Genomic DNA, 136,927 nt, shown 5'->3' with positions numbered 1-136,927 from the left:
CCTTATCAGGCCTGCAAAGAAACTGCGTTTCACAGGCCTTTGTAAGAGATGTTCTCGGTAGGCTGTAAGAGCCCTGTGCAGAGCGAGTTGTTTCTTAGCTTCCCAAAGAGCTGGAAGCAAGATGCTCTGGGGCCCAACTCGCGCTTTGTTAAGAAGCCTGAACGTTGTGCCTTTCAGCTATAGGGCAATGTGGCACACCCAGGGCAGAAGTTCTACTTCAGCCAGATCAGGACTGCAAAGAAACTGCATTTCACAGGCATTTGTAAGAGATGTTCCCCTTAGGCTGTAAGAGCACTGTGCAGGGCGAGTTGTTTCTTAGCTTCCCAAAGAGCTGGAAGCAAGCTGCTCTGGGGCCCAACTCGCCCTTTGTGAAGAAGCCTGCACGTTGTGCCTTTCAGCTCTAGGGCAATGTGGCACACCCAGGGCAGAAGTTCTACTTCAGCCAGATCAGGCCTGCAAGGTAACCGTGTTTCACAGGCCTTTGTAAGAGATGTTCCCGGTAGGCTGTAAGAGCACTGTGCAGAGCGAGTTGTTTCTTAGCTTCCCAAAGAGCTGGAAGCAAGATGCTCTGGGGCCCAACTCGCCCTTTGTCAAGAAGCCCGCACGTTGTGCCTTTCAGCTCTAGGGCAATGTGGCACACCCAGGTCAGAAGTTCTACTTCAGCCAGATCAGGCCTGCAAAGAAACTGCGTTTCACAGGCCTTTGTAAGAGATGTTCCCGGTAGGCTGTAAGAGCACTGTGCAGAGCGAGTTGTTTCTTAGCTTACCAAAGAGCTGGAAGCAAGATGCTCTGGGGCCCAACTCGCACTTTGGAAAGCAGATTGCACGTTGTAGCTTTCAGTTCTAGGCCAATGTGGCGCAACCAGGGCAGAAGTTATACTTCAGCCAGATCAGGCCTGCAAAGAAACTGCGTCTCACAGGCCTTTGTAAGAGATGTTCCCGGTAGGCTGTAAGAGCACTGTGCAGAGCGAGTTGTTTCTTAGCTTCCCAAAGAGCTGGAAGCAAGATGCTGTGGGGCCCAACTCGCCCTTTGTTAAGAAGCCTGCACGTTGTGCCTTTCAGCTCTAGGGCAATGTGGCACACCCAGGGCAGAAGTTCTACCTCAGCCTGATCAGGCCTGCACAGAAACTGCGTTTCACAGGCCTTTGTAAGAGATGTTCCCGGTAGGCTGTAAGAGCACTGTGCAGAGCGAGTTGTTTCTCAGCTTCCCAAAGAGCTGGAAGCAAGATGCTCTGGGGCCCAACCTGCCCTTTGTTAAGAAGCCTGCACGTTGTGCCTTTCAGCTCTAGGGCAATGTGCCACACCCAGGGCAGAAGTTCTACTTCAGCCTGATTAGGCCTGCACAGGAACTGCGTTTCACAGGCCTTTGTAAGAGATGTTCCCGGTAGGTTGCAAGAGCACTGTGCAGAGCGAGTTGTTTCTTAGCTTCCCAAAGAGCTGGAAGCAAGCTGCTCTGGGGCCCACCTCGCCCTTTGTGAGGAAGCCTGCACGTTGTGCCTTTCAGCTCTAGGGCAATGTGGCACACCCAGGGCAGAAGTTCTACTTCAGCCAGATCACGCCTGCAAGGAAACTGTGTTTCACAGGCCTTTGTAAGAGATGTTCCCGGTAGGCTGTAAGAGCACTGCGCAGAGCGAGTTGTTTCTTAGCTTCCCACAGAGCTGGAAGCAAGAAGCTCGGGCGCCCAACTCGCCCTTTCGAATGCAGACTGCACGTTGTGCCTTTCAGCTCTAGGGCTAGGTGCCAAACCCAGGGCAGAAGTTCTATTTCATCCAGATCAGACCTGCAAAGAAACTGCGTTTCACAGGCCTTTGTAAGAGATGTTCCCAGTAGGCTGCAAGAGCACTGTGCAGAGTGAGTTGTTTCTTAGCTTCCCAAAGAGCTGGAAGCAAGATGCTGTGTGGCCCAACTCGCCCTTTGGAAAGAAGCCTGCACGTTGTGCCTTTCAGCTCTAGGACAATGTGGCACACCCAGGGCAGAAGTTCTACTTCAGCCAGATCAGGCCTGCAAAGAAACTGCGTTTCACAGGCCTTTGTAAGAGATGTTCCCGGTAGGCTGTAAGAGCACTGTGCAGAGCGAGTTGTTTCTTAGCTTCCCAAAGAGCTGGAAGCAAGATGCTCTGGGGCCAACTCGCCCTTTGTTAAGAAGCCTGCACGTTGTGCCTTTCAGCTCTGGGCAATGTGGCACACCCAGGGCAGAAGTTCTACTTCTGCCAGATCAGGCCTGCAAAGAAACTGCGTTTCACAGGCCTTTGTAAGAGATGTTCCCGGTAGGCTGTAAGAGCACTGTGCAGAGCGAGTTGTTTCTTAGCTTCCCAAAGAGCTGGAAGGAAGATGCTCTGGGGCCCAACTCGCCCTTTGTTAAGAAGCCTGCACGTTGTGCCTTTCAGCTCTAGGGCAATGTGGCACACCCAGGGCAGAAGTTCTACTTCAGCCTTATCAGGCCTGCAAAGAAACTGCGTTTCACAGGCCTTTTTAAGAGATGTTCCCGGTAGGCTGTAAGAGCACTGTGCAGAGCGAGTTGTTTCTTAGGTTCCCAAAGAGCTGGAAGCAAGATGCTCTGGCGTCCAACTCGCCCTTTCGAATGCAGACTGCACGTTGTGCCTTTCCGCTCTAGGGCTAGGTGCCACACCCAGGGCAGAAGTTCTACTTCATCCAGATCAGGCCTGCAAAGAAACTGCGTTTCACAGGCCTTTGTAAGAGATGTTCCCGGTAGGCTGTAAGAGCACTGTGCAGAGCGAGTAGTTTCTTAGCTTCCCAAAGAGCTGGAAGCAAGATGCTCTGGGGCAAAACTTGCCCTTTGTTAAGAAGCCTGCACGTTGTGCCTTTCAGCTCTAGGGCAATGTGCCACACCCATGGCAGAAGTTCTACTTCAGCCTGATCAGGCCTGCAAAGAAACTGCGTTTCACAGGCCTTTGTAAGAGATGTTCTCGGTAGGCTGTAAGAGCCCTGTGCAGAGCGAGTTGTTTCTTAGCTTCCCAAAGAGCTGGAAGCAAGATGCTCTGGGGCCCAACTCGCGCTTTGTGAAGAAGCCTGCACGTTGTGCCTTTCAGCTCTAGGGCAATGTGGCACACCCAGGGCAGAAGTTCTACTTCAGCCAGATCAGGCCTGCAAGGTAACCGTGTTTCACAGGCCTTTGTAAGAGATGTTCCCGGTAGGCTGTAAGAGCACTGTGCAGAGCGAGTTGTTTCTTAGCTTCCCAAAGAGCTGGAGGCAAGATGCTCTGGGGCCCAACTCGCCCTTTGTTAAGAAGCCTCCACGTTGTGCCGTTCAGCTCTAGGGCAATGTGGCACACCCAGGGCAGAAGTTCTACTTCAGCCAGATCAGGCCTGCCAAGAAACTGCGTTTCACAGGCCTTTGTAAGAGATGTTCCCGGTAGGCTGTAAGAGCACTGTGCAGAGCGAGTTGTTTCTTAGGTTCCCAAAGAGCTGGAAGCAAGATGCTCTGGGGACAACTCGCCCTTTGCTAAAAGCCTGCACGTTGTGCCTTTCAGCTCTAGGGCAATGTGGCACACCCAGGGCAGAAGTTCTACTTCAGCCAGATCAGGCCTGCAAAGAAACTGCGTTTCACAGGCCTTTGTAAGAGATGTTCCCGGTAGGCTGTAAGAGCACTGTGCAGAGCGAGTTGTTTCTTAGCTTCCCAAAGAGCTGGAAGGAATATGCTCTGGGGCCCAACTCGCCCTTTGTTAAGAAGCCTGCACGTTGTGCCTTTCAGCTCTAGGGCAATGTGGCACACCCATGGCAGAAGTTCTACTTCAGCCTTATCAGGCCTGCAAAGAAACTGCGTTTCACAGGCCTTTGTAAGAGATGTTCCCGGTAGGCTGTAAGAGCACTGTGCAGAGCGAGTTGTTTCTTAGGTTCCCAAAGAGCTGGAAGCAAGATGCTCTGGCGCCCAACTCGCCCTTTCGAATGCAGACTGCACGTTGTGCCTTTCCGCTCTAGGGCTAGGTGCCACACCCAGGGCAGAAGTTCTACTTCATCCAGATCAGGCCTGCAAAGAAACTGCGTTTCACAGGCCTTTGTAAGAGATGTTCCCAGTAGGCTGTAAGAGCACTGTGCAGAGCGAGTTGTTTCTTAGCTTCCCAAAGAGCTGGAAGCAAGATGCTCTGGGGCCCAACTCGCCCTTTGTTAAGAAGCCTGCACGTTGTGCCTTTCAGCTCTAGGGCAATGTGGCACACCCAGGGCAGAAGTTCTACTTCAGCCAGATCAGGCCTGCAAAGAAACTGCGTTTCACAGGCCTTTGTAAGAGATGTTCCTGGTAGGCTGTAAGAGCACTGAGCAGAGCGAGTTGTTTCTTAGCTTCCCAAAGAGCTGGAAGCAAGATGCTGTGGGGCCCAACTCGCCCTTTGGAAAGAAGCCTGCACGTTGTGCCTTTCAGCTCTAGGGCAAAGTAGCACACCCAGAGCAGAAGTCCTACTTCAGCCAGATCAGGCCTGCAAAGAAACTGCGTTTCACAGGTCTTTGGAAGAGATGTTCCCACTAGGCTGTAAGAGCACTGTGCAGAGCGAGTTGTTTCTTAGCTTCCCAAAGAGCTGGAAGCAAGATGCTGTGGGGCCCAACTCGCCCTTTTGAAAGAAGCCTGCACGTTGTGCCTTTCAGCTCTAGGGCAAAGTAGCACACCCAGAGCAGAAGTCCTACTTCAGCCAGATCAGGCCTGCAAAGAAACTGCGTTTCACAGGCCTTTGGAAGAGATGTTCCCGGTAGGCTGTAAGAGCACTGTGCAGAGCGAGTTGTTTCTTAACATCCCAAAGAGCTGGAAGCAAGATGCTGTGGGGCCCAACTCGCCCTTTGGAAAGAAGCCTGCACGTTGTGCCTTTCAGCTCTAGGGCAAAGTAGCACACCCAGGGCAGAAGTCCTACTTCAGCCAGATAAGGCCTGCAAAGAAACTGCATTTCACAGCCCTTTCGAAGACATGTTCCCGGTAGTCTGTAAGAGCACTGTGCAGAGCGAGTTGTTTCTTAGCTTCCCAAAGAGCTGGAAGCAAGATGCTGTGTGGCCCAACTCGCCCTTTGGAAAGAAGCCTGCACGTTGTGCCTTTCAGCTCTAGGACAATGTGGCACACCCAGGGCAGAAGTTCTACTTCAGCCAGATCAGGCCTGCAAAGAAACTGCGTTTCACAGGCCTTTGTAAGAGATGTTCCCGGTAGGCTGTAAGAGCACTGTGCAGAGCGAGTTGTTTCTTAGCTTCCCAAAGAGCTGGAAGCAAGATGCTCTGGGGCCAACTCGCCCTTTGTTAAGAAGCCTGCACGTTGTGCCTTTCAGCTCTGGGCAATGTGGCACACCCAGGGCAGAAGTTCTACTTCTGCCAGATCAGGCCTGCAAAGAAACTGCGTTTCACAGGCCTTTGTAAGAGATGTTCCCGGTAGGCTGTAAGAGCACTGTGCAGAGCGAGTTGTTTCTTAGCTTCCCAAAGAGCTGGAAGGAAGATGCTCTGGGGCCCAACTCGCCCTTTGTTAAGAAGCCTGCACGTTGTGCCTTTCAGCTCTAGGGCAATGTGGCACACCCAGGGCAGAAGTTCTACTTCAGCCTTATCAGGCCTGCAAAGAAACTGCGTTTCACAGGCCTTTTTAAGAGATGTTCCCGGTAGGCTGTAAGAGCACTGTGCAGAGCGAGTTGTTTCTTAGGTTCCCAAAGAGCTGGAAGCAAGATGCTCTGGCGTCCAACTCGCCCTTTCGAATGCAGACTGCACGTTGTGCCTTTCCGCTCTAGGGCTAGGTGCCACACCCAGGGCAGAAGTTCTACTTCATCCAGATCAGGCCTGCAAAGAAACTGCGTTTCACAGGCCTTTGTAAGAGATGTTCCCGGTAGGCTGTAAGAGCACTGTGCAGAGCGAGTAGTTTCTTAGCTTCCCAAAGAGCTGGAAGCAAGATGCTCTGGGGCAAAACTTGCCCTTTGTTAAGAAGCCTGCACGTTGTGCCTTTCAGCTCTAGGGCAATGTGCCACACCCATGGCAGAAGTTCTACTTCAGCCTGATCAGGCCTGCAAAGAAACTGCGTTTCACAGGCCTTTGTAAGAGATGTTCTCGGTAGGCTGTAAGAGCCCTGTGCAGAGCGAGTTGTTTCTTAGCTTCCCAAAGAGCTGGAAGCAAGATGCTCTGGGGCCCAACTCGCGCTTTGTGAAGAAGCCTGCACGTTGTGCCTTTCAGCTCTAGGGCAATGTGGCACACCCAGGGCAGAAGTTCTACTTCAGCCAGATCAGGCCTGCAAGGTAACCGTGTTTCACAGGCCTTTGTAAGAGATGTTCCCGGTAGGCTGTAAGAGCACTGTGCAGAGCGAGTTGTTTCTTAGCTTCCCAAAGAGCTGGAAGCAAGATGCTCTGGGGCCCAACTCGCCCTTTGTCAAGAAGCCCGCACGTTGTGCGTTTCAGCTCTAGGGCAATGTGGCACACCCAGGGCAGAAGTTCTACTTCAGCCAGATCAGGCCTGCAAAGAAACTGCGTTTCACAGGCCTTTGTAAGAGATGTTCCGAGTAGGCTGTAAGAGCACTGTGAAGAGCGAGTTGTTTCTTAGCTTCCCAAAGAGCTGGAAGCAAGATGCTGTGGGGCCCAACTCGCCCTTTGGAAAGAAGCCTGCACGTTGTGCCTTTCAGCTCTAGGGCAAAGTAGCACACCCAGGGCAGAAGTCCTACTTCAGCCAGATAAGGCCTGCAAAGAAACTGCATTTCACAGGCCTTTGGAAGACATGTTCCCGGTAGTCTGTAAGAGCACTGTGCAGAGCGAGTTGTTTCTTAGCTTCCCAAAGAGCTGGAAGCAAGATGCTGTGTGGCCCAACTCGCCCTTTGGAAAGAAGCCTGCACGTTGTGCCTTTCAGCTCTAGGACAATGTGGCACACCCAGGGCAGAAGTTCTACTTCAGCCAGATCAGGCCTGCAAAGAAACTGCGTTTCACAGGCCTTTGTAAGAGATGTTCCCGGTAGGCTGTAAGAGCACTGTGCAGAGCGAGTTGTTTCTTAGCTTCCCAAAGAGCTGGAAGCAAGATGCTCTGGGGCCAACTCGCCCTTTGTTAAGAAGCCTGCACGTTGTGCCTTTCAGCTCTGGGCAATGTGGCACACCCAGGGCAGAAGTTCTACTTCTGCCAGATCAGGCCTGCAAAGAAACTGCGTTTCACAGGCCTTTGTAAGAGATGTTCCCGGTAGGCTGTAAGAGCACTGTGCAGAGCGAGTTGTTTCTTAGCTTCCCAAAGAGCTGGAAGGAAGATGCTCTGGGGCCCAACTCGCCCTTTGTTAAGAAGCCTGCACGTTGTGCCTTTCAGCTCTAGGGCAATGTGGCACACCCAGGGCAGAAGTTCTACTTCAGCCTTATCAGGCCTGCAAAGAAACTGCGTTTCACAGGCCTTTGTAAGAGATGTTCCCGGTAGGCTGTAAGAGCACTGTGCAGAGCGAGTTGTTTCTTAGGTTCCCAAAGAGCTGGAAGCAAGATGCTCTGGCGTCCAACTCGCCCTTTCGAATGCAGACTGCACGTTGTGCCTTTCCGCTCTAGGGCTAGGTGCCACACCCAGGGCAGAAGTTCTACTTCATCCAGATCAGGCCTGCAAAGAAACTGCGTTTCACAGGCCTTTGTAAGAGATGTTCCCGGTAGGCTGTAAGAGCACTGTGCAGAGCGAGTAGTTTCTTAGCTTCCCAAAGAGCTGGAAGCAAGATGCTCTGGGGCAAAACTTGCCCTTTGTTAAGAAGCCTGCACGTTGTGCCTTTCAGCTCTAGGGCAATGTGCCACACCCATGGCAGAAGTTCTACTTCAGCCTTATCAGGCCTGCAAAGAAACTGCGTTTCACAGGCCTTTGTAAGAGATGTTCTCGGTAGGCTGTAAGAGCCCTGTGCAGAGCGAGTTGTTTCTTAGCTTCCCAAAGAGCTGGAAGCAAGATGCTCTGGGGCCCAACTCGCGCTTTGTTAAGAAGCCTGAACGTTGTGCCTTTCAGCTATAGGGCAATGTGGCACACCCAGGGCAGAAGTTCTACTTCAGCCAGATCAGGACTGCAAAGAAACTGCATTTCACAGGCATTTGTAAGAGATGTTCCCCTTAGGCTGTAAGAGCACTGTGCAGGGCGAGTTGTTTCTTAGCTTCCCAAAGAGCTGGAAGCAAGCTGCTCTGGGGCCCAACTCGCCCTTTGTTAAGAAGCCTGCACGTTGTGCCTTTCAGCTCTAGGGCAATGTGGCACACCCAGGGCAGAAGTTCTACTTCAGCCAGATCAGGCCTGCAAGGTAACCGTGTTTCACAGGCCTTTGTAAGAGATGTTCCCGGTAGGCTGTAAGAGCACTGTGCAGAGCGAGTTGTTTCTTAGCTTCCCAAAGAGCTGGAAGCAAGATGCTCTGGGGCCCAACTCGCCCTTTGTCAAGAAGCCCGCACGTTGTGCCTTTCAGCTCTAGGGCAATGTGGCACACCCAGGTCAGAAGTTCTACTTCAGCCAGATCAGGCCTGCAAAGAAACTGCGTTTCACAGGCCTTTGTAAGAGATGTTCCCGGTAGGCTGTAAGAGCACTGTGCAGAGCGAGTTGTTTCTTAGCTTACCAAAGAGCTGGAAGCAAGATGCTCTGGGGCCCAACTCGCACTTTGGTAAGCAGATTGCACGTTGTAGCTTTCAGTTCTAGGCCAATGTGGCGCAACCAGGGCAGAAGTTATACTTCAGCCAGATCAGGCCTGCAAAGAAACTGCGTCTCACAGGCCTTTGTAAGAGATGTTCCCGGTAGGCTGTAAGAGCACTGTGCAGAGCGAGTTGTTTCTTAGCTTCCCAAAGAGCTGGAAGCAAGATGCTGTGGGGCCCAACTCGCCCTTTGTTAAGAAGCCTGCACGTTGTGCCTTTCAGCTCTAGGGCAATGTGGCACACCCAGGGCAGAAGTTCTACCTCAGCCTGATCAGGCCTGCACAGAAACTGCGTTTCACAGGCCTTTGTAAGAGATGTTCCCGGTAGGCTGTAAGAGCACTGTGCAGAGCGAGTTGTTTCTCAGCTTCCCAAAGAGCTGGAAGCAAGATGCTCTGGGGCCCAACCTGCCCTTTGTTAAGAAGCCTGCACGTTGTGCCTTTCAGCTCTAGGGCAATGTGCCACACCCAGGGCAGAAGTTCTACTTCAGCCTGATTAGGCCTGCACAGGAACTGCGTTTCACAGGCCTTTGTAAGAGATGTTCCCGGTAGGTTGCAAGAGCACTGTGCAGAGCGAGTTGTTTCTTAGCTTCCCAAAGAGCTGGAAGCAAGCTGCTCTGGGGCCCACCTCGCCCTTTGTGAGGAAGCCTGCACGTTGTGCCTTTCAGCTCTAGGGCAATGTGGCACACCCAGGGCAGAAGTTCTACTTCAGCCAGATCACGCCTGCAAGGAAACTGTGTTTCACAGGCCTTTGTAAGAGATGTTCCCGGTAGGCTGTAAGAGCACTGCGCAGAGCGAGTTGTTTCTTAGCTTCCCACAGAGCTGGAAGCAAGAAGCTCGGGCGCCCAACTCGCCCTTTCGAATGCAGACTGCACGTTGTGCCTTTCAGCTCTAGGGCTAGGTGCCAAACCCAGGGCAGAAGTTCTATTTCATCCAGATCAGACCTGCAAAGAAACTGCGTTTCACAGGCCTTTGTAAGAGATGTTCCCAGTAGGCTGCAAGAGCACTGTGCAGAGTGAGTTGTTTCTTAGCTTCCCAAAGAGCTGGAAGCAAGATGCTCTGGGGCCCAACCCGCCCTTTGTTAAGAAGCCTGCACGTTGTGCCTTTCAGCTCTAGGGCAATGTGGCACACCCAGGGCAGAAGTTCTACTTCAGCCAGATGAGGCCTGCAAAGAAACTGCGTTTCACAGGCCTTTGGAAGAGACGTTCCCGGTAGGCTGTAAGAGCACTGAGCAGAGCGAGTTGTTTCTTAGCTTCCCAAAGAGCTGGAAGCAAGATGCTGTGGGGCCCAACTCGCCCTTTGGAAAGAAGCCTGCACGTTGTGCCTTTCAGCTCTAGGGCAAAGTAGCACACCCAGAGCAGAAGTCCTACTTCAGCCAGATCAGGCCTGCAAAGAAACTGCGTTTCACAGGCCTTTGGAAGAGATGTTCCCACTAGGCTGTAAGAGCACTGTGCAGAGCGAGTTGTTTCTTAGCTTCCCAAAGAGAAGGAAGCAAGATGCTGTGGGGCCCAACTCGCCCTTTGGAAAGAAGCCTGCACGTTGTGCCTTTCAGCTCTAGGGCAAAGTAGCACACCTAGAGCAGAAGTCCTACTTCAGCTACATCAGGCCTGCAAAGAAACTGCGTTTCACAGGCCTTTGGAAGAGATGTTCCCACTAGGCTGTAAGAGCACTGTGCAGAGCGAGTTGTTTCTTAGCTTCCCAAAGAGCTGGAAGCAAGATGCTGTGAGGCCCAACTCGCCCTTTGGAAAGAAGCCTGCACGTTGTGCCTTTCAGCTCTAGGGCAAAGTAGCACACCCAGAGCAGAAGTCCTACTTCAGCCAGATCAGGCCTGCAAAGAAACTGCGTTTCACAGGCCTTTGGAAGAGATGTTCCCGGTAGGCTGTAAGAGCACTGTGCAGAGCGAGTTGTTTCTTAGCTTCCCAAAGAGCTGGAAGCAAGATGCTGTGGGGCCCAACTCGCCCTTTGGAAAGAAGCCTGCACGTTGTGCCTTTCAGCTCTAGGGCAAAGTAGCACACCCAGAGCAGAAGTCCTACTTCAGCCAGATCAGGCCTGCAAAGAAACTGCGTTTCACAGGCCTTTGGAAGAGATGTTCCCGGTAGGCTGTAAGAGCACTGTGCAGAGCGAGTTGTTTCTTAGCTTCCCAAAGAGCTGGAAGCAAGATGCTGTGGGGCCCAACTCGCCCTTTGGAAAGAAGTCTGCACGTTGTGCCTTTCAGCTCTAGGGCAAAGTAGCACACCCAGAGCAGAAGTCCTACTTCAGCCAGATCAGGCCTGCAAAGAAACTGTGTTTCACAGGCCTTTGGAAGACATGTTCCCGGTAGGCTGTAAGAGCACTGTGCAGAGCGAGTTGTTTCTTAGCTTCCCAAAGAGCTGGAAGCAAGATGCTCTGGGGCCCAACTCGCCCTTTGGAAAGAAGCCTGCACGTTGTGCCTTTCGGCTCTAGGGCAAAGTAGCACACCCAGGGCAGAAGTTCTACTGCAGCCAGATGAGGCCTGCAAAGAAAGTGCATCACACAGGCCTTTGTAAGAGATGTTCCCGGTAGGCTGTAAGAGCACTGTGCAGAGCGAGTTGTTTCTTAGCTTCCCAAAGAGCTGGAAGCAAGATGCTCTGGGGCCCAACTCGCCCTTTGTTAAGAAGACTGCACGTTGTGCCTTTCAGCTCTAGGGCAATGTGGCACACCCAGGGCAGAAGTTCTACTTCAGCCAGATCAGGCCTGCAAAGAAACTGCGTTTCACAGGCCTTTGTAAGAGATGTTCCCGGTAGGCTGTAAGAGCACTGTGCAGAGCGAGTTGTTTCTTAGCTTCCCAAAGAGCTGGAAGCAAGATGCTCTGGGGCCAACTCGCCCTTTGTTAAGAAGCCTGCACGTTGTTCCTTTCAGCTCTGGGCAATGTGGCACACCCAGGGCAGAAGTTCTACTTCAGCCAGATCAGGCCTGCAAAGAAACTGCGTTTCACAGGCCTTTGTAAGAGATGTTCCCGGTAGGCTGTAAGAGCACTGTGCAGAGCGAGTTGTTTCTTAGCTTCCCAAAGAGCTGGAAGCAAGAAGCTCTGGGGCCCAACTCGCCCTTTGTTAAGAAGCCTGCACGTTGTGCCTTTCAGCTCTAGGGCAATGTGGCACACCCAGGGCAGAAGTTCTACTTCAGCCAGATCAGGCCTGCAAAGAAACTGCGTTTCGCAGGCCTATGTAATAGATGTTCCCCGTAGACTGTAAGAGCACTGTGCAGACCGAGTTGTTTCTTAGCTTCCCAAACAGCTGGAAGCAAGATGCTCTGGGGCCCAACTCGCCCTTTTCTAAGAAGCCTGCACGTTGTGCCTTTCAGCTCTAGGGCAATGTGGCACACCCAGGGCAGAAGTTCTACTTCAGGCTGATCAGGCCTGCAAAGAAACTGCGTTTCACAAGCCTTTGTAAGAGATATTCCCGGTAGGCTGTAAGAGCACTGTGCAGAGCGAGTTGTTTCTTAGCTTCCCAAAGAGCTGAAAGCAAGCTGCTCTGGGGCCCAACTCGCCCTTTGTTAGGAAGCCTGCACGTTGTGCCTTTCAGCTCTAGGGCAATGTGGCACACCCAGGGCCGAAGTTCTACTTCAGCCAGATCAGGCCTGCAAGGAAACTGTGTTTCACAGGCCTTTTTAAGAGATGTTCCCGGTAGGCTGTAAGAGCACTGTGCAGAGCGAGTTGTTTCTTAGCTTCCCAAAGAGCTGGAAGCAAGATGCTCTGGCGCCCAACTCGCCCTTTGGAATGCAGACTGCCCGTTGTGCCTTTCAGCTCTAGGGCTAGGTGCCACACCCAGGGCAGAAGTTCTACTTCAGCCAGATCACGCCTGCAAGGAAACTGTGTTTCACAGGCCTTTGTAAGAGATGTTCCTGGTAGGCTGTAAGAGCACTGTGCAGAGCGAGTTGTTTCTTAGCTTCCCAAAGAGCTGGAAGCAAGAAGCTCTGGCGCCCAACTCGCCCTTTCGAAAGCAGACTACACGTTGTGCCTTTCTGCTCTAGGGCTAGGTGCCACACCCAGGGCAGAAGTTCTACTTCATCCAGATCAGGCCTGCAAAGAAACTGCGTTTCACAGGCCTTTGTAAGAGATGTTCCCAGTAGGCTGTAAGAGCACTGTGAAGAGTGAGTTGTTTCTTAGCTTCCCAAAGAGCTGGAAGCAAGATGCTCTGGGGCCCAACTCGCCCTTTGTTAAGAAGCCTGCACGTTGTGCCTTTCAGCTCTAGGGCAATGTGGCACACCCAGGGCAGAAGTTCTACTTCAGCCAGATCAGGCCTGCAAAGAAACTGCGTTTCACAGGCCTTTGTAAGAGATGTTCCCGGTAGGCTGTAAGAGCACTGTGCAGAGCGAGTTGTTTCTTAGCTTCCCAAAGAGCTGGAAGCAAGATGCTCTGGGGCCCAACTCGCCCTTTGTTAAGAAGCCTGCCGTTGTGCCTTTCAGCTCTAGGGCAATGTGGCACACCCACGGCAGAAGTTCTACTTCAGCCAGATCAGGCCTGCGAAGAACCTGCGTTTCACAGGCCTTTGTAAGAGATGTTCCCGGTAGGCTGTAAGAGCACTGTGCAGAGCGAGTTGTTTCTTAGCTTCCCAAAGAGCTGGAAGCAAGATGCTCTGGGGCCCAACTCGCACATTGGAAAGGAGACTGCACGTTGTAGCTTTCAGGTCTAGGGCAGTGTGGCACACCCAGAGCAGAAGTTCTACTTCATCCACATCAGGCCTGCAAAGAAACTGCGTTTCACAGGCCTTTGTAAGAGATGTTCCCGGTAGGCTGTAAGAGCACTGTGCAGAGCGAGTTGTTTCTTAGCTTCCCAAAGAGCTGGAGGCAAGATGCTCTGGGGCCCAACTCGCCCTTTGTTAAGAAGCCTCCACGTTGTGCCGTTCAGCTCTAGGGCAATGTGGCACACCCAGGGCAGAAGTTCTACTTCAGCCAGATCAGGCCTGCCAAGAAACTGCGTTTCACAGGCCTTTGTAAGAGATGTTCCCGGTAGGCTGTAAGAGCACTGTGCAGAGCGAGTTGTTTCTTAGGTTCCCAAAGAGCTGGAAGCAAGATGCTCTGGGGCCAACTCGCCCTTTGTTAAGAAGCCTGCACGTTGTGCCTTTCAGCTCTAGGGCAATGTGGCACACCCAGGGCAGAAGTTCTACTTCAGCCAGATCAGGCCTGCAAAGAAACTGCGTTTCACAGGCCTTTGTAAGAGATGTTCCCGGTAGGCTGTAAGAGCACTGTGCAGAGCGAGATGTTTCTTAGCTTCCCAAAGAGCTGGAAGGAATATGCTCTGGGGCCCAACTCGCCCTTTGTTAAGAAGCCTGCACCTTGTGCCTTTCAGCTCTAGGGCAATGTGGCACACCCATGGCAGAAGTTCTACTTCAGCCTTATCAGGCCTGCAAAGAAACTGCGTTTCACAGGCCTTTTTAAGAGATGTTCACAGTAGGCTGTAAGAGCACTGTGCAGAGCGAGTTGTTTCTTAGGTTCCCAAAGAGCTGGAAGCAAGAAGCTCTGGCGCCCAACTCGCCCTTTCGAATGCAGACTGCACGTTGTGCCTTTCCGCCCTAGGGCTAGGTGCCACACCCAGGGCAGAAGTTCTACTTCAGCCAGATCAGGCCTGCAAAGAAACTGCGTTTCACAGGCCTTTGTAAGAGATGTTCCTGGTAGGCTGTAAGAGCACTGTGCAGAGCGAGTTGTTTCTTAGCTTCCCAAAGAGCTGGAAGCAAGATGCTGTGGGGCCCAACTCGCCCTTTGGAAAGAAGCCTGCACGTTGTGCCTTTCAGCTCTAGGGCAAAGTAGCACACCCAGAGCAGAAGTCCTACTTCAGCCAGATCAGGCCTGCAAAGAAACTGCGTTTCACAGGTCTTTGGAAGAGATGTTCCCACTAGGCTGTAAGAGCACTGTGCAGAGCGAGTTGTTTCTTAGCTTCCCAAAGAGCTGGAAGCAAGATGCTGTGGGGCCCAACTCGCCCTTTTGAAAGAAGCCTGCACGTTGTGCCTTTCAGCTCTAGGGCAAAGTAGCACACCCAGAGCAGAAGTCCTACTTCAGCCAGATCAGGCCTGCAAAGAAACTGCGTTTCACAGGCCTTTGGAAGAGATGTTCCCGGTAGGCTGTAAGAGCACTGTGCAGAGCGAGTTGTTTCTTAGCTTCCCAAAGAGCTGGAAGCAAGATGCTGTGGGGCCCAACTCGCCCTTTGGAAAGAAGCCTGCACGTTGTGCCTTTCAGCTCTAGGGCAAAGTAGCACACCCAGGGCAGAAGTCCTACTTCAGCCAGATAAGGCCTGCAAAGAAACTGCGTTTCACAGCCCTTTGGAAGACATGTTCCCGGTAGTCTGTAAGAGCACTGTGCAGAGCGAGTTGTTTCTTAGCTTCCCAAAGAGCTGGAAGCAAGATGCTGTGTGGCCCAACTCGCCCTTTGGAAAGAAGCCTGCACGTTGTGCCTTTCAGCTCTAGGACAATGTGGCACACCCAGGGCAGAAGTTCTACTTCAGCCAGATCAGGCCTGCAAAGAAACTGCGTTTCACAGGCCTTTGTAAGAGATGTTCCCGGTAGGCTGTAAGAGCACTGTGCAGAGCGAGTTGTTTCTTAGCTTCCCAAAGAGCTGGAAGCAAGATGCTCTGGGGCCAACTCGCCCTTTGTTAAGAAGCCTGCACGTTGTGCCTTTCAGCTCTGGGCAATGTGGCACACCCAGGGCAGAAGTTCTACTTCTGCCAGATCAGGCCTGCAAAGAAACTGCGTTTCACAGGCCTTTGTAAGAGATGTTCCCGGTAGGCTGTAAGAGCACTGTGCAGAGCGAGTTGTTTCTTAGCTTCCCAAAGAGCTGGAAGCAAGAAGCTCTGGCGCCCAACTCGCCCTTTCGAATGCAGACTGCACGTTGTGCCTTTCAGCTCTAGGGCTAGGTGCCACACCCAGGGCAGAAGTTCTACTTCATCCAGATCAGGCCTGCAAAGAAACTGCGTTTCACAGGCCTTTGTAAGAGATGTTCCCAGTAGGCTGTAAGAGCACTGTGAAGAGTGAGTTGTTTCTTAGCTTCCCAAAGAGCTGGAAGCAAGATGCTCTGGGGCCCCACTCGCCCTTTGTTAAGAAGCCTGCACGTTGTGCCTTTCAGCTCTAGGGCAATGTGGCACACCCAGGGCAGAAGTTCTACTTCAGCCAGATCAGGCCTGCAAAGAAACTGCGTTTCACAGGCCTTTGTAAGAGATGTTCCCGGTAGGCTGTAAGAGCACTGTGCAGAGCGAGTTGTTTCTTAGCTTCCCAAAGATCTGGAAGCAAGATGCTCTGGGGCCCAACTCGCCCTTTGTTAAGAAGCCTGCCGTTGTGCCTTTCAGCTCTAGGGCAATGTGGCACACCCACGGCAGAAGTTCTACTTCAGCCAGATCAGGCCTGCAAAGAACCTGCGTTTCACAGGCCTTTGTAAGAGATGTTCCCGGTAGTCTGTAAGAGCACTGTGCAGAGCGAGTTGTTTCTTAGCTTCCCAAAGAGCTGGAAGCAAGATGCTCTGGGTCCCAACTCGCACATTGGAAAGGAGACTGCACGTTGTAGCTTTCAGGTCTAGGGCAGTGTGGCACACCCAGAGCAGAAGTTCTACTTCATCCACATCAGGCCTGCAAAGAAACTGCGTTTCACAGGCCTTTGTAAGAGATGTTCCCGGTAGGCTGTAAGAGCACTGTGCAGAGCGAGTTGTTTCTTAGCTTCCCAAAGAGCTGGAAGTAAGATGCTCTGGGGCCCAACTCGCCCTTTATTAAGAAGCCTCCACGTTGTGCCGTTCAGCTCTAGGGCAATGTGGCACACCCAGGGCAGAAGTTCTACTTCAGCCAGATCAGGCCTGCCAAGAAACTGCGTTTCACAGGCCTTTGTAAGAGATGTTCCCGGTAGGCTGTAAGAGCACTGTGCAGAGCAAGTTGTTTCTTAGGTTCCCAAAGAGCTGGAAGCAAGATGCTCTGGGGCCAACTCGCCCTTTGTTAAGAAGCCTGCACGTTGTGCCTTTCAGCTCTAGGGCAATGTGGCACACCCAGGGCAGAAGTTCTACTTCAGCCAGATCAGGCCTGCAAAGAAACTGCGTTTCACAGGCCTTTGTAAGAGATGTTCCCGGTAGGCTGTAAGAGCACTGTGCAGAGCGAGTTGTTTCTTAGCTTCCCAAAGAGCTGGAAGGAATATGCTCTGGGGCCCAACTCGCCCTTTGTTAAGAAGCCTGCACCTTGTGCCTTTCAGCTCTAGGGCAATGTGGCACACCCATGGCAGAAGTTCTACTTCAGCCTTATCAGGCCTGCAAAGAAACTGCGTTTCACAGGCCTTTGTAAGAGATGTTCCCAGTAGGCTGTAAGAGCACTGTGCAGAGCGAGTTGTTTCTTAGGTTCCCAAAGAGCTGGAAGCAAGAAGCTCTGGCGCCCAACTCGCCCTTTCGAATGCAGACTGCACGTTGTGCCTTTCCGCTCTAGGGCTAGGTGCCACACCCAGGGCAGAAGTTCTACTTCAGCCAGATCAGGCCTGCAAAGAAACTGCGTTTCACAGGCCTTTGTAAGAGATGTTCCTGGTAGGCTGTAAGAGCACTGTGCAGAGCGAGTTGTTTCTTAGCTTCCCAAAGAGCTGGAAGCAAGATGCTGTGGGGCCCAACTCGCCCTTTGGAAAGAAGCCTGCACGTTGTGCCTTTCAGCTCTAGGGCAAAGTAGCACACCCAGAGCAGAAGTCCTACTTCAGCCAGATCAGGCCTGCAAAGAAACTGCGTTTCACAGGTCTTTGGAAGAGATGTTCCCACTAGGCTGTAAGAGCACTGTGCAGAGCGAGTTGTTTCTTAGCTTCCCAAAGAGCTGGAAGCAAGATGCTGTGGGGCCCAACTCGCCCTTTTGAAAGAAGCCTGCACGTTGTGCCTTTCAGCTCTAGGGCAAAGTAGCACACCCAGAGCAGAAGTCCTACTTCAGCCAGATCAGGCCTGCAAAGAAACTGCGTTTCACAGGCCTTTGGAAGAGATGTTCCCGGTAGGCTGTAAGAGCACTGTGCAGAGCGAGTTGTTTCTTAGCTTCCCAAAGAGCTGGAAGCAAGATGCTGTGGGGCCCAACTCGCCCTTTGGAAAGAAGCCTGCACGTTGTGCCTTTCAGCTCTAGGGCAAAGTAGCACACCCAGGGCAGAAGTCCTACTTCAGCCAGATAAGGCCTGCAAAGAAACTGCGTTTCACAGCCCTTTGGAAGACATGTTCCCGGTAGGCTGTAAGAGCACTGTGCAGAGCGAGTTGTTTCTTAGCTTCCCAAAGAGCTGGAAGCAAGATGCTCTGGGGCCAACTCGCCCTTTGTTAAGAAGCCTGCACGTTGTGCCTTTCAGCTCTGGGCAATGTGGCACACCCAGGGCAGAAGTTCTACTTCTGCCAGATCAGGCCTGCAAAGAAACTGCGTTTCACAGGCCTTTGTAAGAGATGTTCCCGGTAGGCTGTAAGAGCACTGTGCAGAGCGAGTTGTTTCTTAGCTTCCCAAAGAGCTGGAAGCAAGAAGCTCTGGGGCCCAACTCGCCCTTTGTTAAGAAGCTTGCACGTTGTGCCTTTCAGCTCTAGGGCAATGTGGCACACCCAGGGCAGAAATTCTACTTCAGCCAGATCAGGCCTGCAAAGAAACTGCGTTTCACAGGCCTATGTAAGAGATGTTCCCAGTAGGCTGTAAGAGCACTGTGCAGACCGAGTTGTTTCTTAGCTTCCCAAACAGCTGGAAGCAAGATGCTCTGGGGCCCAACTCGCCCTTTTCTAAGAAGCCTGCACGTTGTGCCTTTCAGCTCTAGGGCAATGTGGCACACCCAGGGCAGAAGTTCTACTTCACCCAGATCAGGCCTGCAAGGAAACTGTGTTTCACAGGCCTTTTTAAGAGATGTTCCCGGTAGGCTGTAAGAGCACTGTGCAGAGCGAGTTGTTTCTTAGCTTCCCAAAGAGCTGGAAGCAAGATGCTCTGGGGCCCAACTCGCCCTTTGGAATGCAGACTGCCCGTTGTGCCTTTCAGCTCTAGGGCTAGGTGCCACACCCAGGGCAGAAGTTCTACTTCAGCCAGATCACGCCTGCAAGGAAACTGTGTTTCACAGGCCTTTGTAAGAGATGTTCCCGGTAGGCTGTAAGAGCACTGTGCAGAGCGAGTTGTTTCTTAGCTTCCCAAAGAGCTGGAAGGAAGAAGCTCTGGCGCCCAACTCGCCCTTTCGAATGCAGACTGCACGTTGTGCCTTTCAGCTCTAGGGCTAGGTGCCACACCCAGGGCAGAAGTTCTACTTCATCCAGATCAGGCCTGCAAAGAAACTGCGTTTCACAGGCCTTTGTAAGAGATGTTCCCAGTAGGCTGTAAGAGCACTGTGAAGAGTGAGTTGTTTCTTAGCTTCCCAAAGAGCTGGAAGCAAGATGCTCTGGGGCCCCACTCGCCCTTTGTTAAGAAGCCTGCACGTTGTGCCTTTCAGCTCTAGGGCAATGTGGCACACCCAGGGCAGAAGTTCTACTTCAGCCAGATCAGGCCTGCAAAGAAACTGCGTTTCACAGGCCTTTGTAAGAGATGTTCCCGGTAGGCTGTAAGAGCACTGTGCAGAGCGAGTTGTTTCTTAGCTTCCCAAAGAGCTGGAAGCAAGATGCTCTGGGGCCCAACTCGCCCTTTGTTAAGAAGCCTGCCGTTGTGCCTTTCAGCTCTAGGGCAATGTGGCACACCCACGGCAGAAGTTCTACTTCAGCCAGATCAGGCCTGCAAAGAACCTGCGTTTCACAGGCCTTTGTAAGAGATGTTCCCGGTAGTCTGTAAGAGCACTGTGCAGAGCGAGTTGTTTCTTAGCTTCCCAAAGAGCTGGAAGCAAGATGCTCTGGGTCCCAACTCGCACATTGGAAAGGAGACTGCACGTTGTAGCTTTCAGGTCTAGGGCAGTGTGGCACACCCAGAGCAGAAGTTCTACTTCATCCACATCAGGCCTGCAAAGAAACTGCGTTTCACAGGCCTTTGTAAGAGATGTTCCCGGTAGGCTGTAAGAGCACTGTGCAGAGCGAGTTGTTTCTTAGCTTCCCAAAGAGCTGGAAGCAAGAAGCTCTGGCGCCCAACTCGCCCTTTCGAATGCAGACTGCACGTTGTGCCTTTCAGCTCTAGGGCTAGGTGCCACACCCAGGGCAGAAGTTCTACTTCATCCAGATCAGGCCTGCAAAGAAACTGCGTTTCACAGGCCTTTGTAAGAGATGTTCCCAGTAGGCTGTAAGAGCACTGTGAAGAGTGAGTTGTTTCTTAGCTTCCCAAAGAGCTGGAAGCAAGATGCTCTGGGGCCCCACTCGCCCTTTGTTAAGAAGCCTGCACGTTGTGCCTTTCAGCTCTAGGGCAATGTGGCACACCCAGGGCAGAAGTTCTACTTCAGCCAGATCAGGCCTGCAAAGAAACTGCGTTTCACAGGCCTTTGTAAGAGATGTTCCCGGTAGGCTGTAAGAGCACTGTGCAGAGCGAGTTGTTTCTTAGCTTCCCAAAGAGCTGGAAGCAAGATGCTCTGGGGCCCAACTCGCCCTTTGTTAAGAAGCCTGCCGTTGTGCCTTTCAGCTCTAGGGCAATGTGGCACACCCACGGCAGAAGTTCTACTTCAGCCAGATCAGGCCTGCAAAGAACCTGCGTTTCACAGGCCTTTGTAAGAGATGTTCCCGGTAGTCTGTAAGAGCACTGTGCAGAGCGAGTTGTTTCTTAGCTTCCCAAAGAGCTGGAAGCAAGATGCTCTGGGTCCCAACTCGCACATTGGAAAGGAGACTGCACGTTGTAGCTTTCAGGTCTAGGGCAGTGTGGCACACCCAGAGCAGAAGTTCTACTTCATCCACATCAGGCCTGCAAAGAAACTGCGTTTCACAGGCCTTTGTAAGAGATGTTCCCGGTAGGCTGTAAGAGCACTGTGCAGAGCGAGTTGTTTCTTAGCTTCCCAAAGAGCTGGAAGTAAGATGCTCTGGGGCCCAACTCGCCCTTTATTAAGAAGCCTCCACGTTGTGCCTTTCAGCTCTAGGGCAATGTGGCACACCCAGGGCAGAAGTTCTACTTCAGCCTTATCAGGCCTGCAAAGAAACTGCGTTTCACAGGCCTTTTTAAGAGATGTTCCCGGTAGGCTGTAAGAGCACTGTGCAGAGCGAGTTGTTTCTTAGGTTCCCAAAGAGCTGGAAGCAAGATGCTCTGGCGCCAAACTCGCCCTTTCGAATGCAGACTGCACGTTGTGCCTTTCCGCTCTAGGGCTAGGTGCCACACCCAGGGCAGAAGTTCTACTTCATCCAGATCAGGCCTGCAAAGAAACTGCGTTTCACAGGCCTTTGTAAGAGATGTTCCCAGTAGGCTGTAAGAGCACTGTGCAGAGCGAGTTGTTTCTTAGCTTCCCAAAGAGCTGGAAGCAAGATGCTCTGGGGCCCAACTCGCCCTTTGTTAAGAAGCCTGCACGTTGTGCCTTTCAGCTCTAGGGCAATGTGGCACACCCAGGGCAGAAGTTCTACTTCAGCCAGATCAGGCCTGCAAAGAAACTGCGTTTCACAGGCCTTTGTAAGAGATGTTCCCGGTAGGCTGTAAGAGCACTGTGCAGAGCGAGTTGTTTCTTAGCTTCCCAAAGAGCTGGAAGCAAGATGCTGTGGGGCCCAACTCGCCCTTTGTTAAGAAGCCTGCACGTTGTGCCTTTCAGCTCTAGGGCAATGTGGCACACCCAGGGCAGAAGTTCTACTTCAGCCAGATCAGGCCTGCAAGGTAACCGTGTTTCACAGGCCTTTGTAAGAGATGTTCCCGGTAGGCTGTAAGAGCACTGTGCAGAGCGAGTTGTTTCTTAGCTTCCCAAAGAGCTGGAAGCAAGATGCTCAGGGGCCCAACTCGCACACTGGAAAGGAGACTGCACGTTGTAGCTTTCAGGTCTAGGGCAGTGTGGCACACCCAGAGCATAAGTTCTACTTCAGCCAGATCAGGCCTGCAAAGAAACTGCGTTTCACAGGCCTTTGTAAGAGATGTTCCCGGTAGGCTGTAAGAGCACTGTGCAGAGCGAGTTGTTTCTTAGCTTCCCAAAGAGCTGGAAGCAAGATGCTCTGGGGCCCAACTCGCCCTTTGTTAAGAAGCCTGCACGTTGTGCCTTTCAGCTCTGGGCAATGTGGCACACCCAGGGCAGAAGTTCTACTTCAGCCAGATCAGGCCTGCAAAGAAACTGCGTTTCACAGGCCTTTGTAAGAGATGTTCCCGGTAGGCTGTAAGAGCACTGTGCAGAGCGAGTTGTTTCTTGGCTTCCCAAAGAGTTGGAAGCAAGAAGCTCTGGGGCCCAACTCGCCCTTTGTTAAGAAGCCTGCACGTTGTGCCTTTCAGCTCTAGGGCTAGGTGCCACACCCAGGGCAGAAGTTCTACTTCAGCCAGATCAGGCCTGCAAAGAAACTGCGTTTCACAGGCCTATGTAAGAGATGTTCCCAGTAGGCTGTAAGAGCACTGTGCAGACCGAGTTGTTTCTTAGCTTCCCAAACAGCTGGAAGCAAGATGCTGTGGGGCCCAACTCGCCCTTTTCTAAGAAGCCTGCACGTTGTGCCTTTCAGCTCTAGGGCAATGTGGCACACCCAGGGCAGAAGTTCTACTTCAGCCTGATCAGGCCTGCAAAGAAACTGCGTTTCACAAGCCTTTGTAAGAGATGTTCCCGGTAGGCTGTAAGAGCACTGTGCAGAGCGAGTTGTTTCTTAGCTTCCCAAAGAGCTGGAAGCAAGCTACTCTGGGGCCCAACTCGCCCTTTGTTAGGAAGCCTGCACGTTGTGCCTTTCAGCTCTAGGGCAATGTGGCACACCCAGGGCAGAAGTTCTACTTCAGCCAGATCAGGCCTGCAAGGAAACTGTGTTTCACAGGCCTTTTTAAGAGATGTTCCTGGTAGGCTGTAAGAGCACTGTGCAGAGCGAGTTGTTTCTTAGCTTCCCAAAGAGCTGGAAGCAAGATGCTCTGGCGCCCAACTCGCCCTTTGGAATGCAGACTGCCCGTTGTGCCTTTCAGCTCTAGGGCTAGGTGCCACACCCAGGGCAGAAGTTCTACTTCAGCCAGATCACGCCTGCAAGGAAACTGTGTTTCACAGGCCTTTGTAAGAGATGTTCCCGGTAGGCTGTAAGAGCACTGTGCAGAGCGAGTTGTTTCTTAGCTTCCCAAAGAGCTGGAAGCAAGAAGCTCTGGCGCCCAACTCGCCCTTTCGAATGCAGACTGCACGTTGTGCCTTTCAGCTCTAGGGCTAGGTGCCACACCCAGGGCAGAAGTTCTACTTCATCCAGATCAGGCCTGCAAAGAAACTGCGTTTCACAGGCCTTTGTAAGAGATGTTCCCAGTAGGCTGTAAGAGCACTGTGAAGAGTGAGTTGTTTCTTAGCTTCCCAAAGAGCTGGAAGCAAGATGCTCTGGGGCCCAACTCGCCCTTTGTTAAGAAGCCTGCACGTTGTGCCTTTCAGCTCTAGGGCAATGTGGCACACCCAGGGCAGAAGTTCTACTTCAGCCAGATCAGGCCTGCAAAGAAACTGCGTTTCACAGGCCTTTGTAAGAGATGTTCCCGGTAGGCTGTAAGAGCACTGTGCAGAGCGAGTTGTTTCTTAGCTTCCCAAAGAGCTGGAAGCAAGATGCTCTGGGGCCAACTCGCCCTTTGTTAAGAAGCCTGCCGTTGTGCCTTTCAGGTCTAGGGCAATGTGGCACACCCACGGCAGAAGTTCTACTTCAGCCAGATCAGGCCTGCAAAGAACCTGCGTTTCACAGGCCTTTGTAAGAGATGTTCCCGGTAGGCTGTAAGAGCACTGTGCAGAGCGAGTTGTTTCTTAGCTTCCCAAAGAGCTGGAAGCAAGATGCTCTGGGGCCCAACTCGCACATTGGAAAGGAGACTGCACGTTGTAGCTTTCAGGTCTAGGGCAGTGTGGCACACCCAGAGCAGAAGTTCTACTTCATCCACATCAGGCCTGCAAAGAAACTGCGTTTCACAGGCCTTTGTAAGAGATGTTCCCGGTAGGCTGTAAGAGCACTGTGCAGAGCGAGTTGTTTCTTAGCTTCCCAAAGAGCTGGAAGCAAGATGCTCTGGGGCCCAACTCGCCCTTTGTTAAGAAGCCTCCACGTTGTGCCTTTCAGCTCTAGGGCAATGTGGCACACCCAGGGCAGAAGTTCTACTTCAGCCAGATCAGGCCTGCAAAGAAACTGCGTTTCACAGGCCTTTGTAAGAGATGTTCCTGGTAGGCTGTAAGAGCACTGTGCAGAGCGAGTTGTTTCTTAGCTTCCCAAAGAGCTGGAAGCAAGATGCTGTGGGGCCCAACTCGCCCTTTGTTAAGAAGCCTGCACGTTGTGCCTTTCAGCTCTAGGGCTAGGTGCCACACCCAGGGCAGAAGTTCTACTTCAGCCTGATCAGGCCTGCAAAGAAAGTGCGTTTCACAGGCCTTTGTAAGAGATGTTCCCTGTAGGCTGTAAGAGCACTGTGCAGAGCGAGTTGTTTCTTAGCTTCCCAAAGAGCTGGAGGCAAGATGCTCTGGGGCCCAACTCGCCCTTTGGAAAGCAGACAGCACGTTGTAGCTTTCAGCTCTAGGGCAATGTGGCACACCCAGAGCAGAAGTTCTACTGCAGCCAGATGAGGCCTGCAAAGAAAGTGCATCACACAGGCCTTTGTAAGAGATGTTCCCGGTAGGCTGCAAGAGCACTGTGCAGAGCGAGTTGTTTCTTAGCTTCCCAAAGAGCTGGAAGCAAGATGCTCTGGGGCAAAACTTGCCCTTTGTTAAGAAGCCTGCACGTTGTGCCTTTCAGCTCTAGGGCAATTGCCACACCCATGGCAGAAGTTCTACTTCAGCCTGATCAGGCCTGCAAAGAAACTGCGTTTCACAGGCCTTTGTAAGAGATGTTCCCGGTAGGCTGTTAGAGCCATGTGCAGAGCGAGTTGTTTCTTAGCTTCCCAAAGAGCTGGAAGCAAGATGCTCTGGGGCCCAACTCGCGCTTTGTTAAGAAGCCTGAACGTTGTGCCTTTCAGCTATAGGGCAATGTGGCACACCCAGGGCAGAAGTTCTACTTCAGCCAGATCAGGCCTGCAAAGAAACTGCGTTTCACAGGCCTATGGAAGAGATGTTCCCACTAGGCTGTAAGAGCACTGTGCAGAGCGAGTTGTTTCTTAGCTTCCCAAAGAGCTGGAAGCAAGATGCTGTGGGGCCCAACTCGCCCTTTGGAAAGAAGCCTGCACGTTGTGCCTTTCAGCTCTAGGGCAAAGTAGCACACCCAGAGCAGAAGTCCTACTTCAGCCAGATCAGGCCTGCAAAGAAACTGCGTTTCACAGGCCTTTGGAAGAGATGTTCCCACTAGGCTGTAAGAGCACTGTGCAGAGCGAGTTGTTTCTTAGCTTCCCAAAGAGCTGGAAGCAAGATGCTGTGGGGCCCAACTCGCCCTTTGGAAAAAAGCCTGCACGTTGTGCCTTTCAGCTCTAGGGCAAAGTAGCACACCCAGAGCAGAAGTCCTACTTCAGCCAGATCAGGCCTGCAAAGAAACTGCGTTTCACAGGCCTTTGGAAGAGATGTTCCCGGTAGGCTGTAAGAGCACTGTGCAGAGCGAGTTGTTTCTTAGCTTCCCAAAGAGCTGGAAGCAAGATGCTGTGGGGCCCAACTCGCCCTTTGGAAAGAAGCCTGCACGTTGTGCCTTTCAGCTCTAGGGCAAAGTAGCACACCCAGAGCAGAAGTCCTACTTCAGCCAGATCAGGCCTGCAAAGAAACTGCGTTTCACAGGCCTATGGAAGAGATGTTCCCACTAGGCTGTAAGAGCACTGTGCAGAGCGAGTTGTTTCTTAGCTTCCCAAAGAGCTGGAAGCAAGATGCTGTGGGGCCCAACTCGCCCTTTGGAAAGAAGCCTGCACATTGTGCCTTTCAGCTCTAGGGCAAAGTAGCACACCCAGAGCAGAAGTCCTACTTCAGCCAGATCAGGCCTGCAAAGAAACTGCGTTTCACAGGACTTTGGAAGAGATTTCCCCACTAGGCTATAAGAGCACTGTGCAGAGCGAGTTGTTTCTTAGCTTCCCAAAGAGCTGGAAGCAAGATGCTGTGGGGCCCAACTCGCCCTTTGGAAAGAAGCCTGCACGTTGTGCCTTTCAGCTCTAGGGCAAAGTAGCACACCCAGAGCAGAAGTCCTACTTCAGCCAGATCAGGCCTGCAAAGAAACTGCGTTTCACAGGCCTTTGGAAGAGATATTCCCGGTAGGGTGTAAGAGCACTGTGCAGAGCGAGTTGTTTCTTAGCTTCCCAAAGAGCTGGAAGCAAGATGCTGTGGGGCCCAACTCGCCCTTTGGAAAGAAGCCTGCACGTTGTGCCTTTCAGCTCTAGGGCAAAGTATCACACCCAGAGCAGAAGTCCTACTTCAGCCAGATCAGGCCTGCAAAGAAACTGCGTTTCACAGGCCTTTGGAAGAGATGTTCCCGGTAGGCTGTAAGAGCACTGTGCAGAGCGAGTTGTTTCTTAGCTTCCCAAAGAGCTGGAAGCAAGATGCTGTGGTGCCCAACTCGCCCTTTGGAAAGAAGCCTGCACGTTGTGCGTTTCAGCTCTAGGGCAAAGTAGCACACCCAGAGCAGAAGTCCTACTTCAGCCAGATCAGGCCTGCAAAGAAACTGCGTTTCACAGGCCTTTCGAAGAGATGTTCCCACTAGGCTGTAAGAGCACTGTGCAGAGCGAGTTGTTTCTTAGCTTCCCAAAGAGCTGGAAGCAAGATGCTGTGGGGCCCAACTCGCCCTTTGGAAAGAAGCCTGCACGTTGTGCCTTTCAGCTCTAGGGCAAAGTAGCACACCCAGAGCAGAAGTCCTACTTCAGCCAGATCAGGCCTGCAAAGAAACTGCGTTTCACAGGCCTTTGGAAGAGATGCTCCCGGTAGGCTGTAAGAGCGCTGTGCAGAGCGAGTTGTTTCTTAGCTTCCCAAAGAGCTGGAAGCAAGATACTGTGGGGCCCAACTCGCCCTTTGGAAAGAAGCCTGCACGTTGTGCCTTTCAGCTCTAGGGCAAAGTAGCACACCCAGAGCAGAAGTCCTACTTCGGGCAGATCAGGCCTGCAAAGAAACTGCGTTTCACAGGCCTTTGGAAGACATGTTCCCGGTAGGCTGTAAGAGCACTGTGCAGAGCGAGTTGTTTCTTAGCTTCCCAAAGAGCTGGAAGCAAGATGCTGTGGGGCCCAACTCGCCCTTTGGAAAGAAGCCTGCACGTTGTGCCTTTCAGCTCGAGGGCAAAGTAGCACACCCAGGGCAGAAGTTCTACTGCAGCCAGATGAGGCCTGCAAAGAAAGTGCATCACACAGCCCTTTGTAAGAGATGTTCCCGGTAGGCTGTAAGAGCACTGTGCAGAGCGAGTTGCTTCTTAGCTTCCCAAAGAGCTGGAAGCAAGATGCTCTGGGGCAAAACTTGCCCTTTGTTAAGAAGCCTGCACGTTGTGCCTTTCAGCTCTAGGGCAATGTGCCACACCCATGGCAGAAGTTCTACTTCAGCCTGATCAGGCCTGCAAAGAAACTGCGTTTCACAGGCCTTTGTAAGAGATGTTCCCGGTAGGCTGTAAGAGCCCGGTGCAGAGCGAGTTTTTTCTTAGCTTCCCAAAGAGCTGGAAGCAAGATGCTCTGGGGCCCAACTCGCGCTTTGTTAAGAAGCCTGAACGTTGTGCCTTTCAGCTATAGGGCAATGTGGCACACCCAGGGCAGAAGTTCTACTTCAGCCAGATCAGGACTGCAAAGAAACTGCATTTAACAGGCATTTGTAAGAGATGTTCCCCTTAGGCTGTAAGAGCACTGTGCAGGGCGAGTTGTTTCTTAGCTTACCAAAGAGCTGGAAGCAAGCTGCTCTGGGGCCCAACTCGCCCTTTGTGAAGAAGCCTGCACGTTGTGCCTTTCAGCTCTAGGGCAATGTGGCACACCCAGGGCAGAAGTTCTACTTCAGCCAGATCAGGCCTGCAAGGTAACCGTGTTTCACAGGCCTTTGTAAGAGATGTTCCCGGTAGGCTGTAAGAGCACTGTGCAGAGCGAGTTGTTTCTTAGCTTCCCAAAGAGCTGGAAGCAAGATGCTCTGGGCCCAACTCGCACACTGGAAAGGAGACTGCACGTTGTAGCTTTCAGGTCTAGGGCAGTGTGGCACACGCAGAGCATAAGTTCTACTTCAGCCAGATCAGGCCTGCAAAGAAACTGCGTTTCACAGGCCTTTGTAAGAGATGTTCCCGGTAGGCTGTAAGAGCACTGTGCAGAGCAAGTTGTTTCTTAGCTTCCCAAAGGGCTGGAAGCAAGATGCTCTGGGGCCCAACTCGCCCTTTGTTAGGAAGCCTGCACGTTCTGCCTTTCAGCTCTAGGGCAATGTGGCACACCCAGGGCAGAAGTTCTACTTCAGCCAGATCAGGCCTGCAAAGAAACTGCGTTTCACAGGCCTTTGTAAGAGATGTTCCCGGTAGGCTGTAAGAGCACTGTGCAGAGCGAGTTGTTTCTTAGGTTCCCAAAGGGCTGGAAGCAAGATGCTCTGGTGCCCAACTCGCCCTTTCGAATGCAGACTGCACGTTGTGCCTTTCAGCTCTAGGGCTAGGTGCCTAACCCAGGGCAGAAGTTCTATTTCATCCAGATCAGGCCTGCAAAGAAACTGCGTTTCACAGGCCTTTGTAAGAGATGTTCCCAGTAGGCTGTAAGAGCACTGTGCAGAGTGAGTTGTTTCTTAGCTTCCCAAAGAGCTGGAAGCAAGATGCTCTGGGGCCCAACCCGCCCTTTGTTAAGAAGCCTGCACGTTGTGCCTTTCAGCTCTAGGGCAATGTGGCACACCCAGGGCAGAAGTTCTACTTCAGCCAGATCAGGCCTGCAAAGAAACTGCGTTTCACAGGCCTTTGTAAGAGATGTTCCCGGTAGGCTGTAAGAGCACTGTGCAGAGCGAGTTGTTTCTTAGCTTCCCAAAGAGCTGGAAGCAAGATGCTCTGGGGCCCAACTCGCCCTTTGTTAAGAAGCCTCCACGTTGTGCCTTTCAGCTCTAGGGCAATGTGGCACACCCAGGGCAGAAGTTCTACTTCACCCAGATCAGGCCTGCAAAGAAACTGCGTTTCACAGGCATTTGTAAGAGATGTTCCCGGTAGGCTGTAAGAGCACTGTGCAGAGCGAGTTGTTTCTTAGCTTCCCAAAGAGCTGGAAGCAAGATGCTCTGGGGCCCAACTCGCCCTTTGGAAAGCAGACGGCACGTTGTAGCTTTCAGCTCTAGGGCAATGTGGCACACCCAGAGCAGAAGTTCTACTGCAGCCAGATGAGGCCTGCAAAGAAAGTGCATCACACAGGCCTTTGTAAGAGATGTTCCCGGTAGGCTTTAAGAGCACTGTGCAGAGCGAGTTGTTTCTTAGCTTCCCAAAGAGCTGGAAGCAAGATGCTCTGGGGCAAAACTTACCCTTTGTTAAGAAGCCTGCACGTTGTGCCTTTCAGCTCTAGGGCAATGTGCCACACCCATGGCAGAAGTTCTACTTCAGCCTGATCAGGCCTGCAAAGAAACTGCGTTTCACAGGCCTTTGTAAGAGATGTTCCCGGTAGGCTGTAAGAGCACTGTGCAGAGCGAGTTGTTTCTTAGCTTCCCAAAGAGCTGGAAGCAAGATGCTCTGGGGCCAACTCGCCCTTTGTTAAGAAGCCTGCACGTTGTGCCTTTCAGCTCTGGGCAATGTGGCACACCCAGGGCAGAAGTTCTACTTCAGCCAGATCAGGCCTGCAAAGAAACTGCGTTTCACAGGCCTTTGTAAGAGATGTTCCCGGTAGGCTGTAAGAGCACTGTGCAGAGCGAGTTGTTTCTTAGCTTCCCAAAGAGCTGGAAGCAAGAAGCTCTGGGGCCCAACTCGCCCTTTGTTAAGAAGCCTGCACGTTGTGCCTTTCAGCTCTAGGGCAATGTGGCACACCCAGGGCAGAAGTTCTACTTCAGCCAGATCATGCCTGCAAAGAAACTGCGTTTCACAGGCCTTTGTAAGAGATGTTCCCGGTAGGCTGTATGAGCACTGTGCAGAGCGAGTTGTTTCTTAGCTTCCCAAAGAGCTGGAAGCAAGATGCTCTGGGGCCCAACTTGCCCTTTGTTAAGAAGCCTGCACGTTGTGCTTTTCAGCTCTTGGGCAATGTGGCACACACACTGCAGAAGTTCTACTTCAGCCTGATCAGGCCTGCAAAGAAACTGCGTTTCACAGGCCTTTGTAAGAGATGTTCCCGGTAGACTGTAAGAGCCCTGTGCAGAGCGAGTTGTTTCTTAGCTTCCCAAAGAGCTGGAAGCAACATGCTCTGGGGCCCAACTCGCGCTTTGTTAAGAAGCCTGAACGTTGTGCCTTTCAGCTATAGGGCAATGTGGCACACCCAGGGCAGAAGTTCTACTTCAGCCAGATCAGGACTGCAAAGAAACTGCATTTCACAGGCATTTGTAAGAGATGTTCCCGGTAGGCTGTAAGAGCACTGTGCAGGGCGAGTTGTTTCTTAGCTTACCAAAGAGCTGGAAGCCAGCTGCTCTGGGGCCCAACTCGCCCTTTGTGAAGAAGCCGGCACGTTGTGCCTTTCAGCTCTAGGGCAATGTGGTACACCCAGGGCAGAAGTTCTACTTCAGCCAGATCAGGCCTGCAAGGTAACCGTGTTTCACAGGCCTTTGTAAGAGATGTTCCCGGTAGGCTGTAAGAGCACTGTGCAGAGCGAGTTGTTTCTTAGCTTCCCAAAGAGCTGGAAGCAAGATGCTCTGGGGCCCAACTCGCACATTGGAAAGGAGACTGCACGTTGTAGCTTTCAGGTCTAGGGCAGTGTGGCACACGCAGAGCATAAGTTCTACTTCAGCCAGATCAGGCCTGCAAAGAAACTGCGTTTCACAGGCCTTTGTAAGAGATGTTCCCGGTAGGCTGTAAGAGCACTGTGCAGAGCGAGTTGTTTCTTAGCTTCCCAAAGAGCTGGAAGCAAGATGCTCTGGGGCCCAACTCGCCCTTTGTTAAGAAGCCTGCACGTTGTGCCTTTCAGCTCTAGGGCAATGTGGCTCACCCAGGGTAGAACTTCTACTTCAGCCTTATCAGTCCTGCAAAGAAACTGCGTTTCACAGGCCTTTGTAAGAGATGTTCCCGGTAGGCTGTAAGAGCACTGTGCAGAGCGAGTTGTTTCTTAGCTTCCCAATGAGCAGGAAGCAAGATGCTCTGGGGCCCAACTCGCCTTTTGTTAAGAAGCCTGCACGCTGTGACTTTCATCTCTAAGGCAATGTGGACAACCAGAGCAGAAGTTCTACTGCAGCCAGATCTGGCCTGCAAAGAAACTGCATCACACAGGCCTTTGTAAGAGATGTTCCCGGTAGGCTGTAAGAGCACGGTGCAGAGCGAGTTGTTTCTTAGCTTCCCAAAGAGCTGGAAGCAAGATGCTCTGGGGCCCAACTCGCCCTTTGTTAAGAAGCCTGCACGTTGTGCCTTTCAGCTCTAGGGCAATGTGGCACACCCAGGGCAGAAGTTCTACTTCAGCCAGATCAGGCCTGCAAAGAAACTGCGTTTCACAGGCATTTGTAAGAGATGTTCCCGGTAGGCTGTAAGAGCACTGTGCAGAGCGAGTTGTTTCTTAGGTTCCCAAAGAGCTGGAAGCAAGATGCTCTGGCGCCCAACTCGCCCTTTCGAATGCAGACTGCACGTTGTGCCTTTCCGCTCTAGGGCTAGGTGGCACACCCAGGGCAGAAGTTCTACTTCATCCAGATCAGGCCTGCAAAGAAACTGCGTTTCACAGGCCTTTGTAATAGATGTTCCTGGTAGGCTATAAGAGCACTGTGCAGAGCGAGTTGTTTCTTAGCTTCCCAAAGAGCTGGAAGCAAGATGCTCTGGGGCCCAACTCGCCCTTTGTTAAGAAGCCTGCACGTTGTGCCTTTCAGCTCTAGGGCTAGGTGCCACACCCAGGGCAGAAGTTCTACTTCAGCCTGATCAGGCCTGCAAAGAAAGTGCGTTTCACAGGCCTTTGTAAGAGATGTTCCCTGTAGGCTGTAAGAGCACTGTGCAGAGCGAGTTGTTTCTTAGCTTCCCAAAGAGCTGGAAGCAAGATGCTCTGGGGCCCAACTCGCCCTTTGGAAAGCAGACGGCACGTTGTAGCTTTCAGCTCAAGGGCAATGTGGCACACCCAGAGCAGAAGTTCTACTGCAGCCAGATGAGGCCTGCAAAGAAAGTGCATCACACAGGCCTTTGTAAGAGATGTTCCCGGTAGGCTGTAAGAGCACTGTGCAGGGCGAGTTGTTTTTTAGCTTACCAAAGAGCTGGAAGCAAGCTGCTCTGGGGCCAACTCGCCCTTTGTGAAGAAGCCTGCACGTTGTGCCTTTCAGCTCTAGGGCAATGTGGCACACCCAGGGCAGAAGTTCTACTTCAGCCAGATCAGGCCTGCAAGGTAACCGTGTTTCACAGGCCTTTGTAAGAGATGTTCCCGGTAGGCTGTAAGAGCACTGAGCAGAGCGAGTTGTTTCTTAGCTTCCCAAAGAGCTGGAAGCAAGATGCTGTGGGGCCCAACTCGCCCTTTGGAAAGAAGCCTGCACGTTTTGCCTTTCAGCTCTAGGGCAAAGTAGCACACCCAGAGCAGAAGTCCTACTTCAGCCAGATCAGGCCTGCAAAGAAACTGCGTTTCACAGGCCTTTGGAAGAGATGTTCCCACTAGGCTGTAAGAGCACTGTGCAGAGCTAGTTGTTTCTTAGCTTCCCAAAGAGAAGGAAGCAAGATGCTGTGGGGCCCAACTCGCCCTTTGGAAAGAAGCCTGCACGTTGTGCCTTTCAGCTCTAGGGCAAAGTAGCACACCTAGAGCAGAAGTCCTACTTCAGCTACATCAGGCCTGCAAAGAAACTGCGTTTCACAGGCCTTTGGAAGAGATGTTCCCACTAGGCTGTAAGAGCACTGTGCAGAGCGAGTTGTTTCTTAGCTTCCCAAAGAGCTGGAAGCAAGATGCTGTGGGGCCCAACTCGCCCTTTGGAAAGAAGCCTGCACGTTGTGCCTTTCAGCTCTAGGGCAAAGTAGCACACCCAGAGCAGAAGTCCTACTTCAGCCAGATCAGGCCTGCAAAGAAACTGCGTTTCACAGGCCTTTGGAAGAGATGTTCCCGGTAGGCTGTAAGAGCACTGTGCAGAGCGAGTTGTTTCTTAGCTTCCCAAAGAGCTGGAAGCAAGATGCTGTGGGGCCCAACTCGCCCTTTGGAAAGAAGCCTGCACGTTGTGCCTTTCAGCTCTAGGGCAAAGTAGCACACCCAGAGCAGAAGTCCTACTTCAGCCAGATCAGGCCTGCAAAGAAACTGCGTTTCACAGGCCTATGGAAGAGATGTTCCCATTAGGCTGTAAGAGCACTGTGCAGAGCGAGTTGTTTCTTAGCTTCCCAAAGAGCTGGAAGCAAGATGCTGTGGGGCCCAACTCGCCCTTTGGAAAGAAGCCTGCACGTTGTGCCTTTCAGCTCTAGGGCAAAGTAGCACACCCAGAGCAGAAGTCCTACTTCAGCCAGATCAGGCCTGCAAAGAAACTGCGTTTCACAGGCCTTTGGAGGAGATTTCCCCACTAGGCTATAAGAGCACTGTGCAGAGCGAGTTGTTTCTTAGCTTCCCAAAGAGCTGGAAGCAAGATGCTCTGGGGCCCAACTCGCCCTTTGGAAAGAAGCCTGCACGTTGTGCCTTTCAGCTCTAGGGCAAAGTAGCACACCCAGAGCAGAAGTCCTACCTCAGCCAGACCAGGCCTGCAAAGAAACTGCGTTTCACAGGCCTTTGGAACAGATATTCCCGGTAGGCTGTAAGAGCACTGTGCAGAGCGAGTTGTTTCTTAGCTTCCCAAAGAGCTGGAAGCAAGATGCTGTGGGGCCCAACTCGCCCTTTGGAAAGAAGCCTGCACGTTGTGCCTTTCAGCTCTAGGGCAAAGTAGCACACCCAGAGCAGAAGTCCTACTTCAGCCAGATCAGGCCTGCAAAGAAACTGCGTTTCACAGGCCTTTGGAAGAGATGTTCCCGGTAGGCTGTAAGAGCACTGTGCAGAGCGAGTTGTTTCTTAGCTTCCCAAAGAGCTGGAAGCAAGATGCTGTGGTGCCCAACTCGCCCTTTGGAAAGAAGCCTGCACGTTGTGCGTTTCAGCTCTAGGGCAAAGTAGCATACCCAGAGCAGAAGTCCTACTTCAGCCAGATCAGGCCTGCAAAGAAACTGCGTTTCACAGGCCTTTCGAAGAGATGTTCCCACTAGGCTGTAAGAGCACTGTGCAGAGCGAGTTGTTTCTTAGCTTCCCAAAGAGCTGGAAGCAAGATGCTGTGGGGCCCAACTCGCCCTTTGGAAAGAAGCCTGCACGTTGTGCCTTTCAGCTCTAGGGCAAAGTAGCACACCAAGAGCAGAAGTCCTACTTCAGCCAGATCAGTACTGCAAAGAAACTGCGTTTCACAGGCCTTTGGAAGAGATGTTCCCGGTAGGCTGTAAGAGCACTGTGCAGAGCGAGTTGTTTCTTATCTTCCCAAAGAGCTGGAAGCAAGATGCTGTGGGGCCCAACTCGCCCTTTGGAAAGAACCCTGCACGTTGTGCCTTTCAGCTCTAGGGCAAAGTAGCACACCCAGAGCAGAAGTCCTACTTCAGCCAGATCAGGCCTGCCAAGAAACTGCGTTTCACAGGCCTTTGTAAGAGATGTTCCCGGTAGGCTGTAAGAGCACTGTGCAGAGCGAGTTGTTTCTTAGCTTCCCAAAGAGCTGGAAGCAAGATGCTCTGGGGCCAACTCGCCCTTTGTTAAGAAGCCTGCACGTTGTGCCTTTCAGCTCTAGGGCAATGTGGTACACCCAGGGCAGAAGTTCTACTTCAGCCAGATCAGGCCTGCAAATAAACTGCGTTTCACAGGCCTTTGTAAGAGATGTTCCCGGTAGGCTGTAAGAGCACTGTGCAGAGCGAGTTGTTTCTTAGCTTCCCAAAGAGCTGGAAGGAATATGCTCTGGGGCCCAACTCGCCCTTTGTTAAGAAGCCTGCACGTTGTGCCTTTCAGCTCTAGGGCGATGTGGCACACCCAGGGCAGAAGTTCTACTTCAGCCTTATCAGGCCTGCAAAGAAACTGCGTTTCACAGGCCTTTTTAAGAGATGTTCCCGGTAGGCTGTAAGAGCACTGTGCAGAGCGAGTTGTTTCTTAGCTTCCCAAAGAGCTTGAAGCAAGATGCTCTGGCGCCCAACTCGCCCTTTCGAATGCAGACTGCACGTTGTGCCTTTCCGCTCTAGGGCTAGGTGCCACACCCAGGGCAGAAGTTCTACTTCATCCAGATCAGGCCTGCAAAGAAACTGCGTTTCACAGGCCTTTGTAAGAGATGTTCCCAGTAGGCTGTAAGAGCACTGTGCAGAGCGAGTTGTTTCTTAGCTTCCCAAAGAGCTGGAAGCAAAATGCTCTGGGGCCCAACTCGCCCTTTGTTAAGAAGCCTGCACGTTGTGAATTTCAGCTCTAGGGCAATGTGGCACACCCAGGGCAGAAGTTCTACTTCAGCCAGATCAGGCCTGCAAAGAAAGTGCGTTTCACAGGCCTTTGTAAGAGATGTTCCCTGTAGGCTGTAAGAGCACTGTGCAGAGCGAGTTGTTTCTTAGCTTCCCAAAGAGCTGGAAGCAAGATGCTCTGGGGCCCAACTCGCCCTTTGGAAAGCAGACGGCACGTTGTAGCTTTCAGCTCTAGGGCAATGAGGCACACCCAGAGCAGAAGTTCTACTGCAGCCAGATGAGGCCTGCAAAGAAAGTGCATCACACAGGCCTTTGTAAGAGATGTTCCCGGTAGGCTGTAAGAGCACTGTGCAGAGCGAGTTGTTTCTTAGCTTCCCAAAGAGCTGGAAGCAAGATGCTCTGGGGCAAAACTTGCCCTTTGTTAAGAAGCCTGCACGTTGTGCCTTTCAGCTCTAGGGCAATTGCCACACCCATGGCAGAAGTTCTACTTCAGCCTGATCAGGCCTGCAAAGAAACTGCGTTTCACAGGCCTTTGTAAGAGATGTTCCCGGTAGGCTGTTAGAGCCATGTGCAGAGCGAGTTGTTTCTTAGCTTCCCAAAGAGCTGGAAGCAAGATGCTCTGGGGCCCAACTCGCGCTTTGTTAAGAAGCCTGAACGTTGTGCCTTTCAGCTATAGGGCAATGTGGCACACCCAGGGCAGAAGTTCTACTTCAGCCAGATCAGGCCTGCAAAGAAACTGCGTTTCACAGGCCTATGGAAGAGATGTTCCCACTAGGCTGTAAGAGCACTGTGCAGAGCGAGTTGTTTCTTAGCTTCCCAAAGAGCTGGAAGCAAGATGCTGTGGGGCCCAACTCGCCCTTTGGAAAGAAGCCTGCACGTTGTGCCTTTCAGCTCTAGGGTAAAGTAGCACACCCAGAGCAGAAGTCCTACTTCAGCCAGATCAGGCCTGCAAAGAAACTGCATTTCACAGGCCTTTGGAAGAGATGTTCCCACTAGGCTGTAAGAGCACTGTGCAGAGCGAGTTGTTTCTTAGCTTCCCAAAGAGCTGGAAGCAAGATGCTGTGGGGCCCAACTCGCCCTTTGGAAAGAAGCCTGCACGTTGTGCCTTTCAGCTCTAGGGCAAAGTAGCACACCCAGGGCAGAAGTCCTACTTCAGCCAGATAAGGCCTGCAAAGAAACTGCGTTTCACAGCCCTTTGGAAGACATGTTCCCGGTAGTCTGTAAGAGCACTGTGCAGAGCGAGTTGTTTCTTAGCTTCCCAAAGAGCTGGAAGCAAGATGCTGTGGGGCCCAACTCGCCCTTTGGAAAGAAGCCTGCACGTTGTGCCTTTCAGCTCTAGGACAATGTGGCACACCCAGGGCAGAAGTTCTACTTCAGCCAGATCAGGCCTGCAAAGAAACTGTGTTTCACAGGCCTTTGTAAGAGATGTTCCCGGTAGGCTGTAAGAGCACTGTGCAGAGCGAGTTGTTTCTTAGCTTCCCAAAGAGCTGGAAGCAAGATGCTCTGGGGCCCAACTCGCCCTTTTCTAAGAAGCCTGCACGTTGTGCCTTTCAGCTCTAGGGCAATGTGGCACACCCAGGGCAGAAGTTCTCCTTCAGCCTGATCAGGCCTGCAAAGAAACTGCGTTTCACAAGCCTTTGTAAGAGATGTTCCCGGTAGGCTGTAAGAGCACTGTGCAGAGCGAGTTGTTTCTTAGCTTCCCAAAGAGCTGGAAGCAAGCTGCTCTGGGGCCCAACTCGCCCTTTGTTAGGAAGCCTGCACGTTGTGCCTTTCAGCTCTAGGGCAATGTGGCACACCCAGGGCAGAAGTTCTACTTCAGCCAGATCAGGCCTGCAAGGAAACTGTGTTTCACAGGCCTTTTTAAGAGATGTTCCCGGTAGGCTGTAAGAGCACTGTGCAGAGCGAGTTGTTTCTTAGCTTCCCAAAGAGCTGGAAGCAAGATGCTCTGGCGCCCAACTCGCCCTTTGGAATGCAGACTGCCCGTTGTGCCTTTCAGCTCTAGGGCTAGGTGCCACACCCAGGGCAGAAGTTCTACTTCAGCCAGATCACGCCTGCAAGGAAACTGTGTTTCACAGGCCTTTGTAAGAGATGTTCCCGGTAGGCTGTAAGAGCACTGTGCACAGCGAGTTGTTTCTTAGCTTCCCAAAGAGCTGGAAGCAAGAAGCTCTGGCGCCCAACTCGCCCTTTCGAATGCAGACTGCACGTTGTGCCTTTCAGCTCTAGGGCTAAGTGCCACACCCAGGGCAGAAGTTCTACTTCATCCAGATCAGGCCTGCAAAGAAACTGCGTTTCACAGGCCTTTGTAAGAGATATTCCCAGTAGGCTGTAAGAGCACTGTGAAGAGTGAGTTGTTTCTTAGCTTCCCAAAGAGCTGGAAGCAAGATGCTCTGGGGCCCAACTCGCCCTTTGTTCAGAAGCCTGCAGGTTGTGCCTTTCAGCTCTAGGGCAATGTGGCACACCCAGGGCAGAAGTTCTACTTCAGCCAGATCAGGCCTGCAAAGAAACTGCGTTTCACAGGCCTTTGGAAGAGATGTTCCCACTAGGCTGTAAGAGCACTGTGCAGAGCGAGTTGTTTCTTAGCTTCCCAAAGAGCTGGAAGCAAGATGCTGTGTGGCCCAACTCGCCCTTTGGAAAGAAGCCTGCACGTTGTGCCTTTCAGCTCTAGGGCAAAGTATCACACCCAGAGCAGAAGTCCTACTTCAGCCAGATCAGTACTGCAAAGAAACTGCGTTTCACAGGCCTTTGGAAGAGATGTTCCCGGTAGGCTGTAAGAGCACTGTGCAGAGCGAGTTGTTTCTTAGCTTCCCAAAGAGCTGGAAGCAAGATGCTGTGGGGCCCAACTCGCCCTTTGGAAAGAAGCCTGCACGTTGTGCCTTTCAGCTCTAGGGCAAAGTAGCACACCCAGAGCAGAAGTCCTACTTCAGCCAGATCAGGCCTGCAAAGAAACTGCGTTTCACAGGCCTTTGGAAGAGATGTTCCCGGTAGGCTGTAAGAGCACTGTGCAGAGCGAGTTGTTTCGTAGCTTCCCAAAGAGCTGGAAGCAAGATGCTCTGGGGCCCAACTCGCACACTGGAAAGGAGACTGCACGTTGTAGCTTTCAGGTCTAGGGCAGTGTGGCACACCCAGAGCATAAGTTCTACTTCAGCCAGATCAGGCCTGCAAAGAAACTGCGTTTCACAGGCCTTTGTAAGAGATGTTCCCGGTAGGCTGTAAGAGCACTGTGCAGAGCGAGTTGTTTCTTAGCTTCCCAAAGAGCTGGAAGCAAGATGCTCTGGGGCCCAACTCGCCCTTTGTTAGGAAGCCTGCACGTTCTGCCTTTCAGCTCTAGGGCAATGTGGCACACCCAGGGCAGAAGTTCTACTTCAGCCAGATCAGGCCTGCAAGGAAACTGTGTTTCACAGGCCTTTTTAAGAGATGTTCCCGGTAGGCTGTAAGAGCACTGTGCAGAGCGACTTGTTTCTTAGCTTCCCAAAGAGCTGGAAGCAAGATGCTCTGGCGCCCAACTCGCCCTTTGGAATGCAGACTGCCCGTTGTGCCTTTCAGCTCTAGGGCTAGGTGCCACACCCAGGGCAGAAGTTCTACTTCAGCCAGATCAGGCCTGCAAGGAAATTGTGTTTCACAGGCCTTTGTAAGAGATGTTCCCGGTAGGCTGTAAGAGCACTGTGCAGAGCGAGTTGTTTCTTAGCTTCCCAAAGAGCTGAAAGCAAGAAGCTCTGGGGCCCAACTCGCCCTTTGTTAAGAAGCCTGCACGTTGTGCCTTTCAGCTCTAGGGCAATGTGGCACACCCAGGGCAGAAGTTCTACTTCAGCCAAATCAGGCCTGCAAAGAAACTGCGTTTCACAGGCCTTGGTAAGACATGTTCCCGGTAGGCTGTAAGAGCACTGTGCAGAGCGAGTTGTTTCTTAGCTTACCAAAGAGCTGGAAGCAAGCTGCTCTGGGGCCCAACTCGCCCTTTGTGAAGAAGCCTGCACGTTGTGCCTTTCAGCTCTAGGGCAATGTGGCACACCCAGGGCAGAAGTTCTACTTCAGCCAGATCAGGCCTGCAAGGTAACCGTGTTTCACAGGCCTTTGTAAGAGATGTTCCCGGTAGGCTGTAAGAGCACTGTGCAGAGCGAGTTGTTTCTTAGCTTCCCAAAGAGCTGGAAGCAAGATGCTCTGGGCCCAACTCGCACACTGGAAAGGAGACTGCACGTTGTAGCTTTCAGGTCTAGGGCAGTGTCTCACACGCAGAGCATATGTTCTACTTCAGCCAGATCAGGCCTGCAAAGAAACTGCGTTTCACAGGCCTTTGTAAGAGATGTTCCCGGTAGGCTGTAAGAGCACTGTGCAGAGCGAGTTGTTTCTTAGGTTCCCAAAGGGCTGGAAGCAAGATGCTCTGGCGCCCAACTCGCCCTTTCGAATGCAGACTGCACGTTGTGCCTTTCTGCTCTAGGGCTAGGTGCCACACCCAGGGCAGAAGTTCTACTTCATCCAGATCAGGCCTGCAAAGAAACTGCGTTTCACAGGCCTTTGTAAGAGATGTTCCCTGTAGGCTGTAAGAGCACTGTGCAGAGCGAGTTGTTTCTTAGCTTCCCAAAGAGCTGGAAGCAAGATGCTCTGGGGCCCAACTCGCCCTTTGGAAAGCAGACGGCACGTTGTAGCTTTCAGCTCTAGGGCAATGTGGCACACGCAGAGCAGAAGTTCTACTGCAGCCAGAGGAGGCTTGCAAAGAAAGTGCATCACACAGGCCTTTGTAAGAGATGTTCCCGGTAGGCTTTAAGAGCACTGTGCAGAGCGAGTTGTTTCTTAGCTTCCCAAAGAGCTGGAAGCAAGATGCTCTGGGGCAAAACTTACCCTTTGTTAAGAAGCCTGCACGTTGTGCCTTTCAGCTCTAGGGCAATGTGCCACACCCATGGCAGAAGTTCTACTTCAGCCTGATCAGGCTTGCAAAGAAACTGCGTTTCACAGGCCTTTGTAAGAGATGTTCCCGGTAGGCTGTAAGAGCACTGTGCAGAGCGAGTTGTTTCTTAGCTTCCCAAAGAGCTGGAAGCAAGATGCTCTGGGGCCAACTCGCCCTTTGTTAAGAAGCCTGCACGTTGTGCCTTTCAGCTCTGGGCAATGTGGCACACCCAGGGCAGAAGTTCTACTTCAGCCAGATCAGGCCTGCAAAGAAACTGCGTTTCACAGGCCTTTGTAAGAGATGTTCCCGGTAGGCTGTAAGAGCACTGTGCAGAGCGAGTTGTTTCTTAGCTTCCCAAAGAGCTGGAAGCAAGAAGCTCTGGGGCCCAACTCGCCCTTTGTTAAGAAGCCTGCACGTTGTGCTTTTCAGCTCTTGGGCAATGTGGCACACACACTGCATAAGTTCTACTTCAGCCTGATCAGGCCTGCAAAGAAACTGCGTTTCACAGGCCTTTGTAAGAGATGTTCCCGGTAGACTGTAAGAGCCCTGTGCAGAGCGAGTTGTTTCTTAGCTTCCCAAAGAGCTGGAAGCAACATGCTCTGGGGCCCAACTCGCGCTTTGTTAAGAAGCCTGAACGTTGTGCCTTTCAGCTATAGGGCAATGTGGCACACCCAGGGCAGAAGTTCTACTTCAGCCAGATCAGGACTGCAAAGAAACTGCATTTCACAGGCATTTGTAAGAGATGTTCCCGGTAGGCTGTAAGAGCACTGTGCAGGGCGAGTTGTTTCTTAGCTTACCAAAGAGCTGGAAGCCAGCTGCTCTGGGGCCCAACTCGCCCTTTGTGAAGAAGCCTGCACGTTGTGCCTTTCAGCTCTAGGGCAATGTGGTACACCCAGGGCAGAAGTTCTACTTCAGCCAGATCAGGCCTGCAAGGTAACCGTGTTTCACAGGCCTTTGTAAGAGATGTTCCCGGTAGGCTGTAAGAGCACTGTGCAGAGCGAGTTGTTTCTTAGCTTCCCAAAGAGCTGGAAGCAAGATGCTCTGGGGCCCAACTCGCACATTGGAAAGGAGACTGCACGTTGTAGCTTTCAGGTCTAGGGCAGTGTGGCACACGCAGAGCATAAGTTCTACTTCAGCCAGATCAGGCCTGCAAAGAAACTGCGTTTCACAGGCCTTTGTAAGAGATGTTCCCGGTAGGCTGTAAGAGCACTGTGCAGAGCGAGTTGTTTCTTAGCTTCCCAAAGAGCTGGAAGCAAGATGCTCTGGGGCCCAACTCGCCCTTTGTTAAGAAGCCTGCACGTTGTGCCTTTCAGCTCTAGGGCAATGTTGCTCACCCAGGGTAGAACTTCTACTTCAGCCTTTTCAGTCCTGCAAAGAAACTGCGTTTCACAGGCCTTTGTAAGAGATGTTCCCGGTAGGCTGTAAGAGCACTGTGCAGAGCGAGTTGTTTCTTAGCTTCCCAAAGAGCTGGAAGCAAGCTGCTCTGGGGCCCAACTCGCCCTTTGTTAAGAAGCCTGCACGTTGTGCCTTTCAGCTCTAGGGCAATGTGGCTCACCCAGGGTAGAATTTCTACTTCAGCCTTATCAGTCCTGCAAAGAAACTGCGTTTCACAGGCCTTTGTAAGAGATGTTCCCGGTAGGCTGTAAGAGCACTGTGCAGAGCGAGTTGTTTCTTAGCTTCCCAATGAGCTGGAAGCAAGATGCTCTGGGGCCCAACTCGCCTTTTGTTAAGAAGCCTGCACGCTGTGACTTTCAGCTCTAAGGCAATGTGGAGCAACCAGAGCAGAAGTTCTACTGCAGCCAGATCAGGCCTGCAAAGAAACTGCATCACACAGGCCTTTGTAAGAGATGTTCCCGGTAGGCTGTAAGAGCACGGTGCAGAGCGAGTTGTTTCTTAGCTTCCCAAAGAGCTGGAAGCAAGATGCTCTGGGGCCCAACTCGCCCTTTGTTAAGAAGCCTGCACGTTGTGCCTTTCAGCTCTAGGGCAATGTGGCACACCCAGGGCAGAAGTTCTACTTCAGCCAGATCAGGCCTGCAAAGAAACTGCGTTTCACAGGCATTTGTAAGAGATGTTCCCGGTAGGCTGTAAGAGCACTGTGCAGAGCGAGTTGTTTCTTAGGTTCCCAAAGAGCTGGAAGCAAGATGCTCTGGCGCCCAACTCGCCCTTTCGAATGCAGACTGCACGTTGTGCCTTTCCGCTCTAGGGCTAGGTGCCACACCCAAGGCAGAAGTTCTACTTCATCCAGATCAGGCCTGCAAAGAAACTGCGTTTCACAGGCCTCTGTAAGAGATGTTCCCGGTAGGCTGTAAGAGCACTGAGCAGAGCGAGTTGTTTCTTAGCTTCCCAAAGAGCTGGAAGCAAGATGCTGTGGGGCCCAACTCGCCCTTTGGAAAGAAGCCTGCACGTTGTGCCTTTCAGCTCTAGGGCAAAGTAGCACACCCAGAGCAGAAGTCCTACTTCAGCCAGATCAGGCCTGCAAAGAAACTGCGTTTCACAGGCCTTTGGAAGAGATGTTCCCGGTAGGCTGTAAGAGCACTGTGCAGAGCGAGTTGTTTCTTAGCTTCCCAAAGAGCTGGAAGCAAGATGCTGTGGGGCCCAACTCGCCCTTTGGAAAGAAGCCTGCACGTTGTGCCTTTCAGCTCTAGGGCAAAGTAGCACACCCAGAGCAGAAGTCCTACTTCAGCCAGATCAGGCCTGCAAAGAAACTGCGTTTCACAGGCCTATGGAAGATATGTTCCCACTAGGCTGTAAGAGCACTGTGCAGAGCGAGTTGTTTCTTAGCTTCCCAAAGAGCTGGAAGCAAGATGCTGTGGGGCCCAACTCGCCCTTTGGAAAGAAGCCTGCACGTTGTGCCTTTCAGCTCTAGGGCAAAGTAGCACACCCAGAGCAGAAGTCCTACTTCAGCCAGATCAGGCCTGCAAAGAAACTGCGTTTCACAGGCCTTTGGAAGAGATTTCCCCACTAGGCTATAAGAGCACTGTGCAGAGCGAGTTGTTTCTTAGCTTCCCAAAGAGCTGGAAGCAAGATGCTGTGGGGCCCAACTCGCCCTTTGGAAAGAAGCCTGCACGTTGTGCCTTTCAGCTCTAGGGCAAAGTAGCACACCCAGAGCAGAAGTCCTACTTCAGCCAGATCAGGCCTGCAAAGAAACTGCGTTTCACAGGCCTTTGGAAGAGATATTCCCGGTAGGCTGTAAGAGCACTGTGCAGAGCGAGTTGTTTCTTAGCTTCCCAAAGAGCTGGAAGCAAGATGCTGTGGGGCCCAACTCGCCCTTTGGAAAGAAGCCTGCACGTTGTGCCTTTCAGCTCTAGGGCAAAGTATCACACCCAGAGCAGAAGTCCTACTTCAGCCAGATCAGGCCTGCAAAGAAACTGCGTTTCACAGGCCTTTGGAAGAGATGTTCCCGGTAGGCTGTAAGAGCACTGTGCAGAGCGAGTTGTTTCTTAGCTTCCCAAAGAGCTGGAAGCAAGATGCTGTGGTGCCCAACTCGCCCTTTGGAAAGAAGCCTGCACGTTGTGCGTTTCAGCTCTAGGGCAAAGTAGCATACCCAGAGCAGAAGTCCTACTTCAGCCAGATCAGGCCTGCAAAGAACCTGCGTTTCACAGGCCTTTCGAAGAGATGTTCCCACTAGGCTGTAAGAGCACTGTGCAGAGCGAGTTGTTTCTTAGCTTCCCAAAGAGCTGGAAGCAAGATGCTGTGGGGCCCAACTCGCCCTTTGGAAAGAAGCCTGCACGTTGTGCCTTTCAGCTCTAGGGCAAAGTAGCACACCAAGAGCAGAAGTCCTACTTCAGCCAGATTAGTACTGCAAAGAAACTGCGTTTCACAGGCCTTTGGAAGAGATGTTCCCGGTAGGCTGTAAGAGCACTGAGCAGAGCGAGTTGTTTCTTAGCTTCCCAAAGAGCTGGAAGCAAGATGCTGTGGGGCCCAACTCGCCCTTTGGAAAGAAGCCTGCACGTTGTGCCTTTCAGCTCTAGGGCAAAGTAGCACACCCAGAGCAGAAGTCCTACTTCAGCCAGATCAGGCCTGCAAAGAAACTGCGTTTCACAGGCCTTTGGAAGAGATGTTCCCACTAGGCTGTAAGAGCACTGTGCAGAGCGAGTTGTTTCTTAGCTTCCCAAAGAGAAGGAAGCAAGATGTTGTGGGGCCCAACTCGCCCTTTGGAAAGAAGCCTGCACGTTGTGCCTTTCAGCTCTAGGGCAAAGTAGCACACCCAGAGCAGAAGTCCTACTTCAGCCAGATCAGGCCTGCAAAGAAACTGCGTTTCACAGGCCTTTGGAAGAGATGTTCCCGGTAGGCTGTAAGAGCACTGTGCAGAGCGAGTTGTTTCTTAGCTTCCCAAAGAGCTGGAAGCAAGATGCTGTGGGGCCCAACTCGCCCTTTGGAAAGAAGCCTGCACGTTGTGCCTTTCAGCTCTAGGGCAAAGTAGCACACCCAGAGCAGAAGTCCTACTTCAGCCAGATCAGGCCTGCAAAGAAACTGCGTTTCACAGGCCTATGGAAGAGATGTTCCCACTACGCTGTAAGAGCACTGTGCAGAGCGAGTTGTTTCTTAGCTTCCCAAAGAGCTGGAAGCAAGATGCTGTGGGGCCCAACTCGCCCTTTGGAAAGAAGCCTGCACGTTGTGCCTTTCAGCTCTAGGGCAAAGTAGCACACCCAGAGCAGAAGTCCTACTTCAGCCAGATCAGGCCTGCAAAGAAACTGCGTTTCACAGGCCTTTGGAAGAGATTTCCCCACTAGGCTATAAGAGCACTGTGCAGAGCGAGTTGTTTCTTAGCTTCCCAAAGAGCTGGAAGCAAGATGCTGTGGGGCCCAACTCGCCCTTTGGAAAGAAGCCTGCACGTTGTGCCTTTCAGCTCTAGGGCAAAGTAGCACACCCAGAGCAGAAGTCCTACTTCAGCCAGATCAGGCCTGCAAAGAAACTGCGTTTCACAGGCCTTTGGAAGAGATATTCCCGGTAGGCTGTAAGAGCACTGTGCAGAGCGAGTTGTTTCTTAGCTTCCCAAAGAGCTGGAAGCAAGATGCTGTGGGGCCCAACTCGCCCTTTGGAAAGAAGCCTGCACGTTGTGCCTTTCAGCTCTAGGGCAAAGTATCACACCCAGAGCAGAAGTCCTACTTCAGCCAGATCAGGCCTGCAAAGAAACTGCGTTTCACAGGCCTTTGGAAGAGATGTTCCCGGTAGGCTGTAAGAGCACTATGCAGAGCGAGTTGTTTCTTAGCTTCCCAAAGAGCTGGAAGCAAGATGCTGTGGTGCCCAACTCGCCCTTTGGAAAGAAGCCTGCACGTTGTGCGTTTCAGCTCTAGGGCAAAGTAGCATACCCAGAGCAGAAGTCCTACTTCAGCCAGATCAGGCCTGCAAAGAAACTGCGTTTCACAGGCCTTTCGAAGAGATGTTCCCACTAGGCTGTAAGAGCACTGTGCAGAGCGAGTTGTTTCTTAGCTTCCCAAAGAGCTGGAAGCAAGATGCTGTGGGGCCCAACTCGCCCTTTGGAAAGAAGCCTGCACGTTGTGCCTTTCAGCTCTAGGGCAAAGTAGCACACCAAGAGCAGAAGTCCTACTTCAGCCAGATCAGTACTGCAAAGAAACTGCGTTTCACAGGCCTTTGGAAGAGATGTTCCCGGTAGGCTGTAAGAGCACTGTGCAGAGCGAGTTGTTTCTTAGCTTCCCAAAGAGCTGGAAGCAAGATGCTGTGGGGCCCAACTCGCCCTTTGGAAAGAAGCCTGCACGTTGTGCCTTTCAGCTCTAGGGCAAAGTAGCACACCCAGAGCAGAAGTCCTACTTCGGCCAGATCAGGCCTGCAAAGAAACTGCGTTTCACAGGCCTTTGGAAGACATGTTCCCGGTAGGCTGTAAGAGCACTGTGCAGAGCGAGTTGTTTCTTAGCTTCCCAAATGGCTGGAAGCAAGATGCTGTGGGGCCCAACTCGCCCTTTGGAAAGAAGCCTGCACGTTGTGCCTTTCAGCTCGAGGGCAAAGTAGCACACCCAGGGCAGAAGTTCTACTGCAGCCAGATGCGGCCTGCAAAGAAAGTGCATCACACAGGCCTTTGTAAGAGATGTTCCCGGTAGGCTGTAAGAGCACTGTGCAGAGCGAGTTGCTTCTTAGCTTCCCAAAGAGCTGGAAGCAAGATGCTCTGGGGCAAAACTTGCCCTTTGTTAAGAAGCCTGCACGTTGTGCCTTTCAGCTCTAGGGCAATGTGCCACACCCATGTCAGAAGTTCTACTTCAGCCTGATCAGGCCTGCAAAGAAACTGCGTTTCACAGGCCTTTGTAAGAGATGTTCCCGGTAGGCTGTAAGAGCCCGGTGCAGAGCGAGTTGTTTCTTAGCTTCCCAAAGAGCTGGAAGCAAGATGCTCTGGGGCCCAACTCGCGCTTTGTTAAGAAGCCTGAACGTTGTGCCTTTCAGCTTTAGGGCAATGTGGCACACCCAGGGCAGAAGTTCTACTTCAGCCAGATCAGGACTGCAAAGAAACTGCATTTCACAGGCATTTGTAAGAGATGTTCCCCTTAGGCTGTAAGAGCACTGTGCAGGGCGAGTTGTTTCGTAGCTTCCCAAAGAGCTGGAAGCAAGATGCTCTGGGGCCCAACTCGCACACTGGAAAGGAGACTGCACGTTGTAGCTTTCAGGTCTAGGGCAGTGTGGCACACCCAGAGCATAACTTCTACTTCAGACAGATCAGGCCTGCAAAGAAACTGCGTTTCACAGGCCTTTTTAAGAGATGTTCCCGGTAGGCTGTAAGAGCACTGTGCAGAGCGAGTTGTTTCTTAGGTTCCCAAAGAGCTGGAAGCAAGATGCTCTGGCGCCCAACTCGCCCTTTCGAATGCAGACTGCACGTTGTGCCTTTCCGCTCTAGGGCTAGGTGCCACACCCAGGGCAGAAGTTCTACTTCATTCAGATCAGGCCTGCAAAGAAACTGCGTTTCACAGGCCTTTGTAAGAGATGTTCCCAGTAGGCTGTAAGAGCACTGTGCAGAGCGAGTTGTTTCTTAGCTTCCCAAAGAGCTGGAAGCAAGATGCTCTGGGGCCCAACTCGCCCTTTGTTAAGAAGCCTGCACGTTGTGCCTTTCAGCTCTAGGGCAATGTGGCACACCCAGGGCAGAAGTTCTACTTCAGCCAGATCAGGCCTGCAAAGAAACTGCGTTTCACAGGCCTTTGTAAGAGATGTTCCTGGTAGGCTGTAAGAGCACTGTGCAGAGCGAGTTGTTTCTTAGCTTCCCAAAGAGCTGGAAGCAAGATGCTGTGGGGCCCAACTCGCCCTTTGTGAAGAAGCCTGCACGTTGTGCCTTTCAGCTCTAGGGCTAGGTGCCACACCCAGGGCAGAAGTTCTACTTCAGCCTGATCAGGCCTGCAAAGAAAGTGCGTTTCACAGGCCTTTGTAAGAGATGTTCCCTGTAGGCTGTAAGAGCACTGTGCAGAGCGAGTTGTTTCTTAGCTTCCCAAAGAGCTGGAAGCAAGATGCTCTGGGGCCCAACTCGCCCTTTGGAAAGCAGACGGCACGTTGTAGCTTTCAGCTCTAGGGCAATGTGGCCCACCCAGAGCAGAAGTTCTACTGCAGCCAGATGAGGCCTGCAAAGAAAGTGCATCACACAGGCCTTTGTAAGAGATGTTCCCGGTAGGCTGTAAGAGCACTGTGCAGAGCGAGTTGTTTCTTAGCTTCCCAAAGAGCTGGAAGCAAGATGCTCTGGGGCAAAACTTGCCCTTTGTTAAGAAGCCTGCACGTTGTGCCTTTCAGCTCTAGGGCAATGTGCCACACCCATGGCAGAAGTTCTACTTCAGCCTGATCAGGCCTGCAAAGAAACTGCGTTTCACAGGCCTTTGTAAGAGATGTTCCCGGTAGGCTGTTAGAGCCATGTGCAGAGCGAGTTGTTTCTTAGCTTCCCAAAGAGCTGGAAGCAAGATGCTCTGGGGCCCAACTCGCGCTTTGTTAAGAAGCCTGAACGTTGTGCCTTTCAGCTATAGGGCAATGTGGCACACCCAGGGCAGAAGTTCTACTTCAGCCAGATCAGGCCTGCAAAGAAACTGCGTTTCACAGGCCTATGGAAGAGATGTTCCCACTAGGCTGTAAGAGCACTGTGCAGAGCGAGTTGTTTCTTAGCTTCCCAAAGAGCTGGAAGCAAGATGCTGTGGGGCCCAACTCGCCCTTTGGAAAGAAGCCTGCACGTTGTGCCTTTCAGCTGTAGGGCAAAGTAGCACACCCAGAGCAGAAGTCCTACTTCAGCCAGATCAGGCCTGCAAAGAAACTGCGTTTCACAGGCCTTTGGAAGAGATGTTCCCGGTAGGCTGTAAGAGCACTGTGCAGAGCTAGTTGTTTCTTAGCTTCCCAAAGAGCTGGAAGCAAGATGCTGTGGGGCCCAACTCGCCCTTTGGAAAGAAGCCTGCACGTTGTGCCTTTCAGCTCTAGGGCAAAGTAGCACACCCAGAGCAGAAGTCCTACTTCAGCCAGATCAGGCCTGCAAAGAAACTGCGTTTCACAGGCCTTTGGAAGAGATGTTCCCGGTAGGCTGTAAGAGCACTGTGCAGAGCGAGTTGTTTCTTAGCTTCCCAAAGAGCTGGAAGCAAGATGCTGTGGGGCCCAACTCGCCCTTTGGAAAGAAGCCTGCACGTTGTGCCTTTCAGCTCTAGGGCAAAGTAGCACACCCAGGGCAGAAGTCCTACTTCAGCCAGATAAGGCCTGCAAAGAAACTGCGTTTCACAGCCCTTTGGAAGACATGTTCCCGGTAGTCTGTAAGAGCACTGTGCAGAGCGAGTTGTTTCTTAGCTTCCCAAAGAGCTGGAAGCAAGATGCTGTGGGGCCCAACTCGCCCTTTGGAAAGAAGCCTGCACGTTGTGCCTTTCAGCTCTAGGGCAAAGTAGCACACCCAGAGCAGAAGTCCTACTTCAGCCAGATCAGGCCTGCAAAGAAACTGCGTTTCACAGGCCTTTGGAAGAGATGTTCCCGGTACTCTGTAAGAGCACTGTGCAGAGCGAGTTGTTTCTTAGCTTCCCAAAGAGCTGGAAGCAAGATGCTGTGGTGCCCAACTCGCCCTTTGGAAAGAAGCCTGCACGTTGTGCCTTTCAGCTCTAGGGCAAAGTATCACACCCAGAGCAGAAGTCCTACTTCAGCCAGATCAGGCCTGCAAAGAAACTGCGTTTCACAGGCCTTTGGAAGAGATGTTCCCACTAGGCTGTAAGAGCACTGTGCAGAGCGAGTTGTTTCTTAGCTTCCCAAAGAGCTGGAAGCAAGATGCTGTGGGGCCCAACTCGCCCTTTGGAAAGAAGCCTGCACGTTGTGCCTTTCAGCTCTAGGGCAAAGTAGCACACCCAGAGCAGAAGTCCTACTTCAGCCAGATCAGGCCTGCAAAGAAACTGCATTTCACAGGCCTTTGGAAGAGATGTTCCCGGTAGGCTGTAAGAGCACTGTGCAGAGCGAGTTGTTTCTTAGCTTCCCAAAGAGCTGGAAGCAAGATGCTGTGGTGCCCAACTCGCCCTTTGGAAAGAAGCCTGCACGTTGTGCCTTTCAGCTCTAGGGCAAAGTAGCACACCCAGAGCAGAAGTCCTACATCAGCCAGATCAGGCCTGCAAAGAAACTGCGTTTCACAGGCCTTTGAAAGAGATGTTCCCACTAGGCTCTAAGAGCACTGTGCAGAGCGAGTTGTTTCTTAGCTTCCCAAAGAGCTGGAAGCAAGATGCTGTGTGGCCCAACTCGCCCTTTGGAAAGAAGCCTGCACGTTGTGCCTTTCAGCTCTAGGGCAAAGTAGCACACCCAGAGCAGAAGTCCTACTTCAGCCAGATCAGTACTGCAAAGAAAATGCGTTTCACAGGCCTTTGGAAGAGACGTTCCCGGTAGGCTGTAAGAGCACTGTGCAGAGCGAGTTGTTTCTTAGCTTCCCAAAGAGCTGGAAGCAAGATGCTGTGGGGCCCAACTCGCCCTTTGGAAAGAAGCCTGCACGTTGTGCCTTTCAGCTCTAGGGCAAAGTAGCACACCCAGAGCAGAAGTCCTACTTCAGCCAGATCAGGCCTGCAAAGAAACTGCGTTTCACAGGCCTTTGGAAGAGGTGTTCCCGGTAGGCTGTAAGAGCAATGTGCAGAGCGAGTTGTTTCTTAGCTTCCCAAAGAGCTGGAAGCAAGATGCTGTGGGGCCCAACTCGCCCTTTGGAAAGAAGTCTGCACGTTGTGCCTTTCAGCTCTAGGGCAAAGTAGCACACCCAGAGCAGAAGTCCTACTTCAGCCAGATCAGGCCTGCAAAGAAACTGCGTTTCACAGGCCTTTGGAAGACATGTTCCCGGTAGGCTGTAAGAGCACTGTGCAGAGCGAGTTGTTTCTTAGCTTCCCAAAGAGCTGGAAGCAAGATGCTGTGGGGCCCAACTCGCCCTTTGGAAAGAAGCCTGCACGTTGTGCCTTTCAGCTCGAGGGCAAAGTAGCACACCCAGGGCAGAAGGTCTACTGCAGCCAGATGAGGCCTGCAAAGAAAGTGCATCACACAGGCCTTTGTAAGAGATGTTCCCGGTAGGCTGTAAGAGCACTGTGCAGAGCGAGTTGCTTCTTAGCTTCCCAAAGAGCTGGAAGCAAGATGCTCTGGGGCAAAACTTGCCCTTTCTTAAGAAGCCTGCACGTTGTGCCTTTCAGCTCTAGGGCAATGTGCCACACCCATGGCAGAAGTTCTACTTCAGCCTGATCAGGCCTGCAAAGAAACTGCGTTTCACAGGCCTTTGTAAGAGATGTTCCCGGTAGGCTGTAAGAGCCCGGTGCAGAGCGAGTTGTTTCTTAGCTTCCCAAAGAGCTGGAAGCAAGATGCTCTGGGGCCCAACTCGCGCTTTGTTAAGAATCCTGAACGTTGTGCCTTTCAGCTATAGGGCAATGTGGCACACCCAGGGCAGAAGTTCTACTTCAGCCAGATCAGGCCTGCAAAGAAACTGCATTTCACCGGCATTTGTAAGAGATGTTCCCCTTAGGCTGTAAGAGCACTGTGCAGGGCGAGTTGTTTCTTAGCTTACCAAAGAGCTGGAAGCAAGATGCTGTGGGGCCCAACTCGCCCTTTGGAAAGAAGTCTGCACGTTGTGCCTTTCAGCTCTAGGGCAAAGTAGCACACCCAGAGCAGAAGTCCTACTTCAGCCAGATCAGGCCTGCAAAGAAACTGCGTTTCACAGGCCTATGGAAGAGATGTTCCCACTAGGCTGTAAGAGCACTGTGCACAGCGAGTTGTTTCTTCGCTTCCCAAAGAGCTGGAAGCAAGATGCTGTGCGGCCCAACTCGCCCTTTGGAAAGAAGCCTGCACGTTGTGCCTTTCAGCTCTAGGGCAAAGTAGCACACCAAGAGCAGAAGTCCTACTTCAGCCAGATCAGGCCTGCAAGGAAACTGCGTTTCACAGGCCTTTGGAAGAGATTTTCCCACTAGGCTATAAGAGCACTGTGCAGAGCGAGTTGTTTCTTAGCTTCCCAAAGAGCTGGAAGCAAGATGCTGTGGGGCCCAACTCGCCCTTTGGAAAGAAGCCTGCACGTTGTGCCTTTCAGCTCTAGGGCAAAGTAGCACACCCAGAGCAGAAGTCCTACTTCAGCCAGATCAGGCCTGCAAAGAAACTGCGTTTCACAGGCCTTAGGAAGACATGTTCCCGGTAGGCTGTAAGAGCACTGTGCAGAGCTAGTTGTTTCTTAGCTTCCCAAAGAGCTGGAAGCAAGATGCTGTGGGGCCCAACTCGCCCTTTGGAAAGAAGCCTGCACGTTGTGCCTTTCAGCTCTAGGGCAAAGTAGCACACCCAGGGCAGAAGTTCTACTGCAGCCAGATGAGGCCTGCAAAGAAAGTGCATCACACAGGCCTTTGTAAGAGATGTTCCCGGTAGGCTGTAAGAGCACTGTGCAGAGCGAGTTGCTTCTTAGCTTCCCAAAGAGCTGGAAGCAAGATGCTCTGGGGCAAAACTTGCCCTTTGTTAAGAAGCCTGAACGTTGTGCCTTTCAGCTCTAGGGCAATGTGCCACACCCATGGCAGAAGTTCTACTTCAGCCTGATCAGGCCTGCAAAGAAACTGCGTTTCACAGGCCTTTGTAAGAGATGTTCCCGGTAGGCTGTTAGAGCCATGTGCAGAGCGAGTTGTTTCTTAGCTTCCCAAAGAGCTGGAAGCAAGATGCTCTGGGGCCCAACTCGCGCTTTGTTAAGAAGCCTGAACGTAGTGCCTTTCAGCTATAGGGCAATGTGGCACACCCAGGGCAGAAGTTCTACTTCAGCCAGATCAGGACTGCAAAGAAACTGCATTTCACAGGCATTTGTAAGAGATGTTCCCCTTAGGCTGTAAGAGCACTGTGCAGGGCGAGTTGTTTCTTAGCTTCCCAAAGAGCTGGAAGCAAGCTGCTCTGGGGCCCAACTCGCCCTTTGTGAAGAAGCCTGCACATTGTGCCTTTCAGCTCTAGGGCAATGTGGCACACCCAGGGCAGAAGTTCTACTTCAGCCAGATGAGGCCTGCAAGGTAACCGTGTTTCACAGGCCTTTGTAAGAGATGTTCCCGGTAGGCTGTAAGAGCACTGTGCAGAGCGAGTTGTTTCTTAGCTTCCCAAAGAGCTGGAAGCAAGATGCTCTGGGGCCCAACTAGCACACTGGAAAGGAGACTGCACGTTGTAGCTTTCAGGTCTAGGGCAGTGTGGCACACCCAGAGCATAAGTTCTACTTCAGCCAGATCAGGCCTGCAAAGAAACTGCGTTTCACAGGCCTTTGTAAGAGATGTTCCCGGTAGGCTGTAAGAGCACTGTGCAGAGCGAGTTGTTTCTTAGCTTCCCAAAGAGCTGGAAGCAAGATGCTCTGGGGCCCAACTCGCCCTTTGTTAAGAAGACTGCACGTTGTGCCTTTCAGCTCTAGGGCAATGTGGCACACCCAGGGCAGAAGTTCTACTTCAGCCAGATCAGGCCTGCAAAGAAACTGCGTTTCACAGGCCTTTGTAAGAGATGTTCCCGGTAGGCTGTAAGAGCACTGTGCAGAGCGAGTTGTTTCTTAGCTTCCCAAAGAGCTGGAAGCAAGATGCTCTGGGGCCAACTCGCCCTTTGTTAAGAAGCCTGCACGTTGTGCCTTTCAGCTCTGGGCAATGTGGCACACCCAGGGCAGAAGTTCTACTTCAGCCAGATCAGGCCTGCAAAGAAACTGCGTTTCACAGGCCTTTGTAAGAGATGTTCCCGGTAGGCTGTAAGAGCACTGTGCAGAGCGAGTTGTTTCTTAGCTTCCCAAAGAGCTGGAAGCAAGAAGCTCTGGGGCCCAACTCGCCCTTTGTTAAGAAGCCTGCACGTTGTGCCTTTCAGCTCTAGGGCAATGTGGCACACCCAGGGCAGAAGTTCTACTTCAGCCAGATCAGGCCTGCAAAGAAACTGCGTTTCACAGGCCTATGTAAGAGATGTTCCCAGTAGGCTGTAAGAGCACTGTGCAGACCGAGTTGTTTCTTAGCTTCCCAAACAGCTGGAAGCAAGATGCTCTGGGGCCCAACTCGCCCTTTGTGAAGAAGCCTGCACGTTGTGCCTTTCAGCTCTAGGGCAATGTGGCACACCCAGGGCAGAAGTTCTACTTCAGCCTGATCAGGCCTGCAAAGAAACTGCGTTTCACCAGCCTTTGTACGAGATGTTCCCGGTAGGCTGTAAGAGCACTGTGCAGAGCGAGTTGTTTCTTAGCTTCCCAAAGAGCTGGAAGCAAGCTGCTCTGGCGCCCAACTCGCCCTTTGTTAGGAAGCCTGCTCGTTGTGACTTTCAGCTCTAGGGCAATGTGGCACACCCAGGGCAGAAGTTCTACTTCAGCCAGATCAGGCCTGCAAGGAAACTGTGTTTCACAGGCCTTTTTAAGAGATGTTCCCGGTAGGCTGTAAGAGCACTGTGCAGAGCGAGTTGTTTCTTAGCTTCCCAAAGAGCTGGAACCAAGATGCTCTGGCGCCCAACTCGCCCTTTGGAATGCAGACTGCCCGTTGTGCCTTTCAGCTCTAGGGCTAGGTGCCACACCCAGGGCAGATGTTCTACTTCAGCCAGATCACGCCTGCAAGGAAACTGTGTTTCACAGGCCTTTGTAAGAGATGTTCCCGGTAGGCTGTAAGAGCACTGTGCAGAGTGAGTTGTTTCTTAGCTTCCCAAAGAGCTGGAAGCAAGAAGCTCTGGCGCCCAACTCGCCCTTTCGAATGCAGACTGCACGTTGTGCCTTTCAGCTCTAGGGCTAGGTGCCACACCCAGGGCAGAAGTTCTACTTCATCCAGATCAGGCCTGCAAGGAAACTGCGTTTCACAGGCCTTTGTAAGAGATGTTCCCAGTAGGCTGTAAGAGCACTGTGAAGAGTGAGTTGTTTCTTAGCTTCCCAAAGAGCTGGAAGCAAGATGCTGTGGGGCCCAACTCGCCCTTTGTTAAGAAGCCTGCACGTTGTGCCTTTCAGCTCTAGGGCTAGGTGCCACACCCAGGGCAGAAGTTCTACTTCAGCCTGATCAGGCCTGCAAAGAAAGTGCGTTTCACAGGCCTTTGTAAGAGATGTTCCCTGTAGGCTGTAAGAGCACTGTGCAGAGCGAGTTGTTTCTTAGCTTCCCAAAGAGCTGGAAGCAAGATGCTCTGGGGCAAAACTTGCCCTTTGTTAAGAAGCCTGCACGTTGTGCCTTTCAGCTCTAGGGCAATGTGCCACACCCATGGCAGAAGTTCTACTTCAGCCTGATCAGGCCTGCAAAGAAACTGCGTTTCACAGGCCTTTGTAAGAGATGTTCCCGGTAGGCTGTTAGAGCCATGTGCAGAGCGAGTTGTTTCTTAGCTTCCCAAAGAGCTGGAAGCAAGATGCTCTGGGGCCCAACTCGCGCTTTGTTAAGAAGCCTGAACGTTGTGCCTTTCAGCTATAGGGCAATGTGGCACACCCAGGGCAGAAGTTCTACTTCAGCCAGATCAGGCCTGCAAAGAAACTGCGTTTCACAGGCCTATGGAAGAGATGTTCCCACTAGGCTGTAAGAGCACTGTGCAGAGCGAGTTGTTTCTTAGCTTCCCAAAGAGCTGGAAGCAAGATGCTGTGGGGCCCAACTCGCCCTTTGGAAAGAAGCCTGCACGTTGTGCCTTTCAGCTCTAGGGCAAAGTAGCACACCCAGAGCAGAAGTCCTACTTCAGCCAGATCAGGCCTGCAAAGAAACTGCGTTTCACAGGCCTTTGGAAGAGATGTTCCCACTAGGCTGTAAGAGCACTGTGCAGAGCGAGTTGTTTCTTAGCTTCCCAAAGAGCTGGAAGCAAGATGCTGTGGGCCCCAACTCGCCCTTTGGAAAGAAGCCTGCACGTTGTGCCTTTCAGCTCTAGGGCAAAGTAGCACACCCAGAGCAGACGTCCTACTTCAGCCAGATCAGGCCTGCAAAGAAACTGCGTTTCACAGGCCTTTGGAAGAGATGTTCCCGGTAGGCTGTAAGAGCACTGTGCAGAGCGAGTTGTTTCTTAGCTTCCCAAAGAGCTGGAAGCAAGATGCTGTGGGGCCCAACTCGCCCTTTGGAAAGAAGCCTGCACGTTGTGCCTTTCAGCTCTAGGGCAAAGTAGCACACCCAGGGCAGAAGTCCTACTTCAGCCAGATAAGGCCTGCAAAGAAACTGCGTTTCACAGCCCTTTGGAAGACATGTTCCCGGTAGTCTGTAAGAGCACTTTGCAGAGCGAGTTGTTTCTTAGCTTCCCAAAGAGCTGGAAGCAAGATGCTGTGGGGCCCAACTCGCCCTTTGGAAAGAAGCCTGCACGTTGTGCCTTTCAGCTCTAGGGCAAAGTAGCACACCCAGAGCAGAAGTCCTACTTCAGCCAGATCAGGCCTGCAAAGAAACTGCGTTTCACAGGCCTTTGGAAGAGATGTTCCCGGTAGGCTGTAAGAGCACTGTGCAGAGCGAGTTGTTTCTTAGCTTCCCAAAGAGCTGGAAGCAAGATGCTGTGGTGCCCAACTCGCCCTTTGGAAAGAAGCCTGCACGTTGTGCCTTTCAGCTCTAGGGCAAAGTAGCACACCCAGAGCAGAAGTCCTACTTCAGCCAGATCAGGCCTGCAAGGAAACTGCGTTTCACAGGCCTTTGGAAGAGATTTTGACACTAGGCTATAAGAGCACTGTGCAGAGCGAGTTGTTTCTTAGCTTCCCAAAGAGCTGGAAGCAAGATGCTGTGGGGCCCAACTCGCCCTTTGGAAAGAAGCCTGCACGTTGTGCCTTTCAGCTCTAGGGCAAAGTAGCACACCCAGAGCAGAAGTCCTACTTCAGCCAGATCAGGCCTGCAAAGAAACTGCGTTTCACAGGCCTTTGGAAGACATGTTCCCGGTAGGCTGTAAGAGCACTGTGCAGAGCGAGTTGTTTCTTAGCTTCCCAAAGAGCTGGAAGCAAGAAGCTCTGGCGCCCAACTCGCCCTTTCGAATGCAGACTGCACGTTGTGCCTTTCAGCTCTAGGGCTAGGTGCCACACCCAGGGCAGAAGTTCTACTTCATCCAGATCAGGCCTGCAAAGAAACTGCGTTTCACAGGCCTTTGTAAGAGATGTTCCCAGTAGGCTGTAAGAGCACTGTGAAGAGAGAGTTGTTTCTTAGCTTCCCAAAGAGCTGGAAGCAAGATGCTCTGGGGCCCAACTCGCCCATTGTTAAGAAGCCTGCACGTTGTGCCTTTCAGCTCTAGGGCAATGTGGCACACCCAGGGCAGAAGTTCTACTTCAGCCAGATCAGGCCTGCAAAGAAACTGCGTTTCACAGGCCTTTGTAAGAGATGTTCCCGGTAGGCTGTAAGAGCACTGTGCAGAGCGAGTTGTTTCTTAGCTTCCCAAAGAGCTGGAAGCAAGATGCTCTGGGGCCCAACTCGCCCTTTGTTAAGAAGCCTGCCGTTGTGCCTTTCAGCTCTAGGGCAATGTGGCACACCCACGGCAGAAGTTCTACTTTAGCCAGATCAGGCCTGCAAAGAAACTGCGTTTCACAGGCCTTTGTAAGAGATGTTCCCGGTAGGCTGTAAGAGCACTGTGCAGAGCGAGTTGTTTCTTAGCTTCCCAAAGAGCTGGAAGCAAGATGCTCTGGGGCCCAACTCGCCCTTTGTTAAGAAGCCTCCACGTTGTGCCTTTCAGCTCTAGGGCAATGTGGCACACCCAGGGCAGAAGTTCTACTTCAGCCAGATCAGGCCTGCCAAGAAACTGCGTTTCACAGGCCTTTGTAAGAGATGTTCCCGGTAGGCTGTAAGAGCACTGTGCAGAGCGAGTTGTTTCTTAGCTTCCCAAAGAGCTGGAAACAAGATGCTCTGGGGCCCAACTCGCCCTTTGTTAAGAAGCCTGCACGTTGTGCCTTTCAGCTCTAGGGCAATGTGGCACACCCAGGGCAGAAGTTCTACTTCAGCCAGATCAGGCCTGCAAAGAAACTGCGTTTCACAGGCCTTTGTAAGAGATGTTCCTGGTAGGCTGTAAGAGCACTGTGCAGAGCGAGTTGTTTCTTAGCTTCCCAAAGAGCTGGAAGCAAGATGCTGTGGGGCCCAACTCGCCCTTTGTTAAGAAGCCTGCACGTTGTGCCTTTCAGCTCTAGGGCTAGGTGCCACACCCAGGGCAGAAGTTCTACTTCAGCCTGATCAGGCCTGCAAAGAAAGTGCGTTTCACAGGCCTTTGTAAGAGATGTTCCCTGTAGGCTTTAAGAGCACTGTGCAGAGCGAGTTGTTTCTTAGCTTCCCAAAGAGCTGGAAGCAAGATGCTCTGGGGCCCAACTCGCCCTTTGGAAAGCAGACGGCACGTTGTAGCTTTCAGCTCTAGGGCAATGTGGCACACCCAGAGCAGAAGTTCTACTGCAGCCAGATGAGGCCTGCAAAGAAAGTGCATCACACAGGCCTTTGTAAGAGATGTTCCCGGTAGGCTGTAAGAGCACTGTGCAGAGCGAGTTGTTTCTTAGCTTCCCAAAGAGCTGGAAGCAAGATGCTCTGGGGCAAAACTTGCCCTTTGTTAAGAAGCCTGCAGGTTGTGCCTTTCAGCTCTAGGGCAATGTGCCACACCCATGGCAGAAGTTCTACTTCAGCCTGATCAGGCCTGCAAAGAAACTGCGTTTCACAGGCCTTTGTAAGAGATGTTCCCGGTAGGCTGTTAGAGCCATGTGCAGAGCGAGTTGTTTCTTAGCTTCCCAAAGAGCTGGAAGCAAGATGCTCTGGGGCCCAACTCGCGCTTTGTTAAGAAGCCTGAACGTTGTGCCTTTCAGCTATAGGGCAATGTGGCACACCCAGGGCAGAAGTTCTACTTCAGCCAGATCAGGCCTGCAAAGAAACTGCGTTTCACAGGCCTATGGAAGAGATGTTCCCACTAGGCTGTAAGAGCACTGTGCAGAGCGAGTTGTTTCTTAGCTTCCCAAAGAGCTGGAAGCAAGATGCTGTGGGGCCCAACTCGCCCTTTGGAAAGAAGCCTGCACGTTGTGCCTTTCAGCTCTAGGGCAAAGTAGCACACCCAGAGCAGAAGTCCTACTTCAGCCAGATCAGGCCTGCAAAGAAACTGCGTTTCACAGGCCTTTGGAAGAGATGTTCCCACTAGGCTGTAAGAGCACTGTGCAGAGCGAGTTGTTTCTTAGCTTCCCAAAGAGCTGGAAGCAAGATGCTGTGGGGCCCAACTCGCCCTTTGGAAAGAAGCCTGCACGTTGTGCCTTTCAGCTCTAGGGCAAAGTAGCACACCCAGAGCAGAAGTCCTACTTCAGCCAGATCAGGCCTGCAAAGAAACTGCGTTTCACAGGCCTTTGGAAGAGATGTTCCCGGTAGGCTGTAAGAGCACTGTGCAGAGCGAGTTGTTTCTTAGCTTCCCAAAGAGCTGGAAGCAAGATGCTGTGGGGCCCAACTCGCCCTTTGGAAAGAAGCCTGCACGTTGTGCCTTTCAGCTCTAGGGCAAAGTAGCACACCCAGGGCAGAAGTCCTACTTCAGCCAGATAAGGCCTGCAAAGAAACTGCGTTTCACAGCCCTTTGGAAGACATGTTCCCGGTAGTCTGTAAGAGCACTGTGCAGAGCGAGTTGTTTCTTAGCTTCCCAAAGAGCTGGAAGCAAGATGCTGTGGGGTCCAACTCGCCCTTTGGAAAGAAGCCTGCACGTTGTGCCTTTCAGCTCTAGGGCAAAGTAGCACACCCAGAGCAGAAGTCCTACTTCAGCCAGATCAGGCCTGCAAAGAAACTGCGTTTCACACGCCTTTGGAAGAGATGTTCCCGGTACTCTGTAAGAGCACTGTGCAGAGCGAGTTGTTTCTTAGCTTCCCAAAGAGCTGGAAGCAAGATGCTGTGGTGCCCAACTCGCCCTTTGGAAAGAAGCCTGCACGTTGTGCCTTTCAGCTCTAGGGCAAAGTAGCACACCCAGAGCAGAAGTCCTACTTCAGCCAAATCAGGCCTGCAAAGAAACTGCGTTTCACAGACCTTTGGAAGAGATGTTCCCACTAGGCTGTAAGAGCACTGTGCAGAGCGAGTTGTTTCTTAGCTTCCCAAAGAGCTGGAAGCAAGATGCTGTGGGGCCCAACTCGCCCTTTGGAAAGAAGCCTGCACGTTGTGCCTTTCAGCTCTAGGGCAAAGTAGCACACCCAGAGCAGAAGTCCTACTTCAGCCAGATCAGGCCTGCAAAGAAACTGCGTTTCACAGGCCTTTGGAAGAGGTGTTCCCGGTAGGCTGTAAGAGCAATGTGCAGAGCGAGTTGTTTCTTAGCTTCCCAAAGAGCTGGAAGCAAGATGCTGTGGGGCCCAACTCGCCCTTTGGAAAGAAGTCTGCACGTTGTGCCTTTCAGCTCTAGGGCAAAGTAGCACACCCAGAGCAGAAGTCCTACTTCAGCCAGATCAGGCCTGCAAAGAAACTGCGTTTCACAGGCCTTTGGAAGACATGTTCCCGGTAGGCTGTAAGAGCACTGTGCAGAGCGAGTTGTTTCTTAGCTTCCCAAAGAGCTGGAAGCAAGATGCTGTGGGGAACAACTCGCCCTTTGGAAAGAAGCCTGCACGTTGTGCCTTTCAGCTCGAGGGCAAAGTAGCACACCCAGGGCAGAAGGTCTACTGCAGCCAGATGAGGCCTGCAAAGAAAGTGCATCACACAGGCCTTTGTAAGAGATGTTCCCGGTAGGCTGTAAGAGCACTCTGCAGAGCGAGTTGCTTCTTAGCTTCCCAAAGAGCTGGAAGCAAGATGCTCTGGGGCAAAACTTGCCCTTTCTTAAGAAGCCTGCACGTTGTGCCTTTCAGCTCTAGGGCAATGTGCCACACCCATGGCAGAAGTTCTACTTCAGCCTGATCAGGCCTGCAAAGAAACTGCGTTTCACAGGCCTTTGTAAGAGATGTTCCCGGTAGGCTGTAAGAGCCCGGTGCAGAGCGAGTTGTTTCTTGGCTTCCCAAAGAGCTGGAAGCAAGATGCTCTGGGGCCCAACTCGCGCTTTGTTAAGAATCCTGAACGTTGTGCCTTTCAGGTATAGGGCAATGTGGCACACCCAGGGCAGAAGTTCTACTTCAGCCAGATCAGGCCTGCAAAGAAACTGCATTTCACAGGCATTTGTAAGAGATGTTCCCCTTAGGCTGTAAGAGCACTGTGCAGGGCGAGTTGTTTCTTAGCTTACCAAAGAGCTGGAAGCAAGCTGCTCTGGGGCCCAACTCGCCCTTTGTGAAGAAGCCTGCACGTTTTGCCTTTCAGCTCTAGGGCAATGTGGCACACCCAGGGCAGAAGTTCTACTTCAGCCAGATCAGGCCTGCAAGGTAACCGTGTTTCGCAGGCCTTTGTAAGAGATGTTCCCGGTAGGCTGTAAGAGCACTGTGCAGAGCGAGTTGTTTCGTAGCTTCCCAAAGAGCTGGAAGCAAGATGCTCTGGGGCCCAACTCGCACACTGGAAAGGAGACTGCACGTTGTAGCTTTCAGGTCTAGGGCAGTGTGGCACACCCAGAGCATAAGTTCTACTTCAGCCAGATCAGGCCTGCAAAGAAACTGCGTTTCACAGGCCTTTTTAAGAGATGTTCCCGGTAGGCTGTAAGAGCACTGTGCAGAGCGAGTTGTTTCTTAGCTTCCCAAAGAGCTGGAAGCAAGATGCTCTGGGGCCCAACTCGCCCTTTGGAAAGCAGATGGCACGTTGTAGCTTTCAGCTCTAGGGCAATGTGGCACACCCAGAGCAGAAGTTCTACTGCAGCCAGATGAGGCCTGCAAAGAAAGTGCATCACACAGGCCTTTGTAAGAGATGTTCCCGGTAGGCTGTAAGAGCACTGTGCAGAGCGAGTTGTTTCTTAGCTTCCCAAAGAGCTGGAAGCAAGATGCTCTGGGGCAAAACTTGCCCTTTGTTAAGAAGCCTGCAGGTTGTGCCTTTCAGCTCTAGGGCAATGTGCCACACCCATGGCAGAAGTTCTACTTCAGCCTGATCAGGCCTGCAAAGAAACTGCGTTTCACAGGCCTTTGTAAGAGATGTTCCCGGTAGGCTGTTAGAGCCATGTGCAGAGCGAGTTGTTTCTTAGCTTCCCAAAGAGCTGGAAGCAAGATGCTCTGGGGCCCAACTCGCGCTTTGTTAAGAAGCCTGAACGTTGTGCCTTTCAGCTATAGGACAATGTGGCACACCCAGGGCAGAAGTTCTACTTCAGCCAGATCAGGCCTGCAAAGAAACTGCGTTTCACAGGCCTATGGAAGAGATGTTCCCACTAGGCTGTAAGAGCACTGTGCAGAGCGAGTTGTTTCTTAGCTTCCCAAAGAGCTGGAAGCAAGATGCTGTGGGGCCCAACTCGCCCTTTGGAAAGAAGCCTGCACGTTGTGCCTTTCAGCTCTAGGGCAAAGTAGCACACCCAGAGCAGAAGTCCTACTTCAGCCAGATCAGGCCTGCAAAGAAACTGCGTTTCACAGGCCTTTGGAAGAGATGTTCCCGGTAGGCTGTAAGAGCACTGTGCAGAGCGAGTTGTTTCTTAGCTTCCCAAAGAGCTGGAAGCAAGATGCTGTGGGGCCCAACTCGCCCTTTGGAAAAAAGCCTGCACGTTGTGCCTTTCAGCTCTAGGGCAAAGTAGCACACCCAGAGCAGAAGTCCTACTTCAGCCAGATCAGGCCTGCAAAGAAACTGCGTTTCACAGGCCTTTGGAAGAGATGTTCCCGGTAGGCTGTAAGAGCACTGTGCAGAGCGAGTTGTTTCTTAGCTTCCCAAAGAGCTGGAAGCAAGATGCTGTGGGGCCCAACTCGCCCTTTGGAAAGAAGCCTGCACGTTGTGCCTTTCAGCTCTAGGGCAAAGTAGCACACCCAGGGCAGAAGTCCTACTTCAGCCAGATAAGGCCTGCAAAGAAACTGCGTTTCACAGCCCTTTGGAAGACATGTTCCCGGTAGTCTGTAAGAGCACTGTGCAGAGCGAGTTGTTTCTTAGCTTCCCAAAGAGCTGGAAGCAAGATGCTGTGGGGCCCAACTCGCCCTTTGGAAAGAAGCCTGCACGTTGTGCCTTTCAGCTCTAGGGCAAAGTAGCACACCCAGAGCAGAAGTCCTACTTCAGCCAGATCAGGCCTGCAAAGAAACTGCGTTTCAAAGGCCTTTGGAAGACATGTTCCCGGTAGGCTGTAAGAGCACTGTGCAGAGCGAGTTGTTTCTTAGCTTCCCAAAGAGCTGGAAGCAAGATGCTGTGGGGCCCAACTCGCCCTTTGGAAAGAAGCCTGCACGTTGTGCCTTTCAGCTCTAGGGCAAAGTAGCACACCCAGAGCAGAAGACCTACTTCAGCCAGATCAGGCCTGCAAAGAAACTGCGTTTCACAGGCCTTTAAGAGATGTTCCCACTAGGCTGTAAGAGCACTGTGCAGAGCGAGTTGTTTCTTAGCTTCCCAAAGAGCTGGAAGCAAGATGCTGTGGGGCCCAACGCGCCCTTTGGAAAGAAGCCTGCACGTTGTGCCCTTCAGCTCTAGGGCAAAGTAGCACACCCAGAGCAGAAGTCCTACTTCAGCCAGATCAGTACTGCAAAGAAACTGCGTTTCACAGGCCTTTGGAAGAGACGTTCCCGGTAGGCTGTAAGAGCACTGTGCAGAGCGAGTTGTTTCTTAGCTTCCCAAAGAGCTGGAAGCAAGATGCTGTGGGGCCCAACTCGCCCTTTGGAAAGAAGCCTGCACGTTGTGCCTTTCAGCTCTAGGGCAAAGTAGCACACCCAGAGCAGAAGTCCTACTTCAGCCAGATCAGGCCTGCAAAGAAACTGCGTTTCACAGGCCTTTGGAAGAGGTGTTCCCGGTAGGCTGTAAGAGCAATGTGCAGAGCGAGTTGTTTCTTAGCTTCCCAAAGAGCTGGAAGCAAGATGCTGTGGGGCCCAACTCGCCCTTTGGAAAGAAGTCTGAACGTTGTGCCTTTCAGCTCTAGGGCAAAGTAGCACACCCAGAGCAGAAGTCCTACTTCAGCCAGATCAGGCCTGCAAAGAAACTGCGTTTCACAGGCCTTTGGAAGACATGTTCCCGGTAGGCTGTAAGAGCACTGTGCAGAGCGAGTTGTTTCTTAGCTTCCCAAAGAGCTGGAAGCAAGATGCTGTGGGGCCCAACTCGCCCTTTGGAAAGAAGCCTGCACGTTGTGCCTTTCAGCTCGAGGGCAAAGTAGCACACCCAGGGCAGAAGGTCTACTGCAGCCAGATGAGGCCTGCAAAGAAAGTGCATCACACAGGCCTTTGTAAGAGATGTTCCCGGTAGGCTGTAAGAGCACTGTGCAGAGCGAGTTGCTTCTTAGCTTCCCAAAGAGCTGGAAGCAAGATGCTCTGGGGCAAAACTTGCCCTTTCTTAAGAAGCCTGCACGTTGTGCCTTTCAGCTCTAGGGCAATGTGCCACACCCATGGCAGAAGTTCTACTTCAGCCTGATCAGGCCTGCAAAGAAACTGCGTTTCACAGGCCTTTGTAAGAGATGTTCCCGGTAGGCTGTAAGAGCCCGGTGCAGAGCGAGTTGTTTCTTAGCTTCCCAAAGAGCTGGAAGCAAGATGCTCTGGGGCCCAACTCGCGCTTTGTTAAGAATCCTGAACGTTGTGCCTTTCAGCTATACGGCAATGTGGCACACCCAGGGCAGAAGTTCTACTTCAGCCAGATCAGGCCTGCAAAGAAACTGCATTTCACCGGCATTTGTAAGAGATGTTCCCCTTAGGCTGTAAGAGCACTGTGCAGGGCGAGTTGTTTCTTAGCTTACCAAAGAGCTGGAAGCAAGCTGCTCTGGGGCCCAACTCGCCCTTTGTGAAGAAGCCTGCACGTTTTGCCTTTCAGCTCTAGGGCAATGTGGCACACCCAGGGCAGAAGTTCTACTTCAGCCAGATCAGGCCTGCAAGGTAACCGTGTTTCACAGGCCTTTGTAAGACATGTTCCCGGTAGGCTGTAAGAGCACTGTGCAGAGCGAGTTGTTTCGTAGCTTCCCAAAGAGCTGGAAGCAAGATGCTGTGGGGCCCAACTCGCCCTTTTTTAAGAAGCCTGCACGTTGTGCCTTTCAGCTCTAGGGCTAGGTGCCACACCCAGGGCAGAAGTTCTACTTCAGCCTGATCAGGCCTGCAAAGAAAGTGCGTTTCACAGGCCTTTGTAAGAGATGTTCCCTGTAGGCTGTAAGAGCACTGTGCAGAGCGAGTTGTTTCTTAGCTTCCCAAAGAGCTGGAAGCAAGATGCTCTGGGGCCCAACTCGCCCTTTGGAAAGCAGACGGCACGTTGTAGCTTTCAGCTCTAGGGCAATGTGGCACACCCAGAGCAGAAGTTCTACTGCAGCCAGATGAGGCCTGCAAAGAAAGTGCATCACACAGGCCTTTGTAAGAGATGTTCCCGGTAGGATGTAAGAGCACTGTGCAGAGCGAGTTGTTTCTTAGCTTCCCAAAGAGCTGGAAGCAAGATGCTCTGGGGCAAAACTTGCCCTTTGTTAAGAAGCCTGCACGTTGTGCCTTTCCGCTCTAGGGCTAGGTGCCACACCCAGGGCAGAAGTTCTACTTCAGCCTGATCAGGCCTGCAAAGAAACTGCGTTTCACAGGCCTTTGTAAGAGATGTTCCCGGTAGGCTGTTAGAGCCATGTGCAGAGCGAGTTGTTTCTTAGCTTCCCAAAGAGCTGGAAGCAAGATGCTCTGGGGCCCAACTCGCGCTTTGTTAAGAAGCCTGAACGTTGTGCCTTTCAGCTATAGGGCAATGTGGCACACCCAGGGCAGAAGTTCTACTTCAGCCAGATCAGGCCTGCAAAGAAACTGGGTTTCACAGGCCTATGGAAGAGATGTTCCCACTAGGCTGTAAGAGCACTGTGCAGAGCGAGTTGTTTCTTAGCTTCCCAAAGAGCTGGAAGCAAGATGCTGTGGGGCCCAACTCGCCCTTTGGAAAGAAGCCTGCACGTTGTGCCTTTCAGCTCTAGGGCAAAGTAGCACACCCAGAGCAGAAGTCCTACTTCAGCCAGATCAGGCCTGCAAAGAAACTGCGTTTCACAGGCCTTTGGAAGAGATGTTCCCGGTAGGCTGTAAGAGCACTGTGCAGAGCGAGTTGTTTCTTAGCTTCCCAAAGAGCTGGAAGCAAGATGCTGTGGGGCCCAACTCGCCCTTTGGAAAGAAGCCTGCACGTTGTGCCTTTCAGCTCTAGGGCAAAGTAGCACACCCAGGGCAGAAGTCCTACTTCAGCCAGATAAGGCCTGCAAAGAAACTGCGTTTCACAGCCCTTTGGAAGACATGTTCCCGGTAGTCTGTAAGAGCACTGTGCAGAGCGAGTTGTTTCTTAGCTTCCCAAAGAGCTGGAAGCAAGATGCTGTGGGGCCCAACTCGCCCTTTGGAAAGAAGCCTGCACGTTGTGCCTTTCAGCTCTAGGGCAAAGTAGCACACCCAGAGCAGAAGTCCTACTTCAGCCAGATCAGGCCTGCAAAGAAACTGCGTTTCACAGGCCTTAGGAAGACATGTTCCCGGTAGGCTGTAAGAGCACTGTGCAGAGCTAGTTGTTTCTTAGCTTCCCAAAGAGCTGGAAGCAAGATGCTGTGGGGCCCAACTCGCCCTTTGGAAAGAAGCCTGCACGTTGTGCCTTTCAGCTCTAGGGCAAAGTAGCACACCCAGGGCAGAAGTTCTACTGCAGCCAGATGAGGCCTGCAAAGAAAGTGCATCACACAGGCCTTTGTAAGAGATGTTCCCGGTAGGCTGTAAGAGCACTGTGCAGAGCGAGTTGCTTCTTAGCTTCCCAAAGAGCTGGAAGCAAGATGCTCTGGGGCAAAACTTGCCCTTTGTTAAGAAGCCTGAACGTTGTGCCTTTCAGCTCTAGGGCAATGTGCCACACCCATGGCAGAAGTTCTACTTCAGCCTGATCAGGCCTGCAGAGAAACTGCGTTTCACAGGCCTTTGTAAGAGATGTTCCCGGTAGGCTGTTAGAGCCATGTGCAGAGCGAGTTGTTTCTTAGCTTCCCAAAGAGCTGGAAGCAAGATGCTCTGGGGCCCAACTCGCGCTTTGTTAAGAAGCCTGAACGTAGTGCCTTTCAGCTATAGGGCAATGTGGCACACCCAGGGCAGAAGTTCTACTTCAGCCAGATCAGGACTGCAAAGAAACTGCATTTCACAGGCATTTGTAAGAGATGTTCCCCTTAGGCTGTAAGAGCACTGTGCAGGGCGAGTTGTTTCTTAGCTTCCCAAAGAGCTGGAAGCAAGCTGCTCTGGGGCCCAACTCGCCCTTGGTGAAGAAGCCTGCACATTGTGCCTTTCAGCTCTAGGGCAATGTGGCACACCCAGGGCAGAAGTTCTACTTCAGCCAGATGAGGCCTGCAAGGTAACCGTGTTTCACAGGCCTTTGTAAGAGATGTTCCCGGTAGGCTGTAAGAGCACTGTGCAGAGCGAGTTGTTTCTTAGCTTCCCAAAGAGCTGGAAGCAAGATGCTCTGGGGCCCAACTCGCACACTGGAAAGGAGACTGCACGTTGTAGCTTTCAGGTCTAGGGCAGTGTGGCACACCCAGAGCATAAGTTCTACTTCAGCCAGATCAGGCCTGCAAAGAAACTGCGTTTCACAGGCCTTTGTAAGAGATGTTCCCGGTAGGCTGTAAGAGCACTGTGCAGAGCGAGTTGTTTCTTAGCTTCCCAAAGAGCTGGAAGCAAGATGCTCTGGGGCCCAACTCGCCCTTTGTTAAGAAGACTGCACGTTGTGCCTTTCAGCTCTAGGGCAATGTGGCACACCCAGGGCAGAAGTTCTACTTCAGCCAGATCAGGCCTGCAAAGAAACTGCGTTTCACAGGCCTTTGTAAGAGATGTTCCCGGTAGGCTGTAAGAGCACTGTGCAGAGCGAGTTGTTTCTTAGCTTCCCAAAGAGCTGGAAGCAAGATGCTCTGGGGCCAACTCGCCCTTTGTTAAGAAGCCTGCACGTTGTGCCTTTCAGCTCTGGGCAATGTGGCACACCCAGGGCAGAAGTTCTACTTCAGCCAGATCAGGCCTGCAAAGAAACTGCGTTTCACAGGCCTTTGTAAGAGATGTTCCCGGTAGGCTGTAAGAGCACTGTGCAGAGCGAGTTGTTTCTTAGCTTCCCAAAGAGCTGGAAGCAAGAAGCTCTGGGGCCCAACTCGCCCTTTGTTAAGAAGCCTGCACGTTGTGCCTTTCAGCTCTAGGGCAATGTGGCACACCCAGGGCAGAAGTTCTACTTCAGCCAGATCAGGCCTGCAAAGAAACTGCGTTTCACAGGCCTATGTAAGAGATGTTCCCAGTAGGCTGTAAGAGCACTGTGCAGACCGAGTTGTTTCTTAGCTTCCCAAACAGCTGGAAGCAAGATGCTCTGGGGCCCAACTCGCCCTTTTCTAAGAAGCCTGCACGTTGTGCCTTTCAGCTCTAGGGCAATGTGGCACACCCAGGGCAGAAGTTCTACTTCAGCCTGATCAGGCCTGCAAAGAAACTGCGTTTCACCAGCCTTTGTACGAGATGTTCCCGGTAGGCTGTAAGAGCACTGTGCAGAGCGAGTTGTTTCTTAGCTTCCCAAAGAGCTGGAAGCAAGCTGCTCTGGCGCCCAACTCGCCCTTTGTTAGGAAGCCTGCACGTTGTGACTTTCAGCTCTAGGGCAATGTGGCACACCCAGGGCAGAAGTTCTACTTCAGCCAGATCAGGCCTGAAAGGAAACTGTGTTTCACAGGCCTTTTTAAGAGATGTTCCCGGTAGGCTGTAAGAGCACTGTGCAGAGCGAGTTGTTTCTTAGCTTCCCAAAGAGCTGGAACCAAGATGCTCTGGCGCCCAACTCGCCCTTTGGAATGCAGACTGCCCGTTGTGCCTTTCAGCTCTAGGGCTAGGTGCCACACCCAGGGCAGATGTTCTACTTCAGCCAGATCACGCCTGCAAGGAAACTGTGTTTCACAGGCCTTTGTAAGAGATGTTCCCGGTAGGCTGTAAGAGCACTGTGCAGAGTGAGTTGTTTCTTAGCTTCCCAAAGAGCTGGAAGCAAGAAGCTCTGGCGCCCAACTCGCCCTTTCGAATGCAGACTGCACGTTGTGCCTTTCAGCTCTAGGGCTAGGTGCCACACCCAGGGCAGAAGTTCTACTTCATCCAGATCAGGCCTGCAAGGAAACTGCGTTTCACAGGCCTTTGTAAGAGATGTTCCCAGTAGGCTGTAAGAGCACTGTGAAGAGTGAGTTGTTTCTTAGCTTCCCAAAGAGCTGGAAGCAAGATGCTGTGGGGCCCAACTCGCCCTTTGTTAAGAAGCCTGCACGTTGTGCCTTTCAGCTCTAGGGCTAGGTGCCACACCCAGGGCAGAAGTTCTACTTCAGCCTGATCAGGCCTGCAAAGAAAGTGCGTTTCACAGGCCTTTGTAAGAGATGTTCCCTGTAGGCTGTAAGAGCACTGTGCAGAGCGAGTTGTTTCTTAGCTTCCCAAAGAGCTGGAAGCAAGATGCTCTGGGGCAAAACTTGCCCTTTGTTAAGAAGCCTGCACGTTGTGCCTTTCAGCTCTAGGGCAATGTGCCACACCCATGGCAGAAGTTCTACTTCAGCCTGATCAGGCCTGCAAAGAAACTGCGTTTCACAGGCCTTTGTAAGAGATGTTCCCGGTAGGCTGTTAGAGCCATGTGCAGAGCGAGTTGTTTCTTAGCTTCCCAAAGAGCTGGAAGCAAGATGCTCTGGGGCCCAACTCGCGCTTTGTTAAGAAGCCTGAACGTTGTGCCTTTCAGCTATAGGGCAATGTGGCACACCCAGGGCAGAAGTTCTACTTCAGCCAGATCAGGCCTGCAAAGAAACTGCGTTTCACAGGCCTATGGAAGAGATGTTCCCACTAGGCTGTAAGAGCACTGTGCAGAGCGAGTTGTTTCTTAGCTTCCCAAAGAGCTGGAAGCAAGATGCTGTGGGGCCCAACTCGCCCTTTGGAAAGAAGCCTGCACGTTGTGCCTTTCAGCTCTAGGGCAAAGTAGCACACCCAGAGCAGAAGTCCTACTTCAGCCAGATCAGGCCTGCAAAGAAACTGCGTTTCACAGGCCTTTGGAAGAGATGTTCCCACTAGGCTGTAAGAGCACTGTGCAGAGCGAGTTGTTTCTTAGCTTCCCAAAGAGCTGGAAGCAAGATGCTGTGGGCCCCAACTCGCCCTTTGGAAAGAAGCCTGCACGTTGTGCCTTTCAGCTCTAGGGCAAAGTAGCACACCCAGAGCAGACGTCCTACTTCAGCCAGATCAGGCCTGCAAAGAAACTGCGTTTCACAGGCCTTTGGAAGAGATGTTCCCGGTAGGCTGTAAGAGCACTGTGCAGAGCGAGTTGTTTCTTAGCTTCCCAAAGAGCTGGAAGCAAGATGCTGTGGGGCCCAACTCGCCCTTTGGAAAGAAGCCTGCACGTTGTGCCTTTCAGCTCTAGGGCAAAGTAGCACACCCAGGGCAGAAGTCCTACTTCAGCCAGATAAGGCCTGCAAAGAAACTGCGTTTCACAGCCCTTTGGAAGACATGTTCCCGGTAGTCTGTAAGAGCACTTTGCAGAGCGAGTTGTTTCTTAGCTTCCCAAAGAGCTGGAAGCAAGATGCTGTGGGGCCCAACTCGCCCTTTGGAAAGAAGCCTGCACGTTGTGCCTTTCAGCTCTAGGGCAAAGTAGCACACCCAGAGCAGAAGTCCTACTTCAGCCAGATCAGGCCTGCAAAGAAACTGCGTTTCAAAGGCCTTTGGAAGACATGTTCCCGGTAGGCTGTAAGAGCACTGTGCAGAGCGAGTTGTTTCTTAGCTTCCCAAAGAGCTGGAAGCAAGATGCTGTGGGGCCCAACTCGCCCTTTGGAAAGAAGCCTGCACGTTGTGCCTTTCAGCTCTAGGGCAAAGTAGCACACCCAGAGCAGAAGACCTACTTCAGCCAGATCAGGCCTGCAAAGAAACTGCGTTTCACAGGCCTTTAAGAGATGTTCCCACTAGGCTGTAAGAGCACTGTGCAGAGCGAGTTGTTTCTTAGCTTCCCAAAGAGCTGGAAGCAAGATGCTGTGGGGCCCAACGCGCCCTTTGGAAAGAAGCCTGCACGTTGTGCCCTTCAGCTCTAGGGCAAAGTAGCACACCCAGAGCAGAAGTCCTACTTCAGCCAGATCAGTACTGCAAAGAAACTGCGTTTCACAGGCCTTTGGAAGAGACGTTCCCGGTAGGCTGTAAGAGCACTGTGCAGAGCGAGTTGTTTCTTAGCTTCCCAAAGAGCTGGAAGCAAGATGCTGTGGGGCCCAACTCGCCCTTTGGAAAGAAGCCTGCACGTTGTGCCTTTCAGCTCTAGGGCAAAGTAGCACACCCAGAGCAGAAGTCCTACTTCAGCCAGATCAGGCCTGCAAAGAAACTGCGTTTCACAGGCCTTTGGAAGAGGTGTTCCCGGTAGGCTGTAAGAGCAATGTGCAGAGCGAGTTGTTTCTTAGCTTCCCAAAGAGCTGGAAGCAAGATGCTGTGGGGCCCAACTCGCCCTTTGGAAAGAAGTCTGAACGTTGTGCCTTTCAGCTCTAGGGCAAAGTAGCACACCCAGAGCAGAAGTCCTACTTCAGCCAGATCAGGCCTGCAAAGAAACTGCGTTTCACAGGCCTTTGGAAGACATGTTCCCGGTAGGCTGTAAGAGCACTGTGCAGAGCGAGTTGTTTCTTAGCTTCCCAAAGAGCTGGAAGCAAGATGCTCTAGGGCAAAACTTGCCCTTTGTTAAGAAGCCTGAACGTTGTGCCTTTCAGCTCTAGGGCAATGTGCCACACCCATGGCAGAAGTTCTACTTCAGCCTGATCAGGCCTGCAAAGAAACTGCGTTTCACAGGCCTTTGTAAGAGATGTTCCCGGTAGGCTGTTAGAGCCATGTGCAGAGCGAGTTGTTTCTTAGCTTCCCAAAGAGCTGGAAGCAAGATGCTCTGGGGCCCAACTCGCCCTTTGTTAAGAAGCCTGAACGTAGTGCCTTTCAGCTATAGGGCAATGTGGCACACCCAGGGCAGAAGTTCTACTTCAGACAGATCAGGACTGCAAAGAAACTGCATTTCACAGGCATTTGTAAGAGATGTTCCCCTTAGGCTGTAAGAGCACTGTGCAGGGCGAGTTGTTTCTTAGCTTCCCAAAGAGCTGGAAGCAAGCTGCTCTGGGGCCCAACTCGCCCTTTGTGAAGAAGCCTGCACGTTGTGCCTTTCAGCTCTAGGGCAATGTGGCACACCCAGGGCAGAAGTTCTACTTCAGCCAGATCAGGCCTGCAAGTTAACCGTGTTTCACAGGCCTTTGTAAGAGATGTTCCCGGTAGGCTGTAAGAGCACTGTGCAGAGCGAGTTGTTTCTTAGCTTCCCAAAGAGCTGGAAGCAAGATGCTGTGGGGCCCAACTCGCCCTTTGGAAAGAAGCCTGCACGTTGTGCCTTTCAACTCGAGGGCAAAGTAGCACACCCAGGGCAGAAGGTCTACTGCAGCCAGATGACGCCTGCAAAGAAAGTGCATCACACAGGCCTTTGTAAGAGATGTTCCCGGTAGGCTGTAAGAGCACTGTGCAGAGCGAGTTGCTTCTTAGCTTCCCAAAGAGCTGGAAGCAAGATGCTCTGGGGCAAAACTTGCCCTTTCTTAAGAAGCCTGCACGTTGTGCCTTTCAGCTCTAGGGCAATGTGCCACACCCATGGCAGAAGTTCTACTTCAGCCTGATCAGGCCTGCAAAGAAACTGCGTTTCACAGGCCTTTGTAAGAGATGTTCCCGGTAGGCTGTAAGAGCCCGGTGCAGAGCGAGTTGTTTCTTAGCTTCCCAAAGAGCTGGAAGCAAGATGCTCTGGGGCCCAACTCGTGCTTTGTTAAGAATCCTGAACGTTGTGCCTTTCAGCTATACGGCAATGTGGCACACCCAGGGCAGAAGTTCTACTTCAGCCAGATCAGGCCTGCAAAGAAACTGCATTTCACAGGCATTTGTAAGAGATGTTCCCCTTAGGCTGTAAGAGCACTGTGCAGGGCGAGTTGTTTCTTAGCTTACCAAAGAGCTGGAAGCAAGCTGCTCTGGGGCCCAACTCGCCCTTTGTGAAGAAGCCTGCACGTTTTGCCTTTCAGCTCTAGGGCAATGTGGCACACCCAGGGCAGAAGTTCTACTTCAGCCAGATCAGGCCTGCAAGGTAACCGTGTTTCACAGGCCTTTGTAAGACATGTTCCCGGTAGGCTGTAAGAGCACTGTGCAGAGCGAGTTGTTTCGTAGCTTCCCAAAGAGCTGGAAGCAAGATGCTGTGGGGCCCAACTCGCCCTTTTTTAAGAAGCCTGCACGTTGTGCCTTTCAGCTCTAGGGCTAGGTGCCACACCCAGGGCAGAAGTTCTACTTCAGCCTGATCAGGCCTGCAAAGAAAGTGCGTTTCACAGGCCTTTGTAAGAGATGTTCCCTGTAGGCTGTAAGAGCACTGTGCAGAGCGAGTTGTTTCTTAGCTTCCCAAAGAGCTGGAAGCAAGATGCTCTGGGGCCCAACTCGCCCTTTGGAAAGCAGACGGCACGTTGTAGCTTTCAGCTCTAGGGCAATGTGGCACACCCAGAGCAGAAGTTCTACTGCAGCCAGATGAGGCCTGCAAAGAAAGTGCATCACACAGGCCTTTGTAAGAGATGTTCCCGGTAGGCTGTAAGAGCACTGTGCAGAGCGAGTTGTTTCTTAGCTTCCCAAAGAGCTGGAAGCAAGATGCTCTGGGGCAAAACTTGCCCTTTGTTAAGAAGCCTGCACGTTGTGCCTTTCAGCTCTAGGGCAATGTGCCACACCCATGGCAGAAGTTCTACTTCAGCCTGATCAGGCCTGCAAAGAAACTGCGTTTCACAGGCCTTTGTAAGAGATGTTCCCGGTAGGCTGTTAGAGCCATGTGCAGAGCGAGTTGTTTCTTAGCTTCCCAAAGAGCTGGAAGCAAGATGCTCTGGGGCCCAACTCGCGCTTTGTTAAGAAGCCTGAACGTTGTGCCTTTCAGCTATAGGGCAATGTGGCACACCCAGGGCAGAAGTTCTACTTCAGCCAGATCAGGCCTGCAAAGAAACTGCGTTTCACAGGCCTATGGAAGAGATGTTCCCACTAGGCTGTAAGAGCACTGTGCAGAGCGAGTTGTTTCTTAGCTTCCCAAAGAGCTGGAAGCAAGATGCTGTGGGGCCCAACTCGCCCTTTGGAAAGAAGCCTGCACGTTGTGCCTTTCAGCTCTAGGGCAAAGTAGCACACCCAGAGCAGAAGTCCTACTTCAGCCAGATCAGGCCTGCAAAGAAACTGCGTTTCACAGGCCTTTGGAAGAGATGTTCCCGGTAGGCTGTAAGAGCACTGTGCAGAGCGAGTTGTTTCTTAGCTTCCCAAAGAGCTGGAAGCAAGATGCTGTGGGGCCCAACTCGCCCTTTGGAAAGAAGCCTGCACGTTGTGCCTTTCAGCTCTAGGGCAAAGTAGCACACCCAGGGCAGAAGTCCTACTTCAGCCAGATAAGGCCTGCAAAGAAACTGCGTTTCACAGCCCTTTGGAAGACATGTTCCCGGTAGTCTGTAAGAGCACTGTGCAGAGCGAGTTGTTTCTTAGCTTCCCAAAGAGCTGGAAGCAAGATGCTGTGGGGCCCAACTCGCCCTTTGGAAAGAAGCCTGCACGTTGTGCCTTTCAGCTCTAGGGCAAAGTAGCACACCCAGAGCAGAAGTCCTACTTCAGCCCGATCAGGCCTGCAAAGAAACTGCGTTTCAAAGGCCTTTGGAAGACATGTTCCCGGTAGGCTGTAAGAGCACTGTGCAGAGCGAGTTGTTTCTTAGCTTCCCAAAGAGCTGGAAGCAAGATGCTGTGGTGCCCAACTCGCCCTTTGGAAAGAAGCCTGCACGTTGTGCCTTTCAGCTCTAGGGCAAAGTAGCACACCCAGAGCAGAAGACCTACTTCAGCCAGATCAGGCCTGCAAAGAAACTGCGTTTCACAGGCCTTTGGAAGAGATGTTCCCACTAGGCTGTAAGAGCACTGTGCAGAGCGAGTTGTTTCTTAGCTTCCCAAAGAGCTGGAAGCAAGATGCTGTGGGGCCCAACGCGCCCTTTGGAAAGAAGCCTGCACATTGTGCCCTTCAGCTCTAGGGCAAAGTAGCACACCCAGAGCAGAAGTCCTACTTCAGCCAGATCAGTACTGCAAAGAAACTGCGTTTCACAGGCCTTTGGAAGAGACGTTCCCGGTAGGCTGTAAGAGCACTGTGCAGAGCGAGTTGTTTCTTAGCTTCCCAAAGAGCTGGAAGCAAGATGCTGTGGGGCCCAACTCGCCCTTTGGAAAGAAGCCTGCACGTTGTGCCTTTCAGCTCTATGGCAAAGTAGCACACCCAGAGCAGAAGTCCTACTTCAGCCAGATCAGGCCTGCAAAGAAACTGCGTTTCACAGGCCTTTGGAAGAGGTGTTCCCGGTAGGCTGTAAGAGCACTGTGCAGAGCGAGTTGTTTCTTAGCTTCCCAAAGAGCTGGAAGCAAGATGCTCTGGGGCCCAACTCGCCCTTTGGAAAGAAGCCTGCACGTTGTGCCTTTCAGCTCGAGGGCAAAGTAGCACACCCAGGGCAGAAGGTCTACTGCAGCCAGATGAGGCCTGCAAAGAAAGTGCATCACACAGGCCTTTGTAAGAGATGTTCCCGGTAGGCTGTAAGAGCACTGTGCAGAGCGAGTTGCTTCTTAGCTTCCCAAAGAGCTGGAAGCAAGATGCTCTGGGGCAAAACTTGCCCTTTCTTAAGAAGCCTGCACGTTGTGCCTTTCAGCTCTAGGGCAATGTGCCACACCCATGGCAGAAGTTCTACTTCAGCCTGATCAGGCCTGCAAAGAAACTGCGTTTCACAGGCCTTTGTAAGAGATGTTCCCGGTAGGCTGTAAGAGCCCGGTGCAGAGCGAGTTGTTTCTTAGCTTCCCAAAGAGCTGGAAGCAAGATGCTCTGGGGCCCAACTCGCGCTTTGTTAAGAATCCTGAACGTTGTGCCTTTCAGCTATAGGGCAATGTGGCACACCCAGGGCAGAAGTTCTACTTCAGCCAGATCAGGCCTGCAAAGAAACTGCATTTCACAGGCATTTGTAAGAGATGTTCCCCTTAGGCTGTAAGAGCACTGTGCAGGGCGAGTTGTTTCTTAGCTTACCAAAGAGCTGGAAGCAAGCTGCTCTGGGGCCCAACTCGCCCTTTGTGAAGAAGCCTGCACGTTTTGCCTTTCAGCTCTAGGGCAATGTGGCACACCCAGGGCAGAAGTTCTACTTCAGCCAGATCAGGCCTGCTAGGTAACCGTGTTTCACAGGCCTTTGTAAGAGATGTTCCCGGTAGGCTGTAAGAGCACTGTGCAGAGCGAGTTGTTTCTTAGCTTCCCAAAGAGCTGGAAGCAAGATGCTCTGGGGCCCAACTCGCACACTGGAAAGGAGACTGCACGTTGTAGCTTTCAGGTCTAGGGCAGTGTGGCACACGCAGAGCATAAGTTCTACTTCAGCCAGATCAGGCCTGCAAAGAAACTGCGTTTCACAGGCCTTTGTAAGAGATGTTCCCGGTAGGCTGTAAGAGCACTGTGCAGAGCGAGTTGTTTCTTAGCTTCCCAAAGAGCTGGAAGCAAGATGCTGTGGGGCCCAACTCGCCCTTTGGAAAGAAGCCTGCACGTTGTGCCTTTCAGCTCTAGGGCAAAGTAGCACACCCAGAGCAGAAGTCCTACTTCAGCCAGATCAGGCCTGCAAAGAAACTGCGTTTCACAGGCCTTTGGAAGAGATATTCCCGGTAGGCTGTAAGAGCACTGTGCAGAGCGAGTTGTTTATTAGCTTCCCAAAGAGCTGGAAGCAAGATGCTGTGGGGCCCAACTCGCCCTTTGGAAAGAAGCCTGCACGTTGTGCCTTTCAGCTCTAGGGCAAAGTATCACACCCAGAGCAGAAGTCCTACTTCAGCCAGATCAGGCCTGCAAAGAAACTGCGTTTCACAGGCCTTTGGAAGAGATGTTCCCGGTAGGCTGTAAGAGCACTGTGCAGAGCGAGTTGTTTCTTAGCTTCCCAAAGAGCTGGAAGCAAGATGCTGTGGTGCCCAACTCGCCCTTTGGAAAGAAGCCTGCACGTTGTGCGTTTCAACTCTAGGGCAAAGTAGCATACCCAGAGCAGAAGTCCTACTTCAGCCAGATCAGGCCTGCAAAGAAACTGCGTTTCACAGGCCTTTCGAAGAGATGTTCCCACTAGGCTGTATGAGCACTGTGCAGAGCGAGTTGTTTCTTAGCTTCCCAAAGAGCTGGAAGCAAGATGCTGTGTGGCCCAACTCGCCCTTTGGAAAGAAGCCTGCACGTTGTGCCTTTCAGCTCTAGGGCAAAGTAGCACACCAAGAGCAGAAGTCCTACTTCAGCCAGATCAGTACTGCAAAGAAACTGCGTTTCACAGGCCTTTGGAAGAGATGTTCCCGGTAGGCTGTAAGAGCACTGTGCAGAGCGAGTTGTTTCTTAGCTTCCCAAAGAGCTGGAAGCAAGATGCTGTGGGGCCCAACTCGCCCTTTGGAAAGAAGCCTGCACGTTGTGCCTTTCAGCTCTAGGGCAAAGTAGCACACCCAGAGCAGAAGTCCTACTTCGGCCAGATCAGGCCTGCAAAGAAACTGCGTTTCACAGGCCTTTGGAAGACATGTTCCCGGTAGGCTGTAAGAGCACTGTGCAGAGCGAGTTGTTTCTTAGCTTCCCAAAGAGCTGGAAGCAAGATGCTGTGGGGCCCAACTCGCCCTTTGGAAAGAAGCCTGCACGTTGTGCCTTTCAGCTCGAGGGCAAAGTAGCACACCCAGGGCAGAAGTTCTACTGCAGCCAGATGCGGCCTGCAAAGAAAGTGCATCACACAGGCCTTTGTAAGAGATGTTCCCGGTAGGCTGTAAGAGCACTGAGCAGAGCGAGTTGCTTCTTAGCTTCCCAAAGAGCTGGAAGCAAGATGCTCTGGGGCAAAACTTGCCCTTTGTTAAGAAGCCTGCACGTTGTGCCTTTCAGCTCTAGGGCAATGTGCCACACCCATGTCAGAAGTTCTACTTCAGCCTGATCAGGCCTGCAAAGAAACTGCGTTTCACAGGCCTTTGTAAGAGATGTTCCCGGTAGGCTGTAAGAGCCCGGTGCAGAGCGAGTTGTTTCTTAGCTTCCCAAAGAGCTGGAAGCAAGATGCTCTGGGGCCCAACTCGCGCTTTGTTAAGAAGCCTGAACGTTGTGCCTTTCAGCTATAGGGCAATGTGGCACACCCAGGGCAGAAGTTCTACTTCAGCCAGATCAGGACTGCAAAGAAACTGCATTTCACAGGCATTTGTAAGAGATGTTCCCCTTAGGCTGTAAGAGCACTGTGCAGGGCGAGTTGTTTCTTAGCTTACCAAAGAGCTGGAAGCAAGCTGCTCTGGGGCCCAACTCGCCCTTTGTGAAGAAGCCTGCACGTTGTGCCTTTCAGCTCTAGGGCAAAGTAGCACACCAAGAGCAGAAGTCCTACTTCAGCCAGATCAGTACTGCAAAGAAACTGCGTTTCACAGGCCTATGGAAGAGATGTTCCCACTAGGCTGTAAGAGCACTGTGCAGAGCGAGTTGTTTCTTAGCTTCCCAAAGAGCTGGAAGCAAGATGCTCTGGGGCCCAACTCGCCCTTTGGAAAGCAGACGGCACGTTGTAGCTTTCAGCTCTAGGGCAATGTGGCACACCCAGAGCAGAAGTTCTACTGCAGCCAGATGAGGCCTGCAAAGAAAGTGCATCACACAGGCCTTTGTAAGAGATGTTCCCGGTAGGCTGTAAGAGCACTGTGCAGAGCGAGTTGTTTCTTAGCTTCCCAAAGAGCTGGAAGCAAGATGCTCTGGGGCAAAACTTGCCCTTTGTTAAGAAGCCTGCACGTTGTGCCTTTCAGCTCTAGGGCAATGTGCCACACCCATGGCAGAAGTTCTACTTCAGCCTGATCAGGCCTGCAAAGAAACTGCGTTTCACAGGCCTTTGTAAGAGATGTTCCCGGTAGGCTGTTAGAGCCATGTGCAGAGCGAGTTGTTTCTTAGCTTCCCAAAGAGCTGGAAGCAAGATGCTCTGGGGCCCAACTCGCGCTTTGTTAAGAAGCCTGAACGTTGTGCCTTTCAGCTATAGGGCAATGTGGCACACCCAGGGCAGAAGTTCTACTTCAGCCAGATCAGGCCTGCAAAGAAACTGCGTTTCACAGGCCTATGGAAGAGATGTTCCCACTAGGCTGTAAGAGCACTGTGCAGAGCGAGTTGTTTCTTAGCTTCCCAAAGAGCTGGAAGCAAGATGCTGTGGGGCCCAACTCGCCCTTTGGAAAGAAGCCTGCACGTTGTGCCTTTCAGCTCTAGGGCAAAGTAGCACACCCAGAGCAGAAGTCCTACTTCAGCCAGATCAGGCCTGCAAAGAAACTGCGTTTCACAGGCCTTTGGAAGAGATGTTCCCGGTAGGCTGTAAGAGCACTGTGCAGAGCGAGTTGTTTCTTAGCTTCCCAAAGAGCTGGAAGCAAGATGCTGTGGGGCCCAACTCGCCCTTTGGAAAGAAGCCTGTACGTTGTGCCTTTCAGCTCTAGGGCAAAGTAGCACACCCAGGGCAGAAGTCCTACTTCAGCCAGATAAGGCCTGCAAAGAAACTGCGTTTCACAGCCCTTTGGAAGACATGTTCCCGGTAGTCTGTAAGAGCACTGTGCAGAGCGAGTTGTTTCTTAGCTTCCCAAAGAGCTGGAAGCAAGATGCTGTGGGGCCCAACTCGCCCTTTGGAAAGAAGCCTGCACGTTGTGCCTTTCAGCTCTAGGGCAAAGTAGCACACCCAGAGCAGAAGTCCTACTTCAGCCCGATCAGGCCTGCAAAGAAACTGCGTTTCAAAGGCCTTTGGAAGACATGTTCCCGGTAGGCTGTAAGAGCACTGTGCAGAGCGAGTTGTTTCTTAGCTTCCCAAAGAGCTGGAAGCAAGATGCTGTGGTGCCCAACTCGCCCTTTGGAAAGAAGCCTGCACGTTGTGCCTTTCAGCTCTAGGGCAAAGTAGCACACCCAGAGCAGAAGACCTACTTCAGCCAGATCAGGCCTGCAAAGAAACTGCGTTTCACAGGCCTTTGGAAGAGATGTTCCCACTAGGCTGTAAGAGCACTGTGCAGAGCGAGTTGTTTCTTAGCTTCCCAAAGAGCTGGAAGCAAGATGCTGTGGGGCCCAACGCGCCCTTTGGAAAGAAGCCTGCACATTGTGCCCTTCAGCTCTAGGGCAAAGTAGCACACCCAGAGCAGAAGTCCTACTTCAGCCAGATCAGTACTGCAAAGAAACTGCGTTTCACAGGCCTTTGGAAGAGACGTTCCCGGTAGGCTGTAAGAGCACTGTGCAGAGCGAGTTGTTTCTTAGCTTCCCAAAGAGCTGGAAGCAAGATGCTGTGGGGCCCAACTCGCCCTTTGGAAAGAAGCCTGCACGTTGTGCCTTTCAGCTCTAGGGCAAAGTAGCACACCCAGAGCAGAAGTCCTACTTCAGCCAGATCAGGCCTGCAAAGAAACTGCGTTTCACAGGCCTTTGGAAGAGGTGTTCCCGGTAGGCTGTAAGAGCACTGTGCAGAGCGAGTTGTTTCTTAGCTTCCCAAAGAGCTGGAAGCAAGATGCTGTGGGGCCCAACTCGCCCTTTGGAAAGAAGCCTGCACGTTGTGCCTTTCAGCTCGAGGGCAAAGTAGCACACCCAGGGCAGAAGGTCTACTGCAGCCAGATGAGGCCTGCAAAGAAAGTGCATCACACAGGCCTTTGTAAGAGATGTTCCCGGTAGGCTGTAAGAGCACTGTGCAGAGCGAGTTGCTTCTTAGCTTCCCAAAGAGCTGGAAGCAAGATGCTCTGGGGCAAAACTTGCCCTTTCTTAAGAAGCCTGCACGTTGTGCCTTTCAGCTCTAGGGCAATGTGCCACACCCATGGCAGAAGTTCTACTTCAGCCTGATCAGGCCTGCAAAGAAACTGCGTTTCACAGGCCTTTGTAAGAGATGTTCCCGGTAGGCTGTAAGAGCCCGGTGCAGAGCGAGTTGTTTCTTAGCTTCCCAAAGAGCTGGAAGCAAGATGCTCTGGGGCCCAACTCGCGCTTTGTTAAGAATCCTGAACGTTGTGCCTTTCAGCTATAGGGCAATGTGGCACACCCAGGGCAGAAGTTCTACTTCAGCCAGATCAGGCCTGCAAAGAAACTGCATTTCACAGGCATTTGTAAGAGATGTTCCCCTTAGGCTGTAAGAGCACTGTGCAGGGCGAGTTGTTTCTTAGCTTACCAAAGAGCTGGAAGCAAGCTGCTCTGGGGCCCAACTCGCCCTTTGTGAAGAAGCCTGCACGTTTTGCCTTTCAGCTCTAGGGCAATGTGGCACACCCAGGGCAGAAGTTCTACTTCAGCCAGATCAGGCCTGCTAGGTAACCGTGTTTCACAGGCCTTTGTAAGAGATGTTCCCGGTAGGCTGTAAGAGCACTGTGCAGAGCGAGTTGTTTCTTAGCTTCCCAAAGAGCTGGAAGCAAGATGCTCTGGGGCCCAACTCGCACACTGGAAAGGAGACTGCACGTTGTAGCTTTCAGGTCTAGGGCAGTGTGGCACACGCAGAGCATAAGTTCTACTTCAGCCAGATCAGGCCTGCAAAGAAACTGCGTTTCACAGGCCTTTGTAAGAGATGTTCCCGGTAGGCTGTAAGAGCACTGTGCAGAGCGAGTTGTTTCTTAGCTTCCCAAAGAGCTGGAAGCAAGATGCTGTGGGGCCCAACTCGCCCTTTGGAAAGAAGACTGCACGTTGTGCCTTTCAGCTCTAGGGCAAAGTAGCACACCCAGAGCAGAAGTCCTACTTCAGCCAGATCAGGCCTGCAAAGAAACTGCGTTTCACAGGCCTTTGGAAGAGATATTCCCGGTAGGCTGTAAGAGCACTGTGCAGAGCGAGTTGTTTATTAGCTTCCCAAAGAGCTGGAAGCAAGATGCTGTGGGGCCCAACTCGCCCTTTGGAAAGAAGCCTGCACGTTGTGCCTTTCAGCTCTAGGGCAAAGTATCACACCCAGAGCAGAAGTCCTACTTCAGCCAGATCAGGCCTGCAAAGAAACTGCGTTTCACAGGCCTTTGGAAGAGATGTTCCCGGTAGGCTGTAAGAGCACTGTGCAGAGCGAGTTGTTTCTTAGCTTCCCAAAGAGCTGGAAGCAAGATGCTGTGGTGCCCAACTCGCCCTTTGGAAAGAAGCCTGCACGTTGTGCGTTTCAGCTCTAGGGCAAAGTAGCATACCCAGAGCAGAAGTCCTACTTCAGCCAGATCAGGCCTGCAAAGAAACTGCGTTTCACAGGCCTTTCGAAGAGATGTTCCCACTAGGCTGTAAGAGCACTGTGCAGAGCGAGTTGTTTCTTAGCTTCCCAAAGAGCTGGAAGCAAGATGCTGTGGGGCCCAACTCGCCCTTTGGAAAGAAGCCTGCACGTTGTGCCTTTCAGCTCTAGGGCAAAGTAGCACACCAAGAGCAGAAGTCCTACTTCAGCCAGATCAGTACTGCAAAGAAACTGCGTTTCACAGGCCTTTGGAAGAGATGTTCCCGGTAGGCTGTAAGAGCACTGTGCAGAGCGAGTTGTTTCTTAGCTTCCCAAAGAGCTGGAAGCAAGATGCTGTGGGGCCCAACTCGCCCTTTGGAAAGAAGCCTGCACGTTGTGCCTTTCAGCTCTAGGGCAAAGTAGCACACCCAGAGCAGAAGTCCTACTTCGGCCAGATCAGGCCTGCAAAGAAACTGCGTTTCACAGGCCTTTGGAAGACATGTTCCCGGTAGGCTGTAAGAGCACTGTGCAGAGCGAGTTGTTTCTTAGCTTCCCAAAGAGCTGGAAGCAAGATGCTGTGGGGCCCAACTCGCCCTTTGGAAAGAAGCCTGCACGTTGTGCCTTTCAGCTCGAGGGCAAAGTAGCACACCCAGGGCAGAAGTTCTACTGCAGCCAGATGCGGCCTGCAAAGAAAGTGCATCACACAGGCCTTTGTAAGAGATGTTCCCGGTAGGCTGTAAGAGCACTGAGCAGAGCGAGTTGCTTCTTAGCTTCCCAAAGAGCTGGAAGCAAGATGCTCTGGGGCAAAACTTGCCCTTTGTTAAGAAGCCTGCACGTTGTGCCTTTCAGCTCTAGGGCAATGTGCCACACCCATGTCAGAAGTTCTACTTCAGCCTGATCAGGCCTGCAAAGAAACTGCGTTTCACAGGCCTTTGTAAGAGATGTTCCCGGTAGGCTGTAAGAGCCCGGTGCAGAGCGAGTTGTTTCTTAGCTTCCCAAAGAGCTGGAAGCAAGATGCTCTGGGGCCCAACTCGCGCTTTGTTAAGAAGCCTGAACGTTGTGCCTTTCAGCTATAGGGCAATGTGGCACACCCAGGGCAGAAGTTCTACTTCAGCCAGATCAGGACTGCAAAGAAACTGCATTTCACAGGCATTTGTAAGAGATGTTCCCCTTAGGCTGTAAGAGCACTGTGCAGGGCGAGTTGTTTCTTAGCTTACCAAAGAGCTGGAAGCAAGCTGCTCTGGGGCCCAACTCGCCCTTTGTGAAGAAGCCTGCACGTTGTGCCTTTCAGCTCTAGGGCAATGTGGCACACCCAGGGCAGAAGTTCTACTTCAGCCAGATCAGGCCTGCAAGGTAACCGTGTTTCACAGGCCTTTGTAAGAGATGTTCCCGGTAGGCTGTAAGAGCACTGTGCAGAGCGAGTTGTTTCTTAGGTTCCCAAAGGGCTGGAAGCAAGATGCTCTGGCGCCCAACTCGCCCTTTCGAATGCAGACTGCACGTTGTGCCTTTCTGCTATAGGGCTAGGTGCCACACCCAGGGCAGAAGTTCTACTTCATCCAGATCAGGCCTGCAAAGAAACTGCGTTTCACAGGCCTTTGTAAGAGATGTTCCCGGTAGGCTGTAAGAGCACTGTGCAGAGCGAGTTGTTTCTTAGCTTCCCAAAGAGCTGGAAGCAAGATGCTCTGGGGCCCAACTCGCCCTTTGGAAAGCAGACGGCACGTTGTAGCTTTCAGCTCTAGGGCAATGTGGCACACCCAGAGCAGAAGTTCTACTGCAGCCAGATGAGGCCTGCAAAGAAAGTGCATCACACAGGCCTTTGTAAGAGATGTTCCCGGTAGGCTGTAAGAGCACTGTGCAGAGCGAGTTGTTTCTTAGCTTCCCAAAGAGCTGGAAGCAAGATGCTCTGGGGCAAAACTTGCCCTTTGTTAAGAAGCCTGCAAGTTGTGCCTTTCAGCTCTAGGGCAATGTGCCACACCCATGGCAGAAGTTCTACTTCAGCCTGATCAGGAAGGCAAAGAAACTGCGTTTCACAGGCCTTTGTAAGAGATGTTCCCGGTAGGCTGTTAGAGCCATGTGCAGAGCGAGTTGTTTCTTAGCTTCCCAAAGAGCTGGAAGCAAGATGCTCTGGGGCCCAACTCGCGCTTTGTTAAGAATCCTGAACGTTGTGCCTTTCAGCTATAGGGCAATGTGGCACACCCAGGGCAGAAGTTCTACTTCAGCCAGATCAGGACTGCAAAGAAACTGCACTTCACAGGCATTTGTAAGAGATGTTCCCCTTAGGCTGTAAGAGCACTGTGCAGGGCGAGTTGTTTTTTAGCTTACCAAAGAGCTGGAAGCAAGCTGCTCTGGGGCCCAACTCGCCCTTTGTGAAGAAGCCTGCACGTTGTGCCTTTCAGCTCTAGGGCAATGTGGCATACCCAGGGCAGAAGTTCTACTTCAGCCAGATCAGGCCTGCAAGGTAACCGTGTTTCACAGGCCTTTGTAAGAGATGTTCCCGGTAGGCTGTAAGAGCACTGAGCAGAGCGAGTTGTTTCTTAGCTTCCCAAAGAGCTGGAAGCAAGATGCTCTGGGGCCCAACTCGCCCTTTGGAAAGAAGCCTGCACGTTGTGCCTTTCAGCTCTAGGGCAAAGTAGCACACCCAGAGCAGAAGTCCTACTTCAGCCAGATCAGGCCTGCAAAGAAACTGCGTTTCACAGGCCTTTGGAAGAGATGTTCCCACTAGGCTGTAAGAGCACTGTGCAGAGCGAGTTGTTTCTTAGCTTCCCAAAGAGCTGGAAGCAAGAAGCTCTGGGGCCCAACTCGCCCTTTGTTAAGAAGCCTGCACGTTGTGCCTTTCAGCTCTAGGGCAATGTGGCACACCCAGGGCAGAAGTTCTACTTCAGCCAGATCAGGCCTGCAAAGAAACTGCGTTTCACAGGCCTATGTAAGAGATGTTCCCAGTAGGCTGTAAGAGCACTGTGCAGACCGAGTTGTTTCTTAGCTTCCCAAACAGCTGGAAGCAAGATGCTCTGGGGCCCAACTCGCCCTTTTCTAAGAAGCCTGCACGTTGTGCCTTTCAGCTCTAGGGCAATGTGGCACACCCAGGGCAGAAGTTCTACTTCAGCCTGATCAGGCCTGCAAAGAAACTGCGTTTCACAAGCCTTTGTACGAGATGTTCCCGGTAGGCTGTAAGAGCACTGTGCAGAGCGAGTTGTTTCTTAGCTTCCCAAAGAGCTGGAAGCAAGCTGCTCTGGGGCCCAACTCGCCCTTTGTTAGGAAGCCTGCACGTTGTGACTTTCAGCTTTAGGGCAATGTGGCACACCCAGGGCAGAAGTTCTACTTCAGCCAGATCAGGCCTGCAAGGAAACTGTGTTTCACAGGCCTTTTTAAGAGATGTTCCCGGTAGGCTGTAAGAGCACTGTGCAGAGCGAGTTGTTTCTTAGCTTCCCAAAGAGCTGTAACCAAGATGCTCTGGCGCCCAACTCGCCCTTTGGAATGCAGACTGCCCGTTGTGCCTTTCAGCTCTAGGGCTAGGTGCCACACCCAGGGCAGATGTTCTACTTCAGCCAGATCACGCCTGCAAGGAAACTGTGTTTCACAGGCCTTTGTAAGAGATGTTCCCGGTAGGCTGTAAGAGCACTGTGCAGAGTGAGTTGTTTCTTAGCTTCCCAAAGAGCTGGAAGCAAGAAGCTCTGGCGCCCAACTCGCCCTTTCGAATGCAGACTGCACGTTGTGCCTTTCAGCTCTAGGGCTAGGTGCCACACCCAGGGCAGAAGTTCTACTTCATCCAGATCAGGCCTGCAAAGAAACTGCGTTTCACAGGCCTTTGTAAGAGATGTTCCCAGTAGGCTGTAAGAGCACTGTGAAGAGTGAGTTGTTTCTTAGCTTCCCAAAGAGCTGGAAGCAAGATGCTGTGGGGCCCAACTCGCCCTTTGTTAAGAAGCCTGCACGTTGTGCCTTTCAGCTCTAGGGCTAGGTGCCACACCCAGGGCAGAAGTTCTACTTCAGCCTGATCAGGCCTGCAAAGAAAGTGCGTTTCACAGGCCTTTGTAAGAGATGTTCCCTGTAGGCTGTAAGAGCACTGTGCTGAGCGAGTTGTTTCTTAGCTTCCCAAAGAGCTGGAAGCAAGATGCTCTGGGGCAAAACTTGCCCTTTGTTAAGAAGCCTGCACGTTGTGCCTTTCAGCTCTAGGGCAATGTGCCACACCCATGGCAGAAGTTCTACTTCAGCCTGATCAGGTCTGCAAAGAAACTGCGTTTCACAGGCCTTTGTAAGAGATGTTCCCGGTAGGCTGTTAGAGCCATGTGCAGAGCGAGTTGTTTCTTAGCTTCCCAAAGAGCTGGAAGCAAGATGCTCTGGGGCCCAACTCGCGCTTTGTTAAGAAGCCTGAACGTTGTGCCTTTCAGCTATAGGGCAATGTGGCACACCCAGGGCAGAAGTTCTACTTCAGCCAGATCAGGCCTGCAAAGAAACTGCGTTTCACAGGCCTATGGAAGAGATGTTCCCACTAGGCTGTAAGAGCACTGTGCAGAGCGAGTTGTTTCTTAGCTTCCCAAAGAGCTGGAAGCAAGATGCTGTGGGGCCCAACTCGCCCTTTGGAAAGAAGCCTGCACGTTGTGCCTTTCAGCTCTAGGGAAAAGTAGCACACCCAGAGCAGAAGTCCTACTTCAGCCAGATCAGGCCTGCAAAGAAACTGCGTTTCACAGGCCTTTGGAAGAGATGTTCCCACTAGGCTGTAAGAGCACTGTGCAGAGCGAGTTGTTTCTTAGCTTCCCAAAGAGCTGGAAGCAAGATGCTGTGGGCCCCAACTCGCCCTTTGGAAAGAAGCCTGCACGTTGTGCCTTTCAGCTCTAGGGCAAAGTAGCACACCCAGAGCAGACGTCCTACTTCAGCCAGATCAGGCCTGCAAAGAAACAGCGTTTCACAGGCCTTTGGAAGAGATGTTCCCGGTAGGCTGTAAGAGCACTGTGCAGAGCGAGTTGTTTCTTAGCTTCCCAAAGAGCTGGAAGCAAGATGCTGTGGGGCCCAACTCGCCCTTTGGAAAGAAGCCTGCACGTTGTGCCTTTCAGCTCTAGGGCAAAGTAGCACACCCAGGGCAGAAGTCCTACTTCAGCCAGATAAGGCCTGCAAAGAAACTGCGTTTCACAGCCCTTTGGAAGACATGTTCCCGGTAGTCTGTAAGAGCACTTTGCAGAGCGAGTTGTTTCTTAGCTTCCCAAAGAGCTGGAAGCAAGATGCTGTGGGGCCCAACTCGCCCTTTGGAAAGAAGCCTGCACGTTGTGCCTTTCAGCTCTAGGGCAAAGTAGCACACCCAGAGCAGAAGTCCTACTTCAGCCAGATCAGGCCTGCAAAGAAACTGCGTTTCACAGGCCTTTGGAAGAGATGTTCCCGGTAGGCTGTAAGAGCACTGTGCAGAGCGAGTTGTTTCTTAGCTTCCCAAAGAGCTGGAAGCAAGATGCTGTGGTGCCCAACTCGCCCTTTGGAAAGAAGCCTGCACGTTGTGCCTTTCAGCTCTAGGGCAAAGTAGCACACCCAGAGCAGAAGTCCTACTTCAGCCAGATCAGGCCTGCAAGGAAACTGCGTTTCACAGGCCTTTGGAAGAGATTTTGACACTAGGCTATAAGGGCACTGTGCAGAGCGAGTTGTTTCTTAGCTTCCCAAAGAGCTGGAAGCAAGATGCTGTGGGGCCCAACTCGCCCTTTGGAAAGAAGCCTGCACGTTGTGCCTTTCAGCTCTAGGGCAAAGTAGCACACCCAGAGCAGAAGTCCTACTTCAGCCAGATCAGGCCTGCAAAGAAACTGCGTTTCACAGGCCTTTGGAAGACATGTTCCCGGTAGGCTGTAAGAGCACTGTGCAGAGCGAGTTGCTTCTTAGCTTCCCAAAGAGCTGGAAGCAAGATGCTGTGGTGCCCAACTCGCCCTTTGGAAAGAAGCCTGAACGTTGTGCCTTTCAGCTCTAGGGCAATGTGCCACACCCATGGCAGAAGTTCTACTTCAGCCTGATCAGGCCTGCAAAGAAACTGCGTTTCACAGGCCTTTGTAAGAGATGTTCCCGGTAGGCTGTTAGAGCCATGTGCAGAGCGAGTTGTTTCTTAGCTTCCCAAAGAGCTGGAAGCAAGATGCTCTGGGGCCCAACTCGCGCTTTGTTAAGAAGCCTGAACGTAGTGCCTTTCAGCTATAGGGCAATGTGGCACACCCAGGGCAGAAGTTCTACTTCAGACAGATCAGGACTGCAAAGAAACTGCATTTCACAGGCATTTGTAAGAGATGTTCCCCTTAGGCTGTAAGAGCACTGTGCAGGGCGAGTTGTTTCTTAGCTTCCCAAAGAGCTGGAAGCAAGCTGCTCTGGGGCCCAACTCGCCCTTTGTGAAGAAGCCTGCACGTTGTGCCTTTCAGCTCTAGGGCAATGTGGCACACCCAGGGCAGAAGTTCTACTTCAGCCAGATCAGGCCTGCAAGGTAACCGTGTTTCACAGGCCTTTGTAAGAGATGTTCCCGGTAGGCTGTAAGAGCACTGTGCAGAGCGAGTTGTTTCTTAGCTTCCCAAAGAGCTGGAAGCAAGATGCTCTGGCGCCCAACTCGCCCTTTGGAATGCAGACTGCCCGTTGTGCCTTTCAGCTCTAGGGCTAGGTGCCACACCCAGGGCAGAAGTTCTACTTCAGCCAGATCACGCCTGCAAGGAAACTGTGTTTCACAGGCCTTAGTAAGAGATGTTCCCGGTAGGCTGTAAGAGCACTGTGCAGAGCGAGTTGTTTCTTAGCTTCCCAAAGAGCTGGAAGCAAGAAGCTCTGGCGCCCAACTCGCCCTTTCGAATGCAGACTGCACGTTGTGCCTTTCAGCTCTAGGGCTAGGTGCCACACCCAGGGCAGAAGTTCTACTTCATCCAGATCAGGCCTGCTAAGAAACTGCGTTTCACAGGCCTTTGTAAGAGATGTTCCCAGTAGGCTGTAAGAGCACTGTGAAGAGTGAGTTGTTTCTTAGCTTCCCAAAGAGCTGGAAGCAAGATGCTCTGGGCCCCAACTCGCCCTTTGTTAAGAAGCCTGCACGTTGTGCCTTTCAGCTCTAGGGCAATGTGGCACACCCAGGGCAGAAGTTCTACTTCAGCCAGATCAGGCCTGCAAAGAAACTGCGTTTCACAGGCCTTTGTAAGAGATGTTCCCGGTAGGCTGTAAGAGCACTGTGCAGAGCGAGTTGTTTCTTAGCTTCCCAAAGAGCTGGAAGCAAGATGCTCTGGGGCCCAACTCGCCCTTTGTTAAGAAGCCTGCCGTTGTGCCTTTCAGCTCTAGGGCAATGTGGCACACCCACGGCAGAAGTTCTACTTCAGCCAGATCAGGCCTGCAAAGAAACTGCGTTTCACAGGCCTTTGTAAGATATGTTCCCGGTAGGCTGTAAGAGCAGTGTGCAGAGCGAGTTGTTTCTTAGCTTCCCAAAGAGCTGGAAGCAAGATGCTCTGGGGCCCAACTCGCCCTTTGTTAAGAAGCCTCCACGTTGTGCCTTTCAGCTCTAGGGCAATGTGGCACACCCAGGGCAGAAGTTCTACTTCAGCCAGATCAGGCCTGCCAAGAAACTGCGTTTCACAGGCCTTTGTAAGAGATGTTCCCGGTAGGCTGTAAGAGCACTGTGCAGAGCGAGTTGTTTCTTAGCTTCCCAAAGAGCTGGAAACAAGATGCTCTGGGGCCCAACTCGCCCTTTGTTAAGAAGCCTGCACGTTGTGCCTTTCAGCTCTAGGGCAATGTGGCACACCCAGGGCAGAAGTTCTACTTCAGCCAGATCAGGCCTGCAAAGAAACTGCGTTTCACAGGCCTTTGTAAGAGATGTTCCTGGTAGGCTGTAAGAGCACTGTGCAGAGCGAGTTGTTTCTTAGCTTCCCAAAGAGCTGGAAGCAAGATGCTGTGGGGCCCAACTCGCCCTTTGTTAAGAAGCCTGCACGTTGTGCCTTTCAGCTCTAGGGCTAGGTGCCACACCCAGGGCAGAAGTTCTACTTCAGCCTGATCAGGCCTGCAAAGAAAGTGCGTTTCACAGGCCTTTGTAAGAGATGTTCCCTGTAGGCTGTAAGAGCACTGTGCAGAGCGAGTTGTTTCTTAGCTTCCCAAAGAGCTGGAAGCAAGATGCTCTGGGGCCCAACTCGCCCTTTGGAAAGCAGACGGCACGTTGTAGCTTTCAGCTCTAGGGCAATGTGGCACACCCAGAGCAGAAGTTCTACTGCAGCCAGATGAGGCCTGCAAAGAAAGTGCATCACACAGGCCTTTGTAAGAGATGTTCCCGGTAGGCTGTAAGAGCACTGTGCAGAGCGAGTTGTTTCTTAGCTTCCCAAAGAGCTGGAAGCAAGATGCTCTGGGGCAAAACTTGCCCTTTGTTAAGAAGCCTGCACGTTGTGCCTTTCAGCTCTAGGGCAATGTGCCACACCCATGGCAGAAGTTCTACTTCAGCCTGATCAGGCCTGCAAAGAAACTGCGTTTCACAGGCCTTTGTAAGAGATGTTCCTGGTAGGCTGTTAGAGCCATGTGCAGAGCGAGTTGTTTCTTAGCTTCCCAAAGAGCTGGAAGCAAGATGCTCTGGGGCCCAACTCGCGCTTTGTTAAGAAGCCTGAACGTTGTGCCTTTCAGCTATAGGGCAATGTGGCACACCCAGGGCAGAAGTTCTACTTCAGCCAGATCAGGCCTGCAAAGAAACTGCGTTTCACAGGCCTATGGAAGAGATGTTCCCACTAGGCTGTAAGAGCACTGTGCAGAGCGAGTTGTTTCTTAGCTTCCCAAAGAGCTGGAAGCAAGATGCTGTGGGGCCCAACTCGCCCTTTGGAAAGAAGCCTGCACGTTGTGCCTTTCAGCTCTAGGGCAAAGTAGCACACCCAGAGCAGAAGTCCTACTTCAGCCAGATCAGGCCTGCAAAGAAACTGCGTTTCACAGGCCTTTGGAAGAGATGTTCCCACTAGGCTGTAAGAGCACTGTGCAGAGCGAGTTGTTTCTTAGCTTCCCAAAGAGCTGGAAGCAAGATGCTGTGGGGCCCAACTCGCCCTTTGGAAAGAAGCCTGCACGTTGTGCCTTTCAGCTCTAGGGCAAAGTAGCACACCCAGAGCAGAAGTCCTACTTCAGCCAGATCAGGCCTGCAAAGAAACTGCGTTTCACAGGCCTTTGGAAGAGATGTTCCCGGTAGGCTGTAAGAGCACTGTGCAGAGCGAGTTGTTTCTTAGCTTCCCAAAGAGCTGGAAGCAAGATGCTGTGGGGCCCAACTCGCCCTTTGGAAAGAAGCCTGCACGTTGTGCCTTTCAGCTCTAGGGCAAAGTAGCACACCCAGGGCAGAAGTCCTACTTCAGCCAGATAAGGCCTGCAAAGAAACTGCGTTTCACAGCCCTTTGGAAGACATGTTCCCGGTAGTCTGTAAGAGCACTGTGCAGAGCGAGTTGTTTCTTAGCTTCCCAAAGAGCTGGAAGCAAGATGCTGTGGGGCCCAACTCGCCCTTTGGAAAGAAGCCTGCACGTTGTGCCTTTCAGCTCTAGGGCAAAGTAGCACACCCAGAGCAGAAGTCCTACTTCAGCCAGATCAGGCCTGCAAAGAAACTGCGTTTCACAGGCCTTTGGAAGAGATGTTCCCGGTACTCTGTAAGAGCACTGTGCAGAGCGAGTTGTTTCTTAGCTTCCCAAAGAGCTGGAAGCAAGATGCTGTGGTGCCCAACTCGCCCTTTGGAAAGAAGCCTGCACGTTGTGCCTTTCAGCTCTAGGGCAAAGTAGCACACCCAGAGCAGAAGTCCTACTTCAGCCAGATCAGGCCTGCAAAGAAACTGCGTTTCACAGGCCTTTGGAAGAGATGTTCCCCCTAGGCTGTAAGAGCACTGTGCAGAGCGAGTTGTTTCTTAGCTTCCCAAAGAGCTGGAAGCAAGATGCTGTGGGGCCCAACTCGCCCTTTGGAAAGAAGCCTGCACGTTGTGCCTTTCAGCTCTAGGGCAAAGTAGCACACCCAGAGCAGAAGTCCTACTTCAGCCAGATCAGGCCTGCAAAGAAACTGCGTTTCACAGGCCTTTGGAAGAGATGTTCCCGGTAGGCTGTAAGAGCACTGTGCAGAGCGAGTTGTTTCTTAGCTTCCCAAAGAGCTGGAAGCAAGATGCTGTGGGGCCCAACTCGCCCTTTGGAAAGAAGCCTGCACGTTGTGCCTTTCAGCTCTAGGGCAAAGTAGCACACCCAGAGCAGAAGTCCTACATCAGCCAGATCAGGCCTGCAAAGAAACTGCGTTTCACAGGCCTTTGGAAGAGATGTTCCCACTAGGCTGTAAGAGCACTGTGCAGAGCGAGTTGTTTCTTAGCTTCCCAAAGTGCTGGAAGCAAGATGCTGTGTGGCCCAACTCGCCCTTTGGAAAGAAGCCTGCACGTTGTGCCTTTCAGCTCTAGGGCAAAGTAGCACACCCAGAGCAGAAGTCCTACTTCAGCCAGATCAGTAATGCAAAGAAACTGCGTTTCACAGGCCTTTGGAAGAGACGTTCCCGGTAGGCTGTAAGAGCACTGTGCAGAGCGAGTTGTTTCTTAGCTTCCCAAAGAGCTGGAAGCAAGATGCTGTGGGGCCCAACTCGCCCTTTGGAAAGAAGCCTGCACGTTGTGCCTTTCAGCTCTAGGGCAAAGTAGCACACCCAGAGCAGAAGTCCTACTTCAGCCAGATCAGGCCTGCAAAGAAACTGCGTTTCACAGGCCTTTGGAAGAGGTGTTCCCGGTAGGCTGTAAGAGCAATGTGCAGAGCGAGTTGTTTCTTAGCTTCCCAAAGAGCTGGAAGCAAGATGCTGTGGGGCCCAACTCGCCCTTTGGAAAGAAGTCTGCACGTTGTGCCTTTCAGCTCTAGGGCAAAGTAGCACACCCAGAGCAGAAGTCCTACTTCAGCCAGATCAGGCCTGCAAAGAAACTGCGTTTCACAGGCCTTTGGAAGACATGTTCCCGGTAGGCTGTAAGAGCACTGTGCAGAGCGAGTTGTTTCTTAGCTTCCCAAAGAGCTGGAAGCAAGATGCTGTGGGGCCCAACTCGCCCTTTGGAAAGAAGCCTGCACGTTGTGCCTTTCAGCTCGAGGACAAAGTAGCACACCCAGGGCAGAAGGTCTACTGCAGCCAGATGAGGCCTGCAAAGAAAGTGCATCACACAGGCCTTTGTAAGAGATGTTCCCGGTAGGCTGTAAGAGCACTGTGCAGAGCGAGTTGCTTCTTAGCTTCCCAAAGAGCTGGAAGCAAGATGCTCTGGGGCAAAACTTGCCCTTTCTTAAGAAGCCTGCACGTTGTGCCTTTCAGCTCTAGGGCAATGTGCCACACCCATGGCAGAAGTTCTACTTCAGCCTGATCAGGCCTGCAAAGAAACTGCGTTTCACAGGCCTTTGTAAGAGATGTTCCCGGTAGGCTGTAAGAGCCCGGTGCAGAGCGAGTTGTTTCTTAGCTTCCCAAAGAGCTGGAAGCAAGATGCTCTGGGGCCCAACTCGCGCTTTGTTAAGAATCCTGAACGTTGTGCCTTTCAGCTATAGGGCAATGTGGCACACCCAGGGCAGAAGTTCTACTTCAGCCAGATCAGGCCTGCAAAGAAACTGCATTTCACAGGCATTTGTAAGAGATGTTCCCCTTAGGCTGTAAGAGCACTGTGCAGGGCGAGTTGTTTCTTAGCTTACCAAAGAGCTGGAAGCAAGCTGCTCTGGGGCCCAACTCGCCCTTTGTGAAGAAGCCTGCACGTTGTGCCTTTCAGCTCTAGGGCAATGTGGCACACCCAGGGCAGAAGTTCTACTTCAGCCAGATCAGGCCTGCAAGGTAACCGTGTTTCACAGGCCTTTGTAAGAGATGTTCCCGGTAGGCTGTAAGAGCACTGTGCAGAGCGAGTTGTTTCGTAGCTTCCCAAAGAGCTGGAAGCAAGATGCTCTGGGGCCCAACTCGCACACTGGAAAGGAGACTGCACGTTGTAGCTTTCAGGTCTAGGGCAGTGTGGCACACCCAGAGCATAAGTTCTACTTCAGCCAGATCAGGCCTGCAAAGAAACTGCGTTTCACAGGCCTTTTTAAGAGATGTTCCCGGTAGGCTGTAAGAGCACTGTGCAGAGCGAGTTGTTTCTTAGGTTCCCAAAGAGCTGGAAGCAAGATGCTCTGGCGCCCAACTCGCCCTTTCGAATGCAGACTGCACGTTGTGCCTTTCCGCTCTAGGGCTAGGTGCCACACCCAGGGCAGAAGTTCTACTTCATCCAGATCAGGCCTGCAAAGAAACTGCGTTTCACAGGCCTTTGTAAGAGATGTTCCCAGTAGGCTGTAAGAGCACTGTGCAGAGCGAGTTGTTTCTTAGCTTCCCAAAGAGCTGGAAGCAAGATGCTCTGGGGCCCAACTCTCCCTTTGTTAAGAAGCCTGCACGTTGTGCCTTTCAGCTCTAGGGCAATGTGGCACACCCAGGGCAGATGTTCTACTTCAGCCAGATCAGGCCTGCAAAGAAACTGCGTTTCACAGGCCTTTGTAAGAGATGTTCCCGGTAGGCTGTAAGAGCACTGTGCAGAGCGAGTTGTTTCTTAGCTTCCCAAAGAGCTGGAAGCAAGATGCTGTGGGGCCCAACTCGCCCTTTTTTAAGAAGCCTGCACGTTGTGCCTTTCAGCTCTAGGGCTAGGTGCCACACCCAGGGCAGAAGTTCTACTTCAGCCTGATCAGGCCTGCAAAGAAAGTGCGTTTCACAGGCCTTTGTAAGAGATGTTCCCTGTAGGCTGTAAGAGCACTGTGCAGAGCGAGTTGTTTCTTAGGTTCCCAAAGAGCTGGAAGCAAGATGCTCTGGGGCCCAACTCGCCCTTTGGAAAGCAGACGGCACGTTGTAGCTTTCAGCTCTAGGGCAATGTGGCACACCCAGAGCAGAAGTTCTACTGCAGCCAGATGAGGCCTGCAAAGAAAGTGCATCACACAGGCCTTTGTAAGAGATGTTCCCGGTAGGCTGTAAGAGCACTGTGCAGAGCGAGTTGTTTCTTAGCTTCCCAAAGAGCTGGAAGCAAGATGCTCTGGGGCAAAACTTGCCCTTTGTTAAGAAGCCTGCACGTTGTGCCTTTCAGCTCTAGGGCAATGTGGCACACCCAGGCCAGAAGTTCTACTTCAGCCAGATCAGGCCTGCAAAGAAACTGCGTTTCACAGGCCTATGGAAGAGATGTTCCCACTAGGCTGTAAGAGCACTGTGCAGAGCGAGTTGTTTCTTAGCTTCCCAAAGAGCTGGAAGCAAGATGCTGTGGGGCCCAACTCGCCCTTTGGAAAGAAGCCTGCACGTTGTGCCTTTCAGCTCTAGGGCAAAGTAGCACACCCAGAGCAGAAGTCCTACTTCAGCCAGATCAGGCCTGCAAAGAAACTGCGTTTCACAGGCCTTTGGAAGAGATGTTCCCGGTAGGCTGTAAGAGCACTGTGCAGAGCGAGTTGTTTCTTAGCTTCCCAAAGAGCTGGAAGCAAGATGCTGTGGGGCCAAACTCGCCCTTTGGAAAGAAGCCTGCACGTTGTGCCTTTCAGCTCTAGGGCAAAGTAGCACACCCAGAGCAGAAGTCCTACTTCAGCCAGATCAGGCCTGCAAAGAAACTGCGTTTCACAGGCCTTTGGAAGAGATGTTCCCGGTAGGCTGTAAGAGCACTGTGCAGAGCGAGTTGTTTCTTAGCTTCCCAAAGAGCTGGAAGCAAGATGCTGTGGGGCCCAACTCGCCCTTTGGAAAGAAGCCTGCACGTTGTGCCTTTCAGCTCTAGGGCAAAGTAGCACACCCAGGGCAGAAGTCCTACTTCAGCCAGATAAGGCCTGCAAAGAAACTGCGTTTCACAGCCCTTTGGAAGACATGTTCCCGGTAGTCTGTAAGAGCACTGTGCAGAGCGAGTTGTTTCTTAGCTTCCCAAAGAGCTGGAAGCAAGATGCTGTGGGGCCCAACTCGCCCTTTGGAAAGAAGCCTGCACGTTGTGCCTTTCAGCTCTAGGGCAAAGTAGCACACCCAGAGCAGAAGTCCTACTTCAGCCAGATCAGGCCTGCAAAGAAACTGCGTTTCAAAGGCCTTTGGAAGACATGTTCCCGGTAGGCTGTAAGAGCACTGTGCAGAGCGAGTTGTTTCTTAGCTTCCCAAAGAGCTGGAAGCAAGATGCTGTGGTGCCCAACTCGCCCTTTGGAAAGAAGCCTGCACGTTGTGCCTTTCAGCTCTAGGGCAAAGTAGCACACCCAGAGCAGAAGACCTACTTCAGCCAGATCAGGCCTGCAAAGAAACTGCGTTTCACAGGCCTTTGGAAGAGATGTTCCCACTAGGCTGTAAGAGCACTGTGCAGAGCGAGTTGTTTCTTAGCTTCCCAAAGAGCTGGAAGCAAGATGCTGTGGGGCCCAACGCGCCCTTTGGAAAGAAGCCTGCACGTTGTGCCCTTCAGCTCTAGGGCAAAGTAGCACACCCAGAGCAGAAGTCCTACTTCAGCCAGATCAGTACTGCAAAGAAACTGCGTTTCACAGGCCTTTGGAAGAGACGTTCCCGGTAGGCTGTAAGAGCACTGTGCAGAGCGAGTTGTTTCTTAGCTTCCCAAAGAGCTGGAAGCAAGATGCTGTGGGGCCCAACTCGCCCTTTGGAAAGAAGCCTGCACGTTGTGCCTTTCAGCTCTAGGGCAAAGTAGCACACCCAGAGCAGAAGTCCTACTTCAGCCAGATCAGGCCTGCAAAGAAACTGCGTTTCACAGGCCTTTGGAAGAGGTGTTCCCGGTAGGCTGTAAGAGCAATGTGCAGAGCGAGTTGTTTCTTAGCTTCCCAAAGAGCTGGAAGCAAGATGCTGTGGGGCCCAACTCGCCCTTTGGAAAGAAGTCTGCACGTTGTGCCTTTCAGCTCTAGGGCAAAGTAGCACACCCAGAGCAGAAGTCCTACTTCAGCCAGATCAGGCCTGCAAAGAAACTGCGTTTCACAGGCCTTTGGAAGACATGTTCCCGGTAGGCTGTAAGAGCACTGTGCAGAGCGAGTTGTTTCTTAGCTTCCCAAAGAGCTGGAAGCAAGATGCTGTGGGGCCCAACTCGCCCTTTGGAAAGAAGCCTGCACGTTGTGCCTTTCAGCTCGAGGGCAAAGTAGCACACCCAGGGCAGAAGGTCTACTGCAGCCAGATGAGGCCTGCAAAGAAAGTGCATCACACAGGCCTTTGTAAGAGATGTTCCCGGTAGGCTGTAAGAGCACTGTGCAGAGCGAGTTGCTTCTTAGCCTCCCAAAGAGCTGGAATCAAGATGCTCTGGGGCAAAACTTGCCCTTTCTTAAGAAGCCTGCACGTTGTGCCTTTCAGCTCTAGGGCAATGTGCCACACCCATGGCAGAAGTTCTACTTCAGCCTGATCAGGCCTGCAAAGAAACTGCGTTTCACAGGCCTTTGTAAGAGATGTTCCCGGTAGGCTGTAAGAGCCCGGTGCAGAGCGAGTTGTTTCTTAGCTTCCCAAAGAGCTGGAAGCAAGATGCTCTGGGGCCCAACTCGCGCTTTGTTAAGAATCCTGAACGTTGTGCCTTTCAGCTATACGGCAATGTGGCACACCCAGGGCAGAAGTTCTACTTCAGCCAGATCAGGCCTGAAAAGAAACTGCATTTCACAGGCATTTGTAAGAGATGTTCCCCTTAGGCTGTAAGAGCACTGTGCAGGGCGAGTTGTTTCTTAGCTTACCAAAGAGCTGGAAGCAAGCTGCTCTGGGGCCCAACTCGCCCTTTGTGAAGAAGCCTGCACGTTTTGCCTTTCAGCTCTAGGGCAATGTGGCACACCCAGGGCAGAAGTTCTACTTCAGCCAGATCAGGCCTGCAAGGTAACCGTGTTTCACAGGCCTTTGTAAGACATGTTCCCGGTAGGCTGTAAGAGCACTGTGCAGAGCGAGTTGTTTCGTAGCTTCCCAAAGAGCTGGAAGCAAGATGCTCTGGGGCCCAACTCGCACACTGGAAAGGAGACTGCACGTTGTAGCTTTCAGGTCTAGGGCAGTGTGGCACACCCAGAGCATAAGTTCTACTTCAGACAGATCAGGCCTGCAAAGAAACTGCGTTTCACAGGCCTTTTTAAGAGATGTTCCCGGTAGGCTGTAAGAGCACTGTGCAGAGCGAGTTGTTTCTTAGGTTCCCAAAGAGCTGGAAGCAAGATGCTCTGGCGCCCAACTCGCCCTTTCGAATGCAGACTGCACGTTGTGCCTTTCCGCTCTAGGGCTAGGTGCCACACCCAGGGCAGAAGTTCTACTTCATCCAGATCAGGCCTGCAAAGAAACTGCGTTTCACAGGCCTTTGTAAGAGATGTTCCCAGTAGGCTGTAAGAGCACTGTGCAGAGCGAGTTGTTTCTTAGCTTCCCAAAGAGCTGGAAGCAAGATGCTCTGGGGCCCAACTCACCCTTTGTTAAGAAGCCTGCACGTTGTGCCTTTCAGCTCTAGGGCAATGTGGCACACCCAGGGCAGAAGTTCTACTTCAGCCAGATCAGGCCTGCAAAGAAACTGCATTTCACAGGCCTTTGTAAGTGATGTTCCTGGTAGGCTGTAAGAGCACAGTGCAGAGCGAGTTGTTTCTTAGCTTCCCAAAGAGCTGGAAGCAAGATGCTGTGGGGCCCAACTCGCCCTTTTTTAAGAAGCCTGCACGTTGTGCCTTTCAGCTCTAGGGCTAGGTGCCACACCCAGGGCAGAAGTTCTACTTCAGCCTGATCAGGCCTGCAAAGAAAGTGCGTTTCACAGGCCTTTGTAAGAGATGTTCCCTGTAGGCTGTAAGAGCACTGTGCAGAGCGAGTTGTTTCTTAGCTTCCCAAAGAGCTGGAAGCAAGATGCTCTGGGGCCCAACTCGCCCTTTGGAAAGCAGACGGCACGTTGTAGCTTTCAGCTCTAGGGCAATGTGGCACACCCAGAGCAGAAGTTCTACTGCAGCCAGATGAGGCCTGCAAAGAAAGTGCATCACACAGGCCTTTGTAAGAGATGTTCCCGGTAGGCTGTAAGAGCACTGTGCAGAGCGAGTTGTTTCTTAGCTTCCCAAAGAGCTGGAAGCAAGATGCTCTGGGGCAAAACTTGCCCTTTGTTAAGAAGCCTGCACGTTGTGCCTTTCAGCTCTAGGGCAATGTGCCACACCCATGGCAGAAGTTCTACTTCAGCCTGATCAGGCCTGCAAAGAAACTGCGTTTCACAGGCCTTTGTAAGAGATGTTCCCGGTAGGCTGTTAGAGCCATGTGCAGAGCGAGTTGTTTCTTAGCTTCCCAAAGAGCTGGAAGCAAGATGCTCTGGGGCCCAACTCGCGCTTTGTTAAGAAGCCTGAACGTTGTGCCTTTCAGCTATAGGGCAATGTGGCACACCCAGGGCAGAAGTTCTACTTCAGCCAGATCAGGCCTGCAAAGAAACTGCGTTTCACAGGCCTATGGAAGAGATGTTCCCACTAGGCTGTAAGAGCACTGTGCAGAGCGAGTTGTTTCTTAGCTTCCCAAAGAGCTGGAAGCAAGATGCTGTGGGGCCCAACTCGCCCTTTGGAAAGAAGCCTGCACGTTGTGCCTTTCAGCTGTAGGGCAAAGTAGCACACCCAGAGCAGAAGTCCTACTTCAGCCAGATCAGGCCTGCAAAGAAACTGCGTTTCACAGGCCTTTGGAAGAGATGTTCCCGGTAGGCTGTAAGAGCACTGTGCAGAGCGAGTTGTTTCTTAGCTTCCCAAAGAGCTGGAAGCAAGATGCTGTGGGGCCCAACTCGCCCTTTGGAAAGAAGCCTGCACGTTGTGCCTTTCAGCTCTAGGGCAAAGTAGCACACCCAGAGCAGAAGTCCTACTTCAGCCAGATCAGGCCTGCAAAGAAACTGGGTTTCACAGGCCTTTGGAAGAGATGTTCCCGGTAGGCTGTAAGAGCACTGTGCAGAGCGAGTTGTTTCTTAGCTTCCCAAAGAGCTGGAAGCAAGATGCTGTGGGGCCCAACTCGCCCTTTGGAAAGAAGCCTGCACGTTGTGCCTTTCAGCTCTAGGGCAAAGTAGCACACCCAGGGCAGAAGTCCTACTTCAGCCAGATAAGGCCTGCAAAGAAACTGCGTTTCACAGCCCTTTGGAAGACATGTTCCCGGTAGTCTGTAAGAGCACTGTGCAGAGCGAGTTGTTTCTTAGCTTCCCAAAGAGCTGGAAGCAAGATGCTGTGGGGCCCAACTCGCCCTTTGGAAAGAAGCCTGCACGTTGTGCCTTTCAGCTCTAGGGCAAAGTAGCACACCCAGAGCAGAAGTCCTACTTCAGCCAGATCAGGCCTGCAAAGAAACTGCGTTTCACAGGCCTTTGGAAGAGATGTTCCCGGTACTCTGTAAGAGCACTGTGCAGAGCGAGTTGTTTCTTAGCTTCCCAAAGAGCTGGAAGCAAGATGCTGTGGTGCCCAACTCGCCCTTTGGAAAGAAGCCTGCACGTTGTGCCTTTCAGCTCTAGGGCAAAGTAGCACACCCAGAGCAGAAGTCCTACTTCAGCCAGATCAGGCCTGCAAAGAAACTGCGTTTCACAGGCCTTTGGAAGAGATGTTCCCACTAGGCTGTAAGAGCACTGTGCAGAGCGAGTTGTTTCTTAGCTTCCCAAAGAGCTGGAAGCAAGATGCTGTGGGGCCCAACTCGCCCTTTGGAAAGAAGCCTGCACGTTGTGCCTTTCAGCTCTAGGGCAAAGTAGCACACCCAGAGCAGAAGTCCTACTTCAGCCAGATCAGGCCTGCAAAGAAACTGCGTTTCACAGGCCTTTGGAAGAGATGTTCCCGGTAGGCTGTAAGAGCACTGTGCAGAGCGAGTTGTTTCTTAGCTTCCCAAAGAGCTGGAAGCAAGATGCTGTGGTGCCCAACTCGCCCTTTGGAAAGAAGCCTGCACGTTGTGCCTTTCAGCTCTAGGGCAAAGTAGCACACCCAGAGCAGAAGTCCTACATCAGCCAGATCAGGCCTGTAAAGAAACTGCGTTTCACAGGCCTTTGGAAGAGATGTTCCCACTAGGCTGTAAGAGCACTGTGCAGAGCGAGTTGTTTCTTAGCTTCCCAAAGAGCTGGAAGCAAGATGCTGTGTGGCCCAACTCGCCCTTTGGAAAGAAGCCTGCACGTTGTGCCTTTCAGCTCTAGGGCAAAGTAGCACACCCAGAGCAGAAGTCCTACTTCAGCCAGATCAGTACTGCAAAGAAACTGCGTTTCACAGGCCTTTGGAAGAGACGTTCCCGGTAGGCTGTAAGAGCACTGTGCAGAGCGAGTTGTTTCTTAGCTTCCCAAAGAGCTGGAAGCAAGATGCTGTGGGGCCCAACTCGCCCTTTGGAAAGAAGCCTGCACGTTGTGCCTTTCAGCTCTAGGGCAAAGTAGCACACCCAGAGCAGAAGTCCTACTTCAGCCAGATCAGGCCTGCAAAGAAACTGCGTTTCACAGGCCTTTGGAAGAGGTGTTCCCGGTAGGCTGTAAGAGCAATGTGCAGAGCGAGTTGTTTCTTAGCTTCCCAAAGAGCTGGAAGCAAGATGCTGTGGGGCCCAACTCGCCCTTTGGAAAGAAGTCTGCACGTTGTGCCTTTCAGCTCTAGGGCAAAGTAGCACACCCAGAGCAGAAGTCCTACTTCAGCCAGATCAGGCCTGCAAAGAAACTGCGTTTCACAGGCCTTTGGAAGACATGTTCCCGGTAGGCTGTAAGAGCACTGTGCAGAGCGAGTTGTTTCTTAGCTTCCCAAAGAGCTGGAAGCAAGATGCTGTGGGGCCCAACTCGCCCTTTGGAAAGAAGCCTGCACGTTGTGCCTTTCAGCTCGAGGGCAAAGTAGCACACCCAGGGCAGAAGGTCTACTGCAGCCAGATGAGGCCTGCAAAGAAAGTGCATCACACAGGCCTTTGTAAGAGATGTTCCCGGTAGGCTGTAAGAGCACTGTGCAGAGCGAGTTGCTTCTTAGCTTCCCAAAGAGCTGGAAGCAAGATGCTCTGGGGCAAAACTTGCCCTTTCTTAAGAAGCCTGCACGTTGTGCCTTTCAGCTCTAGGGCAATGTGCCACACCCATGGCAGAAGTTCTACTTCAGCCTGATCAGGCCTGCAAAGAAACTGCGTTTCACAGGCCTTTGTAAGAGATGTTCCCGGTAGGCTGTAAGAGCCCGGTGCAGAGCGAGTTGTTTCTTAGCTTCCCAAAGAGCTGGAAGCAAGATGCTCTGGGGCCCAACTCGCGCTTTGTTAAGAATCCTGAACGTTGTGCCTTTCAGCTATAGGGCAATGTGGCACACCCAGGGCAGAAGTTCTACTTCAGCCAGATCAGGCCTGCAAAGAAACTGCATTTCACAGGCATTTGTAAGAGATGTTCCCCTTAGGCTGTAAGAGCACTGTGCAGGGCGAGTTGTTTCTTAGCTTACCAAAGAGCTGGAAGCAAGATGCTGTGGGGCCCAACTCGCCCTTTGGAAAGAAGTCTGCACGTTGTGCCTTTCAGCTCTAGGGCAAAGTAGCACACCCAGAGCAGAAGTCCTACTTCAGCCAGATCAGGCCTGCAAAGAAACTGCGTTTCACAGGCCTATGGAAGAGATGTTCCCACTAGGCTGTAAGAGCACTGTGCACAGCGAGTTGTTTCTTCGCTTCCCAAAGAGCTGGAAGCAAGATGCTGTGCGGCCCAACTCGCCCTTTGGAAAGAAGCCTGCACGTTGTGCCTTTCAGCTCTAGGGCAAAGTAGCACACCAAGAGCAGAAGTCCTACTTCAGCCAGATCAGACCTGCAAGGAAACTGCGTTTCACAGGCCTTTGGAAGAGATTTTCCCACTAGGCTATAAGAGCACTGTGCAGAGCGAGTTGTTTCTTAGCTTCCCAAAGAGCTGGAAGCAAGATGCTGTGGGGCCCAACTCGCCCTTTGGAAAGAAGCCTGCACGTTGTGCCTTTCAGCTCCAGGGCAAAGTAGCACACCCAGAGCAGAAGTCCTACTTCAGCCAGATCAGGCCTGCAAAGAAACTGCGTTTCACAGGCCTTAGGAAGACATGTTCCCGGTAGGCTGTAAGAGCACTGTGCAGAGCTAGTTGTTTCTTAGCTTCCCAAAGAGCTGGAAGCAAGATGCTGTGGGGCCCAACTCGCCCTTTGGAAAGAAGCCTGCACGTTGTGCCTTTCAGCTCTAGGGCAATGTGGCACACCCAGAGCAGAAGTTCTACTGCAGCCAGATGAGGCCTGCAAAGAAAGTGCATCACACAGGCCTTTGTAAGAGATGTTCCCGGTAGGCTGTAAGAGCACTGTGCAGAGCGAGTTGTTTCTTAGCTTCCCAAAGAGCTGGAAGCAAGATGCTCTGGGGCAAAACTTGCCCTTTGTTAAGAAGCCTGCACGTTGTGCCTTTCAGCTCTAGGGCAATGTGCCACACCCATGGCAGAAGTTCTACTTCAGCCTGATCAGGAAGGCAAAGAAACTGCGTTTCACAGGCCTTTGTAAGAGATGTTCCCGGTAGGCTGTTAGAGCCATGTGCAGAGCGAGTTGTTTCTTAGCTTCCCAAAGAGCTGGAAGCAAGATGCTCTGGGGCCCAACTCGCGCTTTGTTAAGAAGCCTGAACGTTGTGCCTTTCAGCTATAGGGCAATGTGGCACACCCAGGGCAGAAGTTCTACTTCAGCCAGATCAGGCCTGTAAAGAAACTGCGTTTCACAGGCCTATAGAAGAGATGTTCCCACTAGGCTGTAAGAGCACTGTGCAGAGCGAGTTGTTTCTTAGCTTCCCAAAGAGCTGGAAGCAAGATGCTGTGGGGCCCAACTCGCCCTTTGGAAAGAAGCCTGCACGTTGTGCCTTTCAGCTCTAGGGCAAAGTAGCACACCCAGAGCAGAAGTCCTACTTCAGCCAGATCAGGCCTGCAAAGAAACTGCGTTTCACAGGCCTTTGGAAGAGATGTTCCCGGTAGGCTGTAAGAGCACTGTGCAGAGCGAGTTGTTTCTTAGCTTCCCAAAGAGCTGGAAGCAAGATGCTGTGGGGCCCAACTCGCCCTTTGGAAAGAAGCCTGCACGTTGTGCCTTTCATCTCTAGGGCAAAGTAGCACACCCAGAGCAGAAGTCCTACTTCAGCCAGATCAGGCCTGCAAAGAAACTGCGTTTCACAGGCCTTTGGAAGAGATGTTCCCGGTAGGCTGTAAGAGCACTGTGCAGAGCGAGTTGTTTCTTAGCTTCCCAAAGAGCTGGAAGCAAGATGCTGTGGGGCCCAACGCGCCCTTTGGAAAGAAGCCTGCACATTGTGCCCTTCAGCTCTAGGGCAAAGTAGCACACCCAGAGCAGAAGTCCTACTTCAGCCAGATCAGTACTGCAAAGAAACTGCGTTTCACAGGCCTTTGGAAGAGATGTTCCCACTAGGCTGTAAGAGCACTGTGCAGAGCGAGTTGTTTCTTAGCTTCCCAAAGAGCTGGAAGCAAGATGCTGTGGGGCCCAACTCGCCCTTTGGAAAGAAGCCTGCACGTTGTGCCTTTCAGCTCTAGGGCAAAGTAGCACACCCAGAGCAGAAGTCCTACTTCAGCCAGATCAGGCCTGCAAAGAAACTGCGTTTCACAGGCCTTTGGAAGAGGTGTTCCCGGTAGGCTGTAAGAGCAATGTGCAGAGCGAGTTGTTTCTTAGCTTCCCAAAGAGCTGGAAGCAAGATGCTGTGGGGCCCAACTCGCCCTTTGGAAAGAAGTCTGCACGTTGTGCCTTTCAGCTCTAGGGCAAAGTAGCACACCCAGAGCAGAAGTCCTACTTCAGCCAGATCAGGCCTGCAAAGAAACTGCGTTTCACAGGCCTTTGGAAGACATGTTCCCGGTAGGCTGTAAGAGCACTGTGCAGAGCGAGTTGTTTCTTAGCTTCCCAAAGAGCTGGAAGCAAGATGCTGTGGGGCCCAACTCGCCCTTTGGAAAGAAGCCTGCACGTTGTGCCTTTCAGCTCGAGGGCAAAGTAGCACACCCAGGGCAGAAGGTCTACTGCAGCCAGATGAGGCCTGCAAAGAAAGTGCATCACACAGGCCTTTGTAAGAGATGTTCCCGGTAGGCTGTAAGAGCACTGTGCAGTGCGAGTTGCTTCTTAGCTTCCCAAAGAGCTGGAAGCAAGATGCTCTGGGGCAAAACTTGCCCTTTCTTAAGAAGCCTGCACGTTGTGCCTTTCAGCTCTAGGGCAATGTGCCACACCAATGGCAGAAGTTCTACTTCAGCCTGATCAGGCCTGCAAAGAAACTGCGTTTCACAGGCCTTTGTAAGAGATGTTCCCGGTAGGCTGTAAGAGCCCGGTGCAGAGCGAGTTGTTTCTTAGCTTCCCAAAGAGCTGGAAGCAAGATGCTCTGGGGCCCAACTCGCGCTTTGTTAAGAATCCTGAACGTTGTGCCTTTCTGCTATAGGGCAATGTGGCACACCCAGGGCAGAAGTTCTACTTCAGCCAGATCAGGCCTGCAAAGAAACTGCATTTCACAGGCATTTGTAAGAGATGTTCCCCTTAGGCTGTAAGAGCACTGTGCAGGGCGAGTTGTTTCTTAGCTTACCAAAGAGCTGGAAGCAAGCTGCTCTGGGGCCCAACTCGCCCTTTGTGAAGAAGCCTGCACGTTTTGCCTTTCAGCTCTAGGGCAATGTGGCACACCCAGGGCAGAAGTTCTACTTCAGCCAGATCAGGCCTGCTAGGTAACCGTGTTTCACAGGCCTTTGTAAGAGATGTTCCCGGTAGGCTGTAAGAGCACTGTGCAGAGCGAGTTGTTTCTTAGCTTCCCAAAGAGCTGGAAGCAAGATGCTCTGGGGCCCAACTCACACACTGGAAAGGAGACTGCACGTTGTAGCTTTCAGGTCTAGGGCAGTGTGGCACACGCAGAGCATAAGTTCTACTTCAGCCAGATCAGGCCTGCAAAGAAACTGCGTTTCACAGGCCTTTGTAAGAGATGTTCCCGGTAGGCTGTAAGAGCACTGTGCAGAGCGAGTTGTTTCTTAGCTTCCCAAAGAGCTGGAAGCAAGATGCTCTGGGGCCCAACTCGCCCTTTGTTAAGAAGCCTGCACGTTGTGCCTTTCAGCTCTAGGGCAATGTGGCACACCCAGGGCAGAAGTTCTACTTCAGCCAGATCAGGCCTGCAAAGAAACTGCGTTTCACAGGCATTTGTAAGAGATGTTCCCGGTAGGCTGTAAGAGCACTGTGCAGAGCGAGTTGTTTCTTAGGTTCCCAAAGAGCTGGAAGCAAGATGCTCTGGCGCCCAACTCGCCCTTTCGAATGCAGACTGCACGTTGTGCCTTTCCGCTCTAGGGCTAGGTGCCACACCCAGGGCAGAAGTTCTACTTCATCCAGATCAGGCCTGCAAAGAAACTGCGTTTCACAGGCCTTTGTAAGAGATGTTCCTGGTAGGCTGTAAGAGCACTGTGCAGAGCGAGTTGTTTCTTAGCTTCCCAAAGAGCTGGAAGCAAGATGCTGTGGGGCCCAACTCGCCCTTTGTTAAGAAGCCTGCACGTTGTGCCTTTCAGCTCTAGGGCTAGGTGCCACACCCAGGGCAGAAGTTCTACTTCAGCCTGATCAGGCCTGCAAAGAAACTGCGTTTCACAGGCATTTGTAAGAGATGTTCCCGGTAGGCTGTAAGAGCACTGTGCAGATCGAGTTGTTTCTTAGCTTCCCAAAGAGCTGGAAGCAAGATGCTCTGGTGCCCAACTCGCCCTTTGGAAAGCAGACGGCACGTTGTAGCTTTCAGCTCTAGGGCAATGTGGCACACCCAGAGCAGAAGTTCTACTGCAGCCAGATGAGGCCTGCAAAGAAAGTGCATCACACAGGCCTTTGTAAGAGATGTTCCCGGTAGGCTGTAAGAGCACTGTGCAGAGCGAGTTGTTTCTTAGCTTCCCAAAGAGCTGGAAGCAAGATGCTCTGGGGCAAAACTTGCCCTTTGTTAAGAAGCCTGCACGTTGTGCCTTTCAGCTCTAGGGCAATGTGCCACACCCATGGCAGAAGTTCTACTTCAGCCTGATCAGGAAGGCAAAGAAACTGCGTTTCACAGGCCTTTGTAAGAGATGTTCCCGGTAGGCTGTTAGAGCCATGTGCAGAGCGAGTTGTTTCTTAGCTTCCCAAAGAGCTGGAAGCAAGATGCTCTGGGGCCCAACTCGCGCTTTGTTAAGAATCCTGAACGTTGTGCCTTTCAGCTATAGGGCAATGTGGCACACCCAGGGCAGAAGTTCTACTTCAGCCAGATCAGGACTGCAAAGAAACTGCACTTCACAGGCATTTGTAAGAGATGTTCCCCTTAGGCTGTAAGAGCACTGTGCAGGGCGAGTTGTTTTTTAGCTTACCAAAGAGCTGGAAGCAAGCTGCTCTGGGGCCCAACTCGCCCTTTGTGAAGAAGCCTGCACGTTGTGCCTTTCAGCTCTAGGGCAATGTGGAACACCCAGGGCAGAAGTTCTACTTCAGCCAGATCAGGCCTGCAAGGTAACCGTGTTTCACAGGCCTTTGTAAGAGATGTTCCCGGTAGGCTGTAAGAGCACTGAGCAGAGCGAGTTGTTTCTTAGCTTCCCAAAGAGCTGGAAGCAAGATGCTGTGGGGCCCAACTCGCCCTTTGGAAAGAAGCCTGCACGTTGTGCCTTTCAGCTCTAGGGCAAAGTAGCACACCCAGAGCAGAAGTCCTACTTCAGCCAGATCAGGCCTGCAAAGAAACTGCGTTTCACAGGCCTTTGGAAGAGATGTTCCCACTAGGCTGTAAGAGCACTGTGCAGAGCGAGTTGTTTCTTAGCTTCCCAAAGAGAAGGAAGCAAGATGCTGTGGGGCCCAACTCGCCCTTTGGAAAGAAGCCTGCACGTTGTGCCTTTCACCTCTAGGGCAAAGTAGCACACCTAGAGCAGAAGTCCTACTTCAGCTACATCAGGCCTGCAAAGAAACTGCGTTTCACAGGCCTTTGGAAGACATGTTCCCGGTAGGCTGTAAGAGCACTGTGCAGAGCGAGTTGTTTCTTAGCTTCCCAAAGAGCTGGAAGCAAGATGCTCTGGGGCCCAACTCGCACATTGGAAAGGAGACTGCACGTTGTAGCTTTCAGGTCTAGGGCAGTGTGGCACACGCAGAGCATAAGTTCTACTTCAGCCAGATCAGGCCTGCAAAGAAACTGCGTTTCACAGGCCTTTGTAAGAGATGTTCCCGGTAGGCTGTAAGAGCACTGTGCAGAGCGAGTTGTTTCTTAGCTTCCCAAAGAGCTGGAAGCAAGATGCTCTGGGGCCCAACTCGCCCTTTGTTAAGAAGCCTGCACGTTGTGCCTTTCAGCTCTAGGGCAATGTGGCTCACCCAGGGTAGAACTTCTACTTCAGCCTTATCAGTCCTGCAAAGAAACTGCGTTTCACAGGCCTTTGTAAGAGATGTTCCCGGTAGGCTGTAAGAGCACTGTGCAGAGCGAGTTGTTTCTTAGCTTCCCAATGAGCTGGAAGCAAGATGCTCTGGGGCCCAACTCGCCTTTTGTTAAGAAGCCTGCACGTTGTGACTTTCAGCTCTAAGGCAATGTGGAGCAACCAGAGCAGAAGTTCTACTGCAGCCAGATCAGGCCTGCAAAGAAACTGCATCACACAGGCTTTTGTAAGAGATGTTCCCGGTAGGCTGTAAGAGCACTGTGCAGAGCGAGTTGTTTCTTAGCTTCCCAAAGAGCTGGAAGCAAGATGCTCTGGGGCCCAACTCGCCCTTTGTTAAGAAGCCTGCACGTTGTGCCTTTCAGCTCTAGGGCAATGTGGCACACCCAGGGCAGAAGTTCTACTTCAGCCAGATCAGGCCTGCAAAGAAACTGCGTTTCACAGGCATTTGTAAGAGATGTTCCCGGTAGGCTGTAAGAGCACTGTGCAGAGCGAGTTGTTTCTTAGGTTCCCAAAGAGCTGGAAGCAAGATGCTCTGGCGCCCAACTCGCCCTTTCGAATGCAGACTGCACGTTGTGCCTTTCCGCTCTAGGGCTAGGTGCCACACCCAGGGCAGTAGTTCTACTTCATCCAGATCAGGCCTGCAAAGAAACTGCGTTTCACAGTCCTTTGTAAGAGATGTTCCTGGTAGGCTGTAAGAGCAGTGTGCAGAGCGAGTTGTTTCTTAGCTTCCCAAAGAGCTGGAAGCAAGATGCTGTGGGGCCCAACTCACCCTTTGGAAAGAAGCCTGCACGTTGTGCCTTTCAGCTCTAGGGCTAGGTGCCACACCCAGGGCAGAAGTTCTACTTCAGCCTGATCAGGCCTGCAAAGAAAGTGCGTTTCACAGGCCTTTGTAAGAGATGTTCCCTGTAGGCTGTAAGAGCACTGTGCAGAGCGAGTTGTTTCTTAGCTTCCCAAAGAGCTGGAAGCAAGATGCTCTGGTGCCCAACTCGCCCTTTGGAAAGCAGACGGCACGTTGTAGCTTTCAGCTCTAGGGCAATGTGGCACACCCAGAGCAGAAGTTCTACTGCAGCCAGATGAGGCCTGCAAAGAAAGTGCATCACACAGGCCTTTGTAAGAGATGTTCCCGGTAGGCTGTAAGAGCACTGTGCAGAGCGAGTTGTTTCTTAGCTTCCCAAAGAGCTGGAAGCAAGATGCTCTGGGGCAAAACTTGCCCTTTGTTAAGAAGCCTGCACGTTGTGCCTTTCAGCTCTAGGGCAATGTGCCACACCCATGGCAGAAGTTCTACTTCAGCCTGATCAGGAAGGCAAAGAAACTGCGTTTCACAGGCCTTTGTAAGAGATGTTCCCGGTAGGCTGTTAGAGCCATGTGCAGAGCGAGTTGTTTCTTAGCTTCCCAAAGAGCTGGAAGCAAGATGCTCTGGGGCCCAACTCGCGCTTTGTTAAGAATCCTGAACGTTGTGCCTTTCAGCTATAGGGCAATGTGGCACACCCAGGGCAGAAGTTCTACTTCAGCCAGATCAGGACTGCAAAGAAACTGCACTTCACAGGCATTTGTAAGAGATGTTCCCCTTAGGCTGTAAGAGCACTGTGCAGGGCGAGTTGTTTTTTAGCTTACCAAAGAGCTGGAAGCAAGCTGCTTTGGGGCCCAACTCGCCCTTTGTGAAGAAGCCTGCACGTTGTGCCTTTCAGCTCTAGGGCAATGTGGCACACCCAGGGCAGAAGTTCTACTTCAGCCAGATCAGGCCTGCAAGGTAACCGTGTTTCACAGGCCTTTGTAAGAGATGTTCCCGGTAGGCTGTAAGAGCACTGTGCAGAGCGAGTTGTTTCTTAGCTTCCCAAAGAGCTGGAAGCAAGATGCTCTGGGGCCTAACTCGCCCTTTGTTAAGAAGCCTGCACGTTGTGCCTTTCAGCTCTAGGGCAATGTGGCACACCCAGGGCAGAAGTTCTACTTCAGCCAGATCAGGCCTGCAAAGAAACTGCGTTTCACAGGCATTTGTAAGAGATGTTCCCGGTAGGCTGTAAGAGCACTGTGCAGAGCGAGTTGTTTCTTAGGTTCCCAAAGAGCTGGAAGCAAGATGCTCTGGCGCCCAACTCGCCCTTTCGAATGCAGACTGCACGTTGTGCCTTTCCGCTCTAGGGCTAGGTGCCACACCCAGGGCAGTAGTTCTACTTCATCCAGATCAGGCCTGCAAAGAAACTGCGTTTCACAGGCCTTTGTAAGAGATGTTCCTGGTAGTCTGTAAGTGCACTGTGCAGAGCGAGTTGTTTCTTAGCTTCCCAAAGAGCTGGAAGCAAGATGCTGTGGGGCCCAACTCGCCCTTTGTTAAGAAGCCTGCACGTTGTGCCTTTCAGCTCTAGGGCTAGGTGCCACACCCAGGGCAGAAGTTCTACTTCAGCCTGATCAGGCCTGCAAAGAATGTGCGTTTCACAGGCCTTTGTAAGAGATGTTCCCTGTAGGCTGTAAGAGCACTGTGCAGAGCGAGTTGTTTCTTAGCTTCCCAAAGAGCTGGAAGCAAGATGCTCTGGGGCCCAACTCGCCCTTTGGAAAGCAGACGGCACGTTGTAGCTTTCAGCTCTAGGGCAATGTGGCACACCCAGAGCAGAAGTTCTACTGCAGCCAGATGAGGCCTGCAAAGAAAGTGCATCACACAGGCCTTTGTAAGAGATGTTCCCGGTAGGCTGTAAGAGCACTGTGCAGAGCGAGTTGTTTCTTAGCTTCCCAAAGAGCTGGAAGCAAGATGCTGTGGGGCCCAACTCGCGCTTTGTTAAGAATCCTGAACGTTGTGCCTTTCAGCTCTAGGGCAATGTGGCACACCCAGGGCAGAAGTTCTACTTCAGCCAGATCAGGACTGCAAAGAAACTGCACATCACAGGCATTTGTAAGAGATGTTCCCCTTAGGGTGTAAGAGCACTGTGCAGGGCGAGTTGTTTCTTAGCTTCCCAAAGAGCTGGAAGCAAGATGCTCTGGGGCAAAACTTGCCCTTTGTTAAGAAGCCTGCACGTTGTGCCTTTCAGCTCTAGGGCAATGTGCCACACCCATGGCAGAAGTTCTACTTCAGCCTGATCAGGAAGGCAAAGAAACTGCGTTTCACAGGCCTTTGTAAGAGATGTTCCCGGTAGGCTGTTAGAGCCATGTGCAGAGCGAGTTGTTTCTTAGCTTCCCAAAGAGCTGGAAGCAAGATGCTCTGGGGCCCAACTCGCGCTTTGTTAAGAATCCTGAACGTTGTGCCTTTCAGCTATAGGGCAATGTGGCACACCCAGGGCAGAAGTTCTACTTCAGCCAGATCAGGACTGCAAAGAAACTGCACTTCACAGGCATTTGTAAGAGATGTTCCCCTTAGGCTGTAAGAGCACTGTGCAGGGCGAGTTGTTTTTTAGCTTACCAAAGAGCTGGAAGCAAGCTGCTTTGGGGCCCAACTCGCCCTTTGTGAAGAAGCCTGCACGTTGTGCCTTTCAGCTCTAGGGCAATGTGGCACACCCAGGGCAGAAGTTCTACTTCAGCCAGATCAGGCCTGCAAGGTAACCGTGTTTCACAGGCCTTTGTAAGAGATGTTCCCGGTAGGCTGTAAGAGCACTGTGCAGAGCGAGTTGTTTCTTAGCTTCCCAAAGAGCTGGAAGCAAGATGCTCTGGGGCCTAACTCGCCCTTTGTTAAGAAGCCTGCACGTTGTGCCTTTCAGCTCTAGGGCAATGTGGCACACCCAGGGCAGAAGTTCTACTTCAGCCAGATCAGGCCTGCAAAGAAACTGCGTTTCACAGGCATTTGTAAGAGATGTTCCCGGTAGGCTGTAAGAGCACTGTGCAGAGCGAGTTGTTTCTTAGCTTCCCAAAGAGCTGGAAGCAAGATGCTCTGGCGCCCAACTCGCCCTTTCGAATGCAGACTGCACGTTGTGCCTTTCCGCTCTAGGGCTAGGTGCCACACCCAGGGCAGTAGTTCTACTTCATCCAGATCAGGCCTGCAAAGAAACTGCGTTTCACAGGCCTTTGTAAGAGATGTTCCTGGTAGTCTGTAAGTGCACTGTGCAGAGCGAGTTGTTTCTTAGCTTCCCAAAGAGCTGGAAGCAAGATGCTGTGGGGCCCAACTCGCCCTTTGTTAAGAAGCCTGCACGTTGTGCCTTTCAGCTCTAGGGCTAGGTGCCACACCCAGGGCAGAAGTTCTACTTCAGCCTGATCAGGCCTGCAAAGAATGTGCGTTTCACAGGCCTTTGTAAGAGATGTTCCCTGTAGGCTGTAAGAGCACTGTGCAGAGCGAGTTGTTTCTTAGCTTCCCAAAGAGCTGGAAGCAAGATGCTCTGGGGCCCAACTCGCCCTTTGGAAAGCAGACGGCACGTTGTAGCTTTCAGCTCTAGGGCAATGTGGCACACCCAGAGCAGAAGTTCTACTGCAGCCAGATGAGGCCTGCAAAGAAAGTGCATCACACAGGCCTTTGTAAGAGATGTTCCCGGTAGGCTGTAAGAGCACTGTGCAGAGCGAGTTGTTTCTTAGCTTCCCAAAGAGCTGGAAGCAAGATGCTGTGGGGCCCAACTCGCGCTTTGTTAAGAATCCTGAACGTTGTGCCTTTCAGCTCTAGGGCAATGTGGCACACCCAGGGCAGAAGTTCTACTTCAGCCAGATCAGGACTGCAAAGAAACTGCACATCACAGGCATTTGTAAGAGATGTTCCCCTTAGGGTGTAAGAGCACTGTGCAGGGCGAGTTGTTTCTTAGCTTCCCAAAGAGCTGGAAGCAAGATGCTCTGGGGCAAAACTTGCCCTTTGTTAAGAAGCCTGCACGTTGTGCCTTTCAGCTCTAGGGCAATGTGCCACACCCATGGCAGAAGTTCTACTGCAGCCTGATCAGGAAGGCAAAGAAACTGCGTTTCACAGGCCTTTGTAAGAGATGTTCCCGGTAGGCTGTTAGAGCCATGTGCAGAGCGAGTTGTTTCTTAGCTTCCCAAAGAGCTGGAAGCAAGATGCTCTGGGGCCCAACTCGCGCTTTGTTAAGAATCCTGAACGTTGTGCCTTTCAGCTATAGGGCAATGTGGCACACCCAGGGCAGAAGTTCTACTTCAGCCAGATCAGGACTGCAAAGAAACTGCACTTCACAGGCATTTGTAAGAGATGTTCCCCTTAGGCTGTAAGAGCACTGTGCAGGGCGAGTTGTTTTTTAGCTTACCAAAGAGCTGGAAGCAAGCTGCTCTGGGGCCCAACTCGCCCTTTGTGAAGAAGCCTGCACGTTGTGCCTTTCAGCTCTAGGGCAATGTGGCACACCCAGGGCAGAAGTTCTACTTCAGCCAGATCAGGCCTGCAAGGTAACCGTGTTTCACAGGCCTTTGTAAGAGATGTTCCCGGTAGGCTGTAAGAGCACTGTGCAGAGCGAGTTGTTTCTTAGCTTCCCAAAGAGCTGGAAGCAAGATGCTCTGGGGCCTAACTCGCCCTTTGTTAAGAAGCCTGCACGTTGTGCCTTTCAGCTCTAGGGCAATGTGGCACACCCAGGGCAGAAGTTCTACTTCAGCCAGATCAGGCCTGCAAAGAAACTGCGTTTCACAGGCATTTGTAAGAGATGTTCCCGGTAGGCTGTAAGAGCACTGTGCAGAGCGAGTTGTTTCTTAGGTTCCCAAAGAGCTGGAAGCAAGATGCTCTGGCGCCCAACTCGCCCTTTCGAATGCAGACTGCACGTTGTGCCTTTCCGCTCTAGGGCTAGGTGCCACACCCAGGGCAGTAGTTCTACTTCATCCAGATCAGGCCTGCAAAGAAACTGCGTTTCACAGGCCTTTGTAAGAGATGTTCCTGGTAGTCTGTAAGTGCACTGTGCAGAGCGAGTTGTTTCTTAGCTTCCCAAAGAGCTGGAAGCAAGATGCTGTGGGGCCCAACTCGCCCTTTGTTAAGAAGCCTGCACGTTGTGCCTTTCAGCTCTAGGGCTAGGTGCCACACCCAGGGCAGAAGTTCTACTTCAGCCTGATCAGGCCTGCAAAGAATGTGCGTTTCACAGGCCTTTGTAAGAGATGTTCCCTGTAGGCTGTAAGAGCACTGTGCAGAGCGAGTTGTTTCTTAGCTTCCCAAAGAGCTGGAAGCAAGATGCTCTGGAGCCCAACTCGCCCTTTGGAAAGCAGACGGCACGTTGTAGCTTTCAGCTCTAGGGCAATGTGGCACACCCAGAGCAGAAGTTCTACTGCAGCCAGATGAGGCCTGCAAAGAAAGTGCATCACACAGGCCTTTGTAAGAGATGTTCCCGGTAGGCTGTAAGAGCACTGTGCAGAGCGAGTTGTTTCTTAGCTTCCCAAAGAGCTGGAAGCAAGATGCTCTGGGGCCCAACTCGCGCTTTGTTAAGAATCCTGAACGTTGTGCCTTTCAGCTCTAGGGCAATGTGGCACACCCAGGGCAGAAGTTCTACTTCAGCCAGATCAGGACTGCAAAGAAACTGCACATCACAGGCATTTGTAAGAGATGTTCCCCTTAGGGTGTAAGAGCACTGTGCAGGGCGAGTTGTTTTTTAGCTTACCAAAGAGCTGGAAGCAAGCTGCTCTGGGGCCCAACTCGCCCTTTGTGAAGAAGCCTGCACGTTGTGCCTTTCAGCTCTAGGGCAATGTGGCACACCCAGGGCAGAAGTTCTACTTCAGCCAGATCAGGCCTGCAAGATAACCGTGTTTCACAGGCCTTTGTAAGAGATGTTCCCGGTAGGCTGTAAGAGCACTGAGCAGAGCGAGTTGTTTCTTAGCTTCCCAAAGAGCTGGAAGCAAGATGCTGTGGGGCCCAACTCGCCCTTTGGAAAGAAGCCTGCACGTTGTGCCTTTCAGCTCTAGGGCAAAGTAGCACACCCAGAGCAGAAGTCCTACTTCAGCCAGATCAGGCCTGCAAAGAAACTGCGTTTCACAGGCCTTTGGAAGAGATGTTCCCACTAGGCTGTAAGAGCACTGTGCAGAGCGAGTTGTTTCTTAGCTTCCCAAAGAGAAGGAAGCAAGATGCTGTGGGGCCCAACTCGCCCTTTGGAAAGAAGCCTGCACGTTGTGCCTTTCAGCTCTAGGGCAAAGTAGCACACCTAGAGCAGAAGTCCTACTTCAGCTACATCAGGCCTGCAAAGAAACTGCGTTTCACAGGCCTTTGGAAGAGATGTTCCCACTAGGCTGTAAGAGCACTGTGCAGAGCGAGTTGTTTCTTAGCTTCCCAAAGAGGTGGAAGCAAGATGCTGTGGGGCCCAACTCGCCCTTTGGAAAGAAGCCTGCACGTTGTGCCTTTCAGCTCTAGGGCAAAGTAGCACACCCAGAGCAGAAGTCCTACTTCAGCCAGATCAGGCCTGCAAAGAAACTGCGTTTCACAGGCCTTTGGAAGAGATGTTCCCGGTAGGCTGTAAGAGCACTGTGCAGAGCGAGTTGTTTCTTAGCTTCCCAAAGAGCTGGAAGCAAGATGCTGTGGGACCCAACTCGCCCTTTGGAAAGAAGCCTGCACGTTGTGCCTTTCAGCTCTAGGGCAAAGTAGCACACCCAGAGCAGAAGTCCTACTTCAGCCAGATCAGGCCTGCAAAGAAACTGCGTTTCACAGGCCTATGGAAGAGATGTTCCCACTAGGCTGTATGAGCACTGTGCAGAGCGAGTTGTTTCTTAGCTTCCCAAAGAGCTGGAAGCAAGATGCTGTGGGGCCCAACTCGCCCTTTGGAAAGAAGCCTGCACGTTGTGCCTTTCGGCTCTAGGGCAAAGTAGCACACCCAGAGCAGAAGTCCTACTTCAGCCAGATCAGGCCTGCAAAGAAACTGCGTTTCACAGGCCTTTGGAAGAGATGTTCCCGGTAGGCTGTAAGAGCACTGTGCTGAGCGAATTGTTTCTTAGCTTCCCAAAGAGCTGGAAGCAAGATGCTGTGGGGCCCAACTCGCCCTTTGGAAAGAAGTCTGCACGTTGTGCCTTTCAGCTCTAGGGCAAAGTAGCACACCCAGAGCAGAAGTCCTACTTCAGCCAGATCAGGCCTGCAAAGAAACTGCGTTTCACAGGCCTTTGGAAGACATGTTCCCGGTAGGCTCTAAGAGCACTGTGCAGAGCGAGTTGTTTCTTAGCTTCCCAAAGAGCTGGAAGCAAGATGCTCTGGGGCCCAACTCGCACATTGGAAAGGAGACTGCACGTTGTAGCTTTCAGGTCTAGGGCAGTGTGGCACACGCAGAGCATAAGTTCTACTTCAGCCAGATAAGGCCTGCAAAGAAACTGCGTTTCACAGGCCTTTGTAAGAGATGTTCCCGGTAGGCTGTAAGAGCACTGTGCAGAGCGAGTTGTTTCTTAGCTTCCCAAAGAGCTGGAAGCAAGATGCTCTGGGGCCCAACTCGCCCTTTGTTAAGAAGCCTGCACGTTGTGCCTTTCAGCTCTAGGGCAATGTGGCTCACCCAGGGTAGAACTTCTACTTCAGCCTTATCAGTCCTGCAAAGAAACTGCGTTTCACAGGCCTTTGTAAGAGATGTTCCCGGTAGGCTGTAAGAGCACTGTGCAGAGCGAGTTGTTTCTTAGCTTCCCAATGAGCTGGAAGCAAGATGCTCTGGGGCCCAACTCGCCTTTTGTTAAGAAGCCTGCACGTTGTGACTTTCAGCTCTAAGGCAATGTGGAGCAACCAGAGCAGAAGTTCTACTGCAGCCAGATCAGGCCTGCAAAGAAACTGCATCACACAGGCCTTTGTAAGAGATGTTCCCGGTAGGCTGTAAGAGCACTGTGCAGAGCGAGTTGTTTCTTAGCTTCCCAAAGAGCTGGAAGCATATGCTCTGGGGCCCAACTCGCCCTTTGTTAAGAAGCCTGCACGTTGTGCCTTTCAGCTCTAGGGCAATGTGGCACACCCAGGGCAGAAGTTCTACTTCAGCCAGATCAGGCCTGCAAAGAAACTGCGTTTCACAGGCATTTGTAAGAGATGTTCCCGGTAGGCTGTAAGAGCACTGTGCAGAGCGAGTTGTTTCTTAGGTTCCCAAAGAGCTGGAAGCAAGATGCTCTGGCGCCCAACTCGCCCTTTCGAATGCAGACTGCACGTTGTGCCTTTCCGCTCTAGGGCTAGGTGCCACACCCAGGGCAGTAGTTCTACTTCATCCAGATCAGGCCTGCAAAGAAACTGCGTTTCACAGGCCTTTGTAAGAGATGTTCCTGGTAGGCTGTAAGAGCACTGTGCAGAGCGAGTTGTTTCTTAGCTTCCCAAAGAGCTGGAAGCAAGATGCTGTGGGGCCCAACTCGCCCTTTGTTAAGAAGCCTGCACGTTGTGCCTTTCAGCTCTAGGGCTAGGTGCCACACCCAGGGCAGAAGTTCTACTTCAGCCTGATCAGGCCTGCAAAGAAAGTGCGTTTCACAGGCATTTGTAAGAGATGTTCCCTGTAGGCTGTAAGAGCACTGTGCAGAGCGAGTTGTTTCTTAGCTTCCCAAGGAGCTGGAAGCAAGATGCTCTGGGGCCCAACTCGCCCTTTGGAAAGCAGACGGCACGTTGTAGCTTTCAGCTCTAGGGCAATGTGGCACACACAGAGCAGAAGTTCTACTGCAGCCAGATGAGGCCTGCAAAGAAAGTGCATCACACAGGCCTTTGTAAGAGATGTTCCCGGTAGGCTGTAAGAGCACTGTGCAGAGCGAGTTGTTTCTTAGCTTCCCAAAGAGCTGGAAGCAAGATGCTCTGGGGCAAAACTTGCCCTTTGTTAAGAAGCCTGCACGTTGTGCCTTTCAGCTCTAGGGCAATGTGCCACACCCATGGCAGAAGTTCTACTTCAGCCTGATCAGGAAGGCAAAGAAACTGCGTTTCACAGGCCTTTGTAAGAGATGTTCCCGGTAGGCTGTTAGAGCCATGTGCAGAGCGAGTTGTTTCTTAGCTTCCCAAAGAGCTGGTAGCAAGATGCTCTGGGGCCCAACTCGCGCTTTGTTAAGAATCCTGAACGTTGTGCCTTTCAGCTCTAGGGCAATGTGGCACACCCAGGGCAGAAGTTCTACTTCAGCCAGATCAGGACTGCAAAGAAACTGCACTTCACAGGCATTTGTAAGAGATGTTCCCCTTAGGCTGTAAGAGCACTGTGCAGGGCGAGTTGTTCTTTAGCTTACCAAAGAGCTGGAAGCAAGCTGCTCTGGGGTCCAACTCGCCCTTTGTGAAGAAGCCTGCACGTTGTGCCTTTCAGCTCTAGGGCAATGTGGCACACCCAGGGCAGAAGTTCTACTTCAGCCAGATCAGGCCTGCAAGGTAACCGTGTTTCACAGGCCTTTGTAAGAGATGTTCCCGGTAGGCTGTAAGAGCACTGAGCAGAGCGAGTTGTTTCTTAGCTTCCCAAAGAGCTGGAAGCAAGATGCTGTGGGGCCCAACTCGCCCTTTGGAAAGAAGCCTGCACGTTGTGCCTTTCAGCTCTAGGGCAAAGTAGCACACCCAGAGCAGAAGTCCTACTTCAGCCAGATCAGGCCTGCAAAGAAACTGCGTTTCACAGGCCTTTGGAAGAGATGTTCCCACTAGGCTGTAAGAGCACTGTGCAGAGCGAGTTGTTTCTTAGCTTCCCAAAGAGAAGGAAGCAAGATGCTGTGGGGCCCAACTCGCCCTTTGGAAAGAAGCCTGCACGTTGTGCCTTTCAGCTCTAGGGCAAAGTAGCACACCTAGAGCAGAAGTCCTACTTCAGCTACATCAGGCCTGCAAAGAAACTGCGTTTCACAGGCCTTTGGAAGAGATGTTCCCACTAGGCTGTAAGAGCACTGTGCAGAGCGAGTTGTTTCTTAGCTTCCCAAAGAGCTGGAAGCAAGATGCTGTGGGGCCCAACTCGCCCTTTGGAAAGAAGCCTGCACGTTGTGCCTTTCAGCTCTAGGGCAAAGTAGCACACCCAGAGCAGAAGTCCTACTTCAGCCAGATCAGGCCTGCAAAGAAACTGCGTTTCACAGGCCTTTGGAAGAGATGTTCCCGGTAGGCTGTAAGAGCACTGTGCAGAGCGAGTTGTTTCTTAGCTTCCCAAAGAGCTGGAAGCAAGATGCTGTGGGGCCCATCTCGCCCTTTGGAAAGAAGCCTGCACGTTGTGCCTTTCAGCTCTAGGGCAAAGTAGCACACCCAGAGCAGAAGTCCTACTTCAGCCAGATCAGGCCTGCAAAGAAACTGCGTTTCACAGGCCTATGGAAGAGATGTTCCCACTAGGCTGTAAGAGCACTGTGCAGAGCGAGTTGTTTCTTAGCTTCCCAAAGAGCTGGAAGCAAGATGCTGTGGGGCCCAACTCGCCCTTTGGAAAGAAGCCTGCACGTTGTGCCTTTCAGCTCGAGGGCAAAGTAGCACACCCAGGGCAGAAGTTCTACTGCAGCCAGATGAGGCCTGCAAAGAAAGTGCATCACACAGGCCTTTGTAAGAGATGTTCCCGGTAGGCTGTAAGAGCACTGTGCAGAGCGAGTTGCTTCTTAGCTTCCCAAAGAGCTGGAAGCAAGATGCTCTGGGGCAAAACTTGCCCTTTGTTAAGAAGCCTGCACGTTGTGCCTTTCAGCTCTAGGGCAATGTGCCACACCCATGGCAGAAGTTCTACTTCAGCCTGATCAGGCCTGCAAAGAAACTGCGTTTCACAGGCCTTTGTAAGAGATGTTCCCGGTAGGCTGTCAGAGCCCGGTGCAGAGCGAGTTGTTTCTTAGCTTCCCAAAGAGATGGAAGCAAGATGCTCTGGGGCCCAAATCGCGCTTTGTTAAGAAGCCTGAACGTTGTGCCTTTCAGCTATAGGGCAATGTGGCACACCCAGGGCAGAAGTTCTACTTCAGCCAGATCAGGACTGCAAAGAAACTGCATTTCACAGGCATTTGTAAGAGATGTTCCCCTTAGGCTGTAAGAGCACTGTGCAGGGCGAGTTGTTTCTTAGCTTCCCAAAGAGCTGGAAGCAAGCTGCTCTGGGGCCCAACTCGCCCTTTGTGAAGAAGCCTGCACGTTGTGCCTTTCAGCTCTAGGGCAATGTGGCACACCCAGGGCAGAAGTTCTACTTCAGCCAGATCAGGCCTGCAAGGTAACCGTGTTTCACAGGCCTTTGTAAGAGATGTTCCCGGTAGGCTGTAAGAGCACTGTGCAGAGCGAGTTGTTTCTTAGCTTCCCAAAGAGCTGGAAGCAAGATGCTCTGGGGCCCAACTCGCCCTTTGTTAAGAAGCCTGCACGTTGTGCCTTTCAGCTCTAGGGCAATGTGGCTCACCCAGGGTAGAACTTCTACTTCAGCCTTATCAGTCCTGGAAAGAAACTGCGTTTCACAGGCCTTTGTAAGAGATGTTCCCGGTAGGCTGTAAGAGCACTGTGCAGAGCGAGTTGTTTCTTAGGTTCCCAAAGAGCTGGAAGCAAGATGCTCTGGCGCCCAACTCGCCCTTTCGAATGCAGACTGCACGTTGTGCCTTTCCGCTCTAGGGCTAGGTGCCACACCCAGGGCAGTAGTTCTACTTCATCCAGATCAGGCCTGCAAAGAAACTGCGTTTCACAGGCCTTTGTAAGAGATGTTCCTGGTAGGCTGTAAGAGCACTGTGCAGAGCGAGTTGTTTCTTAGCTTCCCAAAGAGCTGGAAGCAAGATGCTGTGGGGCCCAACTCGCCCTTTGTTAAGAAGCCTGCACGTTGTGCCTTTCAGCTCTAGGGCTAGGTGCCACACCCAGGGCAGAAGTTCTACTTCAGCCTGATCAGGCCTGCAAAGAAAGTGCGTTTCACAGGCATTTGTAAGAGATGTTCCCTGTAGGCTGTAAGAGCACTGTGCAGAGCGAGTTGTTTCTTAGCTTCCCAAGGAGCTGGAAGCAAGATGCTCTGGGGCCCAACTCGCCCTTTGGAAAGCAGACGGCACGTTGTAGCTTTCAGCTCTAGGGCAATGTGGCACACACAGAGCAGAAGTTCTACTGCAGCCAGATGAGGCCTGCAAAGAAAGTGCATCACACAGGCCTTTGTAAGAGATGTTCCCGGTAGGCTGTAAGAGCACTGTGCAGAGCGAGTTGTTTCTTAGCTTCCCAAAGAGCTGGAAGCAAGATGCTCTGGGGCAAAACTTGCCCTTTGTTAAGAAGCCTGCACGTTGTGCCTTTCAGCTCTAGGGCAATGTGCCACACCCATGGCAGAAGTTCTACTTCAGCCTGATCAGGAAGGCAAAGAAACTGCGTTTCACAGGCCTTTGTAAGAGATGTTCCCGGTAGGCTGTTAGAGCCATGTGCAGAGCGAGTTGTTTCTTAGCTTCCCAAAGAGCTGGTAGCAAGATGCTCTGGGGCCCAACTCGCGCTTTGTTAAGAATCCTGAACGTTGTGCCTTTCAGCTCTAGGGCAATGTGGCACACCCAGGGCAGAAGTTCTACTTCAGCCAGATCAGGACTGCAAAGAAACTGCACTTCACAGGCATTTGTAAGAGATGTTCCCCTTAGGCTGTAAGAGCACTGTGCAGGGCGAGTTGTTCTTTAGCTTACCAAAGAGCTGGAAGCAAGCTGCTCTGGGGCCCAACTCGCCCTTTGTGAAGAAGCCTGCACGTTGTGCCTTTCAGCTCTAGGGCAATGTGGCACACCCAGGGCAGAAGTTCTACTTCAGCCAGATCAGGCCTGCAAGGTAACCGTGTTTCACAGGCCTTTGTAAGAGATGTTCCCGGTAGGCTGTAAGAGCACTGAGCAGAGCGAGTTGTTTCTTAGCTTCCCAAAGAGCTGGAAGCAAGATGCTGTGGGGCCCAACTCGCCCTTTGGAAAGAAGCCGGCACGTTGTGCCTTTCAGCTCTAGGGCAAAGTAGCACACCCAGAGCAGAAGTCCTACTTCAGCCAGATCAGGCCTGCAAAGAAACTGCGTTTCACAGGCCTTTGGAAGAGATGTTCCCACTAGGCTGTAAGAGCACTGTGCAGAGCGAGTTGTTTCTTAGCTTCCCAAAGAGAAGGAAGCAAGATGCTGTGGGGCCCAACTCGCCCTTTGGAAAGAAGCCTGCACGTTGTGCCTTTCAGCTCTAGGGCAAAGTAGCACACCTAGAGCAGAAGTCCTACTTCAGCTACATCAGGCCTGCAAAGAAACTGCGTTTCACAGGCCTTTGGAAGAGATGTTCCCACTAGGCTGTAAGAGCACTGTGCAGAGCGAGTTGTTTCTTAGCTTCCCAAAGAGCTGGAAGCAAGATGCTGTGGGGCCCAACTCGCCCTTTGGAAAGAAGCCTGCACGTTGTGCCTTTCAGCTCTAGGGCAAAGTAGCACACCCAGAGCAGAAGTCCTACTTCAGCCAGATCAGGCCTGCAAAGAAACTGCGTTTCACAGGCCTTTGGAAGAGATGTTCCCGGTAGGCTGTAAGAGCACTGTGCAGAGCGAGTTGTTTCTTAGCTTCCCAAAGAGCTGGAAGCAAGATGCTGTGGGGCCCATCTCGCCCTTTGGAAAGAAGCCTGCACGTTGTGCCTTTCAGCTCTAGGGCAAAGTAGCACACCCAGAGCAGAAGTCCTACTTCAGCCAGATCAGGCCTGCAAAGAAACTGCGTTTCACAGGCCTATGGAAGAGATGTTCCCACTAGGCTGTAAGAGCACTGTGCAGAGCGAGTTGTTTCTTAGCTTCCCAAAGAGCTGGAAGCAAGATGCTGTGGGGCCCAACTCGCCCTTTGGAAAGAAGCCTGCACGTTGTGCCTTTCAGCTCTAGGGCAAAGTAGCACACCCAGAGCAGAAGTCCTACTTCAGCCAGATCAGGCCTGCAAAGAAACTGCGTTTCACAGGCCTTTGGAAGAGATGTTCCCGGTAGGCTGTAAGAGCACTGTGCTGAGCGAGTTGTTTCTTAGCTTCCCAAAGAGCTGGAAGCAAGATGCTGTGGGGCCCAACTCGCCCTTTGGAAAGAAGTCTGCACGTTGTGCCTTTCAGCTCTAGGGCAAAGTAGCACACCCAGAGCAGAAGTCCTACTTCAGCCAGATCAGGCCTGCAAAGAAACTGCGTTTCACAGGCCTTTGGAAGACATGTTCCCGGTAGGCTGTAAGAGCACTGTGCAGAGCGAGTTGTTTCTTAGCTTCCCAAAGAGCTGGAAGCAAGATGCTGTGGGCCCCAACTCGCCCTTTGGAAAGAAGCCTGCACGTTGTGCCTTTCAGCTCGAGGGCAAAGTAGCACACCCAGGGCAGAAGTTCTACTGCAGCCAGATGAGGCCTGCAAAGAAAGTGCATCACACAGGCCTTTGTAAGAGATGTTCCCGGTAGGCTGTAAGAGCACTGTGCAGAGCGAGTTGCTTCTTAGCTTCCCAAAGAGCTGGAAGCAAGATGCTCTGGGGCAAAACTTGCCCTTTGTTAAGAAGCCTGCACGTTGTGCCTTTCAGCTCTAGGGCAATGTGCCACACCCATGGCAGAAGTTCTACTTCAGCCTGATCAGGCCTGCAAAGAAACTGCGTTTCACAGGCCTTTGTAAGAGATGTTCCCGGTAGGCTGTCAGAGCCCGGTGCAGAGCGAGTTGTTTCTTAGCTTCCCAAAGAGATGGAAGCAAGATGCTCTGGGGCCCAACTCGCGCTTTGTTAAGAAGCCTGAACGTTGTGCCTTTCAGCTATAGGGCAATGTGGCACACCCAGGGCAGAAGTTCTACTTCAGCCAGATCAGGACTGCAAAGAAACTGCATTTCACAGGCATTTGTAAGAGATGTTCCCCTTAGGCTGTAAGAGCACTGTGCAGGGCGAGTTGTTTCTTAGCTTCCCAAAGAGCTGGAAGCAAGCTGCTCTGGGGCCCAACTCGCCCTTTGTGAAGAAGCCTGCACGTTGTGCCTTTCAGCTCTAGGGCAATGTGGCACACCCAGGGCAGAAGTTCTACTTCAGCCAGATGAGGCCTGCAAGGTAACCGTGTTTCACAGGCCTTTGTAAGAGATGTTCCCGGTAGGCTGTAAGAGCACTGTGCAGAGCGAGTTGTTTCTTAGCTTCCCAAAGAGCTGGAAGCAAGATGCTCTGGGGCCCAACTCGCCCTTTGTTAAGAAGCCTGCACGTTGTGCCTTTCAGCTCTAGGGCAATGTGGCTCACCCAGGGTAGAACTTCTACTTCAGCCTTATCAGTCCTGGAAAGAAACTGCGTTTCACAGGCCTTTGTAAGAGATGTTCCCGGTAGGCTGTAAGAGCACTGTGCAGAGCGAGTTGTTTCTTAGCTTCCCAAAGAGCTGGAAGCATATGCTCTGGGGCCCAACTCGCCCTTTGTTAAGAAGCCTGCACGTTGTGCCTTTCAGCTCTAGGGCAATGTGGCACACCCAGGGCAGAAGTTCTACTTCAGCCAGATCAGGCCTGCAAAGAAACTGCGTTTCACAGGCATTTGTAAGAGATGTTCCCGGTAGGCTGTAAGAGCACTGTGCAGAGCGAGTTGTTTCTTAGGTTCCCAAAGAGCTGGAAGCAAGATGCTCTGGCGCCCAACTCGCCCTTTCGAATGCAGACTGCACGTTGTGCCTTTCCGCTCTAGGGCTAGGTGCCACACCCAGGGCAGTAGTTCTACTTCATCCAGATCAGGCCTGCAAAGAAACTGCGTTTCACAGGCCTTTGTAAGAGATGTTCCTGGTAGGCTGTAAGAGCACTGTGCAGAGCGAGTTGTTTCTTAGCTTCCCAAAGAGCTGGAAGCAAGATGCTGTGGGGCCCAACTCGCCCTTTGTTAAGAAGCCTGCACGTTGTGCCTTTCAGCTCTAGGGCTAGGTGCCACACCCAGGGCAGAAGTTCTACTTCAGCCTGATCAGGCCTGCAAAGAAAGTGCGTTTCACAGGCATTTGTAAGAGATGTTCCCTGTAGGCTGTAAGAGCACTGTGCAGAGCGAGTTGTTTCTTAGCTTCCCAAGGAGCTGGAAGCAAGATGCTCTGGGGCCCAACTCGCCCTTTGGAAAGCAGACGGCACGTTGTAGCTTTCAGCTCTAGGGCAATGTGGCACACACAGAGCAGAAGTTCTACTGCAGCCAGATGAGGCCTGCAAAGAAAGTGCATCACACAGGCCTTTGTAAGAGATGTTCCCGGTAGGCTGTAAGAGCACTGTGCAGAGCGAGTTGTTTCTTAGCTTCCCAAAGAGCTGGAAGCAAGATGCTCTGGGGCAAAACTTGCCCTTTGTTAAGAAGCCTGCACGTTGTGCCTTTCAGCTCTAGGGCAATGTGCCACACCCATGGCAGAAGTTCTACTTCAGCCTGATCAGGAAGGCAAAGAAACTGCGTTTCACAGGCCTTTGTAAGAGATGTTCCCGGTAGGCTGTTAGAGCCATGTGCAGAGCGAGTTGTTTCTTAGCTTCCCAAAGAGCTGGTAGCAAGATGCTCTGGGGCCCAACTCGCGCTTTGTTAAGAATCCTGAACGTTGTGCCTTTCAGCTCTAGGGCAATGTGGCACACCCAGGGCAGAAGTTCTACTTCAGCCAGATCAGGACTGCAAAGAAACTGCACTTCACAGGCATTTGTAAGAGATGTTCCCCTTAGGCTGTAAGAGCACTGTGCAGGGCGAGTTGTTCTTTAGCTTACCAAAGAGCTGGAAGCAAGCTGCTCTGGGGCCCAACTCGCCCTTTGTGAAGAAGCCTGCACGTTGTGCCTTTCAGCTCTAGGGCAATGTGGCACACCCAGGGCAGAAGTTCTACTTCAGCCAGATCAGGCCTGCAAGGTAACCGTGTTTCACAGGCCTTTGTAAGAGATGTTCCCGGTAGGCTGTAAGAGCACTGAGCAGAGCGAGTTGTTTCTTAGCTTCCCAAAGAGCTGGAAGCAAGATGCTGTGGGGCCCAACTCGCCCTTTGGAAAGAAGCCGGCACGTTGTGCCTTTCAGCTCTAGGGCAAAGTAGCACACCCAGAGCAGAAGTCCTACTTCAGCCAGATCAGGCCTGCAAAGAAACTGCGTTTCACAGGCCTTTGGAAGAGATGTTCCCACTAGGCTGTAAGAGCACTGTGCAGAGCGAGTTGTTTCTTAGCTTCCCAAAGAGAAGGAAGCAAGATGCTGTGGGGCCCAACTCGCCCTTTGGAAAGAAGCCTGCACGTTGTGCCTTTCAGCTCTAGGGCAAAGTAGCACACCTAGAGCAGAAGTCCTACTTCAGCTACATCAGGCCTGCAAAGAAACTGCGTTTCACAGGCCTTTGGAAGAGATGTTCCCACTAGGCTGTAAGAGCACTGTGCAGAGCGAGTTGTTTCTTAGCTTCCCAAAGAGCTGGAAGCAAGATGCTGTGGGGCCCAACTCGCCCTTTGGAAAGAAGCCTGCACGTTGTGCCTTTCAGCTCTAGGGCAAAGTAGCACACCCAGAGCAGAAGTCCTACTTCAGCCAGATCAGGCCTGCAAAGAAACTGCGTTTCACAGGCCTTTGGAAGAGATGTTCCCGGTAGGCTGTAAGAGCACTGTGCAGAGCGAGTTGTTTCTTAGCTTCCCAAAGAGCTGGAAGCAAGATGCTGTGGGGCCCATCTCGCCCTTTGGAAAGAAGCCTGCACGTTGTGCCTTTCAGCTCTAGGGCAAAGTAGCACACCCAGAGCAGAAGTCCTACTTCAGCCAGATCAGGCCTGCAAAGAAACTGCGTTTCACAGGCCTATGGAAGAGATGTTCCCACTAGGCTGTAAGAGCACTGTGCAGAGCGAGTTGTTTCTTAGCTTCCCAAAGAGCTGGAAGCAAGATGCTGTGGGGCCCAACTCGCCCTTTGGAAAGAAGCCTGCACGTTGTGCCTTTCAGCTCTAGGGCAAAGTAGCACACCCAGAGCAGAAGTCCTACTTCAGCCAGATCAGGCCTGCAAAGAAACTGCGTTTCACAGGCCTTTGGAAGAGATGTTCCCGGTAGGCTGTAAGAGCACTGTGCTGAGCGAGTTGTTTCTTAGCTTCCCAAAGAGCTGGAAGCAAGATGCTGTGGGGCCCAACTCGCCCTTTGGAAAGAAGTCTGCACGTTGTGCCTTTCAGCTCTAGGGCAAAGTAGCACACCCAGAGCAGAAGTCCTACTTCAGCCAGATCAGGCCTGCAAAGAAACTGCGTTTCACAGGCCTTTGGAAGACATGTTCCCGGTAGGCTGTAAGAGCACTGTGCAGAGCGAGTTGTTTCTTAGCTTCCCAAAGAGCTGGAAGCAAGATGCTGTGGGGCCCAACTCGCCCTTTGGAAAGAAGCCTGCACGTTGTGCCTTTCAGCTCGAGGGCAAAGTAGCACACCCAGGGCAGAAGTTCTACTGCAGCCAGATGAGGCCTGCAAAGAAAGTGCATCACACAGGCCTTTGTAAGAGATGTTCCCGGTAGGCTGTAAGAGCACTGTGCAGAGCGAGTTGCTTCTTAGCTTCCCAAAGAGCTGGAAGCAAGATGCTCTGGGGCAAAACTTGCCCTTTGTTAAGAAGCCTGCACGTTGTGCCTTTCAGCTCTAGGGCAATGTGCCACACCCATGGCAGAAGTTCTACTTCAGCCTGATCAGGCCTGCAAAGAAACTGCGTTTCACAGGCCTTTGTAAGAGATGTTCCCGGTAGGCTGTCAGAGCCCGGTGCAGAGCGAGTTGTTTCTTAGCTTCCCAAAGAGATGGAAGCAAGATGCTCTGGGGCCCAACTCGCGCTTTGTTAAGAAGCCTGAACGTTGTGCCTTTCAGCTATAGGGCAATGTGGCACACCCAGGGCAGAAGTTCTACTTCAGCCAGATCAGGACTGCAAAGAAACTGCACTTCACAGGCATTTGTAAGAGATGTTCCCCTTAGGCTGTAAGAGCACTGTGCAGGGCGAGTTGTTTCTTAGCTTCCCAAAGAGCTGGAAGCAAGCTGCTCTGGGGCCCAACTCGCCCTTTGTGAAGAAGCCTGCACGTTGTGCCTTTCAGCTCTAGGGCAATGTGGCACACCCAGGGCAGAAGTTCTACTTCAGCCAGATCAGGCCTGCAAGGTAACCGTGTTTCACAGGCCTTTGTAAGAGATGTTCCCGGTAGGCTGTAAGAGCACTGTGCAGAGCGAGTTGTTTCTTAGCTTCCCAAAGAGCTGGAAGCAAGATGCTCTGGGGCCCAACTCGCCCTTTGTTAAGAAGCCTGCACGTTGTGCCTTTCAGCTCTAGGGCAATGTGGCTCACCCAGGGTAGAACTTCTACTTCAGCCTTATCAGTCCTGGAAAGAAACTGCGTTTCACAGGCCTTTGTAAGAGATGTTCCCGGTAGGCTGTAAGAGCACTGTGCAGAGCGAGTTGTTTCTTAGCTTCCCAAAGAGCTGGAAGCAAGATGCTCTGGGGCCCAACTCGCCCTTTGTTAAGAAGCCTGCACGTTGTGCCTTTCAGCTCTAGGGCAATGTGGCACACCCAGGGCAGAAGTTCTACTTCAGCCAGATCAGGCCTGCAAGGAAACTGTGTTTCACAGGCCTTTGTAAGAGATGTTCCCGGTAGGCTGTAAGAGCACTGTGCAGAGCGAGTTGTTTCTTAGCTTCCCAAAGAGCTGGAAGCAAGATGCTCTGGCGCCCAACTCGCCCTTTCGAATGCAGACTGCACGTTGTGCCTTTCCGCTCTAGGGCTAGGTGCCACACCCAGGGCAGTAGTTCTACTTCATCCAGATCAGGCCTGCAAAGAAACTGCGTTTCACAGGCCTTTGTAAGAGATGTTCCTGGTAGGCTGTAAGAGCACTGTGCAGAGCGAGTTGTTTCTTAGCTTCCCAAAGAGCTGGAAGCAAGATGCTGTGGGGCCCAACTCGCCCTTTGTTAAGAAGCCTGCACGTTGTGCCTTTCAGCTCTAGGGCTAGGTGCCACACCCAGGGCAGAAGTTCTACTTCAGCCAGATCAGGACTTCAAAGAAACTGCACTTCACAGGCATTTGTAAGAGATGTTCCCCTTAGGCTGTAAGAGCACTGTGCAGGGCGAGTTGTTTTTTAGCTTACCAAAGAGCTGGAAGCAAGCTGCTCTGGGGCCCAACTCGCCCTTTGTGAAGAAGCCTGCACGTTGTGCCTTTCAGCTCTAGGGCAATGTGGCACACCCAGGGCAGAAGTTCTACTTCAGCCAGATCAGGCCTGCAAGGTAACCGTGTTTCACAGGCCTTTGTAAGAGATGTTCCCGGTAGGCTGTAAGAGCACTGAGCAGAGCGAGTTGTTTCTTAGCTTCCCAAAGAGCTGGAAGCAAGATGCTGTGGGGCCCAACTCGCCCTTTGTTAAGAAGCCTGCACGTTGTGCCTTTCAGCTCTAGGGCAAAGTAGCACACCCAGAGCAGAAGTCCTACTTCAGCCAGATCAGGCCTGCAAAGAAACTGCGTTTCACAGGCCTTTGGAAGAGATGTTCCCAGAAGGCTGTAAGAGCACTGTGCAGAGCGAGTTGTTTCTTAGCTTCCCAAAGAAAAGGAAGCAAGATGCTGTGGGGCCCAACTCGCCCTTTGGAAAGAAGCCTGCACGTTGTGCCTTTCAGCTCTAGGGCAAAGTAGCACACCCAGAGCAGAAGTCCTACTTCAGCCAGATCAGGCCTGCAAAGAAACTGCGTTTCACAGGCCTTTGGAAGAGACGTTCCCGGTAGGCTGTAAGAGCACTGTGCAGAGCGAGTTGTTTCTTAGCTTCCCAAAGAGCTGGAAGCAAGATGCTGTGGGGCCCAACTCGCCCTTTGGAAAGAAGCCTGCACGTTGTGCCTTTCAGCTCTAGGGCAAAGTAGCACACCCAGAGCAGAAGTCCTACTTCAGCCAGATCAGGCCTGCAAAGAAACTGCGTTTCACAGGCCTATGGAAGAGATGTTCCCACTAGGCTGTAAGAGCACTGTGCAGAGCGAGTTGTTTCTTAGCTTCCCAAAGAGCTGGAAGCAAGATGCTGTGGGGCCCAACTCACCCTTTGGAAAGAAGCCTGCACGTTGTGCCTTTCAGCTCTAGGGCAAAGTAGCACACCCAGAGCAGAAGTCCTACTTCAGCCAGATCAGGCCTGCAAAGAAACTGCGTTTCACAGGCCTTTGGAAGAGATGTTCCCGGTAGGCTGTAAGAGCACTGTGCTGAGCGAGTTGTTTCTTAGCTTCCCAAAGAGCTGGAAGCAAGATGCTGTGGGGCCCAACTCGCCCTTTGGAAAGAAGTCTGCACGTTGTGCCTTTCAGCTCTAGGGCAAAGTAGCACACCCAGAGCAGAAGTCCTACTTCAGCCAGATCAGGCCTGCAAAGAAACTGCGTTTCACAGGCCTTTGGAAGACATGTTCCCGGTAGGCTGTAAGAGCACTGTGCAGAGCGAGTTGTTTCTTAGCTTCCCAAAGAGCTGGAAGCAAGATGCTGTGGGGCCCAACTCGCCCTTTGGAAAGAAGCCTGCACGTTGTGCCTTTCAGCTCGAGGGCAAAGTAGCACACCCAGGGCAGAAGTTCTACTGCAGCCAGATGAGGCCTGCAAAGAAAGTGCATCACACAGGCCTTTGTAAGAGATGTTCCCGGTAGGCTGTAAGAGCACTGTGCAGAGCGAGTTGCTTCTTAGCTTCCCAAAGAGCTGGAAGCAAGATGCTCTGGGGCAAAACTTGCCCTTTGTTAAGAAGCCTGCACGTTGTGCCTTTCAGCTCTAGGGCAATGTGCCACACCCATGGCAGAAGTTCTACTTCAGCCTGATCAGGAAGGCAAAGAAACTGCGTTTCACAGGCCTTTGTAAGAGATGTTCCCGGTAGGCTGTCAGAGCCCGGTGCAGAGCGAGTTGTTTCTTAGCTTCCCAAAGAGATGGAAGCAAGATGCTCTGAGGCCCAACTCGCGCTTTGTTAAGAAGCCTGAACGTTGTGCCTTTCAGCTATAGGGCAATGTGGCACACCCAGGGCAGAAGTTCTACTTCAGCCAGATCAGGACTGCAAAGAAACTGCATTTCACAGGCATTTGTAAGAGATGTTCCCCTTAGGCTGAAAGAGCACTGTGCAGGGCGAGTTGTTTCTTAGCTTCCCAAAGAGCTGGAAGCAAGCTGCTCTGGGGCCCAACTCGCCCTTTGTGAAGAAGCCTGCACGTTGTGCCTTTCAGCTCTAGGGCAATGTGGCACACCCAGGGCAGAAGTTCTACTTCAGCCAGATCAGGCCTGCAAGGTAACCGTGTTTCACAGGCCTTTGTAAGAGATGTTCCCGGTAGGCTGTAAGAGCACTGTGCAGAGCGAGTTGTTTCTTAGCTTCCCAAAGAGCTGGAAGCAAGATGCTCTGGGGCCCAACTCGCCCTTTGTTAAGAAGCCTGCACGTTGTGCCTTTCAGCTCTAGGGCAATGTGGCTCACCCAGGGTAGAACTTCTACTTCAGCCTTATCAGTCCTGGAAAGAAACTGCGTTTCACAGGCCTTTGTAAGAGATGTTCCCGGTAGGCTGTAAGAGCACTGTGCAGAGCGAGTTGTTTCTTAGCTTCCCAATGAGCTGGAAGCAAGATGCTCTGGGGCCCAACTCGCCTTTTGTTAAGAAGCCTGCACGTTGTGACTTTCAGCTCTAAGGCAATGTGGAGCAACCAGAGCAGAAGTTCTACTGCAGCCAGATCAGGCCTGCAAAGAAACTGCATCACACAGGCCTTTGTAAGAGATGTTCCCGGTAGGCTGTAAGAGCACTGTGCAGAGCGAGTTGTTTCTTAGCTTCCCAAAGAGCTGGAAGCAAGATGCTCTGGGGCCCAACTCGCCCTTTGTTAAGAAGACTGCACGTTGTGCCTTTCAGCTCTAGGGCAATGTGGCACACCCAGGGCAGAAGTTCTACTTCAGCCAGATCAGGCCTGCAAGGAAACTGTGTTTCACAGGCCTTTGTAAGAGATGTTCCCGGTAGGCTGTAAGAGCACTGTGCAGAGCGAGTTGTTTCTTAGGTTCCCAAAGAGCTGGAAGCAAGATGCTCTGGCGCCCAACTCGCCCTTTCGAATGCAGACTGCACGTTGTGCCTTTCCGCTCTAGGGCTAGGTGCCACACCCAGGGCAGTAGTTCTACTTCATCCAGATCAGGCCTGCAAAGAAACTGCGTTTCACAGGCCTTTGTAAGAGATGTTCCTGGTAGGCTGTAAGAGCACTGTGCAGAGCGAGTTGTTTCTTAGCTTCCCAAAGAGCTGGAAGCAAGATGCTGTGGGGCCCAACTCGCCCTTTGTTAAGAAGCCTGCACGTTGTGCCTTTCAGCTCTAGGGCTAGGTGCCACACCCAGGGCAGAAGTTCTACTTCAGCCTGATCAGGCCTGCAAAGAAAGTGCGTTTCACAGGCCTTTGTAAGAGATGTTCCCTGTAGGCTGTAAGAGCACTGTGCAGAGCGAGTTGTTTCTTAGCTTCCCAAAGAGCTGGAAGCAAGATGCTCTGGGGCCCAACTCGCCCTTTGGAAAGCAGACGGCACGTTGTAGCTTTCAGCTCTAGGTCAATGTGGCACACCCAGAGCAGAAGTTCTACTGCAGCCAGATGTGGCCTGCAAAGAAAGTGCATCACACAGGCCTTTGTAAGAGATGTTCCCGGTAGGCTGTAAGAGCACAGTGCAGAGCGAGTTGTTTCTTAGCTTCCCAAAGAGCTGGAAGCAAGATGCTCTGGGGCAAAACTTGCCCTTTGTTAAGAAGCCTGCACGTTGTGCCTTTCAGCTCTAGGGCAATGAGCCACACCCATGGCAGAAGTTCTACTTCAGCCTGATCAGGAAGGCAAAGAAACTGCGTTTCACAGGCCTTTGTAAGAGATGTTCCCGTTAGGCTGTTAGAGCCATGTGCAGAGCGAGTTGTTTCTTAGCTTCCCAAAGAGCTGGAAGCAAGATGCTCTGGGGCCCAACTCGCGCTTTGTTAAGAATCCTGAACGTTGTGCCTTTCAGCTATAGGGCAATGTGGCACACCCAGGGCAGAAGTTCTACTTCAGCCAGATCAGGACTCCAAAGAAACTGCACTTCACAGGCATTTGTAAGAGATGTTCCCCTTAGGCTGTAAGAGCACTGTGCAGGGCGAGTTGTTTTTTAGCTTACCAAAGAGCTGGAAGCAAGCTGCTCTGGGGCCCAACTCGCCCTTTGTGAAGAAGCCTGCACGTTGTGCCTTTCAGCTCTAGGGCAATGTGGCACACCCAGGGCAGAAGTTCTACTTCAGCCAGATCAGGCCTGCAAGGTAACCGTGTTTCACAGGCCTTTGTAAGAGATGTTCCCGGTAGGCTGTAAGAGCACTGAGCAGAGCGAGTTGTTTCTTAGCTTCCCAAAGAGCTGGAAGCAAGATGCTGTGGGGCCCAACTCGCCCTTTGGAAAGAAGCCTGCACGTTGTGCCTTTCAGCTCTAGGGCAAAGTAGCACACCCAGAGCAGAAGTCCTACTTCAGCCAGATCAGGCCTGCAAAGAAACTGCGTTTCACAGGCCTTTGGAAGAGATGTTAACACTAGGCTGTAAGAGCACTGTGCAGAGCGAGTTGTTTCTTAGCTTCCCAAAGAGCTGGAAGCAAGATGCTGTGGGGCCCAACTCGCCCTTTGGAAAGAAGCCTGCACGTTGTGCCTTTCAGCTCTAGGGCAAAGTAGCACACCCAGAGCAGAAGTCCTACTTCAGCCAGATCAGGCCTGCAAAGAAACTGCGTTTCACAGGCCTTTGGAAGAGATGTTCCCGGTAGGCTGTAAGAGCACTGTGCAGAGCGAGTTGTTTCTTAGCTTCCCAAAGAGCTGGAAGCAAGATGCTGTGGGGCCCAACTCGCCCTTTGGAAAGAAGCCTGCACGTTGTGCCTTTCAGCTCTAGGGCAAAGTAGCACACCCAGAGCAGAAGTCCTACTTCAGCCAGATCAGGCCTGCAAAGAAACTGCGTTTCACAGGCCTTTGGAAGAGATGTTCCCGGTAGGCTGTAAGAGCACTGTGCAGAGCGAGTTGTTTCTTAGCTTCCCAAAGAGCTGGAAGCAAGATGCTGTGGGGCCCAACTCGCCCTTTGGAAAGAAGCCTGCACGTTGTGCCTTTCAGCTCTAGGGCAAAGTAGCACACCCAGAGCAGAAGTCCTACTTCAGCCAGATCAGGCCTGCAAAGAAACTGCGTTTCACAGGCCTTTGGAAGAGATGTTCCCGGTAGGCTGTAAGAGCACTGTGCTGAGCGAGTTGTTTCTTAGCTTCCCAAAGAGCTGGAAGCAAGATGCTGTGGGGCCCAACTCGCCCTTTGGAAAGAAGTCTGCACGTTGTGCCTTTCAGCTCTAGGGCAAAGTAGCACACCCAGAGCAGAAGTCCTACTTCAGCCAGATGAGGCCTGCAAAGAAACTGCGTTTCACAGGCCTTTGGAAGACATGTTCCCGGTAGGCTGTAGGAGCACTGTGCAGAGCGAGTTGTTTCTTAGCTTCCCAAAGAGCTGGAAGCAAGATGCTCTGGGGCAAAACTTGCCCTTTGTTAAGAAGCCTGCACGTTGTGCCTTTCAGCTCTAGGGCAATGTGCCACACCCATGGCAGAAGTTCTACTTCAGCCTGATCAGGAAGGCAAAGAAACTGCGTTTCACAGGCCCTTGTAAGAGATGTTCCCGGTAGGCTGTTAGAGCCATGTGCAGAGCGAGTTGTTTCTTAGCTTCCCAAAGAGCTGGAAGCAAGATGCTCTGGGGCCCAACTCGCGCTTTGTTAAGAATCCTGAACGTTGTGCCTTTCAGCTCTAGGGCAATGTGGCACACCCAGGGCAGAAGTTCTACTTCAGCCAGATCAGGACTGCAAAGAAACTGCACTTCACAGGCATTTGTAAGAGATGTTCCCCTTAGGCTGAAAGAGCACTGTGCAGGGCGAGTTGTTTTTTAGCTTACCAAAGAGCTGGAAGCAAGCTGCTCTGGGGCCCAACTCGCCCTTTGTGAAGAAGCCTGCACGTTGTGCCTTTCAGCTCTAGGGCAATGTGGCACACCCAGGGCAGAAGTTCTACTTCAGCCAGATCAGGCCTGCAAGGTAACCGTGTTTCACAGGCCTTTATAAGAGATGTTCCCGGTAGGCTGTAAGAGCACTGAGCAGAGCGAGTTGTTTCTTAGCTTCCCAAAGAGCTGGAAGCAAGATGCTGTGGGGCCCAACTCGCCCTTTGGAAAGAAGCCTGCACGTTGTGCCTTTCAGCTCAGGGCAAAGTAGCACACCCAGAGCAGAAGTCCTACTTCAGCCAGATCAGGCCTGCAAAGAAACTGCGTTTCACAGGCCTTTGGAAGAGATGTTCCCACTAGGCTGTAAGAGCACTGTGCAGAGCGAGTTGTTTCTTAGCTTCCCAAAGAGAAGGAAGCAAGATGCTGTGGGGCCCAACTCGCCCTTTGGAAAGAAGCCTGCACGTTGTGCCTTTCAGCTCTAGGGCAAAGTAGCACACCTAGAGCAGAAGTCCTACTTCAGCTACATCAGGCCTGCAAAGAAACTGCGTTTCACAGGCCTTTGGAAGAGATGTTCCCACTAGGCTGTAAGAGCACTGTGCAGAGCGAGTTGTTTCTTAGCTTCCCAAAGAGCTGGAAGCAAGATGCTGTGGGGCCCAACTCGCCCTTTGGAAAGAAGCCTGCACGTTGTGCCTTTCAGCTCTAGGGCAAAGTAGCACACCCAGAGCAGAAGTCCTACTTCAGCCAGATCAGGCCTGCAAAGAAACTGCGTTTCACAGGCCTTTGGAAGAGATGTTCCCGGTAGGCTGTAAGAGCAGTGTGCTGAGCGAGTTGTTTCTTAGCTTCCCAAAGAGCTGGAAGCAAGATGCTGTGGGGCCCAACTCGCCCTTTGGAAAGAAGTCTGCACGTTGTGCCTTTCAGCTCTAGGGCAAAGTAGCACACCCAGAGCAGAAGTCCTACTTCAGCCAGATCAGGCCTGCAAAGAAACTGCGTTTCACAGGCCTTTGGAAGACATGTTCCCGGTAGGCTGTAAGAGCACTGTGCAGAGCGAGTTGTTTCTTAGCTTCCCAAAGAGCTGGAAGCAAGATGCTGTGGGGCCCAACTCGCCCTTTGGAAAGAAGCCTGCACGTTGTGCCTTTCAGCTCGAGGGCAAAGTAGCACACCCAGGGCAGAAGTTCTACTGCAGCCAGATGAGGCCTGCAAAGAAAGGGCATCACACAGGCCTTTGTAAGAGATGTTCCCGGTAGGCTGTAAGAGCACTGTGCAGAGCGAGTTGCTTCTTAGCTTCCCAAAGAGCTGGAAGCAAGATGCTCTGGGGCAAAACTTGCCCTTTGTTAAGAAGCCTGCACGTTGTGCCTTTCAGCTCTAGGGCAATGTGCCACACCCATGGCAGAAGTTCTACTTCAGCCAGATCAGGCCTGCAAAGAAACTGCGTTTCACAGGCCTTTGTAAGAGATGTTCCCGGTAGGCTGTAAGAGCCCGGTGCAGAGCGAGTTGTTTCTTAGCTTCCCAAAGAGATGGAAGCAAGATGCTCTGGGGCCCAACTCGCCCTTTGTGAAGAAGCCTGCACGTTGTGCCTTTCAGCTCTAGGGCAATGTGGCACACCCAGGGCAGAAGTTCTACTTCAGCCAGATCAGGCCTGCAAGGTAACCGTGTTTCACAGGCCTTTGTAAGAGATGTTCCCGGTAGGCTGTAAGAGCACTGTGCAGAGCGAGTTGTTTCTTAGCTTCCCAAAGAGCTGGAAGCAAGATGCTGTGGGGCCCAACTCGCCCTTTGTTAAGAAGCCTGCACGTTGTGCCTTTCAGCTCTAGGGCAATGTGGCTCACCCAGGGTAGAACTTCTACTTCAGCCTTATCAGTCCTGCAAAGAAACTGCGTTTCACAGGCCTTTGTAAGAGATGTTCCCGGTAGGCTGTAAGAGCACTGTGCAGAGCGAGTTGTTTCTTAGCTTCCCAATGAGCTGGAAGCAAGATGCTCTGGGGCCCAACTCGCCTTTTGTTAAGAAGCCTGCACGTTGTGACTTTCAGCTCTAAGGCAATGTGGAGCAACCAGAGCAGAAGTTCTACTGCAGCCAGATCAGGCCTGCAAAGAAACTGCATCACACAGGCCTTTGTAAGAGATGTTCCCGGTAGGCTGTAAGAGCACTGTGCAGAGCGAGTTGTTTCTTAGCTTCCCAAAGAGCTGGAAGCAAGATGCTCTGGGGCCCAACTCGCCCTTTGTTAAGAAGCCTGCACGTTGTGCCTTTCAGCTCTAGGGCAATGTGGCACACCCAGGGCAGAAGTTCTACTTCAGCCAGATCAGGCCTGCAAAGAAACTGCGTTTCACAGGCATTTGTAAGAGATGTTCCCGGTAGGCTGTAAGAGCACTGTGCAGAGCGAGTTGTTTCTTAGGTTCCCAAAGAGCTGGAAGCAAGATGCTCTGGCGCCCAACTCGCCCTTTCGAATGCAGACTGCACGTTGTGCCTTTCCGCTCTAGGGCTAGGTGCCACACCCAGGGCAGTAGTTCTACTTCATCCAGATCAGGCCTGCAAAGAAACTGCGTTTCACAGGCCTTTGTAAGAGATGTTCCTGGTAGGCTGTAAGAGCACTGTGCAGAGCGAGTTGTTTCTTAGCTTCCCAAAGAGCTGGAAGCAAGATGCTGTGGGGCCCAACTCGCCCTTTGTTAAGAAGCCTGCACGTTGTGCCTTTCAGCTCTAGGGCTAGGTGCCACACCCAGGGCAGAAGTTCTACTTCAGCCTGATCAGGCCTGCAAAGAAAGTGCGTTTCACAGGCCTTTGTAAGAGATGTTCCCTGTAGGCTGTAAGAGCACTGTGCAGAGCGAGTTGTTTCTTAGCTTCCCAAAGAGCTGGAAGCAAGATGCTCTGGGGCCCAACTCGCCCTTTGGAAAGCAGACGGCACGTTGTAGCTTTCAGCTCTAGGGCAATGTGGCACACCCAGAGCAGAAGTTCTACTGCAGCCAGATGAGGCCTGCAAAGAAAGTGCATCACACAGGCCTTTGTAAGAGATGTTCCCGGTAGGCTGTAAGAGCACTGTGCAGAGCGAGTTGTTTCTTAGCTTCCCAAAGAGCTGGAAGCAAGATGCTCTGGGGCAAAACTTGCCCTTTGTTAAGAAGCCTGCACGTTGTGCCTTTCAGCTCTAGGGCAATGTGCCACACCCATGGCAGAAGTTCTACTTCAGCCTGATCAGGAAGGCAAAGAAACTGCGTTTCACAGGCCTTTGTAAGAGATGTTCCCGGTAGGCTGTTAGAGCCATGTGCAGAGCGAGTTGTTTCTTAGCTTCCCAAAGAGCTGGAAGCAAGATGCTCTGGGGCCCAACTCGCGCTTTGTTAAGAATCCTGAACGTTGTGCCTTTC

Source organism: Equus caballus, chromosome 9, assembly GCF_041296265.1.
Source record: "Equus caballus isolate H_3958 breed thoroughbred chromosome 9, TB-T2T, whole genome shotgun sequence".
In the NCBI taxonomy this organism is placed as follows: domain Eukaryota; kingdom Metazoa; phylum Chordata; class Mammalia; order Perissodactyla; family Equidae; genus Equus; species Equus caballus.
The sequence above is the reverse complement of the archived record's forward strand: the minus strand, read 5'-3'. Positions refer to the sequence as shown.